The sequence below is a fragment of the Salminus brasiliensis genome, chromosome 10 (assembly GCF_030463535.1).
Source record: "Salminus brasiliensis chromosome 10, fSalBra1.hap2, whole genome shotgun sequence".
Taxonomy (NCBI): Eukaryota; Metazoa; Chordata; class Actinopteri; order Characiformes; family Bryconidae; genus Salminus; species Salminus brasiliensis.
Window position 1 is genome coordinate 11,302,729 of NC_132887.1, and position 121,896 is coordinate 11,424,624.

At 44.1% G+C, this 121,896-nt stretch overlaps 1 protein-coding gene and 1 long non-coding RNA gene across 8 annotated transcripts; one reads left to right on the forward strand and one right to left on the reverse strand.

Moving 5' to 3' along the window:
* Positions 1 to 35,647: 35,647 nt before the first annotated feature.
* Positions 35,648 to 40,695, reverse strand: LOC140564107 (uncharacterized). Its single transcript, XR_011980517.1, has 2 exons — positions 36,369 to 40,695; positions 35,648 to 35,888 (listed from the first exon to the last, which is right to left on the reverse strand). It is a non-coding gene; the product is annotated as an uncharacterized lncRNA (long non-coding RNA).
* Positions 40,696 to 41,338: 643 nt separating this feature from the next.
* meis2a (Meis homeobox 2a) lies at positions 41,339 to 120,351 on the forward strand. 7 transcript variants are annotated; one of them, XM_072689212.1, is made up of 16 exons: positions 41,339 to 41,475; positions 41,641 to 41,722; positions 41,999 to 43,129; positions 43,627 to 43,859; positions 44,573 to 44,714; positions 45,086 to 45,136; positions 45,656 to 45,706; positions 46,217 to 46,366; positions 54,464 to 54,578; positions 69,181 to 69,237; positions 75,014 to 75,159; positions 95,357 to 95,433; positions 113,599 to 113,657; positions 115,036 to 115,146; positions 115,492 to 115,589; positions 118,526 to 118,615. In XM_072689212.1, the coding sequence occupies exons 3-15, from the start codon at positions 43,118 to 43,120 to the stop codon at positions 115,548 to 115,550; spliced, it is 1,263 nt and encodes a 420-aa protein (XP_072545313.1). In that variant the 5' UTR covers positions 41,339 to 41,475; positions 41,641 to 41,722; positions 41,999 to 43,117; the 3' UTR covers positions 115,551 to 115,589; positions 118,526 to 118,615. The 7 variants fall into 7 exon arrangements, with proteins under 7 accessions (XP_072545313.1, XP_072545315.1, XP_072545320.1 ...); XM_072689214.1 differs by having other exon boundaries at positions 41,341 to 41,475; positions 115,057 to 115,146; XM_072689215.1 differs by lacking the exon at positions 69,181 to 69,237 and having other exon boundaries at positions 41,344 to 41,475.
* The last annotated feature ends 1,545 nt before the right edge of the window (positions 120,352 to 121,896 follow it).

Consider the following 121,896-nt stretch of genomic DNA (forward strand, 5'->3'; position numbering starts at 1 on the left):
ATATGCCTTCCTCCTTGAGCATGCTTTTGACTTGACTAACATTCTCACATCCGCTGCCTTCCATGGACTTCCAGGCTTCTTGATGTTGCTGAACTCGCGAGTGCCTTATTCTTTTTAATGACCTCCTCCTTCACTTGCATCAGCACCTCTTTGGGATGCATATTGAGAGTTCCCATGAACCACCACCAAATGCAAATTTAACACTTGGAATAAACTGCAGACCATTTATCTCCTTATTTGTCATGAAACAATGAGGGAACAGGCCACATCTGGCCATGAAGCTGCTCATCACTCAATAGTCCAATAACTTTTGAGCCTGTGAAATTCGAGGGACTAAGCAGAAAATGGCTGTAATTTCTTAAATAGTTAATGCACTTTAATCACATATTGATTGCTTCATTTCTAATCCATTGTGGGGGTGTACAGCGCAAAATAGAAACTAAATTATATAGAGTCGGGACCCAACTGTATGTCATTTTTATAAATTTGACTGATTTCTGTCAAAAAGCTAATGCAACCCCCAACACATCATAAGCCCCATAGAAAAACAGAATGTGAGGAAAGCCAGTTGTGAAGTGAAGTGATTTGTCAGTGTGCTCTATTGTCACTCTCCCTTCCCCTACACTGATAGGATAGATAGGATGGCAGTGAGACCTTGCTGCTGATGGACAGACTACAGGCAGGCTGGGGTGTCTGGGGCTCTTGGGGGAGCTGCAGGGGGAGATAAGGGCAGCTGCTTGTGTAAGCTGGGATCTAAATGGAGGGAAAGGTCAGCGGCAGGCCTCGTCCTCACTGATGCTATCAATGGCCATCGCTGGGCTCACCGCATCCTTAACACCAGGCCTAAGGTCACCTCCTGACCTGAGGATGAACCTGAGACTGTTTTAGCAAGGAAGACACCCATACACGCACACACAGACACAGACATACACATATACCCCTTTATTACAAGAGGGGACCACAGGTACTACAATAAACAGATATTAAATGTTTGGGTTCTAATGAGGAGCAGAATATTACAGTAACTTCCCAAGCATTACACAGCAAAAACTAACAAAAATCTCATTTTACCCATATCTCTAAGCAAGCCATATCACAGCACGGTTATCAGCAATCCACCACCCAACTGGATTCTGAAGTGCATCTCTCTTAAAGTGGACTCATACAGAGAAAAAGAATTCCCTAATCTGATCCACTTCTGCAAAGCAACCAGACTGCGAGTGTGTGGCTTGGGTTTAAATTCAGTGTACTTTTATCTCCTTCAATCTCATTATTTGGTTTAATTCAAAAGCAAGCAGTGATAAGTAGAGGGGGAAGGGGGGCATTATTGGCACCCTGCACCTAAAGAACCTTTCATTTAAACCCACAAACATATGTAGTCTGGCCTAACACTCTGTTTGCAGCATTGTTGCAAATATGTTGGCATTAATAACAGTAAGAGCTGTTTGGTAATGTCATTATCCCAGCATTACCGAGCTTAGTCTTATAGTAAAGCCAATTGAGCTTCTTGATAGAGTGTGCTTTCCAGACACAGTAATTTGGAGTTAAATTAAATTACCAAAACCACTAATGATGAACGAGATAGAAGAGGTAGAAGACGAGGAATAGATTACTTTTTAATTGAGAAGACTTTAGATAACACTACAAATCTTTGGAGATTGCTCTACCACCCTTATTAGTGAGATTTAGGGAACAAACAAATAAACAGTAGGAAAAAACAAGAAACAAGCGACCACAGTGACCTAATAACTGATGTTTCCCCAATCCTAATGCACAGTTAATCTGTCGTTAGTAACATAACAAAATATAAAAAATCTAAATCATCACTGTGACCTGTAGGCTTGTCACCAACTGTAATTACGAACTACCAGCCGCAAGCTTTATAAATTCTCTGACTCTTGAAACCTTGTGCTTACGCTTAACCAAGGGCTCAATGGTGTAGGTAACTGTGGAGGTAAAGATGAAATCTGACCGACCAAGAAAACTCATAACAGCTGGACATAACAGCTCATATCTACCAATGATCTTCATGAAGGTATAAACTGGAAAGCAGCTGTATGCATTCATTAGAAGGGGTGTCTACAAACATTTGAACATAAAGTGTTGCATCAGCAACAATCAGCAAAGGTATATTTAGGGAAAATAAAGGATGCATTTCATGAAAAGAACACCTTGCCAGCTATGAGACATGTGGCTAGATTTAGCATGCTTTGGTGTTTGCACGGATAGAAGAAAGAATGGATTCCACAAAATACTAGCAAATCCTGGATCCTCATGTCAAACCATCTGCTAAAAAAAGACTAAAGCTGATAATGAAAATCCATCATAGACTATCTGAAGAGACACTAACTGATGATTTTTGTATATCCCTTACAGTCCTCTGACCTAAACACCATGGAACATTTTGGGATATACCTTAAACAAGCAGTGCTGCAAGATGACCCAAAATATATCAGAACTGGAGATCCTGAAACTGTGCTCAAAAGTTTACTTTATGTATATGAAAAAAAGGTTTGGAGGCTACTTCTTTAAGAAATAAAAGGTAAATATTCCACAATGAACCAGGACAACTCTAAGTATGCTCTGGAAGCTCAAATGATGGTAAAAAAACCAAAAAACTTTTGGAGGTGTCTCTAAAAAAGAGGTTAGTATATTACCAAAAAGATTTCCTCTATCATTACAAGTCAAAGAACACTTTTTGCTTTGGGTGTAGTTGTCAGCTGCGTCGCAGTGGGGAGCTGATAGGATTTACTCCGTGCCCTGTGTGATTGTCCCCAAAGTCTCTGAGGCCATTAGAGGCAGCACTAAAGCCTGGCTACTCTGACATCCTCATATTACATCAAAACCGTGTCACAGCACATCCACACCTTTCTATAAGTACAGGCCGACGGGGGTCACCGTATGAATGGACAGCGCAGGAACTCACATAGAACAGCCAAGTTGAGTGGAGTGGTAAGTTTCTGCACTGAAAAAGTGAAAAGACCACTTACTGGATTCTAATATGCCGATCATTTCCACATCAACGAAACTCATCAGCTCAATTATTGCCAAAGTAAAGGTCAAATTGTGTCCAATGTCGAAAAAATGTTGTGATAAATACATTTATAATAAGTGATAAATAATGTTTTTGGACCAGATGTTTTCTATGAAATTAAATTCTCTTATATAAAAAAAAACAACACAGACACTTAAAAGGAATGCTGCTAAGAGCATCTCAAAATAAATTTCACAAAGACGACAGTCAAAACTAAGGGCAGAAATGACACAATCAAAATTTATATCTCAAAAACCAAGGCGAGCTATTAATGGTGAGCCAGCTAGAGTAGAGGACTTTTAAAGGAGAATGTTGGGGGGTAAAAAAACGAGAAAAGAAAGCTAGAGCTATTATCACAATCACTGAGTGGAATAATGGCACAACAAAAAGCAGGGTGGGTGGGTTAGAGACAAAGTGACAGAGAGGACTGCCTAATCGACTAAGCCTGTCCAATCTCTGTCAGTGACCCAGAAGTACCATCTTCCCCGCACACCCCTCCCTTCCTTACACCCCCCAATGACCAAACCTGGGGAGCATTAAACACTCCAACATGTCCTCAATCATCTTCTTAAATGCCTTCATCTTTTCTTTTCTTCCATCGAGAGATCCGTGGCACAATTTAAAAATGAAAGAAAGAGAAAATTAGCCTTCTTACTTCTACTGAGGTTAAAAAGATGTCCTTTGACATCATATTGGGTCATTTTCTTTGAATCGCTGTTAGACAACATGCTCTTATCTGAAATGCTGTGCTTTATTCACTACAGACATGGAACCTACACTGGCCAGGATCATTTCATTGCTGTTAATGTATGAGTGTATGTATAAAATTGTACATAGCAAGGCTTATTACACACTAAGACATATTATTCAGGGACAACAGGGACTTCTGTATAAACTGGTGGGGCTATTTTTGGTAATAGCAGTTAGTAAAAACCCCTTTGGCCCTACTCATCCATTCATTATGAAACATTCACACAATATAAGGGTCAGCTGATGTTTTAAAGTGGTAAAATAAGTGGTTGAAGGAATAAAACCATTGGAATCAATGCAGCAATGCATGTCAGCTTTTTTCTTTATATTATATTTTTTATTTATTTTTTAGCAGCAACAAATACTATTACAGTCACACCACCGGTATCTACATGCCCTTTAAAATAGCACCAGACCCTTTTAAAGACTTTGTTCTTTTGTTTCTTTTCTGTTAAATATAAATAGAGCTCAGGCACCTGTGATGACCCATTTCTGCTCAGTTACTCCCTCAGGAGAGACTGAAGCCTTAAGCCCTGCTGAAGCAGTCTAAATTTATTAGCCGAATTGTCTCCACACAATTAACATGATCACATCATTTTAGTAGCAGTCATCTGTATCACACTATCAACAGCAAGGGTGGAATGAACTGTCATGTTAATGTGGAGTGCAGTAATAAAACCAATAAGTGAAAACTGTAATTGTAAACTCATATTTTTTTTTCTTAAAAGAAATGTGATGAATATGCCGCAAATGCAAGGTAAGTATAAACAAACAAACAGTCCAATAATGGCTTCACCCAAGCAAAGAAGTTCAAATATGTCACGCCTGGAGGGTAATTCCCTTATTGTCCTTTTCAGGCTCTTCTGGATGAAGTGAGTACATATAGGCTCCAGTGCTGAATAGCGGAGAGGGAGCCGTGGCTGATTTATGTGCGCACATACTCCTACTGTGCATTTTAATTACAGTGTAAGAACATGAAGGTGAGTGCTGGTGGAGGCCCATGTGGGTGGCTGGGCCACGCTGAAGCAGTGTTATCATATAAATACCCCTGCACTTTTGACTCCAGGAAGCTGCTTCCTGACGAGTGGGCCTGACTCATCCAGAGGCCTAATTTACAGTAACGGGGATGGGTGGACATGCCTCTCACACACTTCCCCCCCTTAAACTCACCACCTTCCTTGCCTCCATCCCTGCTACGAACACAAACGGGTTCCTTCTCTAATTTTAGGTCGGATATCTCACTTCTTGACATGTACCAAGGCTGATTTACACCTCGGCCACAGGCACAGCTGTCCTCGTAGTCACAAGATGTTCCCTTCCAGCGAAAAATATGAAAAGTAGCATTTCCTGCTCTGTTGGAAGAAAAATTAACAAAAAGAGAAGAGGAGGGAAAGTTGGAGTGTGAAGAAATCAGGCTACAGTTGCATATTATTGGAAGCTAAAACGTAAAGAGGGTGTTCACTGATTTTTCAAAAAGTATAAACAAACACAGTAATTCAGAGTGGCTTCTGTGTTACCATTACACTGTAAAAAATAAAGTCAGGCCAACTTAAAATGACAAGGGTAATGCATTACACAGTGTGTAAGTTGAGTTAACTCAACTCAGTTTAGTCAAATGTTTCTTAGTTTTGCTTCAACTTGAGTCAACTTAAATACATTAGTAAATGCTTAAAGTTTTCAAATAATTTGTAAAGTGTTTAGTCTGTGTTCCTCCCCCTCCATTTGTTTACTGTTAAATCCACTCCAGTCTACTTCCCTTATCAAATGATGTCCCTGGACTGGCTGGGATTAGAATTTAGGATCTCCTCACACTGTTGAGCAGCAGTTAGACCATAGGGCCACTCTAGAGCTACATACACTACATAAAACACAGTACTGAGTAAATTTACCTTTCCATTCTTTCTTGGACACAGATACAGCACCAATCAAAGGTTTTGACACACCTGTTTGAATGTTTACTGATCAACATCATAAAAACATTAAATATATATTTTAGCTGCAGCTCATATTCTAATGTTTCTTAAGGCTCAGCTCAATATGCACTGCTGACCAAACTGAATAAGAAAAACATTTTTTTTGGTTTGGAGAACATTAGATTAAACTATGTTGCATTAACCCAATCGGTGCTTTGTTATGAGCTACTTTTTTATCATTTTATGTTTGCCTTCCTTAAATTTCCTTTTTCTAGCACACCATTTTACATTATAGCATTCTGAATGACTTTGCTTACAAACACTCAAACACTGAAATGTGCCGGTATTGTGAAAAACTGAGGGTCGCTGCCTAAATGAGTTGGTTTACACTCCAAATGTTCAGTGTAAAAATTCACTCAACACAGCATCTGCACATGAAAGGCTGCAGCGGCGTTAACTAGTTTGTGCTTACATATGTTCTTTTAAATTATACCTCCTCATACGGCAAGCAGAAACTGACTTTACAAAGGACGTCCTGCGCAGAGCAATTCATCTGACAACCATCCTAAACAATTAGAGTTAAAAGACAATAACAACACTCTCCCTGCATGCATGCACGCAAAAAAGAAGACCAGAAAAAGACAAAAACTGTCCTGTCAATCAAAAGGCCTGTATTGCAGAAGAGGGGAGAGAACTGAGTTTGGAATCAAAAGATTAAAACAAAGGCTCTCTCTCGTCCACAGCTTTCTGCCTACATCTTCTTCACGCACGCTACAATTACACTGTGCTCCTGTGAGAAGATGCACCAAAATAAGACTCGGTGGAGACTATTCTGTTTATTCTCAGTGCAGAAAGCTACACAGAAGCAGTGCTGAGTGCAGGAAAGCTGCACAGAAATCTGACGTATTGCAGTATACACTCAAAACATGCTCAAAAACATGAGGGAGAGTTTCGTTAAAGTGACATTAGAGTTCAAACTTCCCATGTTGCCAGACAGCAGAAGTTGCATTACCATTCGAATGCAACGTTGCTCTTCCTGTGGAAGTGGATAATCCTGCGTTTCCCCAAGTGAATTCCACACGCCGGCACTGCTGCTAATTTATTTCAAGAGTCCGTGTGATTAGAAAAGCCTCCCAAATTACTGTATCACACAAATGCTATAATTAAATTAATATTGGATGTAGTAATTACTTTGTGGATTCAAATTTTTCATACATGCCGTTGCTTTGTTTCTTAAACCATTAACATTTGTCTGCCGCAATTAATGATTTCTTTAATGAGATTCCTGGGTGTGTGTCAGTATGTGTGTGTGCAGCATTAGAGAAGGAGAGGGAACAGGCAGGGGTGTATGAAAATATGAAAATGTTCATTCCAAGCCCTACAATATGGTATTACCTCATTTGTAGGAGCTTTGCAGGGCAGAGGTGAGAGCTACTGCTGTGATCTAGGTTTGTTCATGGTTGGGGGTCCTCAAGAACATAATTAAATGCATTCTCAGCACTAGGGGCAAAGATGGTGGTCTGCTTTCTGCCATTACTACGCTCTACATCACCTACAATCTTAAAAATAATGGTGCTACAGGGGGATATTTAAGCATAGCCTTGGAAGAACAACTTCTGGTGCCTTAAAGAACCATTTTTGCAAATAGATTTGTGGGTGTGGAGAACATTTGTGAAGGCTGATAAAGAACCTTTACATCTAGTGAAGGTTCTTAAAACCTTTAAAAGGTTCTTTACATTCACACACTGTCTGTCACAAACATTGGGCCTTTTTCTCTTTGTTTCTGAGAGAAACCATAGAAAACTATATAAAAAAAATGTATTATCATCTTATACATTTTTGTCTTAAGAACAGTGAATTTGAATGAGGCCCATTGTTCTTTTAGGGAACAAAAAGTTGGTTTTCTATGGCATCGCCCAAAGAACCCTTTGTAAGCCTTTATTTTTGCACAGGTGAAGCTTACTGTTTTCATCCTCAAACATGCTCATGAAATTAGCAATTCTTTATGACTTTTTAGTTTTATAGAGGAAATGAGGCCTACAGTAAAGAAACTGGGGCAAAAGTGCAGAAAGTTAGCACGAGAAAAAAGAATTTGACCTACTTTAAATGGCAATGAAAACTTCAGACAGTCACTTTACATTAGGAATCCACAGCGAAGCATAATTTGCTAAAGAAAAAGGGCTTAATCTTATTATGATATGATTGTGACATTATCTCACTGTGGCCATATTTACCACTCATTGCCACATTTTGTAGGACAGCACATGCTGAGCTAAGCCCATTATTATGACAAGACCAGGTGTCAGTACATCCAAAATGCGTTTGACTGGCAGGTGCTGCAGAGTGGGCCGGGGTAGAGAATCAGAGGGAGAAAGAGAAAAAAACAAAAAAAACACCTCCTTTTCTAAACCCCATCTGAACAAACTGGCGGCTGGTGGGGAGATAGAGGCACTCTCACACCCACTCCACTGTCAGAGGGGATGGAAATGTTCCTGCTTTATCGAGGAGTGTAATTGCTGTCTTGTTTGGTTAAGAGATTAGGAGGTTGAAACTCTTTGTGTGGTCTCGCTGATTGGACAAACAGGGAACGGCAACGGCCCCAGCACTAAAAACTCCAGCAGCACTACTGCCTCCACAAGCAGCACAAAGCGGAGAAGAGAAAGAGAGAGAGAGCGCGAGAGAGAGAGAGACAGTGATAGAAAAGCGATCAACCACTGGATGGGATTCCGGAAACCGTTTTGAGCAAATTTCCATTCAAAGCTTTCCTATCTATCCACTCTTCTCCCATTTCAACAACTCCATCCCGAGCCTCAGAGCTGCACATGCTAACACACACAGACTCAAACACACACACATACACACACATGCACATTTCAGAGCGAATGAATGAGCAGCAGCTTTCTTGTCACTGTGCCTCCAATCACTGTGGCAAAGCTCAGGGATCATGTTTGATATTGTCAGATGGCCTGGAAAATTAAAAACCCAATTAAAGGAGCTGCGCAGGGGTCGGCTCCTCTGCATATCAAAAGCCCTCCTCTGGCTATTCTGCTCAAATTATATCCCTTAACAGCTCACTTTGCCCAGGATGCAACCCCACAGCACTTAGGGAGTAATAAGTGCTTTCCAGCTCAGACTTGCTTCAAATATAAACCTCTTCTGAGGCAGTGGGGGTAAAAAAAAAGAAGGAAGGTCATAATCAAACTGTCATTTTAGCCTTTTTTCCCACTGGCTTGCCCCATAGAAAGGTCTTGCAAGGAAAGAATTAATTCAGGAAGTCTGACGGAATAAGGGAAGAGGAAAGCAGTTTACTTTTCTGACATCACGATAACTATAACCATAAAACCTCTTCTGGCCCCCAAAATGCGATGCATGTGATGCCTGGCCACTTATTTATCAAGATTAAACAAAAAAAAAAAAATCACTAAAACTCTCTCTTGTCCACTTGCTCTTTTCCCCTGTGTGTCACCCACGTTTCATTAATTCTCGTACTGTGGCGAGAAAGGACAGAGAGAAATGGCCAGTCAGGCTTAATGGTATTCGTCTCGGTGTGGGACATTAATATTCAGCCTAATGTTTCTGATAACAGGGCTTCAGGCCATAAAGAGCTGGCAGGCCAGACAGCCTTATTAAGCTGCTGGAGTGGAATGATGCTCGCTCATGTTGGGGATCAAATGCTAGAATACACACGCTGCTTTCTTTTCACGCCGACCTCACACGCCATCGGCTCTCCCTTCAAACACTGCTGTGCCGCATTCCACTCCTCTACCTGTTTCAGCACAATGTGTTAAATAGGAGATATTAATTCTTACTCTCATGAGGTCATCATGTTTGTTTTTCTTTGGGGGGGGGGGGGGGGTTTGACAATGGTAGCTCGGGAGTCTAGAGTTTGTGCATACTCCAAAATGGCAACTTTACAGGAGAAGAAAAAAAGCCTTGTTGACTTTCATTGGATAAAAAAATTGACAATTGATTCCAGGCCACGTTTCTATAGGTTCGTTCATCATGACAATTTACAATATACAATATAAAGATGTAAACACATTTTTTTAGATTTCAATTTTGTCAAAAAAAAACAAAAAAAAACTAAATTGAAGGTTTTTGTCCAACACGGAAAAATGCTGCATAGTAAGCATAAAAAATGTGTGTTAGAGGCTACCAAAATTTCCTTTTTTCCTGCTGATTCCAGCTTTTCTGTCTTTCTTTTTTCAGGGAAGTCACAAGTCTTCAACTTCAGGCCTTTTAGCTCCATCTCATTTACATCTAATGACATGATAATACACATTAGCAGACTATTTTAAATAATTACATCTTTACAACCGCCCCCCCCTCCCCAACCTTCTCCCCTAAATGTCCTGTCCCATGGCTTTCTTTTTTTCAAACTTTCATATTTCCAATGGTAATAACGCGAAATGCTTTTTCCCCCTTAGTCCACGGAAACAATATATAATAATATGTCAGCAAGAAAAAAGACGGAGCAATTTCCAGATGGTGACAGGGTTGAATAGGACATTAAGTTCTTTTCTCTGGTGGTGGTGGGTATTTTTTCTGTCAGTTGACAGGGTTAGCAAAGAGCAGGTGGAATCTAAAGACCGGCTTGGAAAGATTTGAGAGTGACGGCTCACCTGTCAAGGGCGAGCCGGTCTTTAAAATAAGGCCTGCTTTAATTCTGCTAAAATTCTCAAGATCTAAAGCAGGAGACGAGACAAGGGCAGAAACCTCCTCGTACAGGCTACATGGACGTAACCCACGGTTAAGACTACGGTGCAGCTGTATTCGGCCGAGAAGGGGAAACTGGGAGAGAGAGGGCGAGAGAGGTAGAGATGGAGTGAAGGGGAGGGGTTGGATGGAGAAGAGGCAGAGAGACAGATAGAGAAATAGAGAAGAGATAGACAGCGAGACGGAGAAGATTGTTGACAGAGGCAAGAGCCTGACAGAATGCAGAGCGCTGAGAGGGACATCAGCCTTGTTAAACAAAATCATGCATACCTAAGCTGCACATCAAAAATGGCACTGTCAGGAGACGACGGTTCAATACAAACAAGGGAGAAAGCCTTAAATTAACTTAAAGTTGACATTTCTAGCCCCCCTCATTAAGCATATACTATTAGCAACACCCCTCAAAATAAAAAAATTAAAAAACATAGGCCGCATATTTTAGACTTTAACAGTTTAACAGTTCTGTTATTCTGGGGGACAAGTAAGAGGAATTCTGCTCTGTTTCAAAAAGCCCTCTCCTCAAACAGAGCGACTTGCTGGAGTGTGGATAATAACTGTGTATGCCTCCTATTAGCAGGGGAGAAGCAGAAGGAACCCAGTCACATTTGACAGATGCAAATAAAACACACAAAATAGAACTAACTGATATTCAAATCCTGTGTGTTGGGAGGTGTACCAGTTCAGAATCTTCTCTGAGGTGTGTGTGTGAGTGTGTGTGTGTGTGTGTGTGAGCTTGTGTATACGAGCGAGTGGAAGCCTTCATAAATGAAATCAAGGTTTTTATAGTGTCGCTATTGTTCATTTTCTCTGGGTAATATTCGGAGGGAAAGTCGCCCATCTGGAAGAGTAAGCAGCGCTCCCTCGTGTGCCTTTCTAAATCTATTCCTCACAGTTGCACAGTACTGGTCAAACAAATTCAATTACTGCAGCAGTATGTAAGTAATTTTATGTAAATTATAGTGTTAATGTTCTGCGTCGGCCCTGCTGCCGGCGGTGGACTGTTTCTTTCTTTTCCTTTTTCTTTTTCTTTTTTTTTTTTTGTTCTGGTGGTTCCTCCTCTGCACCCTAGCAGTCACCATCTGTAATGAACATGTACATTTTAGACGACCAGACTAAAATCTATTCTGCCTTTCTTTCCTTTTTCTCCTCCTCTGTAGATGCTAATAAGTATTCACCCAGTCCGACTGTTTGGCTTGGGGCTAGCAGTTGTGGGGTGCGGTGGAGGGGGGGCACTACAATAGCAGGAGGGTGTTTAAGATGCACACACTCAGTGATGTCAGTCCCCGTAGTGCGGGGCTGAAACAGGATATTACTGCGGTTTGTGGCGTGTTAACAGCCCTGTTAGTTCACTAGCAACTTCAGCATAACGACCAGGCAGAAGCAGTAGTTTCTAAAATTCCTGCATGTTAAAGCTCTGCAACGGTTTGAGGAAATTTGGATGGGCTTCTTGTCAGTACTTACATTATAAATGAGGAGTATTCAGAATGTGGAGTGGTGGTGACGGATCTGGCAGGTCATTGAGGTGGGGGAGAGTTCCTGAAAGGAAAAAACACACACACCAAAAAAGGGTGCATTAGACACAGCTTAGTGTGTTTGGTTTCACCGGTAACGTTATATTGTGCAGCATTAGTGTGCTAAAAAAGTTCCTACAAACATTTTCTGATGCATCATCTGGACAAAAGTATTAGGACGCCTGCTCATTCATTGTTTCATCCAAAATCAAGGGTATTAACACAGTTTATCCTGCTTGTGTTGGAGTAACTGTCTCTACTGTACAGGGGAGGTTTTCCACTAGTATTGCATTAGTGAGGACATTAATGATCACTACCTCACCTCATCCCCAACCCATCCCAAAAGTATTGGATGCAGCACCACCATCATTACAGAGAACACAGTTCCACTGCTTCACAGTTTAATGCAGCCCTTGCCTGCCTTTAGGCATGGTGCCAATAGGTTCATATTTATCTACTCCGGGGAGTCCTATTGTATTGGCAGTACTTCTCTACTGGGACTAGACAAGCTGTGTTTGTGCATTAGCACATCTGTGTTTGCAATGGGTGCAACTTAAATAGCTAAATGCATTCATTAGGAGAATCCACAAATATTTGGATATATAGTGTATGTGGGTTACCTAAAATGAAATAATATGTCTATGAATAAGCAGTTAGTAAATTAATGCCACAAGTCAGTAGTTTTTGCAGGATGAGCAATCATGGCAGCATTGGGGCATTTGGAATGTATCAACATAGCATCAGTGTTGTTTTTTATTAGCCTTTTTAAAACACATGTGTTTGTAGTTGTTTGGTATAAAAGGTGGTCTATTCTTGTCAGGGCTTAATTTGGAAATGTTGATGAGGTCTCAAAACACAGTAGTGATGAGTCCAACATATGAGTGGAAAAGGGTAGGGTCCACAACAAATTGTGGATTAAAAAGTTGCATCATTTGCTAGAATGTTGGATCCTATTAACAAGTTTCATATTAGGATATATATATTAGGCAGCAAAGGAACAGTCAGTTCTTGAAGTTAATGTGCTGGAAGCAGGGAAATGCACAAGTGTATCTGTACGACTCTGACACTTGCGCATCAGAACTGGACCACGAAGCAATGGAAGAAGGTGGCCTGGTCTGAAGAATCAAATTTCCCTCGTGTTTGCATCACGTACCTTGGGAAGAAGCATTATTAAGAGTTCATTGTTCATTGTGTTGACTCCAAACTCCCTTGATCTCTATCTGATCAACAGCTCTGACCCGCAAAGCCATGTCCACAAGACCTCTGATACTGTCCTGTGGTATCTGGCACCAAGACATTAGCATCAATTCCAGAGGGTTGATGTGCTGAACAAGCAGGTCCAATCCATGGAGGTCCCACCTTGTAACTTACAGTACTTTAAGGAATTGATGCTAATGTCCTACCACAGGACAGTATCAGAGGTCCTTGTGGAGTCCATGGCTTTGCAGGTCAAAGCTGTTTTGGTGGCATGAGGAGGAAGTAATAAATAAAAGGCAGGAGATACAATAAAATAGGTGACAGCAGCAATCTGGGAGGTTAGTTCTGACACAAATTAAGCTCTGCTTCTGGTTGTCTGAGGTAAAATTGCAGCTGGTTATTTTGTAGCTGTGGACAATGGGACAGTAGAAGTAGTGCCTGAATGCCTTGATCATGAATTGACTACCTTTACAAGCACTGTAGCCATTTCAGGCTATCAAGTGTATGCTTTCAGTCATATTTCAATGACAAACAGTATAAGACTCAGGTAAAATACACAGATCCCCACATGAGGGTCCAGTTCTAAAATATTCGCATTCAATTCAAAACAGAGTGCAGATGAATAATGCATTGGCTGAGCCCAGTCAATGTTACCAGGGCTGCGAGCTGGGCTTCTCATTCACCCCTAACGTTCAGCGACCTCATCAGATACAGTATTAACCTGCTGAATTTTACACCTGCCTTTTCCTTTCATACTCTGTAAAAGTGAACAGTGTAACCCTTGCATTTCATTAACTCTTGGCTAATGACATTACTGGCTTGCCCTAAAGAGGTCGATGATGGAGCAGCCCTGGCCATGGCATGGAAATTAATTCTGTAGGGTTAAACTCTGGAACTAACTCATATTTCAACAAAGGCCCCAACCCAGCAGTTACATTAAGTGGCATAAATACTATCATATCTATCTTTATTTTACGGCCCTCAAACCCAGCAAATCCTCCCTCGGCATGCCACTTCTCTGCCTTTTCTGTCACTTTGCTTTATTTGGTCTTCAGCACTGGGCTGGCTCAACTCGTCCACTGTGAATGCCAGAGCAAAAGGAATCAATATTTGTTTTAAATAATGTGCTAAACACATATCTAGGAGTCCTGCGCTGTCGGCGAGGACGTGGAGTGCTCTGACGGATAGATACATTCAGAGAGAACACAGGGCTAGAAGGAGCAGTGATAAAGATATGATGTGTGTGAGGAGGAGACGGCTGATGAAGAGCTGTACTTCATTATAAGGAGGGCAAATAGTGAAGGGGATTTTACTTTCTTTTCTCCATCTGATCAGACTTCTTCCTTTTTCCCGTTGGCGAGCGGATTGAGAATGGAATAGCTGCAGTGATAATAGGTTTGATACATATTCTGCCAAAAAATTATATCACGTTAATGAGGTGGCTTAGAGGGCTCATGCATTTTGTAAGAGGCATTTCCAGTGTATTAGTATAATTACCAGTGATGAGAAAACTAACTGAATTTTCTCTCATGAGTTCATTTGAGCTCAGTAAAATTACACCACACACGAAAGAGAGAGGGAGAGAGCGAAAGAGAGAGAGAGAGAGAGAAAATTATCCAGCCTTCCAGAGAGGGCTCATGCCTGATTTGATCATAGCTGCTAATTGGATGATCATTTTCATAAAGCCTTTCAAATGGCTGACAGTATCTGTCCTTCACTTCTTCCTTTCTCTCTTTCACCGGGAATAAATGGACTCTGTGGATGGGAAGCGAGGCGAGGCAGTGGAGGGAGCTTGTAGGAAAAATTCTGGAGGTATTTTAAGCCAACAAAAAAAGTCCACAGGTGTAATCGACTCATTTTCAAGCAGTGCTTGTCCCCCTAATTAGCCGTTCCCCCTCCAGCCGAAACAAGGACCCTAACGAGAGTGGCTTTTTCCCAATAATAATCGCCATGGATACCTGCAGGGTGAGATCTCTCCACTGTTCCTCATCCTGTCAGCCAAACTGTGGAGCACTGGGGCTTAATGAACCTGAAAACAAGACTGGGGGTGAGCACACCAGCCAGCCCTGTGTGTGCTTAGAGTGTGAGGGCTGTCTGTGTGTACGCACATGTGTATGTATGTGTGTTCTTCTTTCTTAAGCCTGCTCTCTGTGTGTGTGTGTGTGCTACTGGACCAAACTGCATAACTGAAAGCAATGCAAAATGAAAACTGCACACTAAAGGATAATAAGGCAAGGTTACTGAAAACAGTCACTATATGGTGCAGATTTGCATACTAGGTTTAAATGAAGTGGGCAGGATAATTAAGGCAAGGCTCTAGATTTCCATTATTTAGGCCAGTTCTGTTTTGCATGAGCGACAGGGCAGAGGGGCACAACGCCCAGCCTGGAAGAGGGAAGGGAGACAGGGATGGAGTGATATCGACAGAGGAGAGGAGAGAGGCACAGATGTGGTGGAGCCCCAGGCGAAAAGAGTCATTACTGGGCAAACTGCTCCAGTGGCTATGTAGGGAGAGGGGTACTGATGCTGGGGTGTCACTGATATCCCCGGAAAAAAAGCAGAGAACATCTGGATACGTGCCACTCTCTCCCCCAACGGCCCGCTCAGCACGGGCCTCCTCATTTCCTAACTAGCTACCCCACGCCCTATTCTGCACTGTTGAGGAGGATAAGGAGGGATAAGGCATGCTCACCAAATTATGTTCTCTGTAGGATTAAGTGCTTAAGTAAACAGTGGCTACGCAGAGGTAAAACAGAGACTGCTAAATGCGCACAACCAGTCTTCGTTCGCCCTATCATTGCTCCACAGTTGCTGTTTTAACCAAGCAGTGAACAAAGTGGAGGATTTCATGCAACTTAGCGATGACAATACAAGGCAAATAGCATCATTGGCGTGCCACCTCTTCTGTGTCAGAGGTTACTTAAGAAATCGTTTCTGGGTGCCGGTTTAAAGCTTCTGCTGGTGAGGCAGAAAAAGATAGCAGAAAGACCCCAGCACAACATACACTCAGCTAATCCAAAGAGCTGTATTTGGGTTCTGAGGATTTCCACGGCAGTGTCAGTGGGTGCGCTTTGCTGGCTTGAAAAAGTTTAGCATTGAAAAACAAGCAATAACAGCAACAAATCAACATAGAGCAATTAAAAAAAATCCATTGTCTCTAATTCTGAATGTACTCGACACAGAAAGCAAAACCAGCCCTCCAAAAATGGTCTCCATCATACATTAATGGTTATTATCCCAGGAAAAAAAAATGTGGGTGCTAAGTATCGACCATCTGGCACCAACCCAAGCTAGCGTGCCACAGAACAATTGCATTCATTAGGTTAATTTATCATGGTGGTAAGCTCAATTTACTTTTGCCTCTGTGAGACTAACTCATTAAGATTCTGCTCGGTATTTCCTCAGGCCCACTTGTGATCATTCACACTGGGTTCACGCGTAAGGATCCATAGATAGCAGGCAGTCAGTGGGTTATCTGCCAGCCCTAAACTCTCTAAATAGAGGAGGCAAGACAGAGGAAGGATTACAGCAGTAAATGAGTGAGAACAAGAGATTTTAAAATGCCGTTGGAGGAGAGAGCGAGAGGGAGAGAGACGAGAGAAAGAGAAGCAGGCTCCCAGCTGACATAATGGAGGAGCAGGGGCCGAGCCGGGGGCACGTGACTAAATGTATTCTGATAACAGAGCAGCAGATGTCTTGCACGGAGGCCCTTTGTTGCCAGAGCAGCAGGAACCTGCACTTCTGTGGGTTCACTTCACACTGAATTCATTTGCCTGCCAGCTGCCAATTTAGGCAGAGCGCGCTGCGACTTCCCAGCCGCTCCGTCGGCATGTCCCAGAGAAAAGCGCAGTGAACGCTGCAGTCGTCGCACTGAGCAATCTGCACAGCTAATCTTGCAATAAATACAAATGGGGCCAGAAGTTCAGCAGCTACTGCGTAGCTTTCTTTGTTGAATTAAGCAAACTGCAGCCTTGATCCTGATTCGAAAATAGATTATAAGATGATTTATTTAGCAAGTGACTCTCCTGTCCACAGGTTCTGCTCCAGGACTTGCCTGCTAAATTAGACCTGAGTCTTGCATGCCAATGCGCCTGTACATGCTCCACCCACAAATGGGTCCTTGTGTGGTGTGTGATTGGACAGAATCAACCTAATCAATGTACTGAGAAACTGTAGATCAAAAAAATTCTGAAAAGTTATATTGATCAAATCTAATGGTTATATATTTTTGTAGAATTTTGTTAAAAATAGTGATAGCATTTTTTTATATCATCATATGTTTTATGAACCTCCTGTTATGTTGTTGGTCAAACTGATCCATTTAAAAGTTTCAAAATACAGGAAAAATATAGTTTTGTGTATAATTAGTATAATGATCGAGTAAATGAAAATGAATTCTTTTATTTCATTTTGTTATATGTTATATTTATGTTAGATTTTATTTTATTTTATGCATTTGAAATCCCCCAAAATGGCTGCATCACACACACTGTTCAGGTCAGACACAGAATGGAGTCTACAAAGTGTAAACATCAAATATTTTGACTGTAATTTGTTTTTTAATTGAGATATAATATGATTGCATTACAAAATGTGAATCATGAAGCAAACTATGTTCCATAAAAAATTGTGATTAAACTAAATATTGACTAAATTAATATCCATTTGGCTAAATACTGTTGATGGCAAAAGTATTCTACTGCTGGATGGTTAAACAAGCACTGGGCCAATCTGACCCGGGAACTCTCTTTCTCTCTCTCTCTCTCTCTCTCTCTGTCTATATATATATATATATATATATATATATATATATATATATATACTGATTGGCTGTAACTATATAGCCAATCTACACTTCATCTTAAACTGAATATGTTGAATAAGATTTTGCCAACATAAAAACTTAACAAATATTTGTTAATCTGATTATGATATTGGGTCCTAAATGCATTTGTTATTGTAAATAAAGATCAATTTTGATTGTTCTACTGAGAGATTCTTGCACTTCTGTGTTTCCTTGGCTGCATTTGGTTGGGATTATACTTCCTCTGTAAAGGCTCATTATTTGGACCTGACCGACTACCAGTGAGGTAGCCAGCTGGCAAAAAAACAACAGAAAAAACTCCTAACCATGGAAAATTCACTTACATCACACAGCCTTCATAACTAATACCTGTTTCTGCAGTGTGTACTTAACGAGAGTTCAGTTTCACAACTGCATACAAGTGATTCAGAAAGCAACTCTGCCACAGGGCGGTTCCTGTGCTTCCTCCACCCTGATTGGAAGTCTGCCGCTGGGAGGGTGGTGTGTGCAGGTACACTAGCACTACTTTCTTTCTGAAACATTGTAGCCTGTCTAATTTAGCCAGCCAATGCTAGTGTTTTGTTACACATCGTAGCCACATAGTTAGCAAATGCTAAGAGTGTTCGCGCTCACACATTGGCCAAATTTAGGCAAACTTAAGAATTACTGGAGTCACATTTTCTGACTATTTATTGAATTTAATCTACTTTAATTTAATAGTTGACTATACTGGTTTCAAATGAAATCAAGGGTATTAAAAAAATTATCCTGCTTTTGTAACTGTCTCTACTCTCCGGGAAAGACTTTCAACTAGATTTTGCAGCATTGCAGTGAGGGAATATGATCAGGAGGTCAGGATGTTGGATGGTCACCACCCCACCTCATCCGCAGCTCCCTAACTTATCCCAAAAGTATTGGATAGAGCACCAACCATCATTCCAGAGAGCACACTTCCACTGCTCCACTGTTCAATGCTGAGTGGTAAGTGCTATTGGTAAGACTTCTCTACAGGGGTTAGCCAAGCCATGTGTGTGTGCTTTTGCATTTGCATCTGTGTCAGCAATGGATGCAACTTAATGTAGCCAAATGCATTCATTAACAGGGGTGTCCACAAACATTTGGACATATTGTGTAGCATGAATACATCAAATAATTTTATGTAGGTTACTGTGTTTGCTTAAGCATTCCTAAGCCTCTCAAACCCTCAACACAGCACAGCACTGCTGTATGAGATCATAGTTCAGCATCTTCTATGTGTATCTGTGGTCCTTCAAGCAGAGTCCAAATACAAACGACTTGAATACAACAGCAGCAGTAATTACAGGCCAAGGTCCTTGACATTGAATGACAGGATCAGTGTGAGTTATTTCATGTTCCATAGAGCGAATTGACAGTGTGACACACTCTGTCACATAGACTGTACTAACAGAATACGATCCCTAGATCTGCATCCATGTGCAGTTGGCTGCTGCATCAGTTCATTCATTGTGCCATCAATTCATTAACACCTTGGTGGAAGCGAATTCACACCTCAGTGCTAAATGCATTGGCTGGCAAAGTCTGTGTGCAGCCTTAATGTATTATAGATAGGTGGTAAAGTATAAGCAACCTTTCGTAACTTGTCTTTCTGGCTACTCACACGTTCGCTGGAAGCCAACTATGATCTTCTCACATCTTCTAATCATCTAACAGCTATGAACTGGAAATTTTAAACAAGTGAAAATTGCAAACTTGGTGGTCAGATCAGCTTGCTCTGCACATTCTACCAGTCATAAAAGGAGCGTTCGTTGAATTTGCCCTCTGTTTTTTTCCCCTTTTTTTTTAGTTAAGGCCTTTTTTGTTTAACTTTTCCATGCACATTTCTTACATTACTCCAATTTTTCAAATCATGCCAAGAAAACTGACTGGACTGTAAGGGCATTTGTCGGGAAGCAGGAGCCCATTACTGTGCTTGTGTAACGCATCAAGATGGAGGTTTTGTTCCATTCTGGAGAAGAAGATAATGCTTGTAATGGCAGAGATGAGCTGACTTCACTAAATTGTTCTGGCTTGTTCCAGAACAAAGGCGAGAACATGCCCCTTCGTGTCATTTTGGCACGCAAGCCAAAGCACAAGAATGCCCCATTTCACAAGTTGGTGAATGATAAAAAGTTTTCGATTAAGGCTGGGGCCGTTCTATTTCGTCCCGATACGGAAGCAGCACTTGGAGAGCGAGAGGATTAATCTTAAGGCAGCCTTTTTCCTGCCTCTCAGCGCTGTTGTCGTCATGGCGAAGTGGCGCCCTGTGAATAATGGTGTGTCCATCAGGAGGGATCTCAAACCCAGATTGGGATTTTCTTGGGGGATAATACAAGCAGCGGACAATGGATGATTCATAATGTACAGTTTTAGCCAAGCAATTTTAACCATTGTCAGAGGGAGGGTATTAGAGCGATCCCATACGGCAGCACAGGGACATGACAGCAGCCATTGTCACGCTCCGTCTCGGAGGAGAGCCATGCTCAGGTTATAAATACACCCACAAAGACTTTCAGAAGCCTTATGTTGAAACAGTCAGATCAGGCTCTCAAAATGGTTTCATGTGATGAATTCGGAAACCTTATTTTTAAATTATGTTAGCATATTTTGGCTGATTTAGCAGAACATGTGGCGGCAATTCCTTTAAGGATGTCGTCCTGGTCTTACTCTAAGCTTTTTCCAGTATTCTCTGTAATACTATGACTGTAGTGAGCAGAAAAAAGTACCACTAACAGAGTTGTCTGGTTCGCAGCCATGTGAGCAGCACCTGTCTATAGTGGGGCTCGGGATTTAGAGTGGGCCGACATCCATCAGTGGTTCAATTTGATATTTAATTTAGACTTTTATGGGCCTCAGAGAGGATGGGTGATACCATTTCTCAGTCTCACATCAGTCCATTGGGAGGAAGCATAAATTCCATCTGACTGTAGTGCAGGATGGAACCAAGGCAGTAGTAGATTTACAGAGCATGCCGGACAGTGGCCTTGATACTGCACTGACTGGGCCTTTTCTGACAGCTCTGTCTTCATTAAAATATCGTTTTGAAACAGTAGCGCTAAGCAAATTTGGAAAAAAAGAAATGACTGGACATATTTCCTTTTGGAGGTCTTTAGCAGCTTGAAAGATACTTGTTCAGATGCATTCACTCTACTTTCCATACCTTCTTGTTTCCGCTGTTCTCACGAATAACAAAACGTCAGTCCAACCAATTAATCTGGAATTAATCAAAAGATTCAGCAATAATATGCTAAATCATTTGGATTTATGCTCGTAGAAAGACAGGCAATGTTCAGTAAGGCCAATTTTCAAGGACCAGCACATATCTTTATAAACTAATAATCCCCTAATAGTCCTTTTTAGTGTAATTTATAGGTTCTTACATTAGCCTTTTTGTATTAGTAATTATTTCTAAAATACCAAAGAGCCATCTTTTCCTTCCTGGTCTTTCTCTGCAGCTGATTTATAGCTCGGTTCTGGACCGATGCTGTCTTGGCGAGGTGTGACATTTCAAAATATTTATAGCTCTGGCACATTAAAGACCTGACTCTGAAGGTGACCGGCTCCTCTTCCTCAGCTTCTTAATTAATAGAATCCACTACTTGCTCTTCTTGCCTTATTTACCCACTCTCCACAGTTGGACTAGAGTGACAGAGGTGCTGCTAGCTAAAACTCCTCACAAACACACACCCACACACACACAACTGCACTGTGCAGTGGGCTTCTGAAGACCATTCCACACTGAAGTACCAAATCTTTAATATTTTATTGATCCGATCTAAGCCTTCTGCCCAAAGTGGCAATTAAAATTCAATTAAACTGACTGAAAGCATCATATTAAATTTCAGCTCTTTACGAGCTCCCAGAAAATGCTGCAGGACAAATTTCGAATATAATCACACCCTTTTCAAATTATATCATCCAGTTCATTCTCCATAAAAGTGACACTTTTAGGTATACTTCCAATATTTTCTAAGTATAACCCTCTAATGAACAAAGTTTATAGCCTTTAAATCAATTATTATTGGATATTTAAAGCAAGCTGGGCGCTTTTGTTTTACATGCTGCAATAGAAATATGTAGAATTTCCTTTTCCCTACAAAACTTCTTCAAAATTTGAATGAACTTAAGCAGTGTGGAGTATATTTATAGGGCAACATTATACCGATTTATTGGAGAAGACAGAATAGAATTACTCTTATCGCTAAGTGTAAGACTGAGTAAATAACCTAAACATTGAGGCACACTCTGTCACAAGCTCTCTTTAGTAAATTGTAAAAACCTCCATCATGTGTTTTATGTAAATCTACATATAAATGTTAGCATTAAAATGTCACAATTAAATCTTAGATCTTAATACAAAAATGGCACACAATCACTGAATCATTTTAACCCTTGCAAGAGTCACTGAGGTTTATGTACCTTTCAGGTTCTCTCACAACTCATTCTCAGTGGTCCGCACCAGCCCGAGCTTTAATGTAGTGCAATTATAACATCCAGATTGTTTGATATATGTTCTCTCAGGGAATGAGCATGAATATATAATTATATTATTCCAAACCACGACATATAGTCACGTGTTAATGACAAAACTGCACAGATGCTTGCTAGCTGCATATATCACTGTTAGAACACAACCTTAGGTCTCCAAACCTGTGACTTTTTTCAAGAGAAGAAAAAAAAACCTTTCTTAAACTTTTATCTTATTTATAATGAGTTTTGGAAAGCAAATGCTGTGGAACTGTGAAGCATGGGGGTGGCTCTATCATGCTTTGGTGTTGTGTAGCCTTCTGTGAAATTGACAATACTGTATGCGTGTAGGAAAGAATGGATTTCACAAAACCCAGCAGATTCTGAATGTCAAACCATCTGTTAAAAAGGCTGAAGCTGAAAGAGGATGGCAACTCTACAACAGGATAATGATCTAAAACAAACATCAGAATCCACCATAGACTTCCTGAAGAGACACAAACTGAAGTTTTTGCATGTGGAATGGCTCATAGTTCTTTGACCTAAACATCATCAGAAAATATGTGGAAAGACTTTTAACAAGCTGTGTACTAAGATGACCCAAGGATATCCCAGTGTCAGGGAACTGCAAGAACTGCAAGGCTTTTAGTTGCTTCAAAAGGAGTTGTTATTAAGTCCTGACATTGTAGGGTACCCAAACATTTGCACAAACTGTGTGAGAAACTGTAGGTTAAGATTTGCTGAAAATGTTTTGTTTAATGTTTGATTAGTTTTTTATGGTCACCTGTGAGTCACATGCCCTGCTGTTGCTCCACATGCCATGCTTATGTGTTGCTCCACTGTTTAGTGGGAAGTGAGGAAGTGGGGAAGTGAGAGGTCATTATCAATAAACCTCTCTCTGGGTGTTCTGGATTTGCTTGCCCTACCTGATCTTTTCCCCAGCAGCCTAACCCTTCACCTGCTGCCATAAACATGTTCCTTCACTCCGTATGAGATTATGACCGTGTTGTTCAGCTTAGTTCCTAATGATTACATGGGGAGAGAGACGGTGGAATAAGAAAAGCTAGTGAGAAACTGAGAGGGTTATAAGGAATAATTGTACAGAGAGGGTAAAGATAGGATCAGGGTTGGGGTTGAAATGAAGGTTAGAGATAGAGGAAGTGTTGGGGGATTAGGGTCAGGAGGGAGCTTAGTTCAAGTACAAATAAAGTCAGAATAATAAAATAAAGTTTTATTGCAAAAAATATTAAAGTATTAAATGCAGGAGAGTTGTGGAGCACATACCAGCTCAGATGAACCTTGTGATTAAGGTAAAAGGAGTGACATTCTAACTCAAACTGTTGCACTGATAATACCATTTGTAAGGAACACTGTGTATAACATTAGAGAACAAAGCAAATACATATATATCTATATATTTATCTTTATACAGATATACAGTCCTATCAGAATATTATGACCTAATAGTGGGAATAACCACCCTTGGTTCAGATGACACCAGCGAGACGTTGTGGCATAGACTGTATTAGGTGACGGAAGGTGTTCATTATAGAGGTTAGCTGCTCCACAGTGGCCCGCCGATTGCTCTGTACCATTTGTCGGAGTCGTGTTTCCCCTGTGGCATCAATGGCCCGTGGGGCACCACTGTTTTGGTCTTTCCACCAATGCAGAAAACCCTTTTACCACACAAGCAACCATTAAAGTAACTAAAGGGATCTCTGAGTTGCCCTGGTGACATGTACAACCGTGGCCTTTAGTGAAAAACTCTTGAACCCCCCCTCCCTAGTGATAAACACATCATAATGACTTTTCATGATATGTTTATCACCAGCTGTATCTAATCCATTCCTGCAAATATCCAAGACCTATGCATTAGGCATCCTGTGGGGAAATCCCTGTGCATAAAATGCCTTTACAAACTCAGCCTTCTGCTCTAATTGTGCTGTTTATAACACTTTAGAGGCATGTGAATGAAAAGCTTGGCATGCTGCACTGGCATGCATCCTATAGCCCCTCTTCAGGGAGCTGAGGCTCAGGCTCAGGCTCCCTCTCAGGCATACTCATGGTTAAAAGGGTGAAATGAGATGCGTGGGGCTCCTCGTTCCTCTCGTCACGTCTCCAGGCCCCGTCTCTATCTCCTCTCCCTTTAATTTTGTTTGAGTATATGGCTCAGTCATCTTGGGTTTTATTGACTCAATCTCAGGGAGCACTGTCGCTCTCTGTCGCTAATGCGGTCACCGCTGCAGCACATCAGCGAAGTTCTTGATTCTGTACTCAGTAATTTAAAGCCTTTATGGAATTGCAATTTCAGGGCTCAGTGCTTGTTTTTCTAAAATGTACTCAAGGAATTAGTTACTCCAGCCACAAATCAGCAGAATTTATGCACAGTTGTAACACAGTTTATAGCCTCATGGTACATTGCTTCAAAAACAGCAGATGTGAAATTATGATAAATATAATGAGGGATTTTTCTCTCTCTCTTTCGCTCTCTCTTACTCTCTCTATCTCTCGCTCTCTCCTCCTGGATGATCTGGGTGAAGTAGAAAGGGTTGTGGAGCGTGTTTACTTACCCTGTACAATACATTTAATGTCTTAGTCAGGGCCGCTGACACAACCTGATTAATGCCTCGCTCTCTTTCATTACAGATAAGAGTGGCACTGCAGTCAGGAGATAGAAAGCACGCCATAAATCTCGGCTAAAATGAGCAGTCAAATGATCACTCATCAGAAATGAAATCTACATACATTAACACTAACAGTCAGCCTGGCGTGGTGGACGTAAACAAGAGAGGTGAGCCTCTGCTGCAGCCTAATGGTGAGGAGGGGGGTGCTAGGTTGAGAAATGGTAAGGGGTGAGGTTGAGGGTGTTGTAGGGGGGGGGGGTTCTTAAACCTGGGGAGGGCTCACAGACACATGTTCCCTGCACACCAGACGGCCCATCATTACACTAAGAGCGATGAGCTGGGTGGAGGGGCAGAGACAATTAAGAGGCACCATGGAAGGACATAATGTTGATCCATTCTTACAATTAATCAATGCATGTATTAGACAGTGATGGCTGTAACCCACATGCCTCTGACAAAATGATATTTCATTGCGTGTTTGGGAGCAGTAATATGCCTCTGAGGCTGCGCGACAGAACCCTGTCATTTATTCTGTCTGCGCTGGTGACAGCCTCCAACCTGGCCCCGGCAAAGCACGAACATTATCTGTGCTCCCAAGACGTTTTGCACCAGGGCTAAGCTTATGAATGACGATAATAAGCAGGCAGAAATGTAAGACTATGATAATGTCCCCCCCCCACCTTCTCTCTCAGCAACATCATCCTCCTGCTCTCTCCCAGTCCCCTCCCGCCTACGCTCCTACTAAAGCATATGTCGAGATAAAACATGCATGGGAAATTAAAAATAAACACATAGTTTGATTGCTCTTTGTTTTGCAGCTAAGGGGGAACAATTATATCTTCATAATGAAATGAAGCATTTTAAACAGATCTTTTTTCCTGCTCTCTCTTCCTCTCACAGCTTGGCGTTTGGCAGGAACAGGATGAACAGTCGTCTTCTTTGCGGCGGAAATGAAATCGATTCCGAACTGTCTACAAAAAGTTGCACACAAGCAGAGTTTGAACCGAAGACAAGAGAAGCCATCAAGCACAAGGGTATGACATAAATGTATGACGCTATGCTTCATGTATTCTTCTTACTTTCATTGTTCTGCTGTTTTAAGATGAAGATCTGTGGAAAAATGAAGTAATAAACCTCCACTGCCATGCAAGAACCTTGTATCTCCAAATTGGCTTCTTTCCAGGAGAAGGAAAAAAAACATCTGAACTTTCAGTGGAAGTCAGTGTAAAAAGAGTCATTTTGGAGCATTTCTATTGGTCCGTTCATTACAGACAAATTATGTCATTATTTTCTAAATACATTCCTAGGTTCTTTAAACAGAGGGCTCATTCAAATGGCAGTTTTGGTGGCTGTATTTGGGACCTGAGGAACTTCAATTAACCCTTCATTTAAAGTGGAAGGGGGAAATAAAAGTGAGTAAAAGAAAATCATCATCATCTCCAGTTTTGTACAGTTTTAGTTTTCTAAATTGTTTGAAGCCTGCAGCTGTCCTGTACACTGTGTCAATGATTCTGGATGAATTGACCAATAGAAATGCTTTGAATTACTTGAAATTCAAAGCATTCAAAGAAAATAAAAACTCATTTTATTTTCCATTGACTTCCATTCAAATTAAGAATAACATAAAAATGTATATGAATAATAACATATTAGAATAACGTAATCTGTGAGAACTAATCTCACCCTACCTCATTTAACGTTTAACTATTATGTTACCTACTCTTTCTCTGCTCACACACATCCACATACATATACTCTTCTCACGGTCGGTCATTAATGCCCCTATTCCACCCTGGCTGTGGCCAGCTGCATGGAAGAGGTGCTACTGTCCCGATCCTGAGTGAAGGCACAATATGTTCACTGTTATTCTGGGCTCATGCAATGAAATCATCCCCTGCAATGAAATCATCAGCTTTGGCTAAAGCTCATTTACTCTCAATGTGGTCTCCTATAATCTCTGACCACAACCGGTGACTATAACAAAGTCATAATAATTATGGACACCTTATGGAGTCATTAAAGGCTTTGTCTCTGTATCATTCTTGGATTTTTAAACACAGGGTTCATTCAAATTGCAGTTTTGGTGGATGTATTTGGGATCTAGGGGACTTCAATTTAGCCTTCATTTAAAGTGGAGTAAAAGTGCAACGATATACAATATATATAAAAAAAATCAATATAAAAACCAAAACAGAGCACACAAAACCTGGACATTACACTACTTGATGAATGTCTTCACCTGTCAAGTCCTGCAGTGAAATTGGTGTCAGGGGCTACTAGGATAATGTTGCCTTCACTTGGGTATTGCCAGGATTTAAACTGGAACAGAGCTCTGGCACCTTGTGTTAATGTGAACAGTAAACAGAGCTGAGTTCTCGGGTTGTAATTTATTGTGAATATAAATTTGCTTATTATATATTAGTTTCCAATTTAATCTTCTAATCTCTTCTGTGAGATAAACTATTTGAATGACCTGTAAACATTTTCTCATTCTCATATTATTTCAGCATTTCACACATATTCAATTCTGCTGTTTTATGATGTCTTGGCTTGGTAAATAAATGTAGTCACTATGCTTCAAACTACATCTTAGATTATTTGTCATTTCTTGTAAAAAGGGGTCTAGCCAAGGTTGCACTGTCAGATTTACTGAGGAGATCATTTCAAACAAACATTTGTTCATACAGAAGAGCTACTCCAGGTAAATGAAGTTTTGCTAAATCTGATGCCTGTTGATTTTTGACTGTTGCTAAATGTACTCAAAATCATTTGATGTTGGTTAATATTTCCAATAAACTCAGTCAGATCAGCATGATTAAATTCATTCAATGAAATAGGGGAGGTAGGTGGGGATTCAGTCTTCTGAGAAACATATTTCCAGGTCTGATTGGATGGCATTCAGCACCTCTGTTGCACATGTCCCAATGCCCTAATCTTAGATAAATTGTGGTGTATTATCTCTACCACCAGTCTCTTAAAAACAGTAGATATCTAGACAGCTGCAAACACCTAATCAAGGTCATGGCAGAGTTTTTCTACCTTAAAAAATGTTAGAGTTTTTCTACCTTATCAAATGTTGCTAAGCATTATTTCTTCCCAAAACTGACGTCAGAAATGAAGATCAAGTCTCATTAAGACGAGTTGACAACCCCTGGATGAAGTAGAATTTAATGAACTCATCTTCAAATAAATCTGATGCTGTAAATTTCCAGTTAAAATGGCCTGATGATTAGCTGTTGCCATAAAACATACGATGCTGTATGTGGATGGCCCTGCCTACCTCCAGACCAACTCTGTGATTTTGATGCATAGCAAGCTAGATGCTCAGCCCTCTTTAGACCAAACTCTCTTCAAAATAAAAGTGCCAAGAAGGTTCCTTGGATATCATATTTGTTCTTTATGGATTTATGTTTCCATATGGAACCTTCTAGCCATTGTGATCCATTGGAAGCTTCATAGGTAACCAATATTGGTTATATTTAATGCATACCCTAATATGCCTATGTAAAACCAACCTCAGCTGAACACAACTGCTGCACACTAACTGCAGTATTTGCATTTACAGCAATGTACCATGGATATAACAATAGAACTCTTCAGCATAATGGCAGGAATGCAGATGAGAGGTTCATTCTTATTCTGATCAGAGACATGAAATGTGAAATAAAAATGTATTATGCATCAAATCCCATAAAAGACAATGGAGGTACAGCTTGTCTATATGACTACACCTAAGTTAGATGGTAATGATGCATATATGAATATTTATATGTGTATTAGCAGACACTAGAAGATGGCCTTTAAGTACCCATCACTCACTATCAGTAGGACTTGTGATGAAAACGACACAATAGAGTTGCGGGAACAGGGAGCAAAAGGAAACAGATTGGGTCTTCCTTTGGTTTTGGTGTGTGAACAGGACGTTTTGTTCTGATTGACACATCAACACTAGCCTCTCTACATGTTGGCATCTGTAGACCTTGTTCACTTCATGAAACTTCTGCGATATGAAATAACCCGAATGATTCAATTTGTCACCTTCCCCTATGAGGCCAAACTCCCTGAGAGACAGAAAAAGGAGAGGGAGTGTGGGGGGTTGGGGGGTTACGTCACACCTCTGCCGTAACATAGGAAAGCCTCAAGGAAAGACATGTTGTCAGAGCGCATTAATTTTCTCCCCGTCCAATAAGGATTCCTTTCATAAGCAATTTCACTCATTAGAGAGAGTGTGCATACAAAGAGGCAACTGCAAATTAACATGGTAAAATATAAGTTCAAAGACTGAGGCCTTATTTCCTTCTGTTTTACTCCAAGCTGATCACTCTCAGAGCTTTCTCTAAGATCTACCTATGGATTAACCTTGTCACAGGTTTCAATTTTAGTGCATAGGTTCAATGAACTGGTCTTACTTGAAGTTCATAGTAAGGGCAGCCATTGATGACTGTAAATACAATATACAGCAGTGTCAGGCCTGAAAGAAAGGTGGGTTAGGAGGCTCCTCCCAGCCAACTGTATAAAACAGGAATTATAAATGCATGATATATTTATTGTTAATGAAAAGTACAGTATGGACAAAAGTATTGGGACTGCTACTCTGCTCATTCATTATGTCTTCTGAAATCAAGGGTACGAAAAAAAGAGTTCCCGCTCCTGTTGGAGTAACTGTCTCCTCAATTCTGGAGCATTACTGTGCAGATTTGATTGGTTTCAACAACTTACTTGTGTGAGGTCAAGATGTGGGATGATTACCCCATTCCCAACTCCTCAACTCATCCCAAGTTGTATTGGATGAAGGAGCACCATCAATCACTGGCATGATGCCAGTAGGTCCATGATTATCTGTTCTAGACAGTCCAATTCTGTTGACAATACATTTCTACAAGGACTAGACAAGCTATGTGTGTGCATTTGCACATCTGTGCCAGCAATGGGTGCAACTTAAAAGTGGCTAAATGAATTCATTACAAAGGGTGTCCACAAACATGTTGACAGATAATATATGCCATCTTGATGTGGTATTTTACTGACATAATACATATTGATAAAAACTTTAAGTTTTGAAATCTGAGAGAATAACACGTTTCTAACATATATCTCTATCAAAGACTCAATGCCTTTAAGGTGACTTTTCTATAACTTGAGGGGGAGGTCACTTCACTCGGCCGTTTCTTGTAGACAACAGGTATGTCTTGGGCAGACTCTGGGGGACTTGTTATAACACTGCTGCCTTTTAAGCCATTAATTCTACCACCAGCTGTGCCCTCAGTAGAAAGAGGTGGAGGCCAGAGCAAGGCCACAATGCGAAAACGTGGTCTGACTGGCCCTGCCTCTGAAATGGCCATGCACTGATATGACTACAGTGTAAAAATAAGTAAGTAAGGTTAATGGATCATTTTGGTTCTTTGTGGATCCCTGCAGAGATGCAATATTTGTTCAAAGTGAAGCCCGACATCCCTGTGGAGGGTTTTGAGAATCTGACTCCATGATCCTTTTTTCTCACCTCCTTAGCTGGGCAGATTTCCCTAACCTGCTCATCCACGAGAAGTCGTTTCACAGTTCAATCAGGCTTTCTAATAAACTGACCTGTGCTTTAATGACTAATTCATTGTCTCCTTTATTACCTTCATGGGCATAAACTGGATTAATGGCTTGAGCAAGGTTAAAAACAGGACCACTCTGCTTTTCCTCCATCCATTATCAATCATTCTTTAGCTTCTTCAAAGGAGAAGTGCAGCGGAAATTGAAAGAAAATTAGCGAGCTCCCTGATGGTGGTAGGTGGGGGACTATCTCGCAGATAGCGGGGAATATCCTTGGGTTTTACTGTGAATTAAGCCGATAAGCAGCTTTCTGCAGAGCACAGCGCTTGTAAGTGCGGGTCAGTAAGAGATTAGCAATGTACAAGGGACCTTTAAAACCCTGCTACTCCATTAAAAACATGTGCATGGAGGAAAAAAGTAGAAAAATAGAATAGCAGATAGCTCTCCCGTCATATGGTCCAATTGATATCATCTGATATGATACTGATATCACATATCATATCAGCGTAACTACGCTTGTCAGTTACCAAACACGTGAAATCATATTTAATACAGTATGTTCATTCGATACACACATTTCATCTGTAAACAATACCTTTGATACTGTACTACTGCAAGACGAGGGCAAAAAAACTTTTCTTTTCAAGCTAGTATTTCATTCTAGCCTGAAAGGAATGCCAGCTTGCAAGAGCACAAAGTTTTCTTCTCTATAAATCTGCAACAAGACAGGAAAAGAGAGCTGAATTTAATATTTCATCTAACTTTTTATCTTATTGTTTGACAGTTACTGTAGTGTCCTCTCCTTATCCTGCAACTCTAGTATTTTATTCATAAATTCCTAGGAGGGAGTGAGAGCAAGAGAGACAGGGAGAGAGAAGGAGGCGACCAGGAAGCGTTGGAGTGAAAAAGGCCGAGCAGAGGCTGCATAAGTTCTTTGTTTATCATTTCCTACCACTCTCTCTCTCTCTCTCTCTCTCTCCCTCTCACACACACATATATGTGCTGCACAATCTGTGGGCCTCCTCTCTCAGCACAGTCATTTCTGACACAGTTAATGATTTACTGTACAGCGTGCCATGCCAGATGATTGGTGACATGTAGGATGGCTGAATGGGGGAGCACCAGGCAGCTTTCTAAGGGGAGTGTCTGGGATTCTGGGACGCCTTGAAGATAGCGATTCATTATATTTAAGACAGGTATGACATCCTTCTTCAAGGAAGCAGTACCCATACATATCGAGGGGGTGATTTTTTTTTTTTTTTTGTGGCCATAGCGGGGAGGGGTAGGTAAGTACAAAGGAATGCCTGGCTGTTTTTGGAGATGACATAAAGATAGGAGGCAGGGAAATGGAGGCGGGAGGCTGCAAAATAATGGGTAATGGAAGAATTTAGCCTCAGGCTATATGCCTGCTTTGCCTACTTCAGTATAACTAGTATATTTATAATTCAAATACATACCTTTAATAATTAACAACCACTGAATATTAAAGGAGAATACAAGATTTCACGAACAGACATAGTTGGGAGAGAATGCATTAAATTTCAATTCTGACTGCATCAAGGAACAAAGAGATAACGGGGGCGCAAAAGTTGACGACTGTTTTTGCCCATATCGCACACCCATGCAGGACGGTCAACTAGAGTATGATACAGCAGGGGCCTTCTATTATTCGGAGCAATACCTTTTACAGTGGCCATTTACTATAATGGTGGTATGAAATATAACTGCACACAGAAGTGCTTGTTTACATTCAAACCATTCTGAAGACGTTTGTTAGACAATCTATTTAGGCAGGGTAGAGTTAGCTTATTGTCATTTACTGGACTGCATGTGCATTAGCATGGCTTGTTTCAAAGAACTGATACATTTATCAATTCCAGCTCCTCTTTTTGGATTGTTTGTGTAGGTCTGACATTTTTATGTTAGCACATTGGATGCACCTCTGATGTGTTCAGAGCTGATGCTGAATGCTCACTCTTGACTCAGGAGCCTAATCTCCATTAGTGCCATGTAGGTGATGCGGTCTCACTCATGTGTACAAAAAACAGTCAAGCCACTAAATTGGTGATGTTTAAAAAAATTAAACACATGAACAAATGAACACATTTAAGCCCAAGATTTCCAAGTAACTCTGTAAGCTGAATAAATATAAGTAATACTTACAAGAATAGTCTCTGATTCTAAAAGGCATAGCATTTCACAGTTATATTGAATATGTACAGCTACCTGATAATGTTTAAATTGGGAAATTTAGTTTTGCTGAACTAGTAATGCTTAGGAATAAAGTGTAGACTGAAATGCCATAATAAAGCTGAACAGCAGGAAGGCATAAAACCATTAACTTTTAAACATTAATAATGTGAAAAAAGGACAAGGATTTTTTTTCACCAATGTACCAAGAATTTAGGAGGGGTTAGAGCATCGCTATTGATCCTCTCTTTCAAAACATTTAGATTTTTGGCTTGTTTGTTGCACTACATCTTAATATATATATATATATATATATATATATATATATATATATATATATATATATATATACTTTTATATTTAGCACTGAATATTGCATGAATGATCATACTGGAAAAATGCACTGGGCCTCGCAGCAGCAGTGATCATTGGTTGCTAGTGCTCAGCTCTTACTATGGGTTCTATAGATCAAACCATGGTTGCAAGTGAAGCAGCAGTTAATAAAGGTTTGACTATAGACTATAAACCACATGAAATTGAACCTGTAAGTGAGGAATCATGTTGGTTGTATTGATATTTGTAAAGCCTCAGCTGGAGCAGTTTGTATTTATTTATTTATTTATTTATTTATTTAGCCATGCAGAGCAGCTAATGACCCTTCGGGGTTAGTGGGGAGGCTCTAGTTATAAGCCTTAATTTCCCCTTGTCACTTTGCAACATATTATGAGTTGCTTAAATTTGAATAATTAGGCCAATTTCTCTCAGTCGTACTTTTAAACCCGCGGCAAGGAGACTTTCTATTTGGCCAGCTTATCTGTGTTGATTGTCTTAATATTGCTGAGGACCTCAGATCAGTGCTGTAATTTTTGTTGTCTAAGGCCACGGAATTCGAATTGGTATTTTAGGGAGGGGTCCCACGATGATATCCCAAACTGCACATTCAAATGCATTATCCATATTTGTCATCCAATGTTCTCAGAATGCAACAATTTGCATATGGTTAATAATAAGCACGGCTTGTCTGGAAAGGCTACATGACACGATAGGCCTCTTTGATGTAGCTCATACATATTGAAGATCCACAAGAGAAATCCGTAGCATTATTCATTCATATTTAGAGTCATTTAAGGCATTTATTTTGCATGGTTTGGTTTAGTTCTGCATCCCATTCTGAGACTCTTTTATTATAGTCGTGCATTTTCATAAGGTAACTAGAAGATTTCTTATTTTGGTGAAGAAAGGATATGAGGTATGATATAAGAATTTTTATACCTTAAACCAATCATTAATTAACAACAAGGGGATTATGCAAATATGGTAGAGTGTGTGTGCATGTTTTATTTGGCATTTCTAATGTTAAGAATGTCTTAGAGAAGTCTTAATATTCATTCAAATAATATAAGCCTTTACTCTTGCAGGTGCTTAAATGGTTCTTTGCTTGGCAATAGGGTTCTTCAGATTTGTGGTAAAACAGCTTGTTATTTAAAGTTAATTTTAAGTTATTTAAAAATGGTTCACCAAAGGGAGTTCCACAGTTCCTACAAGTCAAATAATCTAATTTCAGTAACATATAGAACGCTTTACTTAGATATTACCCATACCCAGCCTGCCAAAATCTTTTTTATTTACACCTTTATATATATTTGATTTTAAAAAAGCTATCTACATTTTCTGGGCAGTTGATTCTTCAGTTCTCAGTAGTACGGTTCTTTGTGTGTTAGTATGGTTCTTTGCTTGTAAGTGTTGTTGCTACAATAGGAGACTGCTCATTTCTGGGACATTCCACTCACACCAGTGGGACAGTACTCCTTAAAGGGTTGATCCTGCACGGTGTACCCGGAAGTCAATCTCCTTGTGCTCTAAGTGCCACCCTTCTAGTGTCTCCACTTGAGTTCTATCACCTTGTGACAATCTGTCAAGAGCTCAGCCACAGGCCATAGTGTAACAAAGATGATGGGTGCCAGAATGCAGCCTGACTCTATTCACTGGAAAAGTTCAACAACAAACTTTCCACAAGTATGAAACTTTATCAAGTGTTATAGCTACATTTCGTATAACCCACTCTATATGAAAGGATGTTTTATTCATATATTGCCTTCCTCTTTGTAAATTAGGACAGTGCCTTGCCTTTGTACCTTCATAAAAGGTGTGACATACATTATGTCTATACATATAGTGTCCAGGTTTAGCATATATAAATAATTCATCAACATTGCAATTCTTTTTGTTCAGTCAGACAGCTGGTTTGGAATATTACAATGGTGCTGATGAAATGATACCACTGTGCTATCATGAGAACTCAAATCTATAGAGTCGTACGTGTTCATTATCTGAAATATCTAACAAAAAGGAATAAGGAACAAGTGGAAAGACCTCAAGTTGCAATGTGAATGTTCTTGTAAAGGCAGTAAATCCATGAAAACTATTTTTTTGGACCGTTTGCAGGATGCAGATGGAGTCCAGACTAAAGCCTGAGACTAAACTGCAATATTAATGAGGCTTTATTATTGAAGAACATTTTTCGACTATGACTAAGCTTAATTTGTTTCCCCCAAACCAGAGAAGCAGTGCTATTACACTGAAGCTCCTCCATTTTGTTTTCCTCAAGCTAATTCCCAGAGTGTTTGAGAGGAATACTTTCCCCCTCTCGCAGCTCATCCTCGTCTAATGAGTTATAAGACGCACATGTTAAACATTGAAGTATTACACTTTTTTATGGTCCTCAATAATTAATGATCTGGCCTTTTGCTGAGTGAATATTTACATGTAAAGTATCCCTCGGAGCTGTCTGTAAGCTAGAGGGAGGGAAGTGTGTTTATAATGTTAAACTCTCACACATTCTTGCAGTCTGGATTTCGCCTCCAACCATTTCACACACCAACCACGACATTGCAAGTATTTCTTTTATTGTGTCATAATCATACATTTCCCAGCATCAGTGAGATCAAACCAAGGAAATTACAGCTATACCAAGCCTGCATCTCAATGTGAACGTCTTCAAGTTGTACTCGTTGGACAAATGTCTGTTGGTGCGTCTCCAGTGAGACCCTCTTTTCTCCAAAGTGAGAGGCAAGTCTCAAATCTCTGAAGAGAAGAAATCTGGGTGTTTCCATAGAGACCAGCTTTCTTAACATGTCATATTTTGAGACAAGAGACACATGGCATTCATAAGGTGCATTCAGATCAGTTCACATATGCTTATCCACAAGTCATTCATTATGTCTCCATTTCCCAAGCATTGCATTTAAGGTGATATCCAAGACATGCTCTAGAGTTTAAACCCAAGTGGCATCAAGTAAAGAGAAAGTGTCAGTAAGCATCCATGTGCCACTTTAAATCATTTCTCTTGGTCTCCAAATTCTTTCAAGACCCTCCATGTTATGTACAGTGCCTATGCAGTATCCCACCACACGGCCTATACTATGCAAGCTGAGATGAGACTAAATTATGAGCTTATCTGAGTGTAGTAAAGGTCTGAGGTTTTCACAGACGCCTCAGAAATGACGCATTCCCTTTTCAGCACCGTGCATGGCCGGGGAGGTGTACAGTGCAACGCTTCACACGTCTTCTGCTTGTGTGCAAAATATTGTGGGGTCTAATATTTACCAAGGAATCTAAGGCTGTCTGTTGTCAGAGCCTCTGCAAGTGTCCCTGTGGCAGTCGTCTCGCTGCTGTCTCCTGTGTGGATAAGTGGCTGGCTGCAAAGGGAACACTTTTCTTTGATATTTCACTCCTCATTTGAATCAGCAGTCCCTTTATTTGACAATGCACAGTAATTACCTGGGTGCCTTGCTTGATCGTGTGAACTCTTCCAGAACCAAGGGGGAAACACTTAGACAGGGAAAAAAAACACGGAAAACAAAACACGAACAAACATGGCAACAGCATTTGTTTAAATACATTTCAAACAAGCGAGTGGGATTCAAACCTTTAATTTGGGCTGTATGAAATAAGGACAGTCACATGCTCCTCAGATGCTCCTAATATGCTCTTCAGAAGTGTAGCTGTAATTATTTGGGCACTAAGGGATATTTATTTAATAAGTGAAGAGGTCAGGCAAAGCAGTGAAAGATATCACTCCCTTTTAACTGCAGTTAAGATGGACCTTCATATGAAATTGAGGAAATGTAAATTAAAAAAATGTTATGTCTTATTATACTGTATCAGATAATGCCATTAGAACTTGTACACTGTTTCTGTGATGTACTAAAGTACAGTACAATACTACCAAATCTGTTCTGTAGGTTGTGCATGAATTTACAGTAAGACTTTACAGTAGGGTTTCAGTGATGCTATGCAAAGCCAATTAACACCTTCCTGTCATAGTAATAACGAGCTTCATACTTTTAGCAAGATGTTTTGGTGCAGTTTGGACACTTAATCATACAGCCCAGTGTGTCTTTAATGCAGTATTTAATTGAGTCATTATTTCTTTCTGGTAAATCGTGAAAAAAGCGTACATGTAGTTCACTAGTCAAGAACTTATAATTAATTCCAGTACGTTGACGTGTAATATCTCACCGTTTGACGAGTCGTTTATGAAACGTACACACAAAACTTTCTACTGTTTTATTACACACTAATCATTTTCACACATTTCTGTCTCATGTTTCAATCAGGAATTTCGAAAAAACATAAAACATAGACAACAATTTTAGCAGGAAGTCTATCTAAATCTATGAAGTCTATCGCGCATATATGAATCTGATGTACAGCGAAAATAAACGGGTAATCCAGTCAACACTAAGTATGTTTCAGTTATCATATAAAAAACATCTTGAGAAAAATAAAATAATATAAAAACATATATATATATATATATATATATATATGTGTGTGTGTGTGTGTGTGTGTGTGTGTGTGAGAGAGAGAGAGAGAGAGAGAGTACGTGTACATACAGTGTATGGGCTAATTTATTTTGTATTATTTATATACCACATATGTAACAATCATACATAACATTACCTCCACATTATTTTTAAAGCTATGCATTTAAATAACTACAGTGAAGAGAATAAATAAATAAATATTCTTCTCTTCACTCTCGTTATTTAAATGCATAGCTTTAAAAAATAATTAATTAAAGCACAGTGCGTTGAAGTATTAAAAGCTAATGGCTGGGCGGTAATATGGGACACGCGTGTTTATCATTTACAGTTAATACATCTATTTACAGCATTTCCTATTTTTACTTCTAGAAAGTACCCAACAGTACGCAGTAGCTCAAACGGCAATAACAAAGAGTCCCCTGTTACCTGCTGGTTCATAATATCCGAGTCCCCTCTACATTATAGGTGATTAGAGTTAACGGAGATTACGGGAGCCGTGTTGTAATGGCTCAGAGAGCGCGGGGCAGAGCGCCGGGGCCACTTCACTGCTGCACTGTTCTCCTATTCACCATCATTATCTGCCTCGCTCTGGAGGAGAAACGGGCCGCTATGAGCAGAATTAAAACAGACTAATGCTGCTGCTGAAGCCACCCTGAGGCACAGCCGAGCTGAGGGGACCCGGCCGTCCTGTTCTGGGATGTTCTACACGCTTAACCCGCATAAATAATCTTTTATTTTTAAGTCCGCTGTTTCTACATTTAAGCACACAGGAAACACAGCAGATCTACTTACACTGCAGAATCCAAAATCCACCCGCGGATTAAACAGACACAGTTTGCGCTCGTTAGATAAACTTTATATGGAACACATAATTTTTTGTTATAAATGGGTATGAAAATGGCTTTTCTAGAAATTCGCTGGATGTAATTTATTTAAATCGGATGAGCTAAAATTTGCTTTTTAGCGCGCGAATTTTGTTGAATGGTTTGCAAAAATTGCTGCTATATGGAGTGTTCAATTAATTTAAAAAAGGGTTTAAGAAACATGATACAAATACATTATTATTATTGTTATTATTATTATTATTATTATTATTATTATTATTATGTTGTTGTTGTTGTTGTTGTTAAATAATGCTGTGCGCTTCATATCGAGTAAGAATAATTCCAAGCGCGCTATATTAATTATTAAATATCTATATATTATTTACTTTTTTATTCTGTAATATAACATTACTTTTACAGTAGAAAACACTGCACCCGGTGAGGCGGCCGCGGGCAACAAGAACCTTAAACTGAAAAGGCAAAAAAAATCGGGATGTTCGTATTTAATATTTAATTTTAAGCGCAGAAACAGTAGAGTCCGATTACCAGAGTTTCAAACTTTCAGCTTTTATTACACGAAATTACAAACGAAACCGCTGCAATTCTTTTCGTCGCTCATGTTAACCTTAACCATCTGTTCCTCGCCCGTGTTTTGTTATGGTTGTAGTATTTAGTAGCGCATGAAAAACTAGTTAAATCAGGATGAACCAGGATTTAATGTTTATTTTTATTACTTTAACTTCTTTGTGCGATTCCGTTCTCTACACCCCGTCTGATTAATCTGCAACACGAAGCGGCTGCAGGTGAAACCCGTGCTGCTTTCCGCCAGATGGCGCTAAAGGGCCGCATATTTAACCGAGCAGGTCCAGGAAAAGAGGACTCACAAAGATCTTTAAAATTTCCTTGGGAATGGCGAGGATACACTCTGTACCCCCAGCTTACCACACACACACACACACACAGACACACACACACACACATTCTTACTTCACTGATCCATACCCTGCACTGGAAGGGACAAACGCCATGCATACTGCAGAATTTACAGTTAGCCGTGAAACTTTTCCTAGTGTTTGAGCAGCAGAAAGCCTGAGCCGTTTCACTTCAGGTCACAGAGAGTTCACTTTAATGAGGTAATTTAGATGATTGCATGATACAAGCCTAAAAAACGAGCTCTAAACAAGATTTATTTTTATTACTATTATTTTCTGTATTTAAGGTCTAATCAAATGAAATCTAATTTCATTAAAACAAGCTGATGATACTGTCTTTGAAAAATTAGCCTACAAAATAAACTTCTTTAGAAAGTTGCTGAATTAAAACAAATGAGTCTGTCACGTTTGCTTTTAACGTCGCATAAATGTGGTTCTACACCTGCGAACAAGTCATGTAACTGGATTAGCCCTACTGGTCATTTTAAAATGATATGTATTTAATAACTGACCTCTGGGCGTTATACTGTGAGTGTTACTCTAGGCTACAGTTGTTTGCTACAATGGGAAGTATAATGCAGGATATGAGAGGCTCCGTAGGCTCGGGATTGTCTCCCTGTTTTCCTTGAAATGGATCCTCTGCCCCCTAATGAATCCAAACGCAGCTGGGCATGTCCCACATCGACACCGAGAGCTTTAACCCTAAACTGACCTCAATCTGACACCACCAGATGAAATTTTACCACCCCTTAATGTCATCTTAGGCTTCAACGGATGGCTTCCCTTCTTGCTGTGCCTGTTTACTTTACTCCTCACTGCAAACTAGCCCCGAAAACAGCCTCGCCAAGACGTCTGTAATCTTCTCAGGAAAGTTAGAACTCGTTTTAAACTTTAAAGCTGAGACTACAACAGTATCGCAAAGTCCTGAAACTAAACCCTGTTATTTGTCTAAGCTTATGATGGAAACCAGTCTGGATGATATCCTCCATAATCATATATGGTGTCTTGTGTTTGTATCTCTTGTATATTTCTATATTGTTTAGAGCTGAGAGCAATCATATGACCTGCTCTGAAATATATCACGTAGAGTATCAGCTTCACTCTAATCAGCAGTATTAAACAGGTCCTTCCCTACAAACTTTTTAGTTGCCTTGTTTATTCAGGGTAAACGTTGTAAACACGCCACAAAGGCTTTAAAATGAGTCAGAGGCAGTAACAGTTACAATTCTGAGTGCGTAAAAATCATTGACATCCCAAGCCACTTTAAGTGGTCTCCAAGTCAAGCCTTTCTCCTACACACTCTCGCTCTGCGTTTACTGCAGCATTGCTAAAGACAGAGGATATTCATGCACTTACCGCAATCCTCCTGGAAACGTCACGCGCTTATCTGAGTGTGTGTGCGACTGTGCGTGTGTATGTGTGCGTGTGTGTGCAGTTTAATTCATACGGAGAGATTTGGAGTCGCCGCTTTTTACGCAAAACTGCCCCGTCGCCAGTACTGGTCAGAGAGAGAGAGAGAGAGAGAGAGAGAGAGAGAGAGTGAGAGAGATGGACTCCCCTTCTTCTTACTGCCCGGTGTGATGTCCGCACCGCCGACCGTCACATGCTGCTCTTCTGCGCGCGCTTCCCTCCCTCTTAATGCCACAAACGTGTTCACTGAGACCAGTGTGAAAGCTCACCTCGTCGGTAACTCCACTGCAAAACGCAGAAACACCTACAGACAGAACTTACGTGGCTTTAGGCCAGCGTTGACTGACCGTGCTACTCGAGCTCATCCTACTCCTCCTACGAGAGAGACTCTTGAGCTGATAATTCATTAAAAGAAAGAAAGAAAGGAAGAAAAGAAAAAAGGGGTCACGGAGCTTTAAACGCAGCCGAGTGGTCTTAACAGCTATCGATACGCCGATGATGTCACATGCGCTGCGGTGTGTGTTGGCACTGATGGTGGCTAAATATTAAAGGGGATGGATGACCTCTTTGGGTTTTGAGCTCAAAAAGAGCCTGGTATGAAGGGGGGAAAGGGCCAGCAGCGCTGGAATCGATGGCCCGGGCATTGCTCCTCCTCTAAACTTCAAGCTTTCCCCATGATTGATGATCGTGGGCCGCTTTGATAATTGACTACTCCGAGGTGAGGCACGGATTTCTAGCTTGAGACGTGATTGGACGAAAGATACGTTTTAAACAGTTTCTCTAAAAACAGATTTTTTTTTCTTGTCTGGGAAAGTTCATTTTACTTTAGAAAGGGGTGTTCAATAGGCCCTAATAAGTTCTTCTTTGGTTCTTCTCATATTAGAGAGGAAGCGGAGACTATAGATTACGGCAGGCTGAAGACAGAAGCGCCAGTTTCTAAACGCTATCAAAATCATCTTTTGTCTGTAAGTGTGATCCTATTAAATATTATATATTGAATTTATTGTTGTTTTTCTATCTGTGACACTGGTTACCTTAAGTTGCATAGTAAACCTATTCCTATAGATAATGCAATACAATAGCTTAATGTCTTAAAGTATGTTAACTATTATACGAAAATGACCGTTATAATCCTAAATGATTTGATCCATTTATTTTGTAGCCCAAACGTGCGAATACCCCTTGGAACGCAGTACAGAAGGAATGATCTGAATGTGTTTTCTCTCTCTTTTTCTCTCCAGATTTCTTTCGCCTCTTCTATGTGCAGAAGAAGTACAGCTCTCCCCCGTACAGTTGAAGCCGTCCTACGGCTCCTCTGTTTTATTTTTTTTACCACCCGTATTCCGTCAAACCCTGCCTCTCCGCTCTAGGATTGGCTCTTAGTTCGTACTCTTCCTTTGGCGGACTGCTTACGAGTATCAACTCCTAGCCAATCCTAGCGCAATAGGGCGGGCAACCTCCAGCCAATCACAACACGGGAGGGCGTGGTTCGCGTTTAGGTATCCGCCCACGCTGGCCCCAGCGCTCTTAGGACGAGGGTGCCCAATCCCACCACACTGGGGGCGGGGTTTGCCGCAATACGGGTGTGAAAAGCAGTCCCCACCAGAACCTTACGGTGGGCGTGGTCAAGGCCCGCACCACTTCCGGGTTCCGTCATTCCATTCTCCCGCCGATCAGCGCGGCGAAGTGACTCCGTACTATAAGCAAAGCTAGCAGCCAACCTGCCAACACTCGCTGACACTCACTCATCTCAGACCGCGAGATAGACGAAATATACCGCGGGGGGGGTGGGTGAAAAAAACCCCGAAGAGATCCGAATCGCCACTCTTTTAATTTCTTCTCCTCTTTTTCTTTTGTGGCTTTTTTCCCCTGCTGTCCTTACAGTGATCATAAAACAAGAAAGCGGACCGGAGGCGTAAAGAAGACGCGGAGTTTTGTGCGCGCGGATGAAAACGGACTAAAAAAAACAAAGATTCATCGTCTCTTGAACATCATCAGCCACCATCATTCATTCATTACCTTGACAACCTCTGGCTTTGATTGACAGCTGGAGTGGCAAAAAGCCATGAGACACGACAGTTTAGTTACATGCACGTTGTTGATGGGTCGATTGTAACCTTCAGTTTTTTGGTGCTTCACTTTTTTTCCCTTTTTTTTGGTGGGGGGCGAGGAGGAAAAAAACAAGACTTTTTTTTTTTTTTTTTTTTTTGCAAAAGTCTTCCCGATGCTCGTGCTCGGCGTGAACTGTATTGGAGAATAGGAGAATTCACGAAGGGGGAATCTTACCACTAAATCACTTTCTTACCGGACTGGGATATTAAATATACGACACGTCCAGGAGTTTATTGGAGCGCAGCCTGATGGCGCAGAGGGTAGGTCTGCAATCTCCAACACTTACCTATACAAATGCACTATAGGAGGGCCTCGGCGCTGGCGGCTTCTTCTTTCCAGAGCGCTGCTGTCTAACGCCGTTTATTTCACTTTTTTTTCGCTCGCCGCATCTCTGCTTCTGAAGCGGCGTGACAGTGTGTGCTTCTCCCGGCGGGCTCAGCAGCAGCGAGGCTTAACTGACATAGCAACAAAAAGTGGGGGAAAGAAAAAACACTGAACTTTACAATGTTTTTGGTAATTACACATAATTTGTACTATAGAACTTTATACGCTTGAGTAGGAGAAAGTCGTCTTTTCCCAAACCACAACGCATCAGGAATGGATTTCTTTTCTTCCTTTAAAGCCATTCTTTCACTTTGCCATTATTTTTCATTTTCTTCATTTTTTAAGTGCTATTTTTTTGTATAGAATAGCTTGTTTCAGTAGCCACTCGTTGCCCCTTTTACTGTCCGTCTGATTTGCTTGTGTTTTATTCCAGTACGATGAACTGGCCCATTACGGCGGGATGGACGGGGTGGGAGTTCCAGCGTCCATGTACGGGGACCCCCATGCCCCACGGCCGCTGCCCCAAGTGCACCATCTGAACCACGGGCCGCCGCTGCACGCGAGTCAGCACTACGGCGCCCACGCGCCCCATCCCAATGTAATGCCCACCAGTATGGGCTCAGCGGTCAACGACGTCTTAAAGAGGGATAAAGATCAGATTTATGGGTAAGTGTGAATATGTTTGGGGTGTTGTCACTGATCACATCTCGGCTGTTCTCTTACTCCACTCCGTGTAGAGTTCCGTGTAGAGCAGTTTAGGAAAATATATTAGAATTTTGGCTCTATTTGCATGCATTTAGCTTTAATGTTAGTTCAGTTAAAGTGATCAGTTTAACAGTTAATTATGAAAAATAATTATTGTCACGCTTCTGTCTTATTGTCACATTAACTTTCCCCGTGCAAACTTTATGCTAGATTGCAGACAGCAAAAAAGCAACACACAATGACAGTGACAGTAATAATAATTCTAATAAAAATATCTAAGATCGCTTATATTGCAATTTGACGGTTTGTCTTCCTACAACAAGAGTTTTGGGCTGTTAGTAAATCACAACAGACCACAAATCCGGAGCTGAGCTGAGTGCTTTACTGCAGCTGAAGCTCACGATGCACAGCTCAGACTCAAACGACTGCAATGCATATGTATCTGTTAGTATTTTTATCAGCTCAGGTCTTAAAGCTTCACTCGCGTGCTAAGTAGCAAGCAATGCTTCAAAAAGGCCAAACTAGAACTCCAGCTCGACTGGTTAAACTTCCAGTGTAAACAACCAGCAAAGCTCGAGCTACATTAGAGTTAAGTCACCCTATTCTAAGCGACAGCTAATGCTAGAAGGCTTTGCGTTTTGAGTTTTGCTTTAAGAGCCTTTCCCCTCTTGCAGTCACCCTCTGTTCCCTCTGCTCGCGCTGGTCTTTGAGAAGTGCGAGCTGGCCACGTGCACTCCCCGCGAGCCCGGGGTGGCGGGCGGCGACGTCTGCTCCTCCGACTCCTTCAACGAGGACATCGCAGTGTTTGCCAAACAGGTCAAGCGGACTTCTCTCTGCTCTTCCATGTTCACTGCTGAGTTTATCGCCTGCTGTTTAGTTTCAGACTGTTCAAAACAAGTACAGAAGCGCGAGGAATGGGGAAACACAATGAATTATGCTGTTGTTAAAAGTGTGTGAGAATTATAGGCTCTTACATTTACGATGTGTTTACATCGATTAGCCTGTATGTAGTTTTTTTTTTTTTTTTTTTGGAGAATAAAAATAGTTGTATATAATGTAAGTATTACGCTATTATTTTATAGGTGTAGTATATGTTATATAAAAGTAATGACGCTCCGTTTCCTCAAATTGCTGTCAGGCTTTCACGGGGCCAAAATTAACTTCCATGTTTTGGTGCACTCTTTTAGGTCCGCGCAGAAAAACCTTTATTTTCCTCAAATCCAGAGCTGGACAATCTGGTAAGATCGCTACGTTGTTTCTTAATTTAGCCGTGTGTTACAGTAGTGTGGTGCATGTGGCGTGTCACCAATATTTTTTTTTTTTTGACCCATATGAAGCGCAGGTTATCGGGTATAGCAGAGGAAATGTGAGGGGGGCTTTTTGGGGGCGGGGGTGGGGGCACAGATGTTGGGCAGGTTTCTAGAAGAAGAGGCCGTGCAGTGGTCTCTGATTCTACCAAAAAAGCCCCCATCATGATTATCTGAAGTGGATTGTAATTCACTGGTGCAGTGGGTTGCTAGACTGCTGCCCCCTGTAATCAAGTGTGTACCCGCTTAAAAGGAGGCACGGAAGCACATCGTGTAATTCGTACATTTGCATTTGAGATCATTCCATTCACTCCCATTTATTTTTATGATCGCTTTTGCTCATTTAGTGCGATTGTAATAATTGTAATAAAATATTTAAGATGACCTCTCCGGTAATTTGAGTCATAATCCCTAAAACTGACTGAACAAAATGTGTTTTGCTGTTTGCAGATGATACAGGCCATACAAGTATTACGGTTTCACCTCTTGGAGTTAGAGAAGGTAATTGCTCGCTATTTGACTATTTATTAAATTTGATATTTTGCATTTTGCCTTTATAAAGTTTATGCTTATATATATATATATATATATATATATATATATATATATATATATATATATATATATATATATATAATGGCATATATATATATTTTCTGAAAAATATATAGATTACATATATTTTAAGTCCTGTGATCATGTGAATTTAGCAGTATGTAAAAACGCGCAGTTGGGCCTGAATTAGGAAATTTAGGATAATTTATTTTTAACAGTTTTACTTTCTATCACTTTAGGATTATTTTTAAGTGTTAGTTCATGCTCCTGTGAGTGCAGGACTGATAGGACTTCAGCACTGTTTATTTTTTGCCGTCCAACTTGTTGCTCTGGTCTCATGAGAATAATAAGCGCTGCAACAATTTCACTATTGTTTCCCTTCGCCTTGGCCGACCGTGGCCCTCCAGTCGGGGCCGTTCACGCTCACTTTCCCCCTTGTCCCTCTCTGCCCTTTAGGTGCACGAGCTCTGCGACAATTTCTGCCATCGGTACATCAGTTGTTTGAAAGGAAAAATGCCTATAGATTTAGTCATAGACGAACGGGACGGCAGCTCGAAATCGGACCACGAGGAGCTCTCGGGATCTTCCACCAACTTAGCCGATCATGTAAGTAACACGGCATTAATTACTGTTTTTTTATTATTATGCCGTCGTCCTGGGACAGTGCGTCCGGGAAGTGGGCTATGCGTGTGTGGTTTTACTGGCCTGGAGGAAGAGCTGTGTTGTCTGAGACCAACAAGGATCCTTGAAATTGCCTTGAACTAATATAAAGGCGAGCTGTTATTGTGCACGCGGAGGCTGAACTTTGCTTCACCTTTTATTGTGAATAATAGCACACTCCCTACTTCACTGGGATTTTTTTGAAAAGCAAAGATTGGCGGATTTGTGTTGAAGTGCCGAAGCAGGATATATTAGCGTTTGTAATTTTATGTGTAAATATTATATTAAATTAGAGGTTTGCTGAGGCCTGTTTGAAGCGGTGACTGTAAATAGACTGAATGCACCGAAATGTGCGCGTGTGTTGTGCGCATGGCTGGGCCTGAAACACAATTCAGAACAAGTAGGAGTGTGTGAGTTCCTTCAGGGTGTCTGTGAACACGCCGGTTTAACGGCTGCAGAGATTGCATCGGTGTATCAGTTAATAGAATAGGCTACATTAGAGTTAAGTAAGCGCGTGCCGGTGAAATCGATATTAGAGAGCTATATTAGTGCAAAAGTGAACAAAAAGTGAGAGGAAAAAAAAAACAGCTTCGGTGTTCTGTCCACTGTGGTGGTCAGCTTCAGGCGTTGCTCGTGGTTCTGTCAGCTCAGCGTTAGATGCTGCTCGTGTTAATGTGTTTAATTGTTGCTTATTGATCGCCTCGCGGTTCCCTCCGCACGCAGCGGCCTATTTGTACGGCCTTTACGCCCGGCCGTTTCCATGCACCTGAAGTGCGGAGTCCTCGCGTTTGGAAATCAATCCCGTGGTTTGAACGTGTTTACTGCGTTGCAATAAACGCAGCGCTGTTTAAAAAAAAAAAGGACGTAGCGCGTCGGTTCTACCACGACGCCACACATTTTAATATCTGGTAAAGATAATAATAATAATAGTGGCCGGCAGTGAACCTAACAGCACAGAAAAGCTGGAGCCGCGTAGCTGGACAGGGCGAAATGCTTAACATGTATCAGCAGCACAAAGCTCAAGCCTATTAGGGATGAAAGCAGATTGGAGTGCTGGGTAAAGTCACTCCGCTGCATCTGCTGGGTCTGGCTGGGTCTCTGAGAGTGTCCCCGCTGGTTTGCCGTGTCTGTTGAACAGCCACACACTCTCACTCACACACAAACCCAGACACAAGAAAACAGCAGAATTAACTAACGTGGATGTTTAAGACATTGAGGACAAGCCAGAACACTGCAGCTCGAATAAGTGCAGAAAACTAGGCGTGCTGCTGTTTACGCAGGGCCAGATTAGATAAACTAGCCTGTTTAGGTCCGTGGCAGATGGTGGACGATCAAGCCAATTTCGGGCGCTGTCTCGCTCACGTCCAGCCACTGAGCTGCATGTTGGAGATCCACTTCTGATCCTTAGGAATAGGAACCCACTTTTATAACGCAGGTCAATGGTTTTAGGGTCATGGTTTCCAGCTCATTAGGGCTTTTAGTTTTGGAGCAATTTATTTCTCACGAGGCGTGGAAACTGAAATGTAATTATTTTGTTAAATGTTTTTTGTTTGTGTTTGTTTTTTTTTTTGGTGGCAATTTACTTAGGGTCTTTCATTATAAAATTCACATGCAAAACGTGTGTTCAGTCGTGTGTATAGCCTATGTCTGTTGCTGTTTGCACTGCACAATATATAGGCCACCATAGCGTGGAGTTTATGTGCAACATGAGGTACGCCTAGATTTGTACAGCAGCAGGCAGAAGTTCTGTTAGAATTGACAAATTTGTGCTCTGCATTGAAAACCAAAATTGTTGAAGGTCTCCAGGTGTAATTCACACAGGCCATACAGCATGTTATAGTGGTTCTCTGATCTAGTGGGGATAGTGTTGTTATGGCCCCATGTCAAAAGACCCGGCCCTTTCCCCTTCATTCCCCTGGCTCTGCCTGAGTAGGCTGTGGGGAAATGTTTGGGCTGCAAGTGAACACTCAGAAGTGCAGCTCTGCTAAGCAAACACATCAGACCCGCTCCAAAGCACTGGTTGCTTTGTTTTATTAATTTAATTTTTTCAAATTTTGCCTGTGTTTCATTATTCATTTCTACCTCCTTTTTTAGTGGGAGAGGGAGCAGTCAATTTGATAGTTAGATATGCTAATTTATTTAGTTAGAATCTCTCTCGTCCATTTTTCTTTGCTTTGCTATGCATTTTTAATATCTAGCCCAGGGCTACATCTCATTTGGTGAAAGTTGGTTTGCTGGGAATGATGAGGCTCTTCACCATGAAGGAGACAGAGGGTTGTACCAGTTGGGCTAATTTCGCAGCTGTCTTGATTCTTTGTACACCTGATGCAGGACCTAATAAGCCCACTTTTTATTTACACTTGATCGCTGCATTGTCTTTTAGCTTTGGACTGTAGCATTGTAGCGCTGTTGCATTGTCTAGTTTTTGTTTCTTTTTAGTTGTACATTTTTTACCTGTTATTGAGCAACCCTAACACCTTTTAAACGGTTCCTGACCGCCAGTTAAATGCATAAAAAAATTGCATGGCAGTGCAGTCTTTCCCAGTAATGAGAGTGGTTGTGTTAGTCACCAGAACCCAAGTCTTTTGTGTTTTAATTAATGAAAATGAAATTTCACTCATCTGTGTTCTACATCCAATTAATATGGTGGGGGAAAGGAATGAATGAATGATTAGTGAGTATTATCTGTGCTAATGAAGTTGTCTTTGTGTCTGCTGCTACAGTTGTATGGGATTTTTTAATCAAGCACCGAGCTTCATCTGCACTCCTCCCTCTCTCCCTCCCTCTGCTGCCGAAATCATCTCTCGACTAGCGCATAGTTTGCTCTGCAGAGATTGCTATGTAAAAATATTGTGGCATGTGTGTTTTTGGCACGTTTCTCCCTCTCTGCTTGCGGCTCGTGCTTGTAGTTCCTACCGAGGTTATGTGTAGGTTATCTAAGCTCTACACGGGCGCCCTGAAAACAACTGTATTTACACGTCATTCCTTAACACAGAGCGTTTCCCACATGGGCACTGGAGTGAAATAACGTGCAGAGCTACAGGATAATATTGCTGCCCGTCTCACGCAGTGAATTACAATCAATTCATAAATCAATTAAAAGTGCAGTGTCTTTCTTTTACAGAGGCTATTTACATGGTCCTTGCACCGTGATCGACTACTTCAGGCCTCCGTGTTTGCATACATATAGCCTACAGGGCTTCTAAAGCCAGTGAACCGTGCCTTTACTTAGTTCTGGGGGTCTTCTAAATTAAGCAGCACGCGCAGACGTACTCCGGTAGGATTCCCCCCTCTTTCAAGCGATGCATTGCACAATAGCATTCACCACCTCTCACAATTGTTTTGTGATGGGATGATGTCTGGCTCTACATATCCTATTTGATTAGTGTTAGAAAGCTCAGGCCTGCTGGCAGGCCTCCCCCATGAGCCCCGCATGCCGGGCTGTGCTCACTTGTTGCTGTGTACTCTAGTATGCTGCAATCTCTTGCTTTTCAAAGATCTGTGCTTTGGCAGTGTTGACAGTATAAACAATTTCATAATATGTAAACAACATAGATACATTCGTACAGCATAAACAAGAGATACATTTGTGTCACATTATTCTTGGGAGTGCCTGACATTCACTAAAATGTTAAGATTTTTTAAAATATGTGTATTACATTTTACTTTATGCGATCCAAACACACTAGAGTGAAACAGTGCAGCTCGTGGTAATGATGTTTATGTGTTTCGTTTCAGTCAAATCACTGCTTTGGATTACTGTTATATGCAGGCCTTGATCTAACAGCTGTCCAGGCTTCTTTGCTCTGCGGCACGTTTTTTTGTAGCCCACATCGTACCTAGGAGACCTCTCAAATGTCAATTATTTGATACTTAATTAATGCCTTATTTCTATTCTCGGTGGATAATTGGCGGCCTTGTAAATACATAGCGGTTGAAGTCAACCTGTTCTTTAACATCTTTCGCAGGGCCCGTGTAATTACGTGTTAAATTTGACAAAAATGTGCGAGTAGTTTTAAGTGTAGGATGCGTTTTGAAATGTCAGGTGCTGGAGATTTATGGTGCGATATGTTTCGTGTGTGTCAGCATGCCGGGCTTAGTGTAGCTACGAGTCCTTCCAGCAATAACAGCGTGCGTCCTCTTGCGGCGCACACTGTCCTCAGCCTGCTCTGCCCCGGCACAATTTTTTTCTGTAAGTACATTGAGTTTCCTGGGAATGGGAGCACAATCCGGTGATAGTGCTAAATCAATTTTATTTGAAATTCTGAGGGACATTGAGAGAAGGGGGAGTAAAAAAAAAAAAAAAAGGGGTTGTGATTTGATGGGCAGGGCAGGTGTATGTCAGTGGCCGACGGTGGATAGGGACAGAACAGGCATTCTCCTGTGGCCTGCTGCTCTACAAGCCTTTCCCCATATTGTCTCGTGCTTTTATATTAATTACACCTTGCATTATCAGCCCCGAGTCGGTAACCCCGGCCAATAGAGAAGGCAGCCCCCAGAGACGGGCCTTTGCTGTATCTTATTTTCCATCTACTCCTATTGTGCTGCACCTCTGTGTTTGCTGGCTACTGATCTTCTCCGCCTGGTAACAGTGCTCTTTAACACAATTAGGGAAAAGCATGGAGTGAAGCATGTTTGACACCTAATTATCCCAAGCTACAGGGAATAGTCACATGGGCAGCTTTATTTATTTATTTAGTAATATTATTATTAATATTATTAGTATTATTATTATTATTTTCAGAAGATGGGCTTTCTCAGTGAGATTGATGAGAGACGTTTGGGTGACTCTCTCTCTCTCTTTCTCTCTCGTTCTCGCTCTCTCTTTTTTTTAACAGCTTGTTTGAACTTTAATGGACTCTGGGGAGTCCTGACAACTGTTTTGTTGTGTTGCGAGGCCTGTGTGTGACGAGCGGCCCTCTGACTGTGGCATAGAAAGAGAGAGAGAGAGGCAGAGGGAGAGAGATAGATAGAAAGACAGAGAGACAGAGTAAGAGAGAGGGAGAGAGAGAGAGAGGGGGGGGGGGCTGCATTATTCATACCCGAGTAAAAAAAAAGGCTGTTGCTTTTGTTGTGGAGCTGAGTGAGGAAAGTTCACATTGTCTGACGTGACTGTAGTGAAATTGGTTGTGTTGTAGGAAAAAAACACAGAGGAAATCAGTGTCGCTTGTTTGTTTGGACTAAAGAACGATAACTGTGTGTGTTGTGTGTTTCTGGTCCTTGGATGACCCAGCCATGCTGCTGGTTGCCTTAGTTCATTCCGTGACTTGGAGCGGGGTACTTCAGTAGGATCAGACTCTCTACACTAATTTAACTCTTGTGAGGGCATGATGGATGTTGCACAATGTGATCGTGCAATGTTATACAACTGATTCAGGACAGTTTTTGCTGGGTGAAAATGATCAAATTACTTTATTACTTTATACTTTATTTCACACGTTAGGTCACAGTTTATTTTTCACAGTGTTTTATTCATGTTATTTTTGAGAAATAGTATAACTTATTAGAGTATTATGTTATTTAAAAAAATATATAATAGTGTAAAGATATTAGAAAAGAGTTAATTTTACATTTGCATGAGTTACTGTTACTTAACCCATTCATCCAGAGTGCTGCTACTCTGTGCTAGAACATCAGCTCAATGCTGGGGGGCTTTATACACCTCTGGCCCATGCCTGGTATTGAACATTGTGCCAAAAAGTTCATTTTTATCTTCTACATATATATGGAAAGTAGTGTGTGTATATATATATATATATATATATTTACTATTCTTCAAAACAGTCTGACACATTCATAAGGGGTATACATTTTATTGATTTACTTTTTATTTATTTTTATTAGCTGCTGATACAGCTAAAACTGAAAATCTATATATCAGTACAGACAATAGATTTCACCCAGCATGGTTACAAATACAGTCTATAAACATTTGTGAATTTCGGTTTGTTGAATATTGCATACTAGCTTGATGCAGTGTTGGCTGGAGCGTATTTTCGAGGCCTGTCTTGCCGGCAGTGGGTGTTTCACCTTCAGGAAGTGGAACCCAGTCATTTTCTTTCCTTAAAACAACAACGGCACATTCTAAGTACATGAGTCTGGCTCAGCTGAACTACATTATACACACTGTTTTCTTTTTTTTCTCTCTTTCTTTTACCATTTTCTCTCCCTCCTCTCCTCCCCCCCTTTTTATGACATTTGCTCTGGAGACATAACACCACCATTATGACAGAGCGAATGTCAGTCTCACTGCTGTGATATTGCTGAGAATGGCTAATAGTGCAACTAACAATGAAGGCCATTTTCAGAGAGGCTGTGAACAACAGACTTAGATGAATATTCTGTCAGTCTAGGCATGCTGGTGTGTGTGTGTGTGTGTGTGTTTTCTGGCTACTTTTTAAGTCAATGTGGAGTTATTGTGTCTATTGTATGCTCTTGCTGTAAGTTTGTGAGCTTTTATCTGAACACCATCCGGTGAACAGCTGACGCAGAAGAGGCCGCAGTGGACCGAGAGGCCTGTGTGTGTGCTTCCTTCAGCCCACAGCTGGGAGCGCAGCCTCGGCCTGCAGTCATGGGCGGTCCGCTGGAACCGAGCTAGCACACAGCGTGGGCAAGCTCTGGTCAGCAAACACCTTAGCTCTCTTTTTTCCCCCACTGTGTGTCTGCTTCCCGTTTGGGCAATCAGCTGGACACACGCTTGATTGCATTCAGATTAAGAGTTCAGCTCCGACTGTAATGAGCTTACACCAAATGGCAGCTCCTTTTTCTCTCCCCCTCCTCCTGATATTTTACAGGAGTGCTTGTCCTCTGTGGGAATACGTTGCGTTTATGAGGCTGCGTGTGCATGCAAGGGAGCGATGGAGGGGGGAAAAAAGGGAGCAGAGAAGTGGGCTGAGGTTTGTGGGAAGCCTTGGTGCAGGCCCGGATTTGTTTGGCTTGGGCTCTTTTCAAAGGGGCTGTACTCTGGCCCACAGAGACAAAGCTACAAAGCTAGACTGGCTCTGTGGCCATTTTTTTCATACAGAGCAGGTGACATGTTGACTGCAACATAATGTGGGTTTTTGTGTGTGTGTGCGTGTGTGTGTGTGTGTGTGTGTATGTGTGTGTGAGTGGGTGAGGTGACGTGGTCAGCAAGTCCCTCTCTGGCTGAGAGTGGCAAAGGAAATTCCACCTCTTGCCTGCCTTCGTTTTTGCACAGATAAAGCCTTTCCTGTACAGTACAAATCCTGTTTCCCTGTGCCGACCACTCAGGCACTGAGAATGACCAGGAAGGGTGAGGAGGAGAGGCCACTCAGAAGCGAGAAATGCACCATTTTACTTGCTCCTCTACCTCTCAGACAAGATAGTGTTTGCTTGTGTGTGTGTGTGTGTGAGGGAGAGAGAGAGAGAGTAAGAGAGACTCTGTATGCATCTGTGACCATGTGCAATGTCTTTGCCAGATTAGAGAGAGAGAGAGAGAGAGACTGCCTCTCATATCTTGTTTTCAATTCTGACAGCACTAATGATTAATGGCACTTGTGGTGCATGTCGACTTTTTAGCCTCATATTTCTCACTTGACGCGGAAGTCTCAATTGGTTATGGTATAAACTAACTTGACATTTTTCCGCCACATGTGTTTAGACAATTCTTTTGAGCTTGCTCTGAACCTGATGGTACATTAAATACAGCAGCGATGGACTCTTACGCTGTAATTAAGCTGTTAGGCAGCCAGTATTTTGGAGTGAGTGCCTGCTAGGCTGTTACGGACGTTAAGATGGCCGTGGAGCTGTTGATTCGATGGGTGTTTGTGCGAGCTAAGGGCTCAGACAGGCCGGCCAGAGATCCACACAGCTCTCCACAGCCTCACACATGTTCCTCTCACGTTTCCAGTGCGTTCATGTGGTTTCTCTTTTCCTCTCTCCCTCTCTCTTTGTCTGTCTGTCTGTCTGTCTCTCTCTCTCGCTCTCTCTTGCTCTCGCTCTCTGCTGCTTCCTGTGCTCTGCTCCTGGTTTGCGGTTTGGATGGGGAACGGGGATGGATGGATCTCTTCTCTGGAACGCAAGAACCCAGCTTCTTGGAGAGACCACGATGACGCCACCTCCACACATTCGGCAGGCACACCAGGGCCAAGCAGTGGAGGACACGCCTCCCAGAGCGGAGACAACAGCAGCGAACAAGGTGAGTACACACCACGTACACTCACACATGCTCTCACATGCTGCCGCTGTCATGTAAAAACCTCTTATCTTTCAGTGAAAGTCAATGTAAAAACATTTGGAGCATTTCTATTGGTCCATTCATTATGAAAATCAAACGATATAAAGTCTAATGTACCATCTATTACAGCTTAGAGTGCTTTTCTTTCTTCTCCTATAAAGTAACTGTTTCAGACATCTGAGGATTTATGACAGCAGAGATAGACACACAAACTCACACACACAAGGCTGTACAAAATGGCACGCTGCTTGACAAACAAACAAGAGCACGCATATGGATGTATACAATATGCTGGTAAACAAACAAACACATACGCACACATGCGCTCCTTCACACAGCCGTTCCAGCAACTGCTTCCCAGTCGTTGCATCATACACTGATGCCGAGCTCTTTTTTTGGTCCTGTTTCCGTTTGACTCAGTAATTGCACTAAAATGCTAATTACTCTCAAATTTCAATTCACTAATTTTGGAAGCATATCGTCGCTGTCATGCAGAAACTTTGTATCTCCAAAATGGCAGCTTTACAGGAGAAGATTAAAAAACTTTACTTTTAATTGAAGTCAAAGTAAATAGACTTAATCCATTTTATAGCATTTCTATTGGTTCATTCAGGCCCAAAATAGAAAAATTTGAGATGCAAGGTTTTTGTGATGATATACAAAATAAACAAATAAATGTACGTGCGAACAATATGGGTTATATGATGCTTTACTGAATTTAAAAAGATTGAATCAGTGTTAATGAAAATGCAAATTTACTTGAATTTATCAGCAAATGCCATAAATTGTGTTCTATATTATTATTTTACTCTCATCAGTAGAGGATCAACTAGAAAATGACATTCTGGTACAGAAATTCTGAGCACTGGCTCAGCATATACACACATACACACATTTGCACACATACATGGATTATAGCATGTCCAATACCATGTCAGAGTTTCCCACTGGTACCTTTTCAGATGTCCAAAGAACTACAGAACAAAGAGCTTATAATTAATTTGATTTTCCAGCTTTTAGTAGCATTTAAAACACATTACCTCTGCTGGCTCAGGAGTGATAATTATAGAGCACAAAGGACTGTGTTTTCACCAGGCCCTGGACCTACACACAGCACTCACCCAAAAATGCCACTAATGAATGTGAAAAATTCCAGTAGTTCTCTCTTCTTTTGTTATCCATCTTTAAATGTGCACAACTGCATCTGTGCACTCCTGCTAACGTCTGATTTTGGGGGGAAAAAAGCACAAAAGCTGTTTCTAGAAACGCAAAAAAAAAAACAATAGTCGCTCCAATTACGCCCGTGCCTCTGTCTTGTTGTGCTGCGGCTCGTTGCAGTGCTTTTCCAGGCAGAATGTTCACATGCTCTCCGCTGGGCACTGTCCGCCAGTTCCTGCTGTTTGCACAGAATTTCATCAGGCAGCAGCAGTGCTCAGACAAGGTCGGGCTGCTTGCTCCGGCCCAGACTGGTGTCATGTCCCATCTCAGCTAGCATTTTGCCGATAGACAATCAAAGGTATCGATGAAGCTCTCTGCAGCTTGGAGGCTTTAATCAAGCGGCCTGGCTCGGCCTGGCTGTCTGGAGGGATGGCTATTTAAAAAACCCAGCCTAGCCCACACTGCCCCACTCACTACAGACCTTTGTGGTTCACTCGTGTCAAGAGCAGTTTCATCACTGGTAACAGTCCTGCTGTGCAGGAAGGGCTTGGTGGTGGCAGTGGTGCAGACTTCAGGGGTTTGACACACAGCTCCAAGGGCAAAATAGTTGTCCCACTCTCACCGCTACTGGCAGTGTTTATCAGACTGTTGGAATGGATTGGACTGGTTTACTGCCTTACAGTAAAAACTCTCAAGCTCTCAAATCAAATATACACTAAACATGTCCATATGTTTTTGGACACCCCTTCTAATGAATGCATTCAGCTACTTTAAGTTGCAGCTATTGATGACACAGATGTGCAAGTGCGCACAAACACACACACAACTTGTCTAAACCCTGTAGTTCCTTTTCTTGTCCCTGTCCCTCTGGATCAGGTAAACAAACTATTGGCACCACATCACCAGACATGGGCTAGTGGGGTATAAAGCCCCCCATATCAGGCCTAGGTTTCTGTGGGATAATGTGGGAGCTTGGGAATCATTTTTCCCAATCATAGTTTAGAATTCCCAACACATTGTCAGTATTAATGTTTTTCCAGTGTTTCCAAACACATCAATCGATTTATCAGCTAAATAGTCACATGTACTTCATTAAATGAATCCAAGATAGAGTAACAGTGCTTTACAGCATAATCCTGTCATGTACAGTTCTGTTAAACTAATGGAAGCTAATGTGTTAGAAGCACAGAAATAAGCATAGCAGTGCCATTTCATGTGTGCGCTGTGCTCCTTCTTCCTCCTTCAGGGGTGGGTTGAGTGGAGGCTGGACACGAGAGTGAAGAAAAAGACAGCAAAGAGGGAGGGAGAAATGCACTGCCTATTGATTATCTTACACACATAAGTACAAGTGACCTGTAATCCACAGAGCACTTATCGACTCCTCTCTGCACCGGATCCAGTAACAGCTGATCAATAAGGGCCAAGATAGTTACGGTATGGTGTAAAGTGCTCGGGCCTGACCCAGGCCCAAATGGCACTAAACACTGGATGCTCCAGCAGAAAAAAACACACCTTATTCCTATGAATGAGAGAAAGAAAGCAAGAGAAAGAGATTGAGAGGGAGATACAGAGAGGGAGAGAGAGAGAGAAAGAGAGAGAGAGCAGCCAATTTACTGCTCTAATGAGGCTGTCCCTGCAGCCAGTTGTTTTGTGTGAGGCTCACTGTGACCTTTCGCTCCGCTCAGGAGCCCCGCCGCCTCATTTTTCACATTCTTGCAATTACGTTAACGCTTGAAGCGCTCGCTGACTCCGAGCTCCTGCCCGGGTCTGGCTGGACGCAGCTTCACAGCTAAACGGCTCCACGCACACTGGGAGAAGCTGCACCCCATGCTACTCGTCGGTTCATCCGGGAAGAGTTTCCACTCTCCACTCAAAACAGGCCAATTATGGATTTGTGTGGAGAAAGGCAGCGATGTGTGGAGAGAAATACTGACGATAAACAAAACATATTAGTAGAAAAGTCATGTACAACTGGAAAACTAGATAAAGGTCTGGGTTCTTTGGGAAAGGAAATAAAAAGTAGTGCTGTCACACATCTGCAGTTAAACTGTTTCCAACAAACATACTATGCAAACTATCATTCTTGCTTTATTTTAATAGCATTATTGAGATTACAGCTGTGCAGACATGCAGTATTAGTCTTGTACAAGGCCTGTGCACATACATGATAGAGACACTCTGTCTCCTCAGTCAATCGAGATGTCTAATACGACTGAGATTATTCTGTTGCAGTACTGCATCTCTCTCCCTCTCTCTCCCTCTCTTTCTCTCTCTCTGCCCTACTTTATTTCCAGCAGATTTGTTTTTTCTTAAAAACTAAAATATATGAATTCTGGCCTTCAGGGCAAATGAGCAAATCCAGTGGCTTGCTTAGTTCCACTACTTGCTCTCATGCCTAGGAAAAAGAACTCTGGTCAAAGGTACCTCAAAGGAAAACTCATCGACAGACATCATTCGAGGGTGAATCGGAATCAACACTCTTATTTTACTGTGTTTTCCATTTGTGAACATCTTGAAACACAGTATTTTTAAAAAGTGAGAGTACACCATGAGTAGATAGACAGCAACATTAAACAGCACCAGCATTTAGCTAGATTACTGAGTGCAGAAGCTAGTGGAGCAGCCTCAACTGTAGTTGAGCTAAACAAGATCTGAGGTAACACTGAAAACACAAAAACAAATAAATGATAGATTTGTAAAGAAAAAGCAGCAATATATGGAGAGAAATACTGAAGAAAAAACTTTGGGAAAGAAAAGAACAGCATCTTTGGATACGCTGTCATACATCTTCAGCTGAACTGTTCAAACAAGTATGAAGCCCATACACTTCACTCCACCATAAGAGTCAATGAACAGTGTCAGCATTTAACTAGTAGAGCAGCTTCGACTGCAGTTAAGCAAATTGAAGGTTTGAGGTAACTCGATGGAAACTCAGTAGCAAAAAAACAACTGTCCCATTCCTACAGCTAACAGCAGCATTTAGCACTGTTGTGATGATATGTGACTATTTTAGTGTCTTATTGTTGGTTTTGGGAAAATGCAAAAGAGAAACATCTGCGGATTGATTTTTAAAGCGTCAACATTATTTATTGGTACAGCTGTCTTTATCTAATGCAGGCCTAATGCAGTGGCAGACCACGTAAAGTTACGTAAAGTTACTTTTTGTGAATTACTGTAAACACACAATCCAATATTAATACCATCCCTAGCTGACATAAATGTCTCTTCATTTTTTCTCAAAAACTCAATTTTGGAGTTTGACACTATGGAAAAGTGTCTTACACATTCCCTCAACAACTGAACCCCCTTGATGTTCTCATCCCCAGTGAAACTGAGGAGTATGGTGTATGGACGAGCTGTGTGTGTGCATGTTTACACTGGCAGTTGAGTTTATGTCAAGCCCTTACATCTCCCCACCTCTCTTGGCCTAGGGCCCCTCTGGGCAGGGTCATTGTGGTGGACCTCTCTATAGGGGGTCATTCTTGATGAGGACAGAAACCCAGCAGCTTCAGAATGAACAAGGCCTGTTGATTCGGCCAGTTCCTGGACTTACAGCTCACCCCCCTCTCCCTTTAAAGTTTACGCTACAGACAGTAGAAGGGAATAAAATCCAGTTAGGATTTCAGCTTCAGTAAACGCAAGATGGAGGTCTTGTTGCGTCTTTGTTGTTGCCCCTGGTTAACAATGAAATCTCTAAGGCGTGTGTGTCCACTGCATGTGTGCGTATGTGTGTGTTGGGTGTGTGATTTGGAGGAGGGGGGTGGCTGAGGGTTGCTGGCTGTCTCTCTGTGCCTCTTAAGAGTTTAATTTAGAGGAATAATTAAACCTGAATACTGCCCCATAAACAAAAGATAAACAATAAAGCTGCAGCGGTCCCTGCTGTTTCACGGCCATCACTCCCAGCTGTTGGAAGACTGATCATTTTTACGCAGTGCCCAGACTCAGCCCGGCAACAGCAGATCTGACCACACTGCCAGGCAAATACACACGGAGACAGCTCAGGCACTGAAGGGCTTAGCAAGGAACAGGTGCTTTAGAACAAAACCTTAGAGTTAGTGTAAAACATGGGGTATTTACAAACTATAAAACCCTGTAGGGCTCCTCTCCAGCTTGACCCCCTGAACCCCAGGCCTGTTTTTTTCCATACATATTAATCAGAAACTGTTAAACACTGTAGTTTGTTTAGTTGCTGCAATGAATATGTTAATGATGTAATTATGACATTTAAAAATTGGCCCCCTAACAGGCTGTTAATGTTTATGGAGTAAATTGCTGTTTAATGGCCGTGTGTTTTGCTGAATTCCACTGCTACTCGCCTTGTTTTGAGCTGAATCTACAAATCTCATTAAGTGCTTTTGCTGCTTGCTAGTCTTGTTCTGTGTAAGCAGGCAAGTATCTGTTTCTCCAACTTAGTTTTGGAAGGACAGAATGACTTCTGAATGCCGAGAATAGTTGTGCTGGAGGGGAAAAAAACAACATAGGGGATACTCTCAGACTCCCATTAGCATAAGAGAGGGTAAATTATTCATGGCGAATGCTTAATCTATAGGGAAAACTATAGTTAATGTAGATAGTTTTAAAATGGATCTCCCTTCGCTCTGAGAGCCGATTTCTTGCTGGATTCAGCATTCACAGGCCTTTACGGGAAAAGGCCTCACTACTCTCTGTTTCGAAATGTTTCAAGGGGCTGCGCTTCCAGCCTCTCCCCCTTTCTCCACTCTCTGCTTAATTCTCTCTCTATCCCTTTTTTCTTCTCGCTCTCTCTCTCACTCTCTCTCGTAGACTGCTTGGCCTTTTTCCAGAGGGCGATTAAACAGAATGATCATCTTCTCTCTCTCTCTCTCTCTCTCTCTCTCTTTCTCTCTCTCTCTGTGTCTGTCTCCCTCTCTGTACTCATATGCCTGATTCACTGGATTAGGAGAAAAACACATTAAAAGGAAAGAAAGCAGAGTAGTGAGAGTACGTCTATTAACATCATTTTTTTTCTCTTCACCCCCTGCTTGGTCACACCCTGCTTCTCTCTCTCTCTCTCTCTCTCTCTCTCTCTCTCTTTCTCTGTCATCCCAGTGGCCTGTAATCACGGCCAGCCTGTTCATCCGTAAAGCAGCAAGTGGGTCAGCCCAATGTGCAAACTAATGTTTGGTGAACATGAGGAAAAAATTGCTAAAATTATTTGCGCAGCAGCTAAAAGGACTGCATGTTATGCCCCATTAGAGACGACAATGGGGAAAGCTTTTTTAGTCACTGCACTTCCTCTTAATGCGTTAGTTGTAATTAAAAGTGAGGAGCTTTTTTTTGTTGTTGGTTCAGGAACGTAATCATGGTATGGAGCCACATGGAGCATGATGACTTTTACTGTGTGGTGTGACACAGAAAGAGATGGAAAAGAAAGAGAAAGCAAGAAAGAGAGCGAGAGAGCAAGAGAGAGGGAGTGAAAGAAAGACAGAGCTGATATATGAATGGCTTGTGCTCTGCAGCCCCCTCCCTGTCACCGTGGCAATGTAGAACACAGAGGGCCTGATGTAATATGGCTAAAAGGGATTTGAGACCACACCCCCGGGGGGCTCTGCCTGCTCCGTTAGCGCTGCTGTATTTTTACAAGCATGACAATGTGCTGGCCCTTTAAAGAGACACCGGTTTTGCGCTGGAATTTTTTTCGGGGTCTTGTTTTAGCAAGCCGTGCCTGAGGGGGTCAGCTAAGAAGTCATTCTTCAGGGGTGATAATCCAATCACTCCTGTCTCCAGCAGATTTGTTTCTTGCTAAAGTGCAGGAGTGTTTACGACTGTGTGTGTGTGAGTGTGTCTGTGTGTGTGTGTGTGTGTGTGTGTGTGTGTGGGTCTATGTGCGCGCATGTTTTTTTTTACCAAGAGGAGAAGCACTCAGAAGTGATGGTGTCTGTGTTCCTGCTCTGCCCCGTGTGTTTGTTGCTGTGCTTCCATCAGAGCAGGGAAAGAGGTTAGAGAGGGCAGCGCTCTCAAAGACACACCTGCAGGGAGACTCCAAATCTCGGCCTAACTGCTCATCCAGGCCGTTTAAGGTGTACTTATTTGGGAATTAACCCTGACTCCTGGGCCCCCCTCCCATCGGCCCTTTTGTGTTTGTCCAATGGGCCTTGCTCCCTTTCCACTTTCCCCCTTTCTTCTGCCTCCTTTGGCTTTCTAATCCGCCCGGTCTCCTCCCCCCACGGCTCTGCTAAAGTCCGAGCCCCACCTCGTAGCCCCTTCTTCCTGGGAGAAACAAGCGTTTGCCGAATCCGTGGCTGAGTGCCGTGGCCTATAGTGCAGGCGGGGAAGCATGGAGGAGCTGGAGCCGAGCACCGCAGCCAGCCATACCCTACAGGTACCTCTCCAACAAGCAGCTCACGTCCAAGAGAGTGGGTGGATGAGAAGGAGAGCGCGGGCAGATTTGAGTTCGTCTCTCCCCCGCCTGCTTCCACCAGCACAGTTAACGCGTTTATGCAAATCTTTTTGGGCATTATTGCAGATAAGCTCATTTTATAGCCTGATTTCCACTCTCCCATGTGCTATAATGAGTCTCTGAGCGTGGGGGCGCTTGTTTGGGGGGGGGTGGTGGTGCAGAGAATGCCGGCCTCGTGCCCTACAGTCTGCACACAGCGGAGAGCTTTTGTTTTTTCCGTCTGAAGGGAGCGGGACGAAGGAGGTGTTGGCTTTGACAGTAGTTAGTGCCATTAGCTCTTGTTATTGGAGGCAGCAGTCTAATAATTTCTAATTACCCCAAGGAGGTATTAGGAGTGTTAGTAAGCAAGGATAATTTCTTATTTACACGCCTCAAGCAGCGAGCACTCTTAAAGAACGAAGGGTAATGTGAAACAAAACAAATCAACATGCCAAACAGGGCTGCAGCCTGGGGGGGAGATAACGTTCATTATGCATTACGATAATTCATTTAGAAGGTTATCAATTTCAGAATAGAGGGGGCTGTTTTGAGGAGTGCAAGGCATGCACATATACAAACACACATACATGCACACACATAGGCATGCACACTACAATTCAAAGAAAGAGGGGAGAAAAAAAAGAGGATGCTATTCAGAGATGGCCCGGCTGCTGCGTCTCTAAAAGGTTGTTGCAATTACACAGTTTCCATGTTTCCAGGCGAAACATGCTGCTTAAATGCACCCAGCCTTTCTCTTCCCTCCCTGTTTTCTCCCTGGCATTGTTGTTTTACCCATCCGACACACAGAAGCTTGATTTCTCTTTAATGAAACCCGCTCGGCTGAGGAATTTGCTTTTGATACTGTTTGTTGGGATGGAGCAACGCTCTTTTCTTTAAATATCGCCACTCGCCACTTATAAAGTGCCTTCTGTCGCGAACTAGGTCTTTGCATGTTCAGAGAGGAGGGCCATGTTTGCATTCTGCTGTCCTGGCAACATGTGTTCCTTCTCCTTTTTAAAAAGCATCTTTCCTTGCACTGTCAGGCAGGAATGACTATGGCTCCATTAGAACAATTGGAGGAAGCTTAGGAAGAGAAGAGTGTTTAAATGGGGGGAAAGAAAGAAGCAAACAATGCTATCTAGTGAAACCCACCTCTGTGAATGTGCTCAGTTTCAATTTCAAGAGGAAAAGTAAACCTTGTAGTTGGAAAAAAAATCCGCAAACAAACACACACACAAAAACACAGTGTGATTTTATTTAAAGTAGACCAAGGGAAGAAAAAAATCTGCCTTACTGAGGGCTGACCTGCATTGTTTGGGCCGAATGCTTACTCTCTGGGATGCAGTCCTCAGACAACTGCCTGTCTGCTGGAGACATCTGTGGAGGCTGACCCCCTGACCCCAAAAAGAATGCTCTGAAGGTGGGGGAATGCTGCCTTTACCCCTCACATGGCCCGGAGGACAGCCGAACAGCGCATGAGAACAAACTCTGCAACTATTAAAAAAGCTACACACAAAGAGGGTGAGAGAGAGAGAGAGAGAGAGAGGGAGAGGGAGAGAAAGAAAGAGAGAGAGAGGGAGACAGATAACAAGAGAGAAAAAGCCAGATCAGGCCAAAGCGTAGGACTGGTCTTTTTCTGCCCCAAAGGCCTTGCTGCTACTTCTCCTCCTCGGACCCCCATGAGATCGTTTTCATTCTTTATAGTAAAGAGGAGCCGGGTGGAGACGTAGAGCAGGAGAGGTTACGCAGCAGAGGAGTGCTGGTGTGGTGGGGAGCGCTGGTGTGCTCTCTGCTGCACCAGCCGGCCGCTATTCAGTGCACCTGCCATTGTGTGGGCGCCCATCCAGGCCCATTGTTGTGCGGAAAATGAGTCGTGCTCCCTGTGGCTCCGGAGGCATGCTGCAGCCCTCTTACAGCACAGGTTAGGGCCACCACTGGCTGAGGATAACAACCTCCTCTCGCTCTCACTCCTGCACTCCACCAGTCCATTTTTTTCCCCTGCTTTTTATAACTGGAGGTTGTAGATCAGTTTGTTTAGCTTGGCTGTACTTCATCCTATTCTATACGGTTCCTGCTTTGGCGCTTCTACACTACTTACAATACATTTTATGTACTGTATGAGTGTGAAGCTGTTGGCCTGCCAGTTCGTCTGTTTGTCTGTCTCTTTCTGTCTGGATTAGTGAATGGTTGGAGCTACGCTTTTAGCCACTCAGCTTCAGGCAGCTTCTGCTTCTGCTGAGGTCTGATGGGAAGAGAAAATTGGAAAGTCAATAACAGGGGCCAAAAAAAGTAGAAAGAGACACAAAAGGAGGAAAAAAATAGGCTGAAGAAAAGAAAATAATGGTTTAAAGGAGTCGCAAGGCATGAGGCTGCTGATAAATCGCATCAGAAGTTTTTATGGTCATGCTAAGACTCTAAAGCTGCAAATTACCTCACACTGCTCCAGGATTAAGAATGTGATGCATTATAATAATATCTGGAGGCAGAGAAAATTATGCTGGCCAGATCAAGATGCAGTCAAAATCACCATACATCACAGAAGCCAGGCACCGTCAGGGTGTAACCATCATCATCGTCTTCTGTTACTCCATTTTCCAAAATAGATTTTTTTTTCTTTCCAATGGAGCAAGGCAGGACTTTCCCGCTGCTAATGTCAGGCACCTAATTAAGTAAATGTGCAAGAAATGCAATGGGGAAAATTCATTTGGGCAGGTCAAGGTGCTAGAGTGGCAGTAATTTGAGCCCTGGACTCCCAAACTCTTATTTTTCACTGTGGTAATAAGCTCCTCACCAACTCAGCCATGTCTAGAGTGCAATTTTTATTGCCAAGAGCTGTCAAGGCTCTAAAGTCAGAGAGAGTGCCAGGATTGGGCTGTAATAAAATGACCTGCTGAACTTACCTTAAGGAGCGCGGACGCTGGAGAGCTCATCAAACACTCGCAGACGACTCCATTAGCAGAGGGAAATTGTCTTGGGTAAAGGCATTAAGCACACCTTACCTGTCCCTATTACGATAGCTCCTTCTTCATTAATTCATTTACATCTCTGTTATTGGTGTGTTTGACGTTTGTGTAGACTCTACACAACAAGCATTCCTTAATGACTCGTGGTTTTCTAGGAAAACCTGGTAATTAGTAAAGAACCTTTGCATTAGATGTTTTAAAAGGTTCTTCACCCTCTCATCTTGTTTATGTAAATGGTCCACCCAGTGAGAGGTTCTTTAGGGAATCTAAAGTGGTTTATCTATGGAATCGCTCCAGAGAACTCTCTCATTTTGGCACCTTTTAAAAGAATTTAGGAATGCCTCAGAATGGTACAGGAGTACAGATATGGAAGAGGAGTTCCCCTTTAAGTTGGAAGAGAATAAGAAGAGCGTTGACTTTTTTTCTTTCTTTTTTTTTTAGTTAAATGATAATTACAGTCTGGAATGTCTGTGGGAAGGACAGCAGGCCATGGTTATTGACTTGTAAAGGAGCCGGTAGGTGAGTCTTGACAAGACACGAGCAGCCCCGGCTCTTGTAAAGGAGTATCTGATTTCTCTGCTAGTTGGGTCCCTGGAGAGGCTGTTGTGCTCTCTCTGTTGATCGGGGGCTCACAGCTGTATGGAAAAAAGGGCAGATAAAAAAGAATGCAAAGTGAAGTTTTGTGAGAGAAGTGTTCTTTGCCTGAGCACGGCATATCGAGGTGGGTGGGGGTGGTGGGGTGTAAGTGACTGTGAATGAACTGCATAGGGACTGTGCGTCTGTGAGTGTGTATCTGTATGTGTGTGTGTGTGTGTGTGTGTGTGTGTGACAGCACAAAAGGCCAAGCGGTAGAGAGAAGCAAGTCAGCAAGCGGGGAGACAAAAGCAGCGATCAACTAACAGGGCTCCTCGCAGGCCTGACTAATTTATGAAGGCAAACTGTGCCTCTGTGAGAGAGAGCAAGGCAGACAGAGAGAGAGAGAGAGACAGATAGAGAGGGGCAGGTGGAACTGGAGGAAGTTTTCATTGACTCTGGCGAGCAGGCCAGGCCCGGCCCAGGGGGGGAACTCTTCTCAGTTTGAACTTTATCAGGGGCTACGCTTAATCAATACGCTATTGGAAAAAGAATTAATTACTAAAGCAGAATAAAACAGCTGCATTTTAAACCGAGGATTCATCAATTCTGTAATCTCTGGGTTTCAGCTCAGGTGCCAAGAGGATCATTCTGACTCCATGTAATGAGGAACTGAGGGAGTTTAGCTCCCTCCTGCACCCTTTTTCTCAAACACACACACCCATGCACATGCGCATGCACACACACACACTCGTTCACACCATCCTCTCTCTCTCCTCCACCGATGGGTGAGGAATTCACAATTGTCTTCCTCTCAGTTGTTTGTCATCACTGTAGGATCTCCTGGCTGAGAGTACCTCCTTTGCCCCGTTTTTGCTTTCCACTAGGTGCCCACTCCTACCATACCCCCTCTACCCCCCCCCTCTTCTCTTCCGCCACATTCCCTTCCTACCAAATTCCTGCCTTCCCAGGGATGGGGAAGGGGTATTAATGTGGAAATCTCTGGTGCTGGGGCCAGTGGAGCGCGTTTGTCCTGCTGAGGCAGAGGTGGACATTCCTGAGCAGCACAGGGACACCCCCTTCACCCTGTCGGGACCCCACCCCCTTCCCCACTCTCTCCACCTCAAACCCAGAGCAGCGAATTTCAAGGAGGGTTGAGAAAGGGTTATGGGTGATGAATTGGGTTTTTAGTGAGCTCATTAGGAAGCCAAACAGAGTTTAGCCGGCGGAGCGGAGTGGAGTGGGGCCGCGGCGCAGTAATCAGTTCTGCTCGCTTTGTTCCCTGCCTCCGGGACATTTCAGAGCAAAACTTCATGGCAGTGGGCTGATGAGAGGGGCTGCCGAGCAGAGGCTACAATCTGATGGTTGACTTGTTGATTTATAAACCTTTTTATAAACCTTTTAATTCATTTGGTCTTCCATCTCTTCCTCCCAGCTCGTCCTAATGGCCCGGCTCGACAAGCTGCTTCTTTGATGGCAGTGTCCGGGCGGGTGTGGTGTGCTCGGCCCGTAATAACTGCAAGGTGTCTCGCTCATGCTCTCGCAGTGAGGGATTCTGTATTTGTTTTGGTTTGAAGTGTAATTGGGGGTAGAGAATCACCACAAATACTGTTATCTGCTGAGTGCTGCTGGAGAGATGTGGAGATTCGAAGCCTCAGCACTGCAGTGGGGGGAGAGCCTCTCTCTCTCTCTTTCTTTTTCTTATTCTCTCCCTCTCTCTCTCTCTCTCTCTCTCTCTCTCTGTGTGTCTTTGTAGCCTGCTCATTCTCTCTCTTTTCTGAAGAGGACTTTGATATTCCCTTACCAGGGATTAATAAAGCCATATTGCCGTTAGCAGCCGAATCCACACTTCTTTTCACTCCGCCTCTGTTTTCTTTTAAAGCTCTCTCTCTCTCTCTCTCTCTCTCTCTCTCTCTCTCTCTTTCTCTCTCTTTCTCTCTCCTTCTCTCAGCTCTTGCTGTTTTTCACAGTTTTCACCCTTATCATTTACAGAGCTCACTGAATCCTGTTTTGGTGAGAATTTATGCAATTTGTTCTGCTAATTATTGCTGTAATTAACACTTTAATTACCGCAGTGTGAACTGCTCTGCTCCGCGGGTTCTCCGCCTCCACCAATAGCAAGAGCTCTAGAAACCAAGAGCTGAGGCACGTGGATTCAATCATTATTTGTTTTCCATAATAATACAGCCATCAAAGTGTACAGGGAGGGCGAGGGCGAGAGAGAGATAGAGGGGGAGAGGAGTGTTGAAGAGAGAGAGAGCTCTAGATGCCTCTAAGATGGTGTTTAAGAGACCAGGCGCACCTCGATAACCTCTGGGACCAATTAGTGCAATTTGATTGTGGAAAGAAAGAAAAAAACACCATGAGGAAGAGCACAGGGCTGTGTGCTTAGTTTAGGGAACGGGGCGGAGTTGTCAGCGAGTCAGTGAGTGTGAAATCTTTGGTCTAGACCCAAGGCCCTTCATTAGGCTCTGATCCCTGTCTCTGGAGCGAGGGGCAGTCATGGGCATCACAACGCCTTTTAGTTCCTTCCCAAAAAAAAGTGTGAGGGGAGATTGGGGGTGGTGGTGGTCATGCTGCCGCTCTGCCGTCCTCAGCAATTTACCCCTTTGCCATTCATGCAAATTGGATCCTGACATCTGCAACAGCCTGTCCCTCACTCTCTCACTCTCTCACTCGCTCACACAGCCACACATCTTTATTCCATTTCTTTTCATTTGATTGTTTTTTTTTTTTTTTTACTCCTCTAAATGAACATGCCTCTTTGGCTGAGCTGTAGACACACCCTTCCCATCCACAAACTCTTTTCATTGGCTCATGGCAGACAGGGCTGTTAGCAAGACGGCTACACCCTACGCACAGAACATCTGAGTGAAGGATTACACCGCAAAGTCATATATCCTTATGTGTCGGGATCATTTTTGCCATCTCAAAATAAAACAGTCTACAGGGATCCTCTTTTTTCCCTGTTGTTTTCCACTGCTCATTTTTCCCCACTGTGGCAGAGAAAGAAAGCCTGGGCTGGGCTGTTTCTCGAGTGAGGCAGTTGCGAGCCCGAAGCCTCCGTAATGGGGCTGTGCACGCAGCGCTGCTCTAAATGAAAGGTTTTGTGACTTATGAAATCATCAGCAGCTCTGAGTGATTAACAGGCTAATGAGAGGAGGAGGGGTAGGGAGGAGGAGGGGGCAGACGGAAAATCAGGGGCGCAATCAGCAGGCCGGGAGCAGCCATTGTGGGCCTCTCAAAGGCCCTACTTATGATGTAATTAGATAATTGTTGTTACAGGTAGCAGGTTAATTACACTTGTAATTATCCAGCCCAAAGCCTTTGATAATATACATAGCCCCGGCTTCCCCAAACATCAGGGCTTATTGGCAGATGATTATCGCTTTGAACTGTTGGCAAAGGGACACTCCTTTCCTTCTTTCCTTCTTTCTCTCCTTCACTCCTTCCCCCTTTTGTTACTTTACAGAGAAAGCTAGGGGGACTGGCTTGCTGGAGCTTTGGAGCTTTCGTTTGGGGAGAGAAGGTAGGCATGACTGGACGTTAACACTCCCCCCCCTCCCATTCCCACCCCCCTTTTCCATGAGCCAAACTGGCTCTGCTCCTCCTTCCCCCCCTCCTGTCCAGGAGTTTGAGAGATGTTTCTGCTGCAGGGTCAGGGCAGTGCCTCACTGGAGAGATGATAGTTATCTTGAGCATTCCTGGGATTGCAGAAAGCTATCTGCCTGATGGCATGGCTGGGAGGCCTCATATGTGGGGGGGCTGGAGGCAGAAGAGCCCCCCTTCCATCTCAACCCTCCCTAAACACACTGCATCCACCCAAGACAAAAAGACATCTCATTAAACCTCCAATTCCACTTCATTTACGAGCACGCCTAACCATGTGTTCTTCAGAGCAAGCAAGCAACCACACATTAGTAGTGGAGTTGCAAAAACAATACCCTGTAGATAGAGATTAACTCTGAAAGAGGATGCAGCTGTGTGCAATGGCAAGACTAGTTTATGGGACGGGGCGGGGTGGTGGTGATGGGGTTGGAGTGAGTTTTGGTGGCTTACACTGATTTGGCTGTGTGAAAAAAACTAAAGAGGAGCGTTAGAGCAGCGACAGCTTTCACACAGCCGCTAATGACTCTCACTGTTGCACTCCCAATTTGTTAGCGGAGCGCAGTGTTTACCAAGCTGTTGTTTTACGGGCCAGTGTGCGGGCTGCTGTTTTTTTTAACCATTGCTCAGGAAATAATTGCCATAAAACAGCCGTCCCTGCGGCCAACACTGCTCTCCGTACCTCCCTCACCTGAGCGAGGGTCGAGCCATGGCCTGAACCGAAGTGGAGAGTCGGACTGAGCCTTTGGAGAGTGCTAAACTCAAAAGCAGGCTCAGCAGTGGAAATGAGTGCGTGCGTTGTGTGTTTTTTGTGAGTGTGTGTGCTGGCCTGGCGTGTGTGATGAGGCCTGCTGGAGTGTGAATGGAAGTGCTCTGTGTCAGGAACATGTGGTCTGGGTGCCTGCGTGAATCCTGAGTAAATAAAAAAGAGGGGGGGGGCAGCGGACAAAAGAGGGAGAAGCCCCTGCCCCGGCCCACATTGGCAGCCATTTGAGCCCTTGAATGTGCTAAACGCTGCTTATACCGGCTGAAAAGTTGAGGAGAAAAGGAGGGAAAAAGAGGCTTAAAATCCCTCCTTTTCCCCCCTTCTTCTCCTTTTCTCTGTGAGGGAGCCTTGAAGGAGAAAAGAGGAGAAAGGGGAGGGGCTGCGGGGGGCAGCACTACAGGCCAAGGTAAGGAGGATGGGACGGGGCCTGTGTTGTTCTCTCTCCCTTTGAGGGTGAGCACTGTGGCCTGGGTCACCGCACTCCGCCCTGCACCCCTCTGCTCGCCTTAAACACTGAGGCCACCGCACAGTGCGGTACCCACCCCTGCCTATCTGCTCAACATAGTAGAGTCTTGGTGAACAGGCCTGAGTGGTCAGTGGGGGGGCCTTTGGTGGGGGGCTGTAATTAGTCACTATAAGCACAGCCTCTGGAAGCCACTGCCTCCACATTCATGCTCCATTACCCTGAAACAAACGCCCAAGCCAACCGAAACGCAAATCCACTGCTAAGTCACTGTGCAAAGACAAAGCCAGGCCTCTAAGGGCAGGGCTAAGTGTGTATAGATACTGGTAGGCTCTTCAAAATAATGGTGCTGAGACAGCGATTGCATGGAAAAACCATAGAAGAACAGATTTGGTTCAGTAAAGAAGCTGGCAGTGGATAGTTCTTGAGATGTGCAGTGATGTAAAGGTTTTATAGTAAGTGAAGGTTTTTCCTGGAACCTTATGTCCAAGCCAAGAACCGTTTAGGAATCATAAATGGTTGTGGAAGTGACCTGCTGCTTGGGTTTTCTTCCTCAGTAAGCGGATCTCTGCCTGGATCACAATAGGACCAAATGAATTATTTGGATTTTACCTGACGCCAAGTACAGTTCCATCCCTTCGGAAATCCGCAAAGCAACTTATGGACCATACGCGGAGCTCTCTTTTTTGCATTTCAAAGCGGATCCGTTTGACATTGTTGCATGATGACTGCATTCAGGGCATTGCATGACTTTGCGATGGGAGTTCAGAACGCTCTACATCTGCGCAGTTTGACACTCCCAGTGCAGTGCCCTTAGCATCATCCCTGAGCGCTTCCCCCCTGTGTGTGCCGTGCCCCCTAGCCATGAAGCCAACACACTCATATCCGCAGGTCTTATTTGTAGCATCCTGCAGGCAAACAGAGCCTGTAGGATACACACTCCTCCTCTCACCATCCAGGACACACCGCGTACATCACTCGCCTGTATGTCCGCAGGCAGACAGCACATCACCAGCAAACTCTCCCAAATTTCTGTTAATGTGATATTTACTGACATCCTGGACTTTTAATGAGCACTGAGCCAAAAATATTAGCACACAGGGAAATGTGGGGATGCATGTTTAATAATCAGCCTTTGGTGATACGAGACTGTTTGAACAGGCTTCGCTTACTTATTAATCTAGCTATTACCGTCTTGGTTATTCTCCCTGCTATCAGGCGGCCTACTCTAAGGTCAGCACCATCCTGTCTGCTGCTCTTGCTGTCCGTGCAAACAGAAGTGCGCATGTTTACATTTGGGGGCAGTTTTTTTTTGCAAAGGGATGGAGTGAGGACGAGAAAGGAGGGAATAAAGAAAGAGAGCGATAGGGCCTGCTTTTTTTTCATCCTCCAAGGGCGCTGCTTTTCCAAAAGTGCCTGAGGCTACACTCCAGCACCTCTCCTCCCCGAGGCCTTTCGCCTGCCTCCTAATAGCCATCCCCCATCTGTGTCACACGGGCAGATGATGGGACGCTTCCCCTTCCCCTTTTTTTCCACTCTCTCCTTCTCTCCTTCTCCCATCCCTCTCTCTCTTTCTCTCTCTCTCTCTCTCTCTCTCTCTCTCTCTCTCTCTCTCTCTCTCTCTTGCTCTCTCTTTTTTTTTTGCAGAGTGCACATCCACACAGGTTAAAATGCCAGAGTTGCCAGGGAACAGTCAGAAGCCATTAGCGTTTGGGACAATTTGCCCTGCAGCGCTCCTTCTCTGGCTCATAAGAAAGGAGTGGGGGCGGATGTAAATCACCAGCTCGCCTTTAGATGTAATGAGGGTGTGCAAGTTCCCCCTTTTCTTTTCTTTCTTTCTTTCTTTCTCTGTCTTTCATTCTTTCTTGTCTTGCATTTCTAGCACTCTGCCTTGCACAACTAGAGTTGCATCATTTTTGATGATTTCCACCACTTTTTTTTTTGCCTTCATGTCCTATCCTGGCATCTATGTACTTTTTAAAGACTAAATCTTAAAATAAAGGTTCCTAACAGGTTCTTGGCTTGGACATATGGTTCTATGGTTCGAAAACCTTTCATCAAAATACAGTTTTAAAAATAAAGGTAGCATGGAAGCCATAGAAGAACCACTTTTTCTGTTTGTGTTCCATAAAGAACCATGTTTGTAATAGTAAATAGTGTGAGTTTGAAGAACCGTTAAACTTTTCCAGACCTTTGACAAGGTTTTTTACACTCACACAGTTCAACTCATCTGAATTACAAACATGGTTCTTTATGGAACCAAGCATGGTTCTTCTGTGGCATTACTTCATAGATAAAACAAAGTGTAGAAGCTTTACATGACATTCATCCTCTTTAGGGCTCTTTACACTTGTTTATCTCATTTAGACAATAAGACCCATCCTTTAAAAGCGTCTTTAGGGGCCCAACAACGATCCATCTGTCGCATTGGTCTGAAGAACCCTTATCAGGTTTATTTTTCAGGGTGTTCTTTGCACACACAAACCTTCAGTGCTTGTGATTGGATCTGTGATTGTGATTGTACGCATAGCTGTAGCGAATCAGGCTGCTCACTGTATACAGTATAAAACCACATGTACTATGTGTGTGTGTGTGTGCACGCGTGAGAGTGAGAGCAAGAGAAGCTGAAAGCCTTGGAGTCTGATTTCACCCTGCTAGGGAGGCAGGCTGAGCCTACTGGAGCGGCCAGGGCTGGAGGGTAATGAAGTGACAGGTCAGTCTGTAAATACGCACGGGTCGGTCTGGCCCCGTAGAGGGGGAGGCTATCGCGTTGCAGTGAAAATGGAAACGCCAATAAAATTAATCTGCCAGCCTTTTGGCCAGGGCCACTCAGCCTGTCCGCGTCTGGTGTCCACCAGACTGGCCGTGTGGCCGACAGCAGTGGCAGCTTATGACACCATCACAACAACACAAAGTTTGTACTCCCAGACCCCAAAAACAACATGTGTACCTCCCCCCCACCCCCTCCACACCATACACACACTCCTCACACACTCACACACTTCTTCCCCTCCTCCGGTGATGTTATTATTATTGAAGTGGAGAGCAAACTGGAGAATTAGCACGCCGTCTGGGTCACATTTCTCAGGAAGCCACACACGGTCAGGCAGAGGCTACGGCTCGGCTCCAGTTTATTGTTTTAGGCTTCCCTGAACAAGGGCTTTTACTTAGCCTGGGATTTATGGCATTTACTGCTAATGAATGCCCATTCTACAATTACAGCACTCCCAGCCTCCGTCCACTATTCCCACGTGTGTGTGTGTGTGTGTGTGGTGCTGAAGCGCTGGCTTCTTTAACTCTAGGTGGAGAGCAGAACGAGAACTAGAACGAGAGTCACCCACCACGTCTCTGTTTTCCTCTTTCGTGTGCCTATGCACTAATGATGTGGAAAGAAAACAGCACTAGAGAGAGGAAAGGGGGAAAGGAAAAAGGGGGGGGGGTGCGTCTGCTCTGTCCTTGTATTCTTCATGTATTTTGCATTTGATTATGCCACCAGTCGGATCCTTTTTCTTTCCCCCTTTTTAATGTTATTAGTTCAAATATTTATGCGAGATTATGGCTTGTATAGGTGCGCGTGATTGATGCCTCCCCAAAAACAGGAAGACATGCAAGTCTGAATTTTCAGAATGTCGGGGTCCTGCTATGCCTTAGTGGAGGAGTTTTTCAGATACATAATTTAGATGCCCTCAAGGAAGGCTTTCAAGGCATTTTCGCCCTAGGGCAAGAAAAAATAACTATGACTGTTAAAAGTAAATCATTTTTGCTAATGCACAATTAATGGCGGAGAGGAGGAGAGCGAGAGGCGTGGGCTCGGGTTTGGAACTTTGGGTTTAGGAATATCAAGGAAGGCGGCTCGCCTTGATATGCGCATGTTTCCTTCCCAAATCAAATGCTGACAGACATTAATGCAGCACGAATCTGCCATGCCCCTGTCATGCAAATGAGCGGGCAGGAGGGGAGGGGGGGTGTGCTGGGACTGCAGTCCATTATGTGCGTCCAAGTGCAACAACAGAGCATCCTACTCATTCTACCACTACTGTACTGAGCTCCCATGAAACAACACTCCAGTGCAGTTCAGTTGGGTTGTTTGGGTGTTTATCTCAGGTGTGTTGTGCTTTTGCTTCATCTGTATCCTCATCTGTATGGATACTGTAGGTAGACTCTCATGTCCTCCGTCATATCTTAAAGAAGAAAAAAAAAAACAGGCTGTACACGATGTCAAACATGCAGATATAATTGAATTAACGAGATGACCTCAAGTCTGTAAGGAAGTAAAGTCGTATTTTCCTATGATCCTTTTTGCTTCCTTTAAGGAACTTGTGTAGAAGGTCCGAGATCCTCCTAAATCACAGATCCTGTAAACTCCCATTAATGTGAGGTTACTTTACATTTGTCACAGTTGTCATGTGAGGTTGTAGGAGGTTGTGGATGATGTGAGTTTAGTTTCTAAAAATTTCTCGTTTCGACCAGGAGATGGCTTAGACAACAGCGTGGCCTCGCCTGGCACAGGGGACGACGACGATCCAGACAAAGACAAAAAGCGACAGAAAAAGCGCGGCATCTTCCCCAAGGTGGCTACCAACATCATGCGAGCGTGGCTCTTCCAGCACCTCACAGTAAGTCTTCTCTTGTTTACTGCTTCTTCCTACTTCTCCTACAAGCACAAATGTGGGCTCTCTTTAAATGGGAAGACCTCCACAATTCCCATGAACACACACATATATAATGCCATTCACAGGCAAAGTCAGTTGTGAAACATGCAGTAATACACAACGCAGTAACACACAAAGAGAGGAGTGCTGCAGTAGTTTGGCATCAGCATTTGATGGACACGTGTCAGTCACTCTTGTGATATGATCAGGGTCAACACAATCAGTTGGACATGGACTTAGACAACACACGTGATGAAGCTTGCTGAAAAACACTCTCCTGTGCACCAGTGACCACAATTAACACGTCGCTGATGGGGGAAAAACAGCTACCTGTTGGTGTACACACCTTCTGATGAATGCATTCAGCTACTTTAAGCTGCATCCATTGCTGACACAGAATCTAGGAATATTAACCTATTGGCACCATGCCTAATGCCAGGCATGGGCTAGAGGACTATAACCCCCCATTGAGCTGAGGCCCAGTGGAGCTGTGTTCTCTGAAATGATGGTGCTCCATCTAATACTTCTGGTATAAGTTGTGGAGTTGGCGATGGGAAATAAGGTGGGGTGGTGTTCATCCAGCATCCCAACGCTCTTGTTGCCAAACGTATTTAATACATTTGATTTCGGAAGAATCACTGAATGAGCAGATGTCCATATAGTACAGATTCTATTGAAATATTCAGCATGCAGTTTTCACTTATATAAAGGTGTTCTTGTTCTGTCAGTGAAGAATAATGCATAATAGGTCATATACCAGACTGAGCACACTTGCCCTCTAATCAAACAGGAATACATAAGGGTGCTGAGTGTTATAAACATTTGATGTACTTTTGTATGTACAGCAAGTAGTGCATCTTTTTGTTCCCAGGAAGCTCTGCTTGTTTTACCGTGTTCATTTAGGAGAAAGATCAGTCTGGATACAGTAGCTTGGAAATGCTCCCCCAGACTCAGGGGGTGTAAGGAGGGGCTTGATTGCTTCTGGAATAGTGTTTGCTTTCTCCTCTTCACCAAACAGCTCTCTCAGCCTCAGACAACATATACTCTCACTGCAGCAAACAATCATGCTTACTTTCCATCAAATTAAATATTTAAAGGACGCATCATAGAATTGTTGTGTGTGTGTGTGTGTGTTCGTGTGAGCGCGTGAGTACAGGGAGGGCCTCTGAGATGCTTTGAGTAGTTCTGGGAGTGTGTGGGTTGTCAGGGTTAGCTGGTTGGGGCAAGCCGAAGGGGGGGTCCAGTCTGGTGGGGGTTAGCGAGGGGCCAGAGATGGTCGTGTTCCGTTGCCCTCTCTGATGTCAGGACATTATCAGAGGCTCAAGCAGTATTGATCTGGACAGAGCGGGTCAGGTTACATGCGACCCTGTTCCTGACCACGTGGCTACAGATGGGGCAGCTCAGGAAGCTGAGTCGGGCGTTTATGTGTGTGTATGTGTGTGAATGAGCGAGAGACCCTACAGCCTGTAATGTGTACGCATCAGAAGGTCAGATGCCCTCGGTGGCCATGCTGGCTGCATCACCCCCTGCGCAGGAGCCCAGCCCCAGTCCTGATTACCTAACCAAAAGCCCAAATAATGAGGCCCTGCAAATACAGCCTAATTGAAAGGGCTGTAAATCCATTACATATTGGTCAGGGATAATCAGGAGCGGTTTAATCACTTTTCTCTATTCAGGAGCACTGAAGCTGCAACAGCAGAGCCCTGAACCTTGCCATGTGCTTATTATTCCCATCATTATCAAAATGACTTCACAGCTGTTCACGGCTACATCTCCTCTGCTGGAGATTTCAGCAAATCTGCAAAACACTTTTTTTCCCCTCATTTGAAAATGAGTATTAGGGAGAGACAACATCACAGGGATTTTCTTTTCTCTCATATTTTTCCTTACTCCCTCTCAGCTCCAGGTTGGTTAAGGAGTGGGAAGAAAAATCTTGAATTTAGAGGCCTCCTCTGAGCCACCTACCACAGTGTTTTTTTTTTACACACACACGCCTCCTGGTTAATTTACTTGGCTCACACCAAGCAGAAATTTCTTGCTTTATTGAGGGATCATTAGGCGTCTTTCCTGGCGACTCAAGGAATGCCTATTGTAGGCTTCTCTCAGCTCTAGCGCTTGCACTGCAAAAGAGGGGGGGATTCACAGAGAACTGTACAGCCTTTTCCACCAATTTTCTTTAGAATTGTTTTAAAATAGCAGTGAATGAGAAGAGGGAGAGGGAGAGAGAGAAGAAAATTAAAGAAAGGGAGAGAGGGAGAGAGAAGAAAGCCTGATAGATTAGACCTAGGAATAGATTTTTTCTTTTTTTAATTCATGGAAGTGCAGCTTTCAAGACCCCATTTTCCCCTTCTTTCGGTAGCTCTCCTGCTTTTTACATGTTTTCTCCCACTTTTATTGGACTCTTTTGTGAAACTCTTTGGTTGGACTTGTACAAGCAATAATCCGTCCCTTTTAACCTACCTTTATCGTTTTTTTTCCTGCGAAAAAAGGGGGCCTAATTGAATTATCCTCTACTACTAACTGCAGCCCCCTATACAATTCCTTGCTCGGTCACACACACACCGCATTCGCATACCACACACTAACACATCCAGCTCTTTTACTTTAATTTGTTAAGCAAATGTATTTCCCATTTCAGGATGCGTTTGTGCAAGAGAGAATTCTTGGGGACTTTGGCCCCTGAATGGCCTATTGGGGCATTCTGGCATTCAGGCATTCATTAGAGAGGGCAGAATGAAAGGAACGGGGTTGTATTTTCTCAAATGCTCGGGCCAGCATGGAGCTACTCTTCCATGAGCTCCAGGGGTCTCTCTACATATGTTCTCAACATCCAGCCATTGTCACCTATTCTGAAAAGCTCAAAAGGACAGCCCCCCCACCCTTGCATGGAAAAACAACACAGGCCAACAGTAACAATTGTTGGCTTTTGGATTCAGTATAACAAAATCGATGGCCCTCCCCTCTCCAGCCTCCCCTGCACACTTTGACCCCACACTTTCATGGGAGAAAACTCACTGAGCCTTTCTCCATTACCATTGTCTCTGTGTAAAAGGGCCGCTTCAATTGGCACCCACCAACAGCTCCCCGAGGGATGGGAAAGATGCCTGGGCTTTAGGAAAGGTCCCACAGCATCCTCTGCGATGAATGCAAGACCGGAGTGATGTGATGTTATTATGCCTAATGCACCCTCATGTAACGTGCAGTAGCACACGAGCAGCCTTCTTTCAGGGGCCTGTGTGCAGGGCAGACTGGGGCTGAGATCAGCTGGAGGAAACTGGCAATGCAGGCCCCAAGACGGTTTCTCTTTCCTTCCAGCTTTTCTGGATGTTTTCCAGTGCCAATAGGAAGTGGGGGGATCCCAGCCTGTTGCTATAAGCTCTCCCATACTGCAGGGAGCTTATGTTATCAGAAAGGTAAACTTCTCAGCAGGACAAATTCCTCTGCTAGGCCTTTACATGTTATAGGAAGAGAAAGGGAAAGGGACTTGGAACACGGGAAGCTACACGGAAAGTCTACTAGATAGGGCAGTAATTGAGTTTGTGCTCGGATGGCCCAGGGGGTCCCCAGTATCTAGTAGAGGGCTACTCTGAATTCTCTCAATTAGCCTGTTGGCGCCCCCATCCTCCCTCCTCCAGAGCAGCCCTCACACCCCTGCAAAGACAAGGGTCAGGCCTGCAATGAAAACAGGAAGCACTCAGATACAAAGATACCACTCCAGGCCTGGTCTGTCTTTTCACTAACGTAAACCTTCAAACAGCAGTGAAAATAAATAGGCCCCTTTGAGCAGGCCAGGCCCAGTGCTGAGTGGATTTGTACAAGGGGCTGGAGTTGGTCCGGTGGAGGAAAGGTAGCATGCTCTCTCTCTCGCACTCTCCCTCTCGGAGATCAAGCCTCTCAGATTCTATGCCAGGCTGCCTCCTGGCCGGCCTGCTTAGGAAGTGCTGCTAAGCTGCAAAGCCAGGTGTATTGCTCCCCTGGGCTCACTGAAAGAGGAGTGATAGATCCCTTGACCATTTTGGAGGTCTATGGGAGAACCTTATAACAAATTAACATGGCCTTATATGGGCTAGTGTTATAAGGTTCATTTTCAGTCCGTAACTTCCATCTTATGATGTGGCGGGTTTGCAGCAAGCACGGATCATGAGTGCTGAAAGGCTGTTGGAGAATGAATTATTGAAGAGCACTTAGCGCACATTTCACAAAGCGCAAAGTGTTAGTAATTAGATGTGGTATTCATGGAATTGTGATTAAAATAGGCTCACCCAAACATGTACGGTGACTTGGCAGCAGCTGTATGAGCTGAATAGTGTGATGAGAGCAAGGATGCCTGATTTCCAGATCCAGAATCAGTGGCAGAGACACCGGGATGCGGCATTCATTGCCCCCTAAGGAACATTAATTGCCATGGTAACCCAGTGTCACCTCCAGGTCACTCCCTTGGAGACATGTTTTAAAAAGACCTTTGAAAATTAACAGATAAACAAATAAACAGGCTTAGCCAATAATAGAGGTTCATGGCTGCCCACTTCTGCGAAAGGATGTTTGTTCCAGATGACAAACACTAGAGAAGCTCTAGTAGTAGACTAAACATTGGATCTGCACTGTCTTTGCCTGTTTGTGTCCACCTAATCCACATGTATTGTTCCATTGCTGTTGCCATTAAGCTGCTGGGGCACATCTGCTAACAGTTTTAAAGACTAGGCATACATACACACGCACACACACACTTTCAGTGATACTTGGTGAACCTGTTCCTCTCTCGTCATGTTGCTGTCGTTTTTGTCAGTGTAGATGTGCTGTTCATGAACCTCAGTATCATTTAGTGCCCCCATTGAGCTTGTTTTGTCTTAGGCTGTAGGTGGGTTGATATGGGGATGGGGGTTAGGGTGCAGTGGGGTCAGAGGGGTGCAGGGCTGAAGGAGGCCCACACACTAATCTGTCATGTGCTCGTTTGCCTCTCAGCCCAGAAGTCAGCTCTCCAGTCACCCGTAGCAACCCAAGCAACAGTTTGGTTCAACGGCAGAGCTGTGTGTGTGTGTGTGTGTGTCTGTGCAGTTGTTTATGTTGGTAGCTTTCTACGAGAGAACCTAATTATGTATATGTATGTGTTTATGAGTTGGTTATGGGGGGGGTTGAGCAGCAAAACTAATTGTCAGCAGGGGTTGGAGAGTGGCTGTGTTTTTGAAGTTGCTGGAGTATGGGGTAATTACTGAAGGGGCAGGTCTGGTTCCCGCTTTTGTCAGAGAGCTCTTCGTGTTCTTGTATGGGCTGCTTGCCGGCCCTGTAACGAGGACGTAGGCCATCCCTCTCTGACATCTGTTCTCTGATTCCCTTGTTCTCACACTGAGATGTAAACCTGGAGAGCTAAGACTAGGTCCACTGATAAACACACACTCTCTTTTATGAGTTACAGAGCCATGACAATCAAAACATGGGTCTAAAAAGAACAGCTATCACAGCCAGACAGAATTATGAAAAGCAATTGTTCTCGAGAACCCTACCGTCTTCTGCTTGGCCTTTTTACAAGAGAGGCTTTTTCACTATAAGGGGAAAAGGGTTCTGAAAGTTCAGACTTCCATATCAGGTGTCTCCCCTTTTTCTAGTGGGCTGTATAATTACATGAGAAGCCACATCAACCTCTGCATTTCATGTCGAAGGCCTTAACAATAATTCCAGGCTGAATGTGTGTGTGCCACACAATGACTGACAAAGCCTTGTTTACAGTACGCCTGCCGTAAGCCTTCAGCAACCTCAAGTGTTACAGCAGCATTAGAGTGCAATAGTCATCAAATCTATTCACTTTGCCTCCTAATCCTGCTCTGCCATAGTTCCCCATCAAAGGGCTGGGTCCACTGCAAGCACTCCAACTTTCAAAAACACCCTTAAGTGTGGCTGTAAGATGAGGGTAGAGCAAAAGGAGCAGTTCTGCTGACTGTGACGGATGCTAATTTGTGAAATCTGTAAAGGAGCAGGTTAGATAATTTATCTTGACATAATTGCATGTGTAATTTGCAGCCAGTGGTTAATTCTCTGGCTTTCTGTTCTCTGCTGTTAGCTCATTAGTTTAGAGATGCTTAAAGCTTCTTAGGCTCTAAAGCACTATCCGACATAAGAATAACTCCGAGATCAACTCTGAGATGGTTAAAAAACATACTCCCTCAGTGTTGATGACTTCTGGTCAATGGAACTGGATGTTAGGATGTGGCAATGGCAGTTAAGTTGGCTGCTCTCGATCAGCGAAGTGGTCCACAGGGGGGCTGCGGCTGAGCAACTGGGCATGCAGATGTGACGGCATCTTCTCCGACCTGAAGAGAAGTCAAACGATGCAGAGAACATGCCGAGCACTGCAGTCAGATTTATAAACTCCAGACCTCACTGGAGACTCCTCCAGCAGCCCACGCTTCAGAAGCAGGAGGCCCCCAAACCTCCAACCCCCAGTCAGCCATCCACAGCAATAACACTGGTCCTCAAGCTCTGAGAAAGACCTGGCCCTCCACTTCACCAAACACTGGAGTGATGTAATGGGCCATGGGGGCAGCGCGAGATAAACGCTCGTGTGGAAAAGCAAAAAGCCGGCTGAAGACTTTAGGGGCCAGCTGTGTATGTTCTCTGCCCTGACGTTTTTGTGTGGATTCCCCCTCATGGCTGAATGTGGAGCATGGTGCGGTTTAAAATAGTGTCTGTCCGTCTCGCCCTCTCTCCCACTCCGCCTCCCCCTCCTCTTCCTCTCCTCTAGACCCCCTCTCCTCTCCGTCCCCCCGTGCAGTGCCAGAGGGGTTAGTGGGGCTGGACCCCGGCAGGCTGTGGGCAGGCCAGAGCATTAATCAGTGTGGTGGCTCTGGATCTGAGGAGTGGCCCTGGGAGATGGCCTTATGTGCTGCAGGCCTCCACACAGCCCAGCCCCTTTGATATTCAGCTCACACCAGGAGAGGGGAAATGCAGGGGGAAAAGAAACAGCACAAACATGGAAGTAGCAAACCAGGCAATAGGAGGGGGGGTGAGAAGGGGTGGGGGTGGTAGGATGGGGGGGCACAGAGCAGAAATCAAAAACAGACTCTGTTTCTCTGTTTGGTTTGTCATGGGACCCAGGCTCGGACTGAATCCCACTGCTGCCATTTTGTTGTGTGATTTTTTTTTCTCCCCTCTTTGCTGCTTTTGTTTTGGCTCCTGCTTATTGCAGAGCTGAAGCTCTTCACTGTGGGGGCCCACTCACCTACTCACGAGCAAACCCCCCCCCCCTCCCAAGCTTTACCTCTCTCTGTCTTTGTCATTTGATGATGAAGCTAAAGCACTCTTAATATGGAGTACAATTTCAGATCTTTGAGTGCATATCAAAGGCAGCAATAAAGTGGCCCAATTTGTTGTGGTTTCTGCGCCGCCAGCCAAGACACAAGCACACTGAAACCTTCCCTTACCCACACCTCCTGTACCGCAACGCCATTTCCCTGCTAAAAGCGCCTGAGGTACCACGTGACAATTTGGAACCTAGTCCTCACCAGGTCTTCTATTTGCAAGGGCATAACAGAGCCTCCCTGGTGGCTGTAATCCATGCAAGCATGTATTGCTACACAGATAAGTACATATGATAGTGTCCTATATCAAAAATAGTCACACAGAGAGTGCAAGGAAAAGGAAACTGAAAAAAAAATCCAAATCTAACTGGAGCAGGCTTTGGCTGCAGATGTGAATCTGTGTGAATATTGATCGTTGCGCGCTAGTCCCTATATCCCTAGGGCTGCCGCGGTTCACACAAAAAGCTCCCTCTAAAGCTCACAAACCAAGCTTCTATAATGATTTAGATAAAGAGGCCTGGCGCGACATGGCAAGCTTCGGCAGCCAGAACCACCTCCCTGCTTCTCCTCCTCTTCCTCCTCTTCTTCCAAGAAGTGCAAGAAAAGAGGGGGAAACCTGTAATTATCCACACTTTTCTGAATCCCCCTTAATGTTCATTATTTAAAACTAGCAGCAATTACAAGTTCAAAGGGGTTTAGAGGGCCAGCAACCCGCATAATCACCAGCAAATGAAGTGCAGCTCATTCGTCACAGAAGAGCTCACTGGCAGGGGTGAATCATACACACGGTGACAGCAGTGGATTTCCATGCAGGCACAAATCTCTGCCACCTCAGGGCTCCAGCGCGCTCTATCCCTGCCTGCAATCCTCTTAGGCACGCTGCATTGTCTCTCTCACTCCCCAGCTACCCTCCCTACATGAAAAACATATCAAACTTCACCCTGGCTTATGCCTACAATCATCTGCTTGTTGTCCTTCTGTTTGCGGTTGCCAGGCCGCCCACCATCTTCCCCAGACCACTCGGGGCTGTCTCCCCCTGCTCTTTTCCTCCCCGCCACCACCCCTCCGTCTTCGTTCCTCATCTCCGGCATGCCTGTGCCTTGTGCCTTGTGCCTGTGGTGTGGCAGTGTGCATTTCATGGCTATGAGCAGTAGCTCCACACAGGTGGATCTCTGTTACCTTTGTGGATGGGTCACAATAGCTAATCCTGTCTTCAGGTGGCTGTTTAGCACATTGAGAGGAGGTCTCACAGAACCAGCAGTTAGCTCCAGTTACAGCACACCCTGACCGAAGGTCACCGTGTACAACCCTCTTTCTGAAAACACACCTCCCCGGCTCCACCACAGACCCAGGTGGCTTTTCCTTCTCTCTCTCGCTTTCTCTCTGTATCTCTCTCCCTCATGTCCTGTCTCTGATATCCTCTCTCCCTCTGCCCCCTCTAACCTCACTTTCCCTGTCCCTCTCTTTCTCTGCCCTCGCCCATATGCCCCTATCTGCCCCTCTACCTTGGTTCACTGCTGCAGGTCACCTTTCCCTCCCTGCCCCGTCTTTGTGTCCTATTCCCAGATCCGCTGAACTCTTGTTCGCATTAAGGATCCCAGATAAAATCTCCATGGGGACTTGCTCTAGTGCTCCCACCATTTCCTGCCTGCTGCTTTCATTGTGCTGCTTGCTCACATGGGGCAGATTCGAGTCTCCCCTGAATTCAATGTATCGTTGTCATCTCTTCCTTTGCCCCAGTGATGCGCAGAAAATACTGGAGGACTCATTTTTCACTGAGGAGAAACTCCTCTGAGAAGGCAGGAGCTTGCTGTTTCATTAAGTGACCCATCCAGGCAGACACATGCGTTTGCCAGAGCCCATGTTTGCCAGCGCAAGTGTGTGTGTATTAGAATGGAATCCGTTGGGAGATTAATGGCCTACTGCTTCAATACCATTGATTATCTCCACGCCATTTTCCCCCTCTTCCTGCACAGATATTAAAAAGTAATGAAGCCTACGGAGAAAAAGGAAGGCAAGCCTTCACGCATCATTTTAAGTTATTTGGACTCAAACAGAGAGGGATCTCTTTAAGGCACAGTTTGAGGGGAATTAAGTAAATAAATGTGGAGTGTGATGTTGAAGAAATGTGCTGCGACTGGTGAAGATGTGTGTTTAAGCTAAGACAACCCCTGACACATGGAACAAGATTTGCAGATGTTAACAATTCCTCCCTGTAGCATTCCTAGTGTTACAACTGGGTTGTAATTGCTATAATAGATGTGGTAACCACTGACAGTAATGAAATCATGGAGAGCCATCTCAAGCCCCCAAAATTAGGGTGATCTGCAAAGCTGCTTCAAGATGTCCACTGTATGTCTCAGACCACAGCATGGCAAATGTGTCCCATCCTGGATTTCTTAGAATCGGCCCCCTCATTGATTTGCCCAAGGGGTGACTGGACTCATTGTCCTCTGTCTATGTATTGCAAGGTCCTCCACCCCAGGGAGAGCTGGTCAGAAGGCAGAGTTAAAGTTTCCCTCTGTAGAAGGGAACGGTGAAGGCACTGTATTTTTTTTTCCAGTGAAGAAAATGACTTCCTGAGACATTAATGTCAATCAACAGGCTTGATGGGCCTCCCAGCCCTGGCCATTTGAGAGTCTAAGATCTAAAGGTAAAGGTGAAGCGTGGTATTGTAAACCTGACGGGAAACAGAATTTCTTGCCATGCCAAGCAGTCTTATTTTCAAATGCTCAAGCTTCATTTGGTTTTAGCATGTGGTAATGACTTGTGCTCTGGATTTCATTCAACAGAGCTGCACTGTCATTGGTGCAGCCATTACTGAGGCACTTTCATACTGAAGGTCTCCATTATAGAAGCATGCCATTCAATTCCCACGGGTCAAAGTCTACTGTACTCTCCTTAGCTTGATTGCATCATGAATTATTGCACAGTGTTGGGTGGGGGCAAGGGCTGGGTGAGAGAGTGGGTGAAGGAAACAGTAAGTGCACTAAAACAACAACAACAACAGCTGTCTTACACCTCACATCACCCTTCCTACAAGTGACGGGAGAGGGGAGGGGCTTGGGTTACCTCAGCAAGTGGTTGTGTTACATTCCTGAGAAGGGAAGGGGGCTGCCTTGGTGGTGGGGGTAGCTCAACGAGTTGTTGAAATGAACATAGACGCTTGTCAACAGCCTCCAAGCCAGGGAGCCATCAGAGTGCATTTTAGCCCTGGAGGTTAATGGCCTTACCCTGTACTCCTGTCCTGCTGGAGTCCAGCGGAGCTTCACTCTCTCAAGCTTGTTCCTCTCTGCTGTGGGAGAAGCACTGAACTTCAGCTCCTGCCCTCCTGTTTGTGGCTTGGGTCAGTCCAAAAAGCTCTTAGTGGATCCCCAAATCCCCCTTTATCTCCCCCTCTAAGACAGCGCATGAGCTTTGAGAGTAGTGGCTGTGTTTGGATTACTGGAGCTCTCTTTGATGCCCCAGTATGAGGTACAGCAAGGAGGGGGGTGGGGGATGGAGGAGGTAGGCTGCAGTTTCTGCAGTTTTGGAAACTGCACTGTTAGATTTAAGGCTGAAATGTTCATCAGCTTCATTAGAGGCCAAGGCGCTATTAAAGAGGTATTAAAGGAGGAGGATTTTTATGGAGTATGTGAATGTGGAGTATGTGAGACTGAGAGATATAATATTTCAGTGTGCTTTGTGGAACATTTGCTCTGATGAGAGTCAGACTCCCTGTCAGGTCCCAGGGGTGGGCTCTCTGGACTGCTGCCTGATAGGCGCTAACATGCGTTGCTGATCAGGTTAGCGAGAGATTGGGACGTTTGTGGCTTCCAGGCTTTTTTTGCATTTCATTTGTTAGGAAAACTGTCAGCACGAGAAAAAAAAAAAAGGTCAGCCACGTTTCTGATTCAGCCCCCGCAACAACCCCCTCCCACTCCCCTCCCTTCCTCTAATAAGCGGTAAGCTGAGCAAGCTGATGGTCATCCTCCCATGGGGCTGTTGGGTAGTTGCCAGCTTCCTGCCTGCTTTGTCAGTGGATAAAGCCAGTAACAAACGAGGAGCCTTTAGCCAAGCCAACCGGCCAGGTCAAGGGTCAACAGGCCTAGGGGCAGGATTGAGCAGAAGAGCACTACAGGGTAAGGGGGCCACAGGAATGCACTTAAAGGAGGCCAGTATGGCACTGCTTAAATCCCTCCTCTCCTATCCTTGCTCTGCCCTGTGCCTCTTAGAACCATTTAAACTCGTCTTCCATCTCTACTCTGGAACATCAAGATAGGAGAGGTCCCCGTGGTGCTTGTCAATTCACAGCGAATGCACTGCCTGGATGCTCAGGAACGATGGGAGATCTTGATTCCTAGACAAAGATAACACAGTGTCATGAAAGGTGTGCATTTTTGAAGGGCCCACACAACATTCCCAAAAGCAATGCATAGAACAGGTACAAACTGCGGATAGATTGAGGTTTGGCTTAGCTCCATCTGTCGTCACATAGCGTTTCTGCACTCTCATTCTAACCGAGAATCCTTTGCCTAAGTGTAGTTATTCTTTTCTGCTTCTGTTGGCTCAAGTGTCTACGCTTTCACAAGGATAAGAGAGTGGTTGAGAGTGAGAGCGGGAGTGGGGGGCAGGGAGTTTGGCCTCTCTGCAGAGACGTTGTTTAGTCCTCTCTCAGAGCTGGCTAAATGGACGCCATGCTTGACTTCTACACTTTTAGCATCATTAACCTACAGGAAGTGGCCCCTGCAGCTGTTTGCAGGCTGCGGCACATTCCCAGCTAATGGCAAAATGTTGGGCTTACTCTGCTGAGAGTTCTGACCTTAAACCGAGTTCGAGATCTGAGATTCGCTGTTATAGTTTTGACATTATGGACTTGCCTTGAAGGTTCTTGTTTGTCCTTCTGCTGTTACAGAGAAAAAATGCTCAGCTATTTTAGCTTACCTCCTTAATCTCCAAATCTGTTTGTCTATGTAAATACCCCTCCTGCTGATTAGGTTAATACTTGAGTGAAGACTTCCAGAATTTTGAATACACAGCACTTTTCTTTATGTATATGTCTCCTCTATAGTCTTAGATCAGGCCCCACTCCAGTATCAGTCCCAAAGCACGGCAGCATCACAGTGTAAAGTGAAGCTCTACACTGGCTGCACACTTCTAAAACCCACTCAGACAAGAGGCTTGGAAGGAAGTTGAGGGTAGCTGGGTGAATTGTCTGCTGCCTTGGTATGGTGAAGCTGTTGTTTTTGGCCATTCGTGTCACCCCATATGAGACTGCAGTTCTTTTTTTTTAGCAATAACCCCATCTCCTTGTTCTTATGCAGGCTGAGTATATTTTAAAAATGGTGCAAAAAAGAGTTTGAGCCCTGAGGGTCTAGGAATTGGGGGATGGGGTGGGGAGAATGTGCTGAAGCAGTAGGCCAGAGGTAGTTAGATGCCTAATGGTCTAATGCCTGTGCCATAAGAGGTCTATAATCTGTTGCTCATTGGTGCCATCAAGACCGATCAAGTCATTAAACTCTGGTAGAATGAATCAAGAGACATTGCTCAAAGTGACTGGCTGTGCCTGTATGAGAGCGAAGGCATTGAGCGATATGCTGTGTTTGCTTTGGTTGTGAGAAAGGTTAATATCTAGAAAATTGGGAATTTGAAGGCCAGTTTAGGGTGTAAAACATCACTGAAGGCACTGATGCCTGATGGCCCTGCAGCTGGCCTGAGGGTACTCCCAGGGGTGGTAGGATGATAATGCACAGGAGGTAATGCATGTACCTGTAACACCTAATTGTAGTTAGTTCGTTTGTCTTGGCAAGGCATTATTTCTTGCAGGCTCTAGTCATTTCTTTTGCCTGGTTGCAGAGGCAAAGCCTTACAATGTGTGCTCAAGCCATTAAATTGGTGTTGATGTTTATCTAGTAGACTGGCCCAATTTGCCTTCAAGCATGAGCAGCCAGATCGCTTTATGACAGGCAGTAGTGACAAGTGGCTGGGTTTTGGCATCCCACATGACCCAGCTATGGGCCTCTCCCTTTCGCTTTTTACACCCCTGGCCTAGGTTTGACCGCAGCCTCCAACAATGGACAGCCCTCAGCCACCATCCCCTTACTGGCCCTTAAACAGTGAGTCCCAGTTCAAAAGGATACGCAAGTGAGGATAACAATGGAAACCTCTGATAAGCTCACTGTCAGACGTTTCTGAAACTCAGTCTCGGCGTGCATGCGTGTCGGCAGTAAGACAACACGAGTAACCAGTTACCACAACAAAGTGAAGCACCTGCTCTGATAAACCAGGTTAAATTCCTGCCCTGTAGGACCAGTCTGGAAGAGTGAGAGAGCAGAAACTCTAGGAGTGGAAGGGCGAGATGAGGGCTGGTTGTGTTGAGACAGATTTAGGCTCAATATACAGTGGATAGCCAGTGGGCTAAGTGGATGAGAGAGAGAGATTCTGTCTCTCCTCCTCCTCCTCCTCCTCCTCATCCCTCTCTCCCCTGCAAGGACATGCAGATCAGATTGCTCCCCTTGAAAGAGCTGGCCGGCCACAGTGGAAAGAGAAGCCATGAACTTGATCTGATGATTAAACAGCCTCATCACTATGGCTGCAGGCCACAGCCATGCACAGGTTTGCTGTGAGAGAAATAAAGACCGTCTTTTGTCCCAAAGTCAGAAGGTTTCCCTTCACCCCTCACTGTCACCGGCCCCCCGCCATACACACAAACACCATACGTACCTTGTTTCCTCAACGTGGATTAGGCTGTGCAGATGCCATGGAGCAGGTGAGAGGCTCTGTGCAGTAAGGTCCTGTTCATTTTCAGGTTCTTATTGGAGGGAGTTAATGACTGTGGATTTGTCAGCAATGTTGCTGTGATCAAAGGTTAAGGAGTAAACATTCATGTACACCACTTAGACACTCTTCAGTGGGGCGCTCTGGTTGGCTTTCAGTGTGTGTGTTTGTTGCTCTTAGACAGCTTTGGAAGCAAATGTGGGAGTGCTTGCTTTTTAGCCCTAATGCATGTTCGCCCTCAGTCTTGTTCTAGGGCGTCCTTAGGGGGCAGTTCAACCCACCCCAAACACCAACTGCTCCTTCCCTCCTGCTATGCTGTTCCCTCTTTTTGCTGGGCAACAGTTTGCCTGGCAAGCAAATTGATAGTCCAAGTTGCTCTAGAACCTTGCACCATCTCCAGCGAACATAAATTAATGGTGTATAGCAAACAGGGGCTGGCACTGAGCCAAGAGTGCAGGGCAGGAGCCCAGCCAGCGATTGTTGAAGGGGCATAGCTCCGAACCCCGGCAGAGAAGCAAAAGAGAAAGGGAGAGAGAGAGAGGGAGAGGCTGTCTGCGAGCTCTGTATGGCTCTGCTAGAGCCCAGGCGGCCCCTTTGAAGCCGCAGAAATGATAACTGTTTTACTTCTAAAGAAACAAGTGCAGCAGCCCTGCACGGCGCATCCGCCACTGTAATTGTGGTTCTGCAGTCCATCAGAACGCAGAAGCCCAGAGGAGCGCTATCTGTGTCTGTTTGTGAGTCTGTGTGTGCGTGAGAAAGTGAAGGACAATGATACGACTGCCGGGGTGCCCGCTTTGAGCTTCGGAGGGTGTGTATGAGAGGTCTCGAAACATATGATAAAACTGTGGAGTGTGTGTGCATGTGTGTGCGCGAGTGTGTTTGTTTGTAAGAGGTTGGCTGTAGCAGTTCAGCTGGGAGTCTGACTCATTGAGTCATGTTGCATTCCTGCCCGTTTTCTCCCTGTTGTCAGGAAGCAGCTTAGTCCAAAAGAAAATAAAACAAACACAAAACACTAGCCCCCCATTTAACCTGCACCACACACACACACACACACAGGAGACAGGGAGTTTACACTGCCAAAATCCTGCCTTTTTTGTTTAAACAATGCAATCTTTAACATTTTATCCAGTAAACAAAGATGTCATGCTTCATCTGTGTGGCACATTAAGGACGTACACTTGCTGTTACGCAAAAACCTTGCATCTCCTTTTTTTGCCGTTTTTCACTTTTTGACATCACTTGAATATCACAGATGTTCTTTATATTCCATCAACGGACCGATAGAAATGCTCCAAAATGACTTGGAATACAGTTTTTTTACATTGACTTACATCCTTTTTCTGTAAAGTTGACATTTTGGGGATACAAGGCGGGGAAATGTTCGATTCTGCTACCTATTCTAAATGACCAACAACGCAAACCCAAAAATTGAGCCCAATGTTCTGTTTACAGTACCACACTATTAGCAATAAATACAGTTACACTATTATTCATGAATGCCAATATTAAAATGGGATGTTTTGTCATATTCTAATCCTTCTTATCAATACGAAACGCCAACCTTCATTTAATCTGAATATCATTTTCATAGAAAACACAATTGCAATGACATTATTAACGACACAGGCCTATCTATATTTAAAATGTGCCAATCTTTCTTCTGTTTTATGCACAGATATTAAAATGTCATTCTCAAATCAGAGTTTTTCTTTTGATTTAGATCCTTTTATTAGTATTATCCCATTGTCACTTTGATTAAAGAAACAAATACGATCGCAATCAAATGGGGGTCTGCATTTTAAGCAAGCTCTGATATTGCGTCTGCCTGCTGGAGAGCTTGTGTATAAATGAACTGGTTTAATGACATTAGAGAGTGGAAAAAACAAGGCAATGTAAAGGTGCCTTAGTCAGTGAGATGTGTGCATTGTGGGGTGCAGGGCATGTGCTTGTAGCCTGTGATTTGCAGGCCTTCATTAGCATGGAGCTAACTGCAGGATTCCTTCTGCTCCCGACCCACAGCCTGCTCCTCCACTGATGAAGTCATCCATCAGCGGCATGGTCAGCCCACTGCTCTCGGGAGGGATGTGTGTGTGTGTATGTGTGCGTGTTGTGGGGATTGTACAATATGAGTGGGGGTGTTGTTGGGGGCGGGGTGGGGGATTGGTCTGAGCCTCGTAGGCCAGACACTACAGGGGCCATTACGTTCAGCCGCAGTAGAGAGCACATCGCACCCTGTAATTTAGCCGATTGACTGCAAACACTTACTCTCACACATACACACACACACACACACACACACATACAGATATATATGTGCGGACATGTACACACATGCACTCTCACATGCGGTATGGAAACAAAAAAACCCACATGTACTTGTACTTGTAGTGGACCGCATACTGCATGATCCACCAGTGTCCCAGGAGGCCTTTACTGAAAGAGTGAGTGAGAAAGACAGTGTATGTGTGTGTGTGTGACGGACAGAGTGGTGGGGGGATAGCGAAGCGCCAGTGCCATTAACAGACCGCAGCATAATTAACAGAGTTGTTTCGATCGGAGGCTAGCGCTGGCCTCTGCAATAAAATAACCTGCTCATTTCTCTGCCTAATTATTTATAGACTGCACTTCTTTACATTTTGTGGTCAATCAGTTTCTCAGGATATTGGTCTGGGAGTTTGTAATTCGCTCTATTGATCGGATTTGAAGCGAGCTGGGAGATTTTCAATCATTTCTTTGATCTTCTGCGGCAAGTTTGTGTTTCAGCCGTTAAGTAAGCATGTTCTTCGGGCCTCTGAAGGAGCTTCCTGACCTCACAAATGCTCAGAGGGAGAGAGTGCTCCAGCAAGAGGGCAGTGGGCAGCAGGGCAGTGGTCTGGCAAGTTTAGGCGGCATGCTTGCTTGGCTCAATCCAGCTCCCTTCACTCTTCATTCACCCTCCTCAACTCTGCAGCACACTCCATTTCGTGCAACTGCAATTCCAGCGCGGTGCTTAAATAAGGCATCAGTGAAAAGTATGGGTGGCCAGCAGTCTCTGTAATAAAACAGGGATGAGGAGAAGGAGTGGGAGAGTTGGAAAGGAGGGGTAGAGGTGGAAGAAACAAACCTGCATTTACTATAATGTGTAGAGCAGAGCTGATGGAGTCCCGCTGAATGAAATAGGATTTTTTAGTGTCGTGTCTCTGTGGTCAGGCGAAAATCTCCTTACTCAGGGCTTTTTTTTTCTTCTCCTTTCTTTTTCTGTTCTCCCCCCCTCGCTGGGGGTTTTAATGTCCCCACTCTCCTTGATGAGACATCTTTCTTGTTTGTTCAAACCATTCATTTTGTGGCGGGCGGAGGAGGCTGCCGTCGGCCGCTGTATTTATCACCCAGCTCTGCCGCGCCGCAACTTGCCAGAGGCCGATTGATGACCCGCGCTGGGCCCTAGTGGCCCAGGAAGCCTTAATACAATGTAAATGACTGAGACCCACTTCCAATCTGCTGCCGTAGTCGCTCCCTTTGCGCCAGCCGCAGCGCAGCACAGCAAAGTGCAGCACAGCTAAGCGCAGCACCCTTACTGCCTGTGTACTGTAGCATGGGCAAGCAAACCACTGGTTAATATGAGGAGGTTAAATCAGTCGAGAGCACATAGAGCAGATAGCTCAGACAGTCGGCTCTTGTTATACACTGTTGTTTGCTGATGAAAGGAGAGAGGAAAATACACACACGTGTGTGTGTGTATGTGTGTGTGTGTGCAGGGGGGTACTGACCTCCTTTGCCAAAGACATGTCAGCACCTAGCAATCAAAAAATAATTTTTATAAAAACATCATCATCTTTCTTTGTTAACAATTTTACAATATTAAAAACACAATTAGAAAACTGATCAATGCCTTCTTTACGGCATCCTGTCATTATTTGTTCAATCTCAGGGTTGTTTTCCTATTAATTGGACACATTCCTCAAATATCCCTTTTTCCCGAACTTTAATTAAACTGGCGTTGGGACAGCACTACCTGGATAGTCCCTTCCTCAGTGGGAGCTCAGTTCTGGGTTCATTTCTCAAACTCTATTAAACTACAGCTCACCAAAGCAGGTTCATGAGATTTGTGGATCTCCATTTAAAATTAGAAAATCGTTCAATATTATAGCTCGAGGACACTGATCTGAACGTAAACAGAACTGTCAGTTTCCAATAGGTCATTACTTCTGTTTCACACACACAGGCATCCTCGTCCTTCCATTATCTAACATTAAAATGTAACTTGCACCCACACGCTGCACACTTGTGCGAGAGAGCATTGTATGTGAGTGTGTGTCTGTTTGTGTTCTTGTGTGGAAAGAGTGAATAAAAGCAAAGCCTGGTGTTTGTTCCTTTAGTGTGAGTGCTGATTCCTAATCTGGCTCTTAAAGACATCTGTCACCACAGATCTCCGTTGTTTTGTCATGCTCCACAGCAGAGACAGGCGAGGGAAGAGAGGAAAAAAAAAGAAAAAAGAAAAAAAAGGAATCCAAAGCCTGTCATTTCTGTCATCTCGTGTTTGGCATATTGAAGCTGACACAAATAGTATCATTGCGTCCCCGGCTGGGGAATTACATTTTCAGGTAGAACTTTTGGCGATGGGAGACCTTTCAGATAAATGTCTTCTTTTAGCGTTTTGGCCAGCCTTCAGCAGCTGCAGATGAAAAGACACCAGGGATGAGAGAAATCAGCCTCATATGTTTCCCTGTTGTAGCAGTCAGAGAAACTGAGGATTTATTCAGTCCTTATTCACTCAGCCCTGGGTCTAATTCAGCAGGGGAATTCAGCTGGGCTCAGAGGATGTGGTGAGCAGAAAGATTGCCATGTTGCAAAAATCTGTAACTGTAAACGTGTAGGTGCGCGGCCGTGTGGATTTGTGTTTATCTATTGGGGGTGGGGCAGGGTTACTGGCACTGACAAACTTGTTTTACTGCCCCTAACAGGCTTAAGTGTGTGTGTGTGTGTATTAAAGTAGGGTGGAGGTCATGACTAAACATGCTCACCACTCTGTCAGTGTAACTGATGGAGGATTCTGCTTTATAGACCATACTTACATAATAGTGTTGTCAGAACAAAACGTTGTAATCTGTAAATTTAATATTAATGTAAGTAATAATGTATGATTGTTCTATTGTTTCTAAGACTAATAGTTCAACTAAGCTACATTCATGTAAACAGCATGGTTTGATTGTCGTAGAACGAGAAGGTCTTAGTGAGCTTAAGCTTAGGGTGCAGCTGTGGCCAAAAGGTTAGAGAAGCAGGCTTGGGACCAGAAGGTCACTGGTTCAATCCCCTTGACCAGCAGGAAGTGGGAGGTAGGGCCATCCTTTCTCCTCCCTCACATCATGGCTGAGATGCCCTTGAGCAAGGCACCTAACCCCAGTTGCCACTCTGCTGTGCAGTGGCTATAAAGTGTAATTCTACTTCTCAGCCCTATTAATGCATATGGTTCTGGTTTATATTGATTTGGATATGTAAACGCATTGATTGCTTGCAGACTTTTGCAGCTTTCACAATGTTTTGAGGCTTTTTCGGTTGCACCACATGTGTGATGACAGCTTTTTGCACCAAAGCAAATACGGAAAAAGACAAAAGAGATGCATATTTTTGAGCGGGAAGAGAAAATGGTTATCTTATGCTAAATATTTTCATGTACATGATCATCATTGGATATTTCAATGAAAGGAGAACAAATATGGAGGGAAACATGGGGCCTATTAAATACAGAAAACTCATACATGGATAAACTTAAGCATTTTACGAAAGGGACCATAGTAAGACTAGTAATACATAGTAAGACTACTCTGGCTTGCATGTAAACAGGACTATAAAGAGACTAGCCTTATATACAGCGCTTGTAAACAATCAGTATCGTCTAGTTTCTTTCTTGACTGACTGTGAGCTTAGTCAGGCTATTCTGTGCATGTAAATGTAGTTAATGTACAGGACAGCTAGCCTTTTCATTGCAAGGTTTTGCGATGACCATGACAATACAGACATATACACAATACAACAGCACCAACACAGGTCTGCACAGGACAACACTAAGGTGCATATTTCTGTCTGAGCGCTGAGCCGAGCTAAATGTAACATCTTTCTCCTTGCCTCTTTTCCAGCACCCGTATCCTTCAGAAGAACAGAAAAAGCAGCTAGCCCAAGACACAGGCCTCACCATCTTACAAGTAAACAACTGGTGAGTCAAGTCTTGATGTCGCTATCTCTGTCACCAGCATAGCTCTGCCTTTCATTTTTGAAAGGCTTCGTCTGTCTCTCCCTGCCAGCCAGAACAGCTAATGCTCATAAAGTGTGAAAAGCGTTTATTTACAGCCCCCCTCCACACCCCCCCATCACTGCCATAGCCCTCCCTCATTCCCCTCCTGAACCTCATCCTCTCTGGCTAGCAAAGCGCTGGGTGGAAGCTAGCAGGATGTGAGCGCTTTATCAGGAAAGTGTTGTTTAGCACCAAGTCACTGCTCTCTGTTTGATATACATTCATTCACTTTGATATATTTAGGGAAGAAAGGGAAGATCTTACGCCCCCTCCCCTGCCCCCCGACTACCATCCTGCTTCCTCCATCCTCCATCACTAGCAGTGCCACCGCACTTGTCTGCCCCCCTACCCTCCCTATTTTACACATGCTATATGGTGGATTAAGGCTCCGGTGGCCTGGCCAGCAGTGCCTTTGTAGATGGCTTAGCACATAACTGGGGGTGGTGGATTAAATAAAATGATCACAGAAGCAAAGAAATGATACAGGAATTACTTATCAAAATGCTAGCCCAGGTTTTATCTGCAGCTTAATTTTGTTCAGTACATTCTCGGGGTGATGTTCAGATTAATTGAACTGACAGCTTCCTTTCAGAATTCCGGGAAGGTATTTGCACGGATTTCAGGTCTTACACAAACTTAATTACATGGAACCCCATTTTATCATTCTAATTCCATGTAGCGGGGGTTCTATTTACAAATGAGAAGTCTCTGCCTTTTATTCACAGCTTTTCTTAATATATTTATCAAAGCTGGTTCATTTACAAAGTGCTCTATCTGTTGGATACAGGCAGGCCGACATTAACCGAGCTTTTAGCTTTATCTGGCTCCCAGGCTCGCGAGCCACCCGAGGGTCAATTGATTTTTTGGTTCTGTGATTCATTTTTTTTTCCTCTTGCCTTCATTTTTTCCTGGATCACAATGAGAGACATGCCTGGAGAATTAGCCTGGTTTGTCTGCCTTATCTGGTGGGCATTTTTTTTCCTGGGGAAGTCAAGCTACTTAAATTGGCCACAGGAACCGCTGTTATCTGCCTTTAATGCACCCTACAGTGTGGATAGCATTTCAATTACACCAGTAACCAAAGATTAGCCCCCGCTTGGCTGTTTCATGCCTCTTGCCGCCGTTTCAGCGCGCCACGCACCTTACCTACAGGAGCAGAAAATTGAGTTGCCTTGCCTGTGTCATGGTGATTAATGCAGAAATAGACTGCTAACCTGAGAGGGACTGGGGGAGAGAGAGGAAGAGAGAGACAGAGACTGAGAGAGGGAGAGAGCGAGAGAGAGGGTGCATGAAAGAGGAACAGAGAGAAAAAGCAGGGTACTCTTTATTCTTTCTAGGCCTTGAAATCTTAAACACAGGCTGAGATGTTAGGGGTGCTTCGGAAAAGGCTGCAGGAGGCTGGTGGAGGGAATCATCCTCATTCAGACTGCTCTACAGTGAAAGAAACAGAAAAGACAGGGACTAAGTCTCCTTCCCACTGTACCCTCACCAGAACCCTTCCTCAATTGAAATCTGTGGAGCTGATCTGGTTGGTTGTTGGCCATGTTCTGCAGAAGACCAGATAGCTTCAGGCTTCAGAAAAACAGCAAAGTGTATCTTGGCCTTTTGCTTTTGCAGGCTTGGAAAGATGAGCCAGAGGCAGGATGGCCTTTTTTCTATTTTTTTTAACCAGTCAGGTTGGGACAGTGAGTTAAATGTGCCTTTGTTCGGGCAGGCCCCTTCTTTCCCTTTGGTGTCTTCTTGTCCTGCTTAAGGCGGCGGTGAAGAGCTGAGGATATGACAGATCTCTGCCACATGAAATTCCTGTTGATAGGCCAAAAAGCCCCCCAAATTCCTGCTTTACACAGGCATTGTGTACGACCTCCCTTTGATATTGGGCACTGGCATGTATCTAGATAGCAGGGGAGAGAGAGCGAGAGAGGCAGGGGGTGGGTAGGCCATCGTCTTCAGTTTCCAGTTGTCCCGTGGAGGAGGATGTGCTGAATCACGGCTTTGTCCTGAGGCACAATCAGCCCTGGAGGGGGGCACAAGGGTGCTCTGTGTCCATGTCAGCGGACGGTGCATCTCCTTCTCTCGCATGTCCTGCTCTGCCAAAACTTTTCCATCTCCCCCCAACCAGGCTACCTGCTCTCGCCTGGGCCACACAGCGCCAGCTGTGTGTGTGGGGGCGTGTGTGTCAGTCAGTCAGCTTATACACTGACCTGCTTCCCCACTGCTGCATTATTGACCTTAACATCTGATCTAACCTACAGAAAGAGATGATGATTCATTTAATTAATTGACACATAATTAAATTGATTCACAGATTTGTACCTGATACAACAGAGTCAGTAAAGCTCCCCTTAAATAAAAAAAAGAACGAGAGCGTGAGAGTGTGTGTGAGAGAGAGAGAAAAAGAGAGAGAGAGAGAGAGAGAGAGAGAGAGAGAGAGAGAGAGAATTAATGAATACTACTACTGTAAGGCACTCCTAGAGTAGCGCTGCAGGTTAAAGTACGGACTCCCTGCAGATCTGTGTGTAAAGGTGCGGTATTAATAGCTCCTCAAACACTAGCCCAGATTGATTGCTGGTGTGACACAGCATCCTCTCAGATACACTTTGTGTTGGGGGTGGGGCTATTAGTCAACTTTCAAACCACTTAAACCGATTCACATTCTGTGGCATATTTTTTTGAGTCTGGAAGGCACAGTCAAACTGTGGTCTGTTTGAGGTACCATAAGAGAAGCTGCTGTTCTGTCCTCAGGTAAAGAGAGAGAGACAGAGAAATAGATAAAGAGAGATGCAGACGGAGGGGAGAGCAAGCTGGGATGCTCCAGCTGTAGTTGTCATTCTTCAGGCCTGTGTGTTATTCTATCAGTCTAGGCTAAATGGGGCTTGACCGCATCCTTTCATGTTTCAGCATCAGGCTCAGCACGGCATGCCTCGGCTTACCACCCTAAACACACTGGCCGACCATTAGTTACCCCCAGCCTGTTACACCCAGTCCTGCCTGGCATACTGCTGCCCCACAGCCTGAAAGATGAGTTTGATGACAGATGAGTGGAGAGAGAGAGAGGGACTAAAAAAGGAAGGAAATGGGCCCTTGTTGGGCTGTTGTCTAGCGTGCAGGCACAGGGCCATTTCCCTGCCACTGGAGTCATCACTGCTGCCACGGCTGTGGATCACCAATAACAATAAGGAGGGCACTGAGCCACTTTCTATTTTTACCTACTCTTCCCTGTCTCTCTCCCTCTCTCCCTGCCTCCCTCCCTCCCTTTCTTGCTTGCGGAGGAACAAACAGATACAGTGGCTAATGAGAGGGCCAAATGGAGTGCAATAGGTGACTTATTAAAATGGGGGAGGAGCAGAGGCGACCTTAGACCCTGTGCCTGATGAGGTCACGTGGGTAGAGCCCACGTTGTCAGTAGCCTGATGCCCAGCTTACCTTAGCCTTAACCTTCAGCTGTCTGGTTGTGGAGACGCTGTCGTTGCAGACCTTGAGCGACGCTTAGCCATCGTGAGGTTGTTGTTTTTTTTTTAAATCCACGCCCAAATGCCCACCTAGGTGTAGTTGCTAAGCTTGGAGTTGCTAAGAAAACTCCCAGAGCAACCGTGCAGGCGCACCTGAACAGCTAGTGCTAATGTGCCAGAGGAGGCGAGCCTGTGCTTTTTTTTTGGGGAGGGGGGTCGATCATGTAGAAGACCCTAATGTTGTCTCTCTCTGAACACTGAAGAAGCTTTGTTACGTCAACAGCTCCATTGCCCCCCCCCCCCCTTTAAAGACTCAAACGAGACATGCAGAAACAGAACGGCTTTATGATTTTTTTATGATTTTTTTTATGACCCGCTTGGCGTGCGCAGCTGTTATGAAATGCAAAATAATAACTAATATTTTCCAAATGTAATGTAAAAATATAAATTGGCTGGGCTGCATGTGTTTTTACACTTTTGATCAGAGCTTGGGATTTTTTTTTTTTTAGTGGAGGCATTTGAGTTTAGGCGGACTCACTTTGCCCTCTCTCACTCTACTTCTCTGTGTCTCTATTTCTCTCTCGTCCACAATACATGTACCCATTCAGACATACAGTACAAACACTCCTCACACTTCTTCCTCTCTCCTTCCTTCTCACATTGATGAGACGGTTGACTGAAGTTGCTGGTTATGCGTTTAACTTTGACCCAGATGGAAATGTCAGGCCTTTTTTGGATGCCACCTGGGAGTTCCGGGCAGCAGCCATGTTGTTGCCCTGCTGCTCTTTCTAAATATACAGCAGCAGAAAGGAATGGACGAGAGGAGAGGAGAGGAGAGGAGTGGAGAGGAGTGGAGAGGAGAGGAGTGGAGAGGAGAGGAGAGGAGAGGAGAGGAGGTCTGCGTAGGGAGCGGCTGTGGCTTTCTGGCAGAGTGGCCATCATCATCCCCTCATTTAGGGGCCGCTAATTGGCAGTTAATTAGCAGAATTGACTCTGTTGTCAGATCCCCAGTGCCTTTCCCTCCACTACCCGTTGCCCCTCCCCTCTCTACCCCATTCCCCTTCCTCTCCAAGTTCATTTGATCCTGCTTTTCCCCCCATAGTGGCACAGTGATAATCCTATTTCAGTGTGCAGCTAGGCTCCAGTGTTGGACTAAATACATATCTCACATTTTGGCAGGGATTCCGGGCCTCTCCTGTCAGGCTAAACAAATGCTGTCGAGGCCATTAATGAAACAACATTTCAGAGTGTATCAAATGTAACACACTTCCATTGCCTCCACTTCCATACTTTCCCACACAGCGAGGGCATAGTCACATGGGGGTATATTAGTGCATATGCAGCGAAAGCCTGTGCCAGGCGGTGAGCGCTACAGTGAAGTTTAATGGGGCTCAGCCCACCTGTTAAAGCGGGTGGGTGGTAGCCTGGCAAAGGCCGGCTCCTACACTTACTGCGAGAGCTGCCACTCAGCTATGACCACCAGCTTGGCAGTCACTGGCTAATGATGTCAGTGCCTATGTTCTCAGAGTACAGCGCTAAGAGAACTTGAAATTATGGCATGGATTAATCTCAGCTTTGAATGGCGAATTGCAACTCCTGGTTCAACGCCTATAATAAAAACCCTACATCTGATAATGCACAGGATGCAGGGAGGAGGAAGAGGTGAGGGATCTTTGGGGAGATGGAAAGCACAGTAGTAGAGTCTGTACTCTTCCAGTGCTTTCGGCTTTTTTCTATTCCTCAACGGCTTGGTTTTATTGGCGGGTCGTTTAATATCAAGGGTTGTGTGCTTCAAATGAAAGCAAGCAGCGCTTGCGTGGGCGAGCAGCTTTCCTTTATTTCAAGATGGTAATTTCTTTTTTGGGGGGGGTAAGGGAAGGAAGGGAAAGAATTGAGAGACCGAGAGATAGAGAGAGAAGGAGAGTACAAGGGGAAATAAGTAGGTTAATTTATTTCATTTGCAGGTACAGAGTTTAAAAAAGATAAGAAGCGGGGGAGGAGAGAGAGAGAGAGAAAGAGAGAGAGAGAGAGAGAGAGAGAGAGAGGACTAGAAGGATGCAGTTTTCATGAATAAGCAGCTTAATGCGCGTTGGCACCTCGAGTGAGCCTTGCAGAGTCTCCATGCGCCTCAGGCCATCTGTGAGCAGAATAGCAATTTTATTACGTTGTCATTAAACCAATTTCACAGCAGTATTGTTTGTTAATGAGCAGCCGCAAACGAGCGGAGATGTCACGTACTGGAATAGCAGCAAGATTTGTGACCTCCACTCTTTCTCTCCCTCTTTTTTTCCCTTTTTTTCTGTTCCTCATTTTTTTTTATCTCAGCTGCTCTTGTTCTTGCACACTTGCTCTTGCTCTCTCTCTTCCTTTCTCTCTCTCTCTGGAATTGAGGGAGCCCAGGCCCATAAAAGGGAAAAGTGCTTAAAGATAAAATGTAAAGTCTATACAGTCAAGGCTCTGTTTATGAGCTTCCATTTCACTTTAGTGTTCATTGGATGGAATGGTTTCTCCATGGCTCTCCTCACTGTACAGCTGTAAGTGCTGGAATATTGGCTTTGATATGTGCCACTAATGTCAACCCATTTCTTTTTGCTGGAGAGAAAGGCAAAGAATAGACATGGCGCACATTTCAACGGAAATATGTAGTGGAATATTTTACACGGCTTCCCAACAAAATCAGTAATATAGATTTTTTTTGGTTGCTTGTTTGTTTTTTGCTTAAACATGGTGTGATTTGCGTTTCTCCTGAAAGGTTATAAGATTCGCCAATGACCCTTAAGGTTATGCTACGAATGGTCCTCATTGGCTATGCAAGTGGGCCTGGGTGTGCTGGGATGTATGGGCTTTGGTCCTGAGCTTCCTGTGTGTGTGCTCTGGCAGTGCTACTGAGGGAGAAAGTCTCACAAAGATCAATTGGCTTTTTCCGCGCCTGACATTATTTATAGACGGCCATATATCTGCTCTTCCTCCCAGCCCGAGCATGGGGTAAATACAGCCCACATTAGAGAAATAAAGCCTACAGTGTGGGAAGCCAGCGAAAGAGAGAGAGGGGTGGGGGTATGGAGAGAGAGAGAGGGTAAGAAAGAGTGAGAAAAGAGCTGAAAAAGAGGGGGAGCAAAGTGTTGCATGGGGCATTCTTTCTGCTGACTCTGCAACACAACACTGAGAATGGAGCGAAGGAGAACGTATCAGTGTGGGGGTGGGCCTGGAGAGACAACCTGACACAGAGATGTGAAATCACAAGGTTATCGGTTCAGTTCCTTAGACCCTAAGGGCATAAATGTGGGCCCACGCTTCATAACTGCTACTAGATCACATCAAGGCTGTTGTAGTTACCAAATAATTCATAGTAGTTACTCAAGATTAACAACTGCACAAAGCCTAAATTCCAGGGGGTTAAAGGTGAGGGGTATGGTAGGGCAGAGGTTGATTGTAAAAGGTTTGAGTGTGGAGTGTTGTTAGTGGGGCTGACCAGGTGTATAGGCCTGAGCCTGGGGGCAGAAGAGAATAAGAGAGACACACAGAGGCCAAGACAGGCAGTTTCTCACATAGCTGATCCAAGAAAAGCTCCTTCAGCCCGCCGCCCAGCATTCTCACCCTGTTCAGACACGCTCTCTCTCTATCTTTCGCTTTCTCTCCCTCTCTGGCTGCTTATTCTTCCCTCTCTCGCTCACTCGTTCGGCCTCATAATCACATCCGCAAACAAGGCCCTAATGTATTTTTTGTACCTGTTTGTCGCTTTCTCTAGAGCCTGAATTTATCGCCCGTGCCCTGTGGTGCGGAGGTGCATGCCAATAACCCCATCATGGAGGACTCCATAAATCAATAGTCTGCTTTTGTTTATGTAAGCGCCCAGTGCCAGAGAGCAAGGCGGTTACAGATGAGGTACCATCACAATGAGTGCCAGAACACTGCACGGGGGTCCCCAAGCCCAGCGAAACGATTCACACGCACTGGAACGCTTCCCAATCTGTGTGGATACCAACACGGCAATTTTGCCATTTTGGGAGAGGTGGAGAAGTAGAAGAAAGAGAAAAAAATCAAATCAACACCCTTGCACTTTACTCAATGGAGTTATCAAAGCAGGGGCCGCTGCCATCGAGACCATTCAGCGCGGCCGAGCTTAGAAACACAATAGAGCTCCATCAGGGTAATCACAACCCCCCCCCCCTCCACCCCCCCACACTGGCACTCAGCCTTATGAATATTTATCAACCCATCACAAGGGTGATGTTTCAATTGCTGGTGGATCTGGGCATGTGCACGCATGTGCAGAGCAGTAGAGCTGTTCTAGCCTCCTAAGAAGAGAACCCCTCATTGTCAGCTCACCTGGCCCAAGTTAGAGCTTAGAGCAGAGGTGTCCAGGAGCGATGTCCCTCCTCAGAAAGGCCACGTCTCAGCAGTTTCAGGAGAAGGCACAACAACTTTCTTAAGTTTTCATGGAAGATAATGAAATGAGACATCTTTAGGACGACCTTGACCTAGAGACCAGAGAGTGTTTTGATGTTGGCAATCAGCAGTTTTGATCAGCAGTTCATTCAGCTTCCCTGACTATGAGAGTTCCTTCTCACTGTTAAGTCTTGCTTGTGGTATTCCGACTTCTATTCATCTCTTAAATGAGTCTTGAGATCACAAAGGAGTCCTGTTGGGCAGACTCAATCTCTCACTCACTCATGGCCTTGCAGTAACGGGCAGGGTGATGGGATGGGAATCTCATCGGGCACACCACTGCCCTGCTGCTGTGCTTTCATTAGTGCTAGCCTGTGATCAGGACAGTGATGAGAACTCACTCCCACCACGGCCTCAGCAGTCTTCACCTTTTAGATAGCCTCGCCATGACATCACATCACAACTCCAGCCTCACCGAACCTGACATGCGTCTGTAATTGCCAGCGCACACACATGCACATGGCTCCGTAGCTCGATATATCACATGTTTCTGCACCAGGCTAATCCATCGTGTGAGTCCAAAGCCCCTGTGGTGGTGAGAAAGGAAGAGAAGGAGAAGGAAAAATGGGAGCTCCTCGATAGCTGCAAGCTCCTCTCGCTAATTCTTCCCACTGCTTTTGGCTGAGGGGTGCACATAGGCTCTCATGTAAGCAGATGAGCACAGATCAGTTCTTCTGACAGATCAGGCAAAGTGGCCTACATGGAGAGATGCCATGCAGTGGCCGAAGCCAGTGAAGATCACTATGATTTGCAACATAAGCTGAATGGTCATACCTGCTTTAAAGCTCCAGGGCTTGCACTAGCCCCAATAGTATGGGTCACGGTGTCAATCTGTGCAGCATGCTGGACTATTTAGAATGGTGATTTGTTGTTTAGCTTGTTGCCCTCAAACAGGCCTGGAGGTTTGTGTAACTACTCTGTGTGTGTAACTACTGAGCTGAGTGCCACATCAATTATTCAAGAGAGGTTCCAGAGAAGCAAGATGTTTAACTGCTGGTCCTTACAGTCTCTCTCTCTCTGCAGTACTGATACAGTGCACTTGCACACACTGACAGTCACACATACACACACATGTACACTGATATGGTACCCCAAGGGAGAAAAACCCTCACAGTCTTTTGTTTTCCTTCACTGTAATGCCTTGGCTGTAAAAGTGGAACCCTTATTAGGGGCATCTAAGGAGCATAGCATGGCAGCCTCTGCAGCTTAAGGTGTCTCGTTTTAATTGCTGGGACTGCTTTGCATTTCCACTGCCCTAAATTCACCACTCCCTCTGAAGACAGAGAGAGAGAGAGAGAGACAGAGTTAGTGGGGGGAAAAACGAAGAGAGGGAAAACGGGGGCACCCTTCCACCCGCTCTGTGTTCTGTCTCCTCGAAACCCTCGTGTGCAATTCAGAGGTATTTGTGTTACGTAAGAAGAGCATTTGAAGCCCCTCTCTACAGGCCCCTCTTTCATGGCAGCAGCCCATTATAGTCCCCCAGCAGAGGCGGGGAGATGGAAAGAGGGAGAGAGTGAGAGAGAAGGAGGGAGAGAGAGAGAGAGAGACGTTTGATATGAGGCAAAGGAAATAGATTGGCCTTATTTCCTGTCTGACTGTAGTGGCAGAAGCACTCGTGTTGCCAAGACGATGCAGTCAATTGACACTCAATTTTGTTTGAAATCTCACGCCTCCGTGGTGTCATTATCAGTTTCCCCTGGTAATCCACAAAGCCGCCTGTTTGATTCCTGACAATAAGGGGAGTCGCGGAGTCTGTTACTCGATTACTGGGGTTTGGAGCTGGAGAGAGGCACGGAGAGAACAGAGACCGAGAGACAGCGAGAGCAGGAGCAATGAAAGGAGCTGGAGAAGAAAAAAGGCCCGTACTTCTGAGAGCATGGTGGGATGAGAGGTGAGGGTGCAGGGGAACAGAGATTATACCTGCCCTCCCTGCTGCGCCGCACACAAGACTCCACACACGCCTCTGTGTGGAGGGGCAGAGCAAAGGAAAAACACAGGGCTGAGCAGGCCAGGCCCCGGGCCTCTGCGTGCTCGGAGAGAATGGGGCGACTGACCCCGTCTTGGACCTTCTCATTTGCAGGAGGCGGTGTAATGATAGAGGCTCTCTGGCTCTCCCTGGCTGCGGTCAATAAAAGGCAGATAATTGAGAGCTTTAGCAGCTGAATTGAATGACAGGGCAAGGCTGCAGGCCCCAGGAGCCTTTACCCCTCCCCAAAACAACCTGCGCTGGGGTCCCGAATGCCACCTGCCCTCACCATTAACTACCAACTACCCTTACACACTAGCATTGATGGGCGGCTGTCTTTGTGTGTGTGTGTGTGTGTGTGTGTGTGTGTGTGTGTGAGTGTCAGAATTAGTGCTGAGCTATTCACGATATAATACATACTCAGCCCAGTATGGTATATTGGATTCATTATGATGCATCACAATTTTGCAACCAATTGCAGACGATGAACTCTTGGCTGGTTAGATTTCGGACAATTTTCCAACCAATTTTAAACAGTGAGCAGGATGTACAGTATAAGCTATAGAAGAAGCAATATTTACTAGCCTTTTCCATAGCTACCGCCACCTATAGGTGTTTAGTAGGTACTTAATTCGCAATGGGCATAATTAAGCAAATAATTAACTCATAATAAATAAATATCAGTGACTGACCATCAGAGCTTTAGTGTGAATAGCGTGCGTGTTAGTGTTTTTTCGGCACGTGTTGGTTTCCACCCTCTTCTATACACTGGTCCCATATGAAAGAACCTAAAAGCACCCATGAAAGAATTTGAAAGAAACCATGCCAAAGGTAAGGAAAGAGTTTTTAAAGGAATGAGGCTACCTTACAGCGCTGGCCACCTCTGTCAACCTCCATATACATAAGGCAGACGCCAAGCTTTGTTGACACACACAGGATGTTTTGAAACACACTTCAAAAAGACGAAAAAGGAGGGGGAAAAAATACTGCATTTGCTCTCCGGCATAAACTGTATGGAAAAGAAAGAGAATGGCTTATGCGCACCTATACGCACTCATCAGGTGTTTTTTTAGGGGAGGGGGAGGTGGAGAATGCGGACAGACTCCTAATCCCTCTCCTGGCAGTGATAATCAAAAATAATAGCACTGGTAAAAACATTCCAGAGCAAAGGTGCCTGCCTAAAGAAGAAAGGGGATTAATGAGGGGAAAGATTAGGTGCCGCCTGAGAGAGAGAAGGAGAGAGAGACAGAAAGACAGAAAGAGAGAGGAGGGGGAAGAGGGGGGAGACAGAGAGAGAGAGAGAGAGAGAGAGAGAGAGAGAGAGAGAGAGAGAGAGAAGTGTATTCTTCCCTCAGAGGAGCAGAAAACTGGTAGTGCTAGTGTAGGTTAGCTGTGCTTGGTTGCTACAATAAGGCCTCGTTCACACAGGTGTGTTGACGCCTGGGGCTGCCTTGGCCTCAGTCCATTCCATTCAGAGACTGATTTGAACAATAACTATCCTATCTTTTAAAGAAGGAAGGGGGGGAGCGTCAAAGGAGATGCCTGTGAGCTTTGCTGGGGCCAAGAAAAACCCCGGTGCAGTTGTCAGAGCTTGTTGATGTAGCGAGAGAAAGCGGGAGAGGTTTTTCTCGCTTTCGTTCTCTTCTCTTCACGCCTCCCCCCCTACTCCTCCAAACACCCACCCCACCACCACCACCACTCCCTTCCCCTCTCCAGCAGATTCGGTGGGGTTTGTGCCGCAGGACAGAATGGAGAGAGCAGAATTGGAAGAACAAAGTCCTGCTGTACGAACCAGCAGCTGCTGCTCGCAGGATCAAAGGCGCGACAACCCAGGCTTCCTGGCCTGCGCTGCCACTCGAGGTGTTTGACGGACAGTTAACAGCTGGGCCCGCTCCTGCCATGCAGGGGTCGCCACGGACTGTCCACCAGACCAGGGGGTGGGGAAGATGGGAGTTTAGGGAGGGAGGAGGTGACATCCCTTCATGGGAAGGCAGTTGAGGGGGGTGGGGGGGTGGGGGTTCCTTGAACTGTGATGGGTTTTTAGTTCATTGGGAGCCGACCACAGGTGCTGCAACTCCACACAGCCTCCCCAGTTGTGTTTTTATCTGGTTAATTACCATTAAAGGAAGGGCTGTGGGAGAGCGGCAGCTCCTGGCACTTGGAAGATCATGGCTGGATGGAGGAGTCCCAGTGCCAGAATTCCTCCTTTTTTCAGATGCAGCTCCACTGCTCTGATGAAGTCCAATCTGGAATCTATGAAATATCAGCCATCAGCCACGGCATGTCTGGCGCTGGAAGAGTAAGAGTCACTTGCTTTCTCTGACTGCAACTCCACTGCATGATGCTACAGAGAGAGAGAGAGAGAGTGCCGCAGTGCTATTGATTTATTTTAATTAGCAGCTCGTTAAATCGTGTCAGTTTGCAAAACAAATATATAATTCTTTGTCTGATTTTCCACTTGGGTCTTAATGACTCCTGCTGACTGAGAACTGGAGCAGGAAAATAGCTCTGAGAGACAAAGAGCGAGAGAAAGAGTGCAAATTCTCTTCATATGTCACACAGAGGAATGCAGCTGGAGTTGGGGGGCTGAAGCCCGTGGAAAAAAAGGGAAGTGGGGGGCTGAAAAAGTGTGGTAGAGGGAGAGGAAAGGCTGGGTGAAGGGAGAAAGAGAAGTGGAGAGATCCGCCGAGACGAGAAAAGGTGAAGCGCTTTTCCCTTCTGAGTAGAGCTGCAGAGAACTATGTAAACACCACAGTGGCCTGAACACAGCCTCATACACACACACATACACACACTCACAGAGAGTCAGCTAGCTCACCCATCTGCACTGAATCAAGCGACAGGGTGAGGTAATGCTCGCCGCTTCATGTCTCACGACTCCTGTTTTAACTTAAAGAAGAGAGCGAGAAAGAGAGATCTCAGAGATCTCCCTCTGCTCCCTCCATCTCTCTCTCTCTCTCTCTCTTTCTCTCTCTCTCTGCTTCTGTCCTCCCATCCTTTGGACTAGAGCTGAATAGATCCTCTCAGATAGTTTATGATAAATCCACAGATAGGTTCAATCCAGGGATCGGCTTAAATAGTTACCGTGCCTCTCCAAAAAGGCCAATCCGCCCTGATACGCAATCTGTATTTACCCCACAGCAGATTAGGGGCTGCCGGTGGCCTGCAGACGCACGCGTGACCCTGTTAGTGGGTGATAATTGGGACATGTTTGCTTTTATTAAACCCACGCTTCCCAAGTTTAATCTGTGTACACTTCCCAGGTCAAAGTTGACACCAGAGCTGTTTTTCCCCCTAGAGCCATGTCTGTTTTTTTTTTTTTTCTCATCCCACCAAGGAGTGACTTAAATAGTTTTGTTTAGGATTTTCGGCCTAAAAAACAGAGGTATGGAAGCAATGAGATGAAATTGGAAACAGAAGACGGCGATGTTCTCATAACTATAATCAGCGAGCAGCTTGGGTTTAGTCTGAGAGTGTTGCACAAGCAAAGCTGAAGAATTCCACTAGTGTACCAATCCTTTCCCAGAGCCTTTGGCCTGGTATGATCTTTATGCAGCGTGTACTCGTAGCCTATCGCACAACATTCGCGTGTGCTCTTGCCTGCTGAAGGTTTTCTCAGCCAGAGCTCCAACCTCAGCTCTCCTCTCCATGCAGTGAAGCTAGCGGCAGCAAGCAGCCAGCTTCCTCAGAGCAACGTGATCACGCTGGGTCTTCTCGCTCCGTCACTGCAAACTCGTCAAACAAGTGACCCTGGCCCTGATTGGCTGGGCTCCCGAAGCCGCCCCCTTGTGATTGGTCAGCCGGATTCTCTTGGCTGGGCTCCAGGGCAGGGTGGTTTGGCATGTGGCTTTCTCAGGGAAGCAATACTGACAACAGGAGCCAGTTACCAGGTGTGGCCACATTGCATATCACACTGCTCTCTCTCTCCGTGTGTCTCTCTCTTTCAGAGTGAAGAAAGTAATACACTCAGAAGTAGTACTGAGTGGTGCTGATCAAATTCAGTATAATGATATTCTCCTAAATGCTATGATATTGTGGTATTTGAAGATATCGTATCGCATGTAAAGAACAACTGCACATTTCACACCGTGCTGTATAAATTATGCAATATTAAAGTGTATTTATATTCTTATTCTTATAAACAGATATAGATATAAGATATAAAGATATAAGTAAAATTAAATTGAATTCAAATGGACTTTTATTTCTTTATTTTCATACCTGACACAGCTTGTTACGATTGGACTGTTTTGTTTTGTCCTGTTTCTTCTAAAATGACACCATAAATATTAACACTAAAATGTATACACCATTAAAAATATGTTTAAGAAAATAATGACAAATTGAAAATCTGCACAGCCCGGCAAATGACCTACATTGCAATGAATGGTAGTATTTTACTGCAGGGCAGCATCACAGCTGATGTAAATTTCCCTAAACCCTTGTAAAGACTTATTTCTACAACCGTCAATTGCTGTAAAACTTTCTGAGGTGAAATGACATAACAATTGACACACAAGAGGCCTTTATGACACTTGTTGGAATAAGCCCTTATAAACGTTTATAGAGGTTTTTTCTCAATTGCTATGAAAGGCTTATGGAGATGTCATGGAGCCTTACAAATGCTGCCCTACAGTAAAGTGTTCCTGAACTGGCACTGAAAAACATTGATGTTAAACCAGAACACCCGATATATCGGCCACCAATTGATTCATCGGCATTGCTTAACTCCCCTGTATAGTATTTTTTGCGCTGCTCCATGCATTACGGTATAGCAGGACAGAGGAGGAGCTGATTTTCGTTCTCAGAGAGCAGGAGGAGGGACTGCAGCACAGTTTCAAGCGAGTCCCCCGACTGCCTCTTTAACACACAGCCTGGATGTAGCCAAGCTCCCCTTGGGCTGTTTGAGTTGAGATTTCTGGCTGGGGATCGAGTGTTGATGCAGCTCCACGGTAGAGTGAGGTCAAGTGGACTCCTGCAGTTCTGTCTCCATTATTCATATTTGCAGCGGTTGTGGTCTGTGTGTTGTGCTGCTCTAAATCTCTCGCTCCGACGTGGCTGTGAAAATGATCCACCAACAGGGCGTGACGCGCGAAGGAAGAGACGTGTGACGCTCACGTCGTCTGTTGTGCAGCAGAAACAGAACTGCCCGCTGCCCCCTCAAAAGCCCCCCCTTACCCACCCCCAAAAGACCCAGGCTGGCTAGCTGAACATACATTTTACTACAACAGATTTGTTTTCTTTTCCTCACCCTCAGTCTCTCACTTCACACACACACACATGCTCAAAAACTCTCTCTCTTCTCTCTCTCTCTCTCTCTCTCTCTCTCTCTCTTTTTTTTTTTTACTCCTCGATTGATTTGTAAAAGCTTACTGGCTGGCCTACACATTAAACACTGCCAGCCAGTCTTCTTGTCTTCTTGCAGTAATGTACACATTCTATAGAGTATCCAGAGAAATGACCTTTCAGTGACCCCTTCACCTAGTCTTTAATTATTTGTTTGAAGACAGCATGGAGTTCCCATGCTGGGTGGAGGGAATGGGGCGGGGGGAATGGGGGGTGATAATACCAGTCAGTGTGCTCACAGGGGAATGTTCAGCAGGGGAGTAAGAGAGAGAGAGAGAGAGAGAGAGAGTGTGTGTGTGTATATATATAATGCTATGCAGGCTCAGGCTATAATAAGCACTCTACCAGATGTAAATAATAAAATACGGTGGTAAGAGTTTGGAAGGACCCTGGCCTTCGCTCGTGGTCCCAAGCTGGTTACACAGTTGGGACTCACACAGGGAGGTGGTGGTTGTGGTTGGGTCCCCAGTGTGAGCGTGAGCGCGTGCAAGTGTGTGTCAGCTGGCCCCAGCTCCGGTGTGTGCCAGCTCGAGCGGCCTCTGTCTGGAGGCTCGGTGCGGGTGTTGTTCTAAGCACACCCCATTAGCAGCTCATGGGAGGAGGGAAAACAGTGTTATCAGGCCCAGCTCTGATAATCTCAATTGGCTTTACTCAAACTGATAAAAGGCGCTTTGGGGGCAGGAGTGGGCTCTGGTCAGCCCCCGCCGCGTTACTGTGGCAACAGTTTGGAGAGGGAAAACAGACGCTGTGGCCTGTGTGTGTGTGTTGTAATGTGCAAAGATGTGGCCGATGGGGACAGCGTTGACAGGAAGGGGTCAATCCCGGCGGCAGCTGGTAAAGAAACACATGAATAACTTTGGTGTGTATTCGTGTGTGGTATGCTTTTGCAAATCCGCTGTCTTTTGTTGAATGCATCTCTCTGCCAGAAATGCCATCGAATATAACAATACGTTTTGTTTTAATAAAGAAGAATTCTGCGCAAACCCCCACTAGCTGAAGTGTGAAGTGCGGCCGGTTTTTTAGGTGCTGTGTGTAGCGGTGTTCTTTGATACGCTCTGAGAGAAAGTGGGCATATTCTTCACCTGCGAGGAACATTCCTAACATTACGTGTTTATGGTCCGGATCTAGGGGCGGGAGGTTGCGCACATGGTTCTGATTTGAACCTTTGAGCGCTCTCTTTTAGGCCATGCGCGTAAGACGCAGCGTTTGGCAGGCCATGTTCTTGCTGTCTGCCCAGAAAATCCGGATAGGGGGGATTTTTTTTCTGTTTTCTTGCTCAGCTGGTTTTGATGCCGGAGGCTGAATCTCCACCTTGCCACAAGCACAGTGGCATTTCTGACAACAAAGACAAACCTCAGAGAGGACCTGACTCATGCCTTTGATTTCAGCTATCTCGGATGGATCATTATGACGGCTGCGGTTTAAAACACATTACAGGGCCTAATATTAGACCCTGCATATCTGGGCGAAAACATTTCAAGTAGTTCTGTGATATTCTAAAATTAAAGATCCCTGAGCCTGTGTGGGTTTCTAATTGCCTTCCCTCAGTACCATGCCCTCTGTTAATACCCGCCGTTTCTCTCTTTCATGTCCGAGCCTCTCATCCGTCGCACTGGAACTGAAAGGAAAAGGCAAAGAACTTTCGGTGCACTCGGGCAAATGAGCCAGACCTCTCTTTTCCCAACTGTGTGTTTTGTAAATTTAAGCGTGTCACTTTGAAAGGCCAGATTACGGGCGTTTAAGTTAATAGGAGAAGGTAAGGGCAGGTATCAGGGGTTCATGAGGGATTAGGAACCCAAATTGATTCCAGTTCTCCTTGCATCTAATGACCAGTCCTGTAGCATTGCCCTTGGTGGGTTAGGACGGGTCCCCCTCCCTTCGTTCAGGATAGCCCAGCCATGATTTGAAACCTCCCTCTAATATCAAACACATGTTGGTACCTGTAGCGTTAACTCCTCAGTTGGTGCACTTGGAGTACGTTAGAGGAGAGTCGAGTGGCCCGGCCAGCTTGCCTTTGACACGGCCCTGGGCGTCCCATTCTGACTGGAAGAAAGGGTTCCCCTGGCTGGCACTAACCTCCCGATGACCCCGCGGGCTTTACAGTCCAAAGCGGCAGGAGAGAGCAGGGCCAGGGAGGCTTTGTGGAACTGCACTTATTTGCCGCTGCGGTGGTGATAAAACTTCAGACAGCCTAATTGATGGGCTTGCTGACATAACAATACCTTGTGAAAGCACCGAGTGGCAATGCCTGGTCCTCGTTTAAAGACAGCTGGAAGGAGAGCAGAGCCCCCTACAATGCAGCCAGAGAGGGGAGCAGAGCGAGGGGGAGTCAAAGGCTGAAAAGAACCATTTGTGTCTTGCCCCTCACAAACTTTTAACTTATTCTGAATTTCTAATGAGTGATAACCCACCAAGAATAATGTTTATGTGCATGAGAGAGTGGGAGGGAGGGAGGGAGGGGTTGCTGGGAGGTTTCAAGGGGACCGGGGGGCTGACGGGCTGTGTGAAGATGCAATCCTAAAAGTCTCAGAGTGTCAGTTGCTTAGTGGCCTCACCACAACTTCATGTAATGCTTTGGGAATGGCTGTGAAGTAGCCATAGCTACCAAGAGTAATCAGAAGCTTTATTAAGCTAAAGGAATACATCATAAGGGACATTAAAAAGGATACCTTGTCGGGGGCTCCCAAGCCTGGGCGCGATCGCTCTTTTGTTGTTGTTTCTTCATTTTGATTGCTTTTCAAGGAGCCAGCCGCTAATGCGGCCATAAAGTCATGCAAATGGCTTTGCCTTTATTGTGGTCTGTAATGAATATTTGTCTCCTTTAACGGCAAGGTGATTTAAAGTGTCTTTTCGTCTTTCTCCTCTTCTCTTTCCCAGGTTCATTAACGCCAGAAGAAGAATAGTACAGCCCATGATTGACCAGTCAAATCGAGCAGGTAAAGCCACTGCCTCTTTCTGTCCTGCCGCTCTCTATTCCAGTCAGGTCTCTGGCAGATAAACATTCACACACAGTCTGCCATTACAGGGCAGGATCCTCCTCCCGTTCCCATCCTCCGCTCTGCTGTGTTCTCTATGGGACATGTTCCAATATGACCAAGCATGTTAGCTGATTGTCTCTAATTAGATGTTTCCCAATCTAGCTTGTTAGAGGTACATTAGCACACGTTCTCTGTGAAATGCTAATTGGCCACTAGAGGACTTTGCAGGAATGCTAGGAGCATTTTAGCATTTTATCTCTTCCTGATATGCTCCTTGTAATCCTTGCTAATTCATTCATTTTTAAAATATGAAGCAAAAATCCAGAGGATTTTGTGTTTATTGATTTAATTCTGACTTCTGCCTCTGGGGTGGAAGTATGGGCAGATTTACAGTTCTTGTAAACGGGTGAAAAAGACTACACATTGTAAATTGATTACCCATTGATTTGCCATATCTTGCGGAGGCCCAACTGACAAAAAGCACAGTGCAATGAAATCATAAAAATGCCACTCTGTAATCCACAAAGTCCTGCAAGAATTTATGCGGCAACTGCTGAACCCTCAGTAAAAATGATCAGCAATTAATTAGTCTTAAAGGTAGAAAGCTCTTTGGTGATTTTATAGCTGTGGTATTTGGTAGAAGTCCACAAATCGGGATGGAGACTGCATAAACGAAGTGAAGCAATTATTATAATAAGATGTGCTGAAACTGCTGCAGCTATGGTGGCTGGGATGGTGTGAATATTTGAAAGCATGCTTAGAAACTGTCACAATCAGCAAACTTCCCAAAGACAGCATGACTAACAGCTTCCCTTAATCTGCTGGGCTTATAGATTACTGGGGATAATACACTTTAGTCCTGACATACACTGTTTGTTGCTCACTTCAGAGGGTACCTCCTGTACACAGCCAATCCCCCCAACGCATGGCCAATCCTTTTAGCTCAGTCCAACAATATTTGGTAAAGGTCAACAACAGCAGCACAGAGTTCAGTAATTGAACTGTTGAACTGAAAATGGGGGTAAAATATGCTGACTGACTCTGAAGTCACTTTTTAAGGAAAAGCTCAGTTTAAGTAGAAGCTTTCTGTTTTCTGTTTACCAAGAAAACCATGTTAGCTCTGTTGTTCTAATAAACGCTTCTGTGTGTTTGTGTGTGTTTGTGTGTGTGTGTGTGCGTGCATTGGTGTGGCTGTCCGTGTTTGCATGCTGCGTCTTTGACTCACGAATGTAGCACAATGTCTTGCAGTATGTTTGGGCTGGAACTGGGCTATTTGCTGATTGTCTGGTATGTCTTTTCTTCTTCCCCCTCATGTCCACGTTTTGACTACAATCAGGTTTTCTTCTTGATCCTTCAGTGAGCCAGGGAGCAGCATACAGTCCAGAAGGCCAGCCCATGGGCAGTTTTGTGCTGGACGGCCAGCAGCATATGGGAATCCGGCCAGCTGGTAAGCCTATATCTGACCACCTGATGCCCACTTACTAACCACTGTACTGATTGCTATCGCTAGTTCCGGTTTAGTCCCTTGACCCCTGCGCTCTCCTAGCATGCCATTACAGCCTCTACACGCTTGCTGCCTGCCTCAGCTCATTCATTATTGATCTCAAGCACAACACAAGGACAAATTTCAGTCAACAGGTGCATCTCGTGGGAGGAATACACCAGCTTGCTTTTCTTGTGCTTCTTTGCTGCTTTCCTACTGTACCTGTCCCCTTTTCCCTTTTTTAGTGTCGGGCTCTATTCTTACTATCTGTGACTCATATCTCTCCTGGTGTTTCTCTCCTTTTTCCAGGGCCTATGAGTGGAATGGGGATGAATATGGGCATGGATGGGCAATGGCACTACATGTAACCCCCACCTTGTAAAACAAAACTCAATGAAAAGGGGGAAGTAAGTACAATCAGCTCTCTTTCTCTGCCTTTCCATCTCTCCGTCTTCTTTTTTCCCCCCACTGTTAAAATCCCCAAGACACCGATCCTAAGGAACGCCAAACACGCTCCACACACAACGCCTACAACGTCCCTGCACATGCATAGTGTGTCGGATGAGCCGGCTTTATGGGTCTAATGGGAGAATAGGAAGTATTCTGAAGGGTTATGCTGTGATGCCCACCCCAATGTCCCCCGAAGGAGGGGACTTGTGGCGCCAGAAGCCCAAAAACAAAGCGAAAGAGAAAAGTCCTGGCCACAAATTTATTTATCACAACAGCAGCATCACTCTCCCCATCTCCGGCAGCCAATGCAAATGTTGGACATTTAGGGAAAAAATAACATCTCCAGGGGCAGGGGCTGACGGGGAGAAATTAAGCAGGCTCCAGTGAAGCGATAAAGAAGGAGAAGTGAAACTGTCCTCGGAGTGACATAAATCTGTCTGGGGAAGGATTGATGCCCAAATTATCTTATATGCAAAGACGGGAACGCCGCAGTACATTACAGTCCCTTGGCGAGATATACGGGCCGGGGGTGACACGGCCGATCCTTCACTGGGGGGAACCCGTGTGTTTTGATTATTTTTTACAGAGAAGGGGGGGGGGTGCACAGAGTCCCGACACAAGACACAGAGACAGGAGAGACGCTGTGATGAATTCAAAGGGACGGAGACATTAAAGAATGCCTGCATATAAAGGGCTGGATTTCTCTCGCCTTTCTCCCTCTCTCACGCTCTCTTTCTTTTTCACTCGGAGGCTAAATGGCCGCTGCCTGATTAAGACGCCCATTACACCTCCTGCCAGCACCGTGGCGCTGACATTTGAGAAATCAAGACATATCGCATCCCAAAGGCGCCGGGGCAGAGGAAATTTTATTTAACACCTAAACTCCTCTGCTCAATGAGGCACAATATAATAACACTTACCTTGATTAAAAGAACCCTTTATATGTAAATAGGCAGCGGATTTTCGCAAAGGGTCACCATGGCATTTCTCCTGACAAAGCCCATACCCCCACCCTGACGCCACAGCTAATGGAGTCAAAAACGCAGAGAGCAATGTTCCCTAAAACAGCCACATAGAGACAACATTTGCTCAGCTTGGATAATTCTTAATATAGGCTATATAATTTCTAGACTATTTAATTACATAACATATTTTATGCTTCATGACCAATTACATTAATAGCTTAATACAGAGGAATATTACCCTCTCTTGATTTGATTACGCAGCCACACAATATGGTATATTTGGTAGTTAATTATCATCAGCCATTGAGCAGACTGCTCTGCTGGAGCAGGCAGAAAGAGAGTAGGCCGGTCGAGGCAGCATTATTGTCTTCAGATGGTTTTACCACTCCTGTTAATAAAGGGGGCCCGCAGATCTACTTAACAGAATGACTGCAGCTTACAAGACTTGAGATTACCAGCTTACAGTGTCAAAAACATCTGCTGGGCCTTTTAACAGAAGCCGCTCTAGGTTATATGGAGGTGAGTGCACTCCTCCTGACGTCTCTCGGCTAGATTGATTTACTTTTTTTATGACCCCGATAGTGTGCTTTTAAAAGGCCGCTTTAACAAACATGTGCATTTGAATGAAATGAAGTTGGGCGGAAAGCGAGTATTAGAAAATGGCACGGCTTTCAGCCGGCAAGATCGGCCATTAATCTCACCCTTTGCTGCTCTTTTTCCCCTGCCGGGCCCTCCTGTGTAATTTCTTAATTGCAGTGTACCAAGGTAAAGGAATGCGGAGAGTGAGCATGCCTGGTGACCTTGGGGCGACCCCTTCCCCCCCCCCCTTAACTGGCCGTTGCTAATCCCCCAGGGGTTCACATTACAAAGCAGTGAAGTCCAGGCCTCTACTGTCCCCTGTCCTGGCCCTGCAGCTTCTCAGGCCTGTTCCTGGGGTCTAGGTCTGGTCCACACCCATACCTGCCAAACCTGACTCCTCCAAGTCTCAGCACGCAGCGTAGCAGCAAAAATACCCAGTGGGTTTAGGCAAATTTGAACATCATAAAAGAACACTCTGCTTCTGTTTGGGTGCCTTTACTTCTTCTTTCTCTTTGGCTGTGGTTTTCCACTGCCCACACCACATCCTCAAGTTTGACAGCAGCCCATTCTGCTTTCTTTAAAAGTCCCCCCTGTTGGGAAAAGCATTTGCTGTGTACTATTCTTAGCTTGGTGTGTTGTGATAGTTAACCCAACCCTACATTATTTAATAACTTCTTACAGGGATTTAATTCAAATATGTTCACAGCGGTGTAGCCCCATGAGAGGCACTCTCTCTTTGTCACGGAATTCAGCCAGGGGAATTGACGAGTCTGTGTGCTGAAGTATTACTTTAGCTCGTTTCTTCACATCCTGCCAGCTTGCAGTGTCAGTGGATGGATTGTGCAGATCACTTTACTGCATGAGAACTGACCAGGAATGTATCAGGCTGACCGTATCCCACTCGCCACTGAAATGCAACAGTGTAATTTTTCATGAATGTGCTATATGAGCAGACTCACTGATAGGGACTTGCTCTGGGTGCCTTATTTAATCAGATATGCATTTCAATGGTCAGTGTGGATTTAGGTGTAGGGAATAAGGCCACTGTGTTTTGAATTCTAGAGAAAGATGCAATTTATCATTACTGTCGACCATTTGAAAATACCAGATGCCTTTAATGGAATTTGAGCATTTTATGACCAATAGATCTCTTGTAAAATTACAGTTTCTGCAACGATCCCCTGCTTCTGAATATGCTCCCAAAATACCACTTTCGTTCTAATGCCACATTAGTGATAATGATTTGAAGCACATGTCCATGCAGGTGTGTGTGTGAACAGTGTGAAAACAGGATTGCTGACTCTCTTTTCTCTCTTTCTCTTCCTGTCTGTGTGTGTGTGGTGTTCCAGGTCTGCAGGGCATGCCAGGGGAGTTCGTACCTCAGAGTGGTCCTATGGGCATGAGCATGGCACCACTACCCTACCCTCCTCCACATCCTCCTCCTCAGATGTCGCACCTGTCCCAGCTACGGCACGGACCCCCACTGCACCCTTACCTTCCCGGCCCCCCGCCGACCCACCCCGCCATGCTGATGCACGGAGGACCCCCCCATCACCCAGGAATGACCATGTCTGCACAGAGCCCCCCTATTCTGACCCCCATTGACCACAGCACTGGTGGACAAGGCCTGGACATCCACGCCCAATAGTGTAAGGGAACCTGACGACGCCAAGAGCAAGAAAAACAAGTTCAACCCCCCGACCCCACCCCAAATAAAGCGATTTTGAGACTATTTTTAAGAAAAGAGGAGAAAAAGAAAACACCGAACAGTTTTGACCAGAATTAGACACTAAAATGGAATTCCAGATGAGCTGTGATAATTTTTTATCTTGTCAATTTTGTTACTTTCATCGACAGAGGACCAAGCTGACAAGAACACTTTGTAAAGTCTTGGGCTTTTGTTAAAGATCAACGGAAGATGTTTCAACTGAACGTACAAAAGTGCAAACACACACAAACACATACACACATACTGTACACACGTACACACTCACAACACAAGCAGAAACCTAGTCACACACGCTCTCGTTTGAACCTTTTTAAATAAATCATTATGGAAGATGAAAAAACAAAAAAAACAAAAACAAGAGACTCCAAGAGTTATAACTACTGTAGTATAAAGGTATAGACACTAAGTTAAAACTTGTGCATTTTTGTTGATCACTCAATTTCTGTTTTCCTGAGCTAGTCCTAGAATAAAAGGTAACCCCCACCCCACTCCAACTACCCCCCCCCCACTTTTCACACTGTGTGTGCTGTTCCCTGAGGGAGAGATGGTCTCGTCGCAGCAATAAAAAAAAAAAATACAACAAACAAACATCTCAAAAATCTCGGCCCTAACACTAACACTACAGCGGGCAGCGGACCTGTCCGGGTAAGGACCAGAAGTAGCACTCGGCCAGAGAGGCTGCTGAGTGAAGCCTGCTCTCTCTGTACCATTCAGTTTCAACCTTCATTTCACACCCCTCTACTTTTTTTTTTTGGCTCATGAATGAATGTTTCCCTGTAGGTAAAGTTCCTAGTTTGAATTGCCCAAGCACTGGATTGTGTTGGTTTTATACATTTTTTATTTTATTATTATTATTATTTTATTTTTCTTTTTTTGTTTGTTTTTTTGTATCATGGACTCTCAGAGCAAGAGCCTATTGAAGGAAGCATATCCATGGAAAAGCAACATCCTACAGTAGTTTCCAAGCCTCTGGATCAACATACGCACCATATGGACAGGACAGACACAATGGTGGATTCTTTGGCACTTAGAGAAGCTATTGACGGTTGATGCACCAAAAAACCTAAAACTTAAACAGAAAAAAAGAAGAAGAGAAAAAAAAGAACTTAAATTATGAACTCAAAGCTTGGAGAAAAGCTAAGAGAATATTGTAACAAACTTCGTACAGAGTTCAGTCTATTAATTGTTTCATGTTAGATATTCTATGTGTTTACCTCAATTGAAAAAGAATGTTTTTGCTAGTTTCAGATCTGCTGTGGCATTGATATTGTATGTCCATGAATTCCTTCCTTTTTCAGCACGTGTTCCTCACTAGATGATAAAAAAAATGCTGTCTCCCTTAAGCTTTGTCAAAAATACATTAAATACTTGTATGAGGACTGTGACGTAATGTTTAAAAGGTGTTCAGTCACAAAATGCTGTAATAAATATTTCATTTTTGATTTTGTTAGATTCCTGTGTGCTCATGTGTGCGCTTTTAAACAACTACAAAATATTATGATTATTATTATGATTATTATTATTATTATTATTATCATTATTATTGAGTATTTAAAACAATCTGCAGCAGTTACTCATTATTATTTTTTCGTCACTTTGCTTTTATTTCCTTTTTTTAACTTATTATTTGTGTTGTATGTTTTTGGAGCAGTGTTAGTCTGAAACGGGCAGATGTAAATAGCGTGTTTTGTGCGCAGAGCTGTGTGTTCAGCACTAGTCGGAACAATAGGTGAACAGCCTGAACCCTTTACTCCTGTTGAACAAAGGCAGTGGAGTAGAAAGTAGAGCGCTGCGCGGCGCCCCCTGCTGGCTCTGCAGCTCTCCACCTGCAGCCCAGCTCCGGATCTCCCTCACTCAGCTCTCTGCTGTGAACACAGTGAGAGGGTGAGGGTGGATTTGAACACAGGCTTTGAGCTGCGCGAACAACCCAACTCCATTCGACTCTTTTATATTTTAATGGCGATTAAATGATTTGGGCGTGTGCGGTCAGCTCATATTTATAACTATCAATCTGTTGTTGTTATTATAAATTGTGATATTATTATTATTGTTATTATTATTATATTATTGTGGTTATTATTATTATTAGTAGTAGTAGTAGTATACGTGCAATAGTATAGTAGTATACTATTATTGGCACCACTAAAAAGAACAAATAATAATAATAATAATAATATTAATAATAATGTAGTGGATATTATTCTTTGCAGAGATAAATATAAAGCCATAATTGTCCTTTATTTATTTTGTACGTTTATCTGTTTAAGGACAACTGAATTTATAAAAATTGAACATTTTTGTATCTAAAATGATAAAATGCTGATGTCCAGAGAGCGCGTGCGGTTGTTACGTATTTCCACATGTTCAGGAATTAGCCAATATCTGTTTCATTAGCCCTTTGTAGCTGTTCACAGTATTTAATCGTGTAATAATAAGTACTATTAATACATGTTAAAATGACTAAACTTGCACGATTAAATATTGTGAACAATTTTAATATTGTATCCAAACTATAAATACAGTGAAGGCGCTTCACTAGCAGCTACAGCTTAAGTCCAGCGCGCGGAAATAGGAAACAGGTGTGATGTTAAGGTGGATAAAAGCCTGAAGCTGCTCCGCTTTAAAGACGCCTGTGTGTATTTTTATTTTTGTCTAATTGTCAGTAGAACAGTGTGGGCTTCTTTCTGTGGGTTTAGCTCGAGCTGAAACGCGTCTTGAGAAAAACCCGTAAAGGTTCCCCGCCTTTTTTCATCCCTCTGAATCTGTCTGAACATTTATCTGCACATTCAGACTCGCTCACGATCCGCGATCAAGCAGGACGATGAAGCGTAATTTTAACTGTTAAACGAATCCATCAAACCGTCGCTGGGTTTGGACAAACCAGACAGAAGTGCCGCCGCTCTGAGGGCAGAGATCATCAGATGCAGGGGAACAGCGCGTTATTGTGAGGGGCGAATTTTAATATTAATAGTTTTCTCCTGGTTTCTTTGC

Excerpts from the sequence above, each read along its gene's own strand:
- meis2a (XM_072689219.1), top strand. Across the intron at positions 113,658-115,056 it reads TGACCAGTCAAATCGAGCAG|TGAGCCAGGGAGCAGCATAC; the intron begins GTAAAGCCACTG and ends TTGATCCTTCAG. Across the intron at positions 115,147-118,525 it reads TATGGGAATCCGGCCAGCTG|GTCTGCAGGGCATGCCAGGG; the intron begins GTAAGCCTATAT and ends GTGGTGTTCCAG.